Genomic DNA, 144,179 nt, shown 5'->3' on the forward strand with positions numbered 1-144,179 from the left:
TCTATTTGACTTTTCTTATGAATGAAAGCAACATTGAACAAATGATGACAATGACCATAGATGAATCATCAATCACAACAAAGTCTTTATCAATTTCTAAATGTTTGGAATAGTGTTGTCATATCTTATTATTATCATTTTGTTGTGAATGCTATTTTTTAACTGTCACTTTTATTTTGTCTATATTCTTTGTTTTTTTATAAGATTTTAAAGAACAGATTCTGTCTCATTGATATTATATCTCTAATAATTATAAAAACAAAATCCATTCCAATTAACCCATATTCATCCTAACTGTAATGTCCCTCCACCCTTTTTGATTATAACTTGCTTCCTTGATGTATACTCCTATCAAACTAAGTTTAATTCACGATCTATATAAACCCTTTCCTTGAATCAAAAATGATTTTTTCAAAATTCTTTCTTCTTGATCTACTTTAAGTACTTGATTAGTCCTTCTAGTCTCAATTGGTCAGCTATGTTAGATTAATCAAGTAGTCTTGTATTGTACCATTCCAATCTTCCCTCTAAGCTTAATGACTTGATCTATTCTCCAACAATCTTTATTGTATTATTAAGAACATATTTATCAATCCTGTATATACAATTTACAACAAAGGTGAATTATATCTATGCATTTGAGTCTTCAAGAATTCTATTGATTCTTCAACAAAATTGTTCTTATGCATGACATAGTGGAAACTCCCAATATTACATCAAGTCTCATGGTTTGTCTTAGATCTCTAGTGGAATGTCAATTATGTGTCATGTGATGAACTTAGAAGACTTTGCTCTATAAATGATTGTAAAGGAACCTTTTTGAGATAGTTGGTGTCTTTCCCATACTGACTAGAACTTCTTCACTTGACTTATTATTATTAGTTATCCTCTCTTAGTATTTTGATAGATGTAGATCATCACTGGTACTTTATAGTTTGTTTTAATATTTTTCATATGATTATTGTATGCTATTGATAGCTCCTCAAGTAACGTTGAAGTTTATAATGTCTTGGATAATGCTTGTGATGGGTTGAGAATATTTGTTTGGGGTTCTCTTTATTTCACCAACTAGACTCCTTTCTCGTTTGTCATTTCATTTGTTGACTGATTGGTAGAAGTATTGATTAATGATCCCATATAGTAATCTGTTCATCCCCTTCTTAATATACTACTGTCTACGTAAACCTAGTACAGATCATATCCATTTTATATTGTCTTATAGTCGCTTGAATAAATCAGTATCACTAATTCTTGTGTCCATCCACTGACACCTTTGGTAGTATGGTGATTATGGTATTAATTTGTATTTCCTTTTCTTTATTTTTCCTTACTGAGGCTTAGCTTCCTTTTTGTTGTACATTTCTTCTCATTGTTCAAACTCCCTATCATCCCTTATTTGTTTCATTTCAAGTTGTGACTACACTAACTTCTTACGCATATCTGATCCACAACTCTAGTTCTATATATGTTCTGAGATATATATTGCTAGAGGTTGACATGCTATCCTAAGACCCATCGCCTTATGGATATTTTCCTATCTATGAATATTTATGTCACACATCAAATGCTAAAGGTGATATATAATATCAAATGTTGGATTATACCACATCGAAGGTGCTTTTTCTATTTGATATCTTGTAAGACGACATTAAGGCAGTTGGCAAGATGGTGCAGGGGTACCTCAATAACATCAAATCATGTCATTTATTTGTTTTTTAATATTATATTGTCCATAATGTTTGTGAGATCCATTTGATGAGTCAAAATGATTATGCATTAATGTAACAAGACAATATTGAAAAAATTCTAATTTATTTAATGTTGTGCCAATTTTTCTATCACTTAAAGGAATTTTAATAGTCATAGTGGTTGTACCAACTATGTGTTAGGAATTTTTTTGTGAGAAGTTAAAGAGTCATAACCGAAAGTCTTGTAATAGCCTGCCCAAAAAATTTAACAAGGGGCTAGATTATGGAAGAGATAGATGCAAAGCAAGAGGGGGAAAATATGTAAATGCTTTGGCTCACTCTCTAACTGTTGGTAGCTAAAGGCCATCCTGTTGGTTGGAATATAGAACAAATGGATGACATAAGATTTAGTCATGAGTTCATATTTACGATATCAACTAGTAAATTGTATTTGACTATTTTTAAGATTTGTGTTGCTCTTATGTTCTCCATCTAATTAAATATTTCATTAAAAAAATATGTTCTGATTTCTGTGTATTAGCCATTTAAAAGAAATTTTTGATTCATGTTATTGGGCCACTGAGATTCAGATGGTATCGATTCTTGGCTTGTGGTCCTATCTTGAAGTCATACAAGAAGCCATTGACCAAATCAACGATTCAAATCAAATTATGAATAAACTTTCATAGTATTATATCATATTTGGCATTAAATAGAAACCAATTCAATATTAGTATTAGATAAACTATCCTTATTGATTGTTGCAACAAGTTAGCATATTTGTGTGTTTTGTTTTGTTTGAAAAAAAAAATGTCTTTATATGGGGGGCTTAGAATGTAAATGGATCATTGAGTTTGTTACTTTTTGGATATGTCGTGACCACCCTAATTTCCTTTAGCTAGACCAAAGCAATTTCCAAACTTGATTATTGTTTGCAAGATGTTGATGTTCTAGTACGGTCTTTAGAGTGACCAATTCTAGAATTTTGTTGTGGTTTTGTACTACACAAAGTTTGGGATTGAGCATAGTGTTGTAATTGATGTAAATATCTATTCGTTGGATGTACATGATTGATTCTTTAGGTTGTAATTAATTGGTTAAACTTAAAGCATTGAGTTTCATTGTGGAGATCTAGATTAAGATTCCTATGCGGACTTTGTATATTGATGTGTGCTAACTCTATTTTTTGTTCAGAAATGGAAAATGTTTCTTAGATGTTGTTCTATTCTGCACATCTCTACAAACAAAGTTCTCTACAAGAATGTAAGATGATATCTCATTACCCATCACAATATTCTTCCCAGTAACTGATATAACATAATACGACCTGTTAAAAATATTTTTGCTACAAGTCATGTTACATGGTTTCCTTTCCCAGTCATGTTACAAGTTTTGGTTCTTCTTATGTATGATAGGCTCCTTTATGCATGAGCCCTTTATGTATTTGGGTTTGGCAATTTCTGTATAGGACTCAATGCTTAGCACAAATATGTACCTGTGTTTTTTTGTGGGTAGTAGATAGGTTTTGATGCAGATAGTACTTTCTTTTGCACTTTTTATTATGATGGGTATAATGAACAGAGTTTTTCTTTACTGGTTCTTTTCTCCAAGAGCCCTTTTTGAACCAGTTCTTTTGTGTTTTTGGAATGTTGGTGACATCTTGGTATCTTGGACTACCTGCAAAAACTTGTAGAAAACACAAGATAACTAAAAGTCCCAAGGATAAAGAAAAGGGCAGGGGATTATGTCTAATTATTGTGCACTGGACCAAAGAGAGTGTGAATAGGCTATGAAGTACTTCAAATCTGCCAGTTGGCCACCAACGGCTAATTTTTTCACCTTGAGACTGACAACTTCAATAACGATTGAAGTCATGTTAATTATTCATTGTTTAGAAAACATGTGTGGTTTTATGATCTTGATAGTTCTCATTAGCTTGTGAAGTTCTACTTTTTTATAGGTCAAGTATTCTATAAAATATGCAAGAATACACTCATGATCGAACAAAATAAAGTTGCTAAAATACATTAGGTGGTTCAAAATTTGCCAAAGCAAGGTTCGTCTAAATCTCTAGCAATAATTATCAATTAATTCTGTAAAGCATTCTAGATTATTTAATGTCCTCATTTATTCAATAAATGTCCTTGATTCTTCTTACTTTTAACAGGAAAATTGGAAAATGGAAGCCCGCTGCCAAAGAGAACAGATCTAGTAAAAAGTAGGATAAGAAAAAGATAGCTAAGGACCCGAACAAGCCAAAGAGGTGTTAGAATTCTTTTAGAATAATTGAGAGAGGGGGGGGGGGGGGGGGGGGTGAATCAGTTATTCAAGGTCCAAATGCCCTATTAATACCTTTTTAATACTTTTTTAATGAATCCATACCCTTTTCATCTGTTCAAACTTAAATCAGTAATAGAAGCAAATTACTGTAAATCAACATGCAAAGATAAAACATTCAAGATCAACACAATACACAATGATTTACGTGGAAACCCAATTTGGGAAAAACCACCAGTAACATGCTACTTGATTCTCACTCTTCTGAAGTGATGCCTTGTTAAAAGCCTGCCCTGTTAAAGGCTTACAACACACTGTTAAATGTGACCTTGTTAGAGGATTTCACCAAACTATTAGGAATGGGCCTGGTTAAAGGTCTTTAGAACATTCACTTGGAATGTCACCCTGTTAAAGGATTTATCTAATGGCATTTAAACCAACCTAAGTCCATAGGATTTATCTTCCTGTTACAATTGCTAGAAAGTAATGATAATGGTCTTTTGATCTGACATAACTTACAACATACTTTGCAGATTTCAGATCACTCTTTCAGTTCAATCCTTATGCTTGGCTTCAATCACTTCAGCTCTGACTGCTTGTCTCCCTCTCAAGCTTCGTCTCCTTGAGTCTTATTACTCATTCTGCCAATGCAATCATTCTTGTGGTTCTCGATTTAAACAGAGTTCCTGTGCTTTCTTCTTCTTAGCACATTCTACAAAAATTCATGCCTTTATGCTTAACCACATCTCTCTCTCTCTCTCTCACTATCCCCTCTTTTCACACTTTTTCTTCATTGACTTATGTCTTCTTATATAGAAGTCTAATTTTCCTTTGCCGCTCAATTCTCCAATTTTAGGGTTTCAAAATGGATTAGGTAGGATACAATGTATCTACCCCATATCTTGTTCTTTTCTAGAAACTTCGCCAGTTGTATCTTAAAAATGTTCTACATGGTGTTCTGTGCCACTAACTCATCATTCTTATCTTCCTTTTAATTCACAGATTATTAGATAACAACTTTGTCGGCTTAGATCTGACGAATCTTCAATTTCCAAAATAATGCAGCAACTCGACATTATTGAGTTACTGGTGCTCGACACCTCTATGTTACTTGGCACCTACACCTGCTCGGCACTTGGTTCTGCTCGGCACTTGATTCTGCTCGGCACTTGGTTCTGCTTGGCACTTGATTCTGCTCGGCACTTGGTTCTGCTCGGCACTTGGTTCTGCTTGACACTTGGTTATGCTTGACACTTGGTTTTGCTCGGCATCTGAACTTGCTCGGCACTTTAACTAGGAATTTGCTCGGCTCTTACTAGCTTGCTCGACACCTCTCCCTAATGAACTTAGTTTGAGATTTACAAAAGACTTAGCTAAAACCTTAGATCTTTGATATGTTTCAGTGTGCTCATTCTTTGTATCTTTTAGTATGTCATCCAATACACTATTTCATCAATGGCTTAACTGATCCTTGTACTTCATTACAACATCATAACTTCAACCTTTCTCTAGGTGTTCTAGTTACATCTTATTGATTGCCTCCACCTTGACAATCAACTAATTGATAGTATTTGGATCACTAAAGCAATTGTCATCCCTGCAAGTAGCAAGTTTGACATCAATGACAAAACAATGATTGAGGACATTCTTTACCAATTCCATATATTATTCCAACAACTTTTCTTATGATCATTTCAATCATTTCCAACAAGAGGCCTTCTAGTGCTTTTTTTATTTTCATGTATGTAAAATTATTACACCTTTGTCAACAAGGTGAGCTCTTATTGTAATCAAGTGAAAGCCTACAATCTATGAGCACAATAGTCCCATGAAGACACATGTCTTGTAGATACATCAGCCCAATGAAGTCACTTGACCTATGGATGTAGTGATCCAATGAGAGTTTGAATTTTGGCAAGTGTCACAACAATGATTCCATTTATGTTGAAACCTCATTGTCATGGAAGATCTTCATGTGCATCCTTGTGGTGGTTGATTCTTTGAAGGGCCTCCTTGAGAATATCAAACTTGACACCCCTAATGGCTCATGGATTTAAACATTTCTCTTAACAATTCGTCTGTAGTTGGTGATGGTGCCAATAGCTCTGCTCTGTTTGACTAGGCTTGCACAATAGAAGCTCCCCTACTCACTTGCACAAACATCCCAAGTGCTAGATGCAAGCTCTACCCTTAGCATCAATTTCCAGATCACTACAATGACATATTGGAACAAAAACCACTATCGAACCACACTCCCAAATTTGTGCCAAATGGAGTGAGAAAGAAAAGCATCTTTAGGGAGCTGTGTGTAGCAAATGAGCTACTGCTGCATTCCGCTCTTATAGATTTGATTTCATTTAGAATACAATATTGCATTCATCCTTTGCTTATTCTTGGAAATGACTCCCTCATCACTTGTGTTAAGCAAAATAACTGCTAGATGATGACTCACCCTTTAGATTGCTTTCCAGGCAACCACAATGACAACTACTACCAAACCATTTCACAAATTGTGCCAATGAAGTTGTGTAGAGATAACTTTGGAGTGCCCTTGCATAACAATCAAGATGCTTAACGACCCTCTAATAGAAATGATGCTAATGCCAATATTCGAAATCCAAAAAACATGTCTTCCTTGAACACCAACACTGATTCTATTGGAGGGTCACTAGGAGCTTTCATTATCAAATCTCCATTAGCCATGATAGGTTCATAACAAATTGCTAAAGTGCCAAGCAACCACCTAATGCTAGATGAGGGCTCACCATTAGATCAACTTCAAAATCATTGAATAGATGTGCTATAGATTGGCAACCACTGCCAAGCCTCTTCTAAAATTGTGCTAGTCCAAGAAGATGATCTAAGAGAGAGTCCATGGGTAGGCATTCATTGGGGGATTCACCTGCTCTATTTTTTTCAAAAACAACTTAGTTTGGTCAAAATTTTGACCATCTCCTTGTGGTTTTCCCCCAATAATTGGTCAAAATTTTGACCAATACTTTGGTCATGACCATGGCATCATGGTTGTGGGTTGGGCCAAAATTTGTCAAAATTTTGACCAATTCTTGAAAGTTTTCCACCAAGAATTGGTTGAAATTTCAACCAATTCTTGAAAGTTTTCGACCAAAATTTGGTGGAAATTTTGACCAATTCTTGAAAGTTTTCCACCAAGAATTGGTCAAATTTTTGACCAATTCTTGAAATTTTTCGACCAAAAATTGGTCAAAATTTTGACCAATTCTTGAAAGTTTTCCACCAAGAATTGGTCAAATTTTTGAAAAATTCTTGAAAGTTTTTGACCAAACATTGGTGGAAATTTTGACTAGTTCTTGAAAGTTCAAAAATTTGACCAATTCTTGAAAGTTTTCAACCAATATTTGGTCAAAATTTTGACCCAAAATAACAAATTAGTGTCATCAGGGAAAAAACCAATTCGACGAAAGTATTCGTCAAAATTTTGACCAACCTACAATTTGGTCAAAATTTTGATGAGAAAAATAGTGACAAACTGCTTGGTTGGAATTTTGAACAACCTAGGTCAAAATTTTGACCAAAATTCATCAAAAATTGAGTCCAAATTTACTAGCGAAGCCTCTTTCATTATACTTTTTCTTGGGAAAATCATATTATCCACAAATTTTTTATGGCTAATTTTAAGAAATTTCATAGTAAATTGAATACCTTTGATCTTCCCTACTATCTAGGATGATTTTATTGCTCTTCCAAAGGCTTCTTCCATTATAATGAATAGGAAGGGAGATATTGGATCCCCTTTCCCAATTCCTCTTGATATGTTGAAAAATCCTTTTGGAGTACCATTAATGAATAGGGACATTTTTGACATTGATATGAAATTATATATAAGATTAGTCCACTAATGGGAGAAGCCAAAGACTTCGAGAGCTTTACATAAGAATCTCCGATCAACTTTATCATATTCTTTTTGAATGTCTAGCTTCATTAACATACATGGTTTCTTATTAGTTTGAGAAAAATGTATTAGTTCTTGAATAATAATTATTTCATCAAAGATTGATCTATTGGGAACAAAATATGTTTGCTCTTTCCAAATGAGTTTTGGTAAGAATTTCTTGAGTCTATTGGTCAGTGCTTTGGGTAGAATTTTATAAATTGACTTGCATAATGCTATAGTCCTAAAATCATGAGGGTCCTCATGATCATGTTTTCTTAGGAATTAATGCTAAGAAAGTATTATTTATTTCAGTAAGCAACAATCCTAAAATTCTAGTAGCTTCAATTGCCTCCTATAGATCATGTCCTAGAATGTCCCAACACTTTTGAAAGAACAAATCTTGAAAGCCATCTCGACCAGGAGATTTATCTAGGTTAAGTTGAAAAAGGGATCCTTTGATTTCATATTTAGAGAACCCATTATTAAGGTTTTTATTATCTTTTGAGGTTATTAGTCTGGGGATTGAACTTAACATCTTATTTTGAGTTGTTAAATCAAAAAATTCATAACCGTTTAGGATTTATATGAAGTACTTGACAAATATTTATGCTATTTTGTTTGACTTGTCTACTACATTCTGTTAACTATCCTTAATATTTGAGATCATACTGATGCTTCTTTTGTTAAGAGTACTATTGTATGAATTTTGTGTTTATATCACCTTCTGGTAACCATGTCTCCCAAGATTTTTGTCTCCAAAATACTTCTTCTGCTTAAATATTCTCCTTCTTGGCAAGTAATTCTTTCTCTCTGAGGTATTTATCATTGTCCATACCAACTTTTATAACTTCCTCGTTGAGTTTTTTAATTTCTTCTTCATTTTCTAGCTTTTCTTTGAATATAGTGTAAAAGTGTTCTTTATTCTATTTGGGTATTTTGTTTTAGTGTTTTAAATTTTCTTATAAAATAAAACATCTTTGATCCTTTGAAGTGTTCTTCTTGCCACCATTGGTTAATATTTTTTAGAAAGTCATCGTCTAAGAACCACATTTTTTTGCATTTGAAGGGATTCCTAGATGGCTTACCTATTTCTCCAATTTCTAATCTTACCAAGAAATGATCAGATCAAGAATAAGGAAGAATAGTAGAGTTGAAAGATAAGTTAAGGGTTGATAAATCCCTTTATATATATATATATCCAATCTTTTTATGATATTGCAGAATCTAGTTTTTCTATTTTTCCATGTAAAAACCCCATTTGAGGTTGGTATATTGATAAGAATATTATTTTCAAACCAATTTCTGGAGTATGTAATGACTTGTGAGATTATTGTAAAGCCTTTTGACATTTTTTCTAAATTTAAAAGCATAATAAAGTCTCCCACCAAAAATAAGTTCTCCCTGGCGTTCGCCTCCAAAATATTAATGATCTCATTCCAAATTGTTTACTTTTCTGCAGTTGGAATAGACCAATATACATTGATGAGAGGGAAACATAGTTCACTTCTGAAATTACTAACTTTCCCTAGCATCTAATTATTGTTGGATGCTTATAGAGTAAAGTTGGCCTTCCTTGTATCCTACAAAATCTCAATTCCTCTGAAGGCCCCTACTGATTCAACGATTTCTAATTTTCGTATTCCTAAATGCCTTCTAAACTTCTCTCCCTTTGCTTTATTTAGTTTAGTCTCTTGAATTTGGACTGTTCCTGATTCAAAATTAGAAAAATTGTGCTTGAGCAAGTGCTTTTTGTTAGGGTCATTTAAACCCTTAACATTCCATGTATTTAACTTCTTTGCCCCATGGGAAGGAACTTCCCATTCTTGCATGAAGTAAGTCATTGATCTTCTTTTGGTTGCCAACCATGCATACAACTATTTTGAGTTTAGCTAAGGACTTCCTACCTTGTTTTTTCTCTTTTTACCACATTTTGGATGATTTATGCCTTCCATATTTGCTACTATACCTAAATTATCTAGGTTGTTAAATGCATTTTACACACTTAATGCTATTCTTACATCTTCTCTATTTCCTTTATCTTCTACTAGTTCTTGTATTATTTTGTCACCAATTTTAGCATCTAGGTCACAATTATTGCCTACCATGGATTCTAATTGCTTAACCTGATCCTCTTTTCCAATATACTTATTTTGTTCTTGTAAGCTTTCTAGTATTTCTCAGACTCCAAATTCCTCCCAAAATTGGATTGTTTCTACATTATTATTATTCATTTTGTCTTTATCCCATACTAATGATGATCCATCTTGACTAGTTGATCCATAGTTCCTTTTGAGAGTATCTACTTTGATAGGGACGTGGTTAATATTTTTCTCCTTTTGTTCTTCTATCTCTTGATAGTCTATTAACATAATGTCATCCTTGAGAGGATTTCTACCTCCTATTGGAGTTTTCCAGAACTTAAATAATTTCCAATTTTTCTCTTTTTCTCTTCCCCTTTCAAGTAGATTCATGTGGTATCAGGCTACCTTTCTATCATTGTTATGATAGGGCTATTTTGATGCTTTGTTCCTTTTATGTTTTCTCTTTTTGAATCATCCTTATCTAATTTTCCATTTTAATTGTTGAGATCTTTTTATAATTTTCATTTGTGTTTGCATCTTGCATCTAATATTCCACTTGAGTTTTGATCTGTATTGTATCTTACCTTGATTGTAGTGTGTTTCTTTGGTCCTTGGCTACCCATGGTTCTATTAAAGGATCAATTTTGTCTTCATATATATGTGGATTTTCATTTCCTATATTTCTTCTCTTTAGCATTTCTATCATGTTCTTTTAATGTGATTGTAAGCTCCTTGCCTTCTCTATTTTTATCTTGGTCATAATCTAATGGAGGAAGATTATTGTTATTGTCTGTGTTCATATTCATGTAATTCCTTTTATTCTCTGGTAGTAAAGATGGCGTGTTTACTTACTGATGTTCTTTATGGGCCTCTTTGATCCTCTGTATCATTTTGTAATAATATAATTTCCTCTATCAAATCCCTATACCTACTCATATTTTCTTTAATGTCTTTAGTATATAAATTTTGATAACTCACATTTTTGTAGTCTATTGATATCTTCATCCAAGTTGTTGCTAGCTTGAGTTTTTACACCATTTCTACTTGAAGTTATTTCTAAGGTCTCTTTTTGGTCTTTGCCTACTGGTTGTTCCTTTTCCTATTCTCTTTCCTCGTTATTGCTAAGATAAAAATCAAGTTGCATATTATGTTTCACTAAATTTATTAAATTATTATTTAACTATAATTCCTCTATAATAGTGTGCTAAAAATATAATCCTAAATTAAGTTATAATTATGATTTCTAAATGCACAACAATTAAATAATAATAATTAATTCCAAGTTAAAGTTGATTTAAGTGACTTAACTTAAGAATTAGATTATTAAAATAACATTTTAGTTTTTTGAAGGTTGAGTTCTATTTTTAGAGAATCCAGTGGATTTGTCTATATGAGGGTTTTTGGGTTATTATTTTTATAACTTCTATTAGTCAAAGATTTATTTTGGGTGCCAAAATTAAAGATATGTTCAAAAGTTTGGATTTGAAAGTTTGTGTTTTGGCTTTGTGTGTTATTCAACTCAGTTGTGACTTACAGGTAGAGTTTGAGAACTCATGTTGACATTTAATTTGAAAAGATTGTCTACGTTGTGTTTGAATTGGTGTTGAAAAATATGTTGCCTATTGATTCGTATTTTGGTTGATTTGGTTTTCTTGTGGTTTTGCATAAAAAATTTAGATAATAAAACCTATCAGAAAATCGAATGAAAGATTTTACATTGTAGGTAACTACCCATCTTGGTATGTCTATTGGAAATTAAGTATTTCCCTTTGATTTTATTAAAAAAAATGTTTATTAATTTTTGGATTAAAAAAATTACTTTCATTATTTATTTATTTTCATAATTTAAAAATAGGCATTTATTTATATTTCCAATTATTTTAAATTAAATTAATTCAATTTTAATTAAGTTACTTTGCAAAACTCTTAACAAAGGAATAACCTAAGCACATAGATATATGGATAAATTCCAAATCATAAAGATGCATTGCTAATTTAAATTTGAAAGAAAGCAAGAGATTAGTTGAAAGAAGCTATGACATTTCCTAGATTATATCATTTTCTCATGATTTAAGAACATAGGCAAAATGAGTAGGTAAAGGTATGCAGATTTCAATATTCATAGTCTCGTCCATTAAATTGTCTTCTCCAGATTACTATGTATTTAAACTAATTAGAATTGATTCTTTTGTACTTAGAATTGATTCTTTTGTATACCCTATTCTTAACTAAATACATAGTTTTATGTTAAACTTGCAATTGATAACTTCATTGAAGGAAATTAACCCCTATTTAAAACATCCAATTCATAACTAAACCAACAATTTTGATCATGGTAGTGTAAGATTGCAATTTAGGAATACTAAGCATTAAATGAATTAAATACAGAGTAATGAATTTTAGAGATAAACGATATATTCTCAATACAATCAATGCCTAGGGATATGATAAATTATGACTTCTTATTATTTCTTAAAAATGACACTAATTTATTTAATAAGAGGAGAAACTTTAAAACCCTTTACAAAGCCATATCTAATATACGTATATAACTAACACTCAAACCTAACCAATAATCATAATCCAATAATACTAATTAATAAAGGAAATGGTATAAACTCCTCTCCTAGGACATGCCATGATTATATGTTAGAATTGATATTGTTACAACCTCAATCACACTTGGCTAGGAATAGTTGTAAAGAACAAATTAGATAGACTGAATCAAGGTCTTTATTCAAGAAAATTGAGTTGCATGATGTATGCTTTTATTTGATTAGTAGTTCAAATAAATCACTATAAAGATAAACCATAGACAAATATAACACATCAACATTAATAAACACACACACACACACACACACACACACACACACACACACACACACACACACACACACACACACACACACAATTATAAAATTGATACATCAAGTATCCATTAAGGTACTAAACTAGGAAGGTATAACTATATAAAGATTTAATTCAGTAAGGATTATCCAACTTTTTAAGTAGAGTATGAATATTAAACACTCATATGATTAATTTTATCATATTAAATAAATTTAGTATTGCAATGTCATTAAAAATTAGTATGCTAAGACCACACAAGAAAAAACCAAGCATTCTTAGACTAATAACAAAGCATACATATATGATAAACTAGAAAGGAAACCTAAAACATATAATTCAAACCTAGATCTTTGTGTAACCTCCTTGATGTATTGATATAGTCATGATTGTGGGTGTGCGCTCAATGGTATGATCGATGCTTCAACAATGGATGATCATGTATGGATGGATGGAAATCTAACTATCACTAAATAACACTTTGAAAGTAATTAGCTCTCAAAATGGTATAATAATTATATCAAGAAGGTGGATAATTTTGTAGGAGGAAAGGGTTCAATTTGTAGGCAATTGGGTGAGGAGGAGATAAGAATTGTTGATGGATAGTTAACTTTGTGAGCTATGATATAGGATTGAGCTGACTGAGATAGGTGGAGAAGATGGACTTTTGTATTTAGAGGTGGAAGAGTATGATGTGGCAAGATAGTGGACTTGGGCTTGAGTTAGAGGGAATAAATTGTGCCTTAATTTATGCAAGTGATTTGGAGAGGGATTTTAGACATGGAAGAGGAGGTGATGTATTCTAGTTAAGGTGAGTGAGGTGTCTTAGTTGATTGGAGGATGTGGGAGGTGGATGGATTTGTTAGAGAAAATGTTGGTGGGTGAGCTTAATTAAATAAATAAATAATTTAATTAAAAGATAAATTACTAGTGCATGGGTTGAGTTTGACTAACTGCTGGTTTGGGGTTGAGTTTATGGTAGAGGGAAATTAATTAATTAAATTAATTAAATAGCGAAGGGATGTGGGATTAAATTAAATGAGTTTTTTATTTATTTAATTTAATAGAGGAAGGGGGATTTAATTAATAAATTAGACTATTAATTATTTAATTTATTAATTGGGCTATAATTAATTAATTAGGGGATAGTGCTAAAAATAATTAAATATTTAATATTTATTTAAAATATGCTTTAGAAGATGACTGAATTTGATTACTCATTTATGTGATCAGATTTAGGTGTCTATATTTTGCCCCTCTTCAACATAGTGTTGGTACAACACTATTTTAAAAAATGTTTTTAGATAATAGATGTCATGAAGAAGGTTTTTAATGCAACTAGGTTACCTTAGTCTGAAGAAAGATTGTATTGTGTAATATCCCCTTGAGAAAGTAGGGAGGAAAGAATATGAGGCCAGATGACATCTCAAAATGTGTGAGTAGCGTGATGAGAAATAAGATGTAGAAAGGCTATAAAAGTGTCAGATTTGTGCTTTGGAGGCATTTTGACATGGAACAGTGGAAAAGGGGGTCATTGGTAGGAACAATGGAGAAAAGGGGCTCATAATAGGTCCTATATGAGGATTGAGAATGGTTAGAAGTCATTTGTGCTCATTGGAGTTGTGCATACATTGGCTTATTTGTTCTAGATTTGGTTGGTGAGATGGTGGCACAGGGACGATTGACTCATCAATAAGAGATTATGCAACATGTGTGGATCTATGGAGTGCTTGATAGATTAGTAGGCTCTTGACTTGCTTATTATTTTTGGTATTTTTAGCAGTTTTTGTATTCTTGGTGGGGATAGAGTCGCATTCTCGTAGACATGAGTTTAATGGGTTTGAATGCTTGATCTGTAGTAACATGTCCCTACAATAGGACTGAATGGATAATAGAAAAATAAAGGGTTATGAATCTATTGTGGGTCCACATTTCTAGCTAGAAAAACATGAATTTGGCAATGAGACATAGATTTGACAGGGAGAATGCCTTTTTGGGTGCGGAAATGCATTCTTGCCAATCAAGTGAAGAGTAAAGAAAGAATGGGATGAAGAGTTTGACTTGTGGAGGAAAAAATTGTCTTTGTGTTCCCAAAAATGAGTTTTTAGGCGAGATCGCGCAAGAAAATGGGCTTTCGTAGGATCACAAGCTTGTGTCTATAGGAATGCAGGGACTTAGATGAAAAACATATGTTATTAGATATGAGTAAAATAGGCTAGATGGGGGGATGAATTAATGTGTTACATAAATAGGCTTATGGATAAACAGACATGAAAAGGATTGACATTGTGGTGAATTGTGGATGCAGTGGTCGTTGGACACATGTGTATCTCGAGAGAAGCATGTGTCTGTGCTACAAGTGATGAATTAGTTTGAAATAGATGAGTAGGCTAGGGTGGATGTCATTGGATTGGGGTATCTTTCATAAATGTCCCATTGATAGATGTATATGGCTATGGTGACTGCACTTTGCGAGAGATGACACTCAAAAACTACTACCTTCCATCTTCTGATAGGGGAGATGATAGTGACACTAGAGGACATATACAATATTTTTAGATTACTTGTATGAGGGACAGAGGTGCTGGCTATATGAGTTGCTTTTGGTGAGAAGGCAGTTCATCAGTTGCTGGGTCCCAGTGTCCCTTTCAAGATTTAGTGAGGATAGTTTTCTTTAGACTAGTATTTTGACACAACACCACTAGCTAGGCATGTGTACTTTGATGTGTGTGGATTGGTGTGTTGGGTATATTGCCCTAGATATGAGAGGGACTAATGTGACTTTTGCACTAATTTTGACTATCATGAAGATTGTAGGTGCAAGAGTTCTATCTATATGGGGTTCTATGGTGTTAGTGGAGCTATACAAGGATCTACACCATAGTATATGATATGCCAACAATGGGGAAGAACATTGGTTTTGTGACACTCCTATAGGTTTGGGCTTGGGAACACATTGTTGCTATTAGGCCAATGGGATGACAAGACCAAGAGGTAGAGGAGTTGATAACATACAACTAGGCTGAGCAACTATCATACCACCATGTGGATGACCTAGAGTATTGGAAGACTATTTTTGATGAAATTCTAGCTGTGACATGGAGTCTATATATGCAACTAGGTTCATGGTTAAAGGGTCAGGTGTAGTTTCCTTACACTTTGACACTAGGGTTTTCTTTTGGGAGAGGGGATTATATTGTGGAGCACTATGAATTATATAGGGTACTAAGATAATTTGGATGGCCACAATATGTATGAGTAGAGCCAATATGGTATTAGTGGGTGACACAAGAGTCTACAACTACCTTTGCGCCAAGGCTATGTAGAGATGGATTGTTAGGAGAGTGGAGGGACATGCAACCACATGATTAGGTTTATTTTTGTGGGATGTTGGATGTGGGGATGACATAAGATTGCATGGCACAATAGAAAACACCTTGTCGAGTTGGGAGAGCTTGAGCATTTATATCTATGAGGAGGCACGAGTAACAAGGAGGGGTTGGTATGAGGCCAAGGAAGCTACATAGGTAGATGCCCCATTGGTAGGTCAATAGAGGCAAGAGATGTTGAAGGAGATGAGGAGATGATAGGTAATGATGAAGGGGGTATAGAGAAGATGGATGTGGACATGCAACAGGGTCCATAGGTACCACCTCCTACACAGGTGCCTACGAGGGGATCAAGAGGGAGGTCTTTAGTAGGTGGAGAGGATAATGGGTTGGTGATGAGATACACCTCTTTAGAGAAGGCACACACAACTATGAGCCAACTTCTAAGAGCCATATAGAGGGAGAGAGATGAGCTATAGGTTGTGCGCGACTAGTTTTGTAGTGAGCAAGAAATTCTACAGGGACATTTTGATAGATTACAATTGGAGATAGATGGACTATTTTCTTAGAGAGATGGGCTCCAAAAGGAGCAGGGTAGACTACATGGGTTGGTAGATGTGATAGAGGTAGATATGTGGAGACTCTAGGATAAAGTGGATATCTTGTCGGGAGAGCGAGATCAATTTTTGGTGGAGATATCCATGGTAAGAGTACAAGTGATAGTGGGGGGAGGTTAGGCTCAGGATGATATTGATGAGTTTTGATGACTATAGGTAGAGCTAGAGGATCTGAGGGAGAGGGTGAGTTTTGTTTAGAAGGAGATATCATACAACAATCTTAATAGGCTAGATTGAGAATTATCATCAACTAACTACATCAGGGACAACAGGGACAACAAGTGTATGGACAAGGATGGGTGGAGGTACCAAAAATAGTAGTTTTGGGGTAGGAGTTTCCTAGTGGACAGAAGATGGGTCGCATAGGTCAGGAAAGAGACACTAACATAGGTAGGGTGATATGGCTCAGAGTTTTGGGATATAGGGTGGAGTAGTAGAGGGTGCTAAGGGTGGAAAAAAGGAGAGGAGAGCATGGGCACTAGTGATGCTTCCACCATGTTATGATCCTTTCTGAGTGATACCTAACCAAACCTAAATGCAAAGGACTCACTTCCGTAAAATTTTCAATGATATGTCATAGTTTTGGATGTATTTTGATACTATGATGTATATTTTTGACGACATAGATCCATTTGTATTGTCTGATGGACTTTATGGATTTTATTATTTCATGGGTGAGATATATTATTTCATTATTTTTGTGGGATGATGAGATATATACATGAGTTTTTGGGTGGGATGCATATGTGTTATGGATATGTGCCATTTTATTTTTTGGGAGATGGAGTTTCTTTATGAGATATAGATATGATGCATATATGTGTAATTGACATTTGTGATGCATGATGTGATGCTTATTCTATTATGCTTTGATGGATTGATAATACTGACATTCTTATGTAGGATGTGATGCTTATAGTTTACCTATATGAAAATGTGATGTGTAGCATATGCTTTTATTTGTATATGATGAGATGTAGATGTATGTATGCTATGGATGATATGGAGATGATTTATGTCTTGTGTATGAGATGAAATTTGTTTATGAGGTATATGAAATGAAATGTAGTGATATGTTATGGAATGGTACTAAAAGAAACAAATGTAAATGAATGCAATGAGACTAAAATATGATTTATGTCTTGTGTATAAGATGCAATTTGTTTATGAGGTGTAGGAAATGAAATGTAGTGATATGTTATGAAATGATAGAAAAATAAGCAAATGTGAATGAATGAAATGTTTTGAAATGAAACTAATGTAATTAATGTAACAAAGATGAATGGATAAGGAAACTAAATTAAACTAATGAATACAATGATATGAAATAAAAATGAACTAGTAGATTATGAAATGTAGTGAATGGGAAATGCGATGTCCCAAGGATTGCCCCATCATCACACATGAAACCTAATGAGAAACAAAGTGGAAATGACATAGGGTAGCCCACAAACAAGTGATATTTCTGAAGTGCATCATGTAATCATAAATGATCATATGTTTGGATATGCAAGGGTTATACCCAAATTATTCCTAGACAGAAAAAGAAAAAAGAAAAAATAGATTAAGACCTTTCTCGCTAATTGTCCCATTTGCAACACACCATGATGTGGATTATTGTTGCTACCTTGAAGATAGAATAACTAAATTGATCAAAAAAGATAATCAAGAACCAAAATTGAAATCCAACATCAAAAGAAAGAGAAAATTGACAAAAAATAACCTTGTGCTAGAGAGACTAGTATGACTTGATTTTAATATACCTAAGTCTGACAAGAGGAAAGATGTATCCCAAAAAGACTTATTGGTAGTAGCTAGCACCTAGATTCAATAGCAACCAAAAATTATAAGGACAAAAATTTAGTGACATATGATTGTGCATAAGGAATTTTTGAAGCATGTAGCATTCAAAACTAAAGGATCTAGTCTAACATGAACTGACATGAGACTGGGCTATGTATGATGGGACTGGAAGAAGACTGATCAAGACTTTGTGCTCTAATTGGTCCATTCACGAACACACCATGATATAAATGATTACGGTGACCTTGAGGAAGGGATAACCAAATTTCTTGAACAAGATAATAATAAAACAAAGTTAAAATCCAATCATTGAAAGAAAGAGTAAATCAATAACAAATAATCATGTGCCAAAGAGATTAGTAGGAGGACCCAAGTCTAACAAGAGGAAATATGTATCTTGCAAGGAATTATCGTAAGCACCTAGCACCTAGATTTGATAGAAACCAAAAATTCTAAGGACAATACTTTGGTGCTAAAGGATCTCACATAAGGACTTTCTGAAGCACAGAGTGGTAAGAGCTAGAGGACCTGATCTAATGTGAACTGGTATGAGACTAGGATTAGTACAATATGACTTATCTAAAGACCAGTCAACTATTTAAGGGATGGGTGATGACTACCAACTGATATAGGGGATGGTATGTACAATGAAACTAAAAAATATATTTACAAGGATGACATTGTACAAGAGCTATTTAAAAGGAGAAAGATCATGTGGGATGCATTGTATGGTACATGTTCTAAGGATGTTTGATAGCATGACAGTAAGATGCTAGTGTAGTACATGGGATACATTGCATTTGGATCTCTTTATAGTACATGTGAAGATCTGGGATGATATCATACATGGTAAAGCTATAGTAAATCTGGATCATGATAGAATACAATGTTTTTGGATTTTCTATAGGGATGGTGGTCAGTGCAAGTGTTTTGGTTATGTGATTTTAGAACACCTTGTGGTTATGGTAATTGGAGGGAGGAATGTTGTTAGGATTGGGGATGAGTTTTGATAGATAATAGAAAGGTCCAAGTACACATGGCACGTATTGCTAGGTTTTCACCAAGTGACCTATCTAATGGTGCTTGAATTACTAAGTTTTCACTATTGGATGCATGTTTTTGTGCTTTTCTTTTTTTCTACTTTTTCTATTTTTTCAATAATTTAATATTTTAAATATTTTTTTACTTTTTAAAGGACTTTAATGATGTTTTGGTACTTTTTTTAGGAGTAGTAGGGTACACTGAGTGGCTTAGGCATAAAATTTCTTGAGGTGAATGATATTGGTGTGATCATTTAGAATTTCACCTTTTAGAGTAGATAATTGATATGCTCTTGAGCCAAAAGATGTTGGGACAACATATGGACCTAGCCAGACATGCTCAAATTTTCTTTATTCTCTCTATCTAATTGGACCTTCATGTTTTCTTTTATGATCATGTAACCCACTTGAAACTAATAGGGGTGAACCTTTTTATTGAAGTTCCTCTTGAGTCTATTTTTAAAACCACTAGTTGGTCATAGGCCTTCTATCTTTTCCCATCAAGTAGATCTAGCTAGGTGAGTCTAGTAACTCTATAGTCATCATCAAATGTTTCATCTTGCAAATATATACACAAGGATGGGAGTTCAACCTTTATGGGTAAGCCTATTTCAACACCATAAACTAGGGAGTATGGGGTTGTGCCAATAGATGTATTGAATGAAATGCAATATGCCCCAAGGGCATGGTTGATTTGTAGGTGCTAATCATGACCAAAATCATTACAACATTCTTTTAGGATTTTGAGTAGGGTTTTATTGGTTGCCTTCACCTAACCATTGCCTTGTGGGAAGTATGGGCTGTAAAAGAGGTGATGAATGTGTAAATAGGAGCATAATTCCTCCATATTAAGGTTTTTAAAATTTCCCCATGGTCTACAAAGATAGTGGTTGGGATACCAAAGTGGAAAAAAATATAGTGGAGGACAAATTTAGAAACTTGGACTCATGTGGCATTGATAAGCAGGACTACATCTACCCACTTGGTGAAATAATTAGTAGCTTTGATGATCTATTTATGTCCATTAGAATATGAGAGTGTGATTAACATAACAAGGTCAAACCCACAATAGATGAAGGGCCATGGTGGTGCAATGGATTGTAGATTTTATGCGAGTGCATGTATCAAATTAACATGTTGCTAACATGGTAGACATTTCTTAACAAACTCACAAGCATCATGTTCTAAAGTGTCCAATAATATCCAACCCTTAAGATTTACTTATCTATGACCATTCTACTTATATGAGAACCATAAAGTCTGACACGTACTTTTTTAAAGGCATAATAGCCTCATTTGAGTCTAGACATTGAGAAAGAGTATCATGATTACCTCAACAATGTAAGGTGTTTTCCACAATGGTGTAGTAGGAAGATTTGTGAATGAGGTTGAGACATTGGTGTTTTGTAATATGGAGGGAGATGATACCATTTTTGAGGTAAATGTGAATTTCATGGTACGAAGGGGATTGGGGACCAACTAGAAAGTAAACCATTATTGATTCGTCATTTTCATAAGTGGGGTTGTGTAGTTGCTTAACTAAGAATTAGTACTATGAAGCTTATTATGGAATATCTAGGAGTGAGTTGATAGTAGCCATAGTGTCAAAAGCCTTGTTCTAAAGCTATGTGATCTATGTGAACTAGAGCTTGGTAAAGTGTTCCTTCACTTTGTTGACCATCTCTTTATAGGGAAATAGCTTATCATATTTTGTTTAATACTCATCCAGGACTTGTTTGATGATGAATTGGGAATCACCAAAAACATGTAATTCTATAATGTTTCATTCAATGGTTGTTCTAAGTCCTACGATGAGATCATAATATTCTTCTATGTTGTTTGTACATGGAAACTTCAGTTTGAAGGATTTGGGAATGTAATCACCTTGGGGGTGACCAAAAAAATCCCTACTCCTACTTCATTAAATGTGTAATATTTGTTCCTACTCCTAGATACTTCATTAAATGTGTAATCTTTGTTAAGTGTCCATAGAGATTGTTCTTCTAGTAGACACAACTATTCATCAGGAATTTTTGTAATCAAAAGATGGTTATATTCTAGAGGCACATCTATCGATTGGTTTGTAATAATTTTCCCTTTCACTACTTTTTGATCTACATACTAGACATCAAAATCACTAAGAAACATGATCCATTTTGCTAGACTCTCTATGACAGCTGTCCATGAAAGCATGTATTTCAAAGGGCCAATCTTAGAGATGATCTTTACCGTGCATCTGAGCATGTAATGGTGAAGTTTTTGGGTGGCGAAGACCATTTCCAAGCATGCTTTTCCATAGGTGAATAATTAAGTTCATAGCCAACAAGAGTAATGCTTATGTAGTAAATGGATCTCTCTTTTCCATTAACATCTAGTTGAGCTAAGAGCACCCCCAATGTTGTTGGTGTAGTTGTTATGTACATGATCAATGGTTTTCCTACATTTGGTGACACTAATATTGATGGATTTTCCATATATTGCTTGAGTGTTTTGAAGCTACATTGACAAATAGGATCCCACTTGAAAATTTCATCCTTCTTCAACATAAGTGTGAATGTATGAAATCTATTTGCAAGTTGTGAGGTGAATCTAAATATTGATTTCAACTTTTTTTGTAGGCCTCTGAGCTAGCTAAGTATCCAGGGGGAAGGCATGTCCATTATAGATTTGACCTTCTTGGGGTTAATTTCCATACCTCTTAGTGAAGCTATGAATCCTATAAGATTCAATGATGTGACATCGAAGACACTTTTTTGGATGTAACATGAGATGATACTTTTCTAAATGATCAAAGGCCTCTTCTAAGTGATGCAAGTGATCCAAGCTATCTAGTGATATGACAAAGATACCGTCAACATAATCCTCAAGAGTCTTGTGGATTAAGTCATGGAAGATAACTGCCATGGCTCTCTAATATGTGGATCCATTATTCTTTAATCCAAATGGGAACATGTTGTAATGTAAGGTACCCCATGGGGTTGTGAATGTTGTCTTATACCAATCTTCTTTTGTAATGTGGATCTAATTGTATATCTTGAAAATCCATCCATGAGTGACATCATCTCATGTCTAGATGTAAGATCCACAATCATGTCTATATTTGGTAAAGGAAAGTCTTCTTTAGGACAAGCCTTGTTGAGATGACAGAGAGAGGTACATGGAGAGACATATAACAACATGTGCAATAAACTCAACCTACAACCTTCTACCCCTACTTAGAGTTACACACAAAAGCTACATAATTTATAAATGAAACCACATAGAACACAAGGCTAGATGCAACATATTTTAGATGTAATTATTTCACTTCATGTATAGAATAATCACAACATGCCCGACTGTGAGGCCTTTCAGGATGCAACCTTAAACAAAACAAGAGATATACAAAATCAAAGCCTTAGATCACATATTCTATCCTTGCTAATCTTCTTACTACATCTTCCTATCTATAATTTTGTCTATTTTCTATCCTCCTACTTCTAACCAAGCTTTTTTAATAGCTAGCTAAGCCACAAGTTGGTTAGTCAAGCATTAACTACAATTTAGGACCATACTTGGAAGAGTAAACAAACAACTACATAGATGGTCATATATAGCAATGTGTAGTTGAAGGTAGGTCCATATGTGTGTTAGGATTTGGCTCCTAAATGTGCAAGATGCCATGTAAATAATTAAAACCATGCCAATCAGATCAACACATTATGGAAGAAACAATAGGGAAACAAGACTACAAAGTTTGGCATAAAAGTCACAAAATATCCAACATAAGAATTCATGCACTTAGGAAAAGGATCTAGGGTAGGTCCTCAACACAATGACAACTACACATAACATGAAAATAGAAATAGAAATGACTACTTCATGAATAACAAACTAGTACAGAAAACCAAAAATATTTTTGGTTGATGCAAGATTGCTCAAAGACCCAAGATGCTCCTGCATCATGAGATCATTGAAGTTAGTGTAGATTCTTATGTCACTTGATGGTTTGGTAAGAGGTACCATGTTGAAGATCTATTCTAAATAATCAATAGGTCTAATGACTTTTGCAGTGAGCATTTTCTCCAACTCTACTTTTACTAACAAGGCTACCTTAGGGTGTATTTTTCTCAACTTTTGCTTGACTAGTTTTGCTTTTGGATCTATTTCCAAGTAATGTACAACTAGATTTAGATCTAATATTGGCATGTCTTGTAGGACCATGCAAAGAAACCAATGTTTTCCATCAATACTTTACTGAGTTCTTCCTCTTGAGGTACTGGTAGTGATGTGGAGATGTGAACAAGCCTTTGGATATCTATTGTATAAATGTTGATCAACTTTTTTCCTTAGTGATGATATATGATACTTCTAGTTTTTTATCCTGTAAGGGAAGGATGAAATATCCGTCTTCAAGTGCCTCTTGGAGATTTTCACCATCACATACATCATTTATTTTAATTTCTTTTTTGATTGAGTCTAGTGGTGCTCTGAGGGAGTTTTCATCAAGAGACCCTTTGATTTTATGGTTTCTTTTCTTTTTTTTGTTATTTTCCCTTTTGTGACTAGATATTTCCTCCTCCCCAAACTAGCCCCTTGGATCTAGTTTATAGACATATACTACTAATACTTTGACTTATTGGTGTGATATTTAGGCTCCCATGAATTGTAGGGGCATGGTCTTGCTTGGAAATTTCCCAATATGGAGTACGCTAGGTTGCCCCAATCAATGAATTCAAGATGTATAAGTGGGATGTCAATAAGGTGAATGGATAGCTTGTAGAGAATATATTCTCCTAGGTAGATGTCATCATGGGTATCACTATAAGTTCTATTTTCTACTTCTTTTGGGATTTTTTTGGCTTCCATGAATTCATTTTGGATGTTAAGGAAAGTGTGGCCATTCTTAGTTGTGATCCCAATTGTGGGTAATCCAAAGCCAAGGAATTTCTTCTTTGTATTTTCATATAATTCTATAGGTTGTGTGATGTCTATCTCTTTTTGGCCTAGGAAACCTCCTTGATAGCCCCATTATTCTACTACAAGCTTATGGGGATGGGGATATTTGTCTTTCAGATAGTTCTAGAGATCTTTGACCTTAGGAGGTGGTTCCTTATATAGGTAGGTGCTTATATTTGGTTTCATTTCTTTCCCATTTAGTATGTTATTGGAGAAAAATCCTCACCTTCCCATATGTTTGAGCTGATCGGTGGTGTTCTTCATTTTTCCTTGGTGTAATGGGTGCCCTTGTATGTGTGGGTCAAGGGGAAAGGCACCAATTGAAAATTTCATCTATGAGACTATATTCACCATATCCCTAGTGGTTCATCTTAATAATGGATAAAGTGGAGGTGACAATGGTGTGCAGATCATGGAAAGTGTTGGAAGAGTTGGTAATGACATTGCTAATTTCAATTCTAGGACAATAGTTGTTGTAGGTTTCTTCTACTACATTACAGTATGCAAAGGGTTTTGGATCAACATGGATGGTTACCTTAGTTCCTTGATGCATAAATTTGATGCACTAATGATATTTACATGGAACAACCTTCATTAGATGAATCTAAGGTAAAATGAGGAGGATTTTAAATGATAGGTTTAGATCAACCACATGACACATTATTTCCTGAATAATGGGACCAACTTTGATAGATAATATGATGGTTCCTTCTGATGTTCTTTCAAGGTTATCAAATGACTTGATTGTGATTACTTCATTCATGATGTCAGCCTCAATATACCCTATACGTTTAATGAATTTTAAAGTGCATAAGTTTAGGGCCTAACCATTATCCATCATGTCTCCCTTGATGAAAAAATTGGAAACCATAAAAACTATGTGAAGTGGGAGGATATGAGCTCGCTTAAGTGTGGGAATGTTAGATGGCTTAAAAGGTAGTGCAAATGGAGTAGATAGGTGTCCTACAAAATTTCTAAATTTAGTGGCATTTGTGTCTATAGGGACATGAGATTCATAGAGGGTGCTATTTAGGATCTCTTGACGATGTGGGCTTGTGCAAAGAAGATCCAAGATGGAAATTTGAGCTGGTGTGTTCTCAAGGTGTTCGAAGATATTATATCGGGCTCCTAAGGTAGTAGATATAGATGGACCTTGGGCTCTTGAGGTAGCAACCGTATTTGGTCTTGCAACATTCATAGGGTCACACCCAATTGTGAAAGACATTAGCACTCAATACCTTTGACATGGATGACATTAATTGAAGGTTCTTAGTTGGATATACAATTGATAAGATTTTCATAATTGATGTAACATGAATTATAATCCTTATTATCACAAAAGTCACCTTGCTTGTGCATACCATTATTGTTGTTTTTATTGGGTTTGTTGTTATTGTTGTTTCCAGGTGCCTTTTGGAAAAGCATTTTGGTGGATTTGTAGTTTTGCATTTAGGGAGGCTTGTGCATTTCCTCCTACTAAAATTTCATTGTGATTAATGAGGTCTTGTACATAGTCTTTAAGGATCATGTACTTGATGGTGGTATTTCCTTTTACTTGATAATAAGTGTAGTATTCATTGTCTTGGAACTAAGGTGGCATAGGGGTGCCATCATCCATTTGTTGTGTATGTGGGAAGATCACTAGATTGTTCTTTACCATTTTGTCAAATATAACATCTAGAGGTTCACCAAGGGGAGTATAAACTTTTTTAGGCTCATTCTAGATGTGTGGTCTTTGTTGTGGTGCAATATATATGGTGTTTATTTGATTCATGTGGGCCTGTTGTTGGTTTTCATGTATATTTTGTTGGTACCCTTGTTGTTGATATGGTTGTTGTCAATATGGCTATTGTTGTTGATAGTATTGTTTTTGTTGGTATGATTGTTGATGTTGATATGGATGTTGTTGTTGTTGATGTGGTTGTTGTTGGTAAGTTTGTTGTAGATGATAAGTGGTGTTGTGTTGATTTTGAGCATTTCCTACCACATGAATGTGCTTTGTATCGGTAGCAGCGCCAGTTATCATATTTTTATTTTTGTTCTAGTACCTAGACTTGTCATTAGGATGACTATGATCTTGGTTGTTTTCCTTGTATAATTTAGGACACCATTGTCGATGAGTCCCTGCTCTAGTTCCATACCTTTTTCTCTAACATTCTTGTATTTTTTAAGGCAATTCATGTACATGTGATCTGCAAGTTTAGGATGGGTTGTTGATGAACATTTTAACAATTTATTTTTCTATCAGGTTGTGTGCTACTCTAGTGGTGAGGGTTTTTCACCTCTATAAGAAGTCAGCAAGGCTTTTACCCCCTTATGTTTGGTGTAGACTAAGTCCACCACTGATAGCTCTATCTCAACTAGGTGAGTGTATTGTGCAACAGATATTTCGAAAAGTTCAACAATGGTATTCAAAGACCCATAAGGTATACAATAGAATCATTCTAGAGTAGGACCTCCAAGCCTTTTAGGGAATAGATGCATGAGGAACATGTTACTATATGTCACTTTTTGACAATGCATGTAGAGTTCTTTGACATGTGTTATAGGATCTACCTTCCCCTTAAATTTTCCAAACTTGGGTATCTCAACATTCTTGGGAAAGGGTATAGCCATGATAGATTTATCAAACAAATAGGGGCATATTAGGTTCATTGTTTGCTTTTAGCTCTTTGAAGGCTTTTCTCATTTTCTCCCACTCTGGATTTATAGGTAGTGTGGAAGTGCCCCCATTTCAAGTGCCCCAAGTGTATGATATGGATTTGATTGAACAAGAGAATATGATGAGATTTATGGTATGAATGGTGGTGGTTGAGATGAGGATTCCCCTACTGCTTGAAATATATTTGGTGTTGGTTGAGGATGTGTTGGGACATACTACTACTGTGAATTCTATGCATATTATGGTACTAAGGAAATAGGTCATTTTTTCATAGATGAATGAGTTTTCAAAAACACATATGGAATGTATTGCTACTGTAGATTTTGTTGTAGTGGAGGAAGTTGCATATTGGTTTGGGTGGCTATAGTTTTCCAATTATATGGTAGCAATGTGTTGGTATGAGGAGGTACATGGATAAGGGGTGGTATACTATAGTTGATAGAGGGGTTACTCTTGTTTACTACTATAATAGTGGGTGAGTGGTGTGACTACTTGTAAGTGGAGGCATCATGAACTAGTCGTGGATAGGTTTAAGGACACTTTTTGGTGGCAGAGTTGGCACGATGGGGGTGAAGGTAGGGATATTTTCTGCTTGTATTTATGCTTGGTTCAAGCTCCATAAGGCATACAAAAAAGATTTTGATGTATTTAGATTTACTGTGGATGGAGTGGAGGTAGTAATAGGTGGTGGAGTGGTTTGAGTAATAGCCCCCATGGATGGAATCTTTATAGTGTATCAAGGTGAAAATTGTGAACCATGTTGGGCCATGTTGGCATAATTGCTAGTGGGCAGAATGACAGATACATATCGGGTTTGTTAGGTGGTGTTTTGGCCAGGTGTTTGAGAAGTGATAGGCCCTAAAATGTTCAAAGGCATGGATATGGGTTGTGTGATAGAAATACTAGTGATGCGAAAGCTAGTGGGTGAAACTGGTAGTGTGGTGTTTGGTTGTAGTGTTATATGGATTTCAGATGGTGTGATGTGTGATTAGTTACTTTGGGGGATATGAGCATTAATTTGGGTAGATGCAAAAAATGGGTCTATTAGTGCATGTATCAATGGTTGACTTTCATTTCTAGGACATTCTAGATCTAAGGGTTTCAATAACATGGGCATTCCAAAAAGTGGATGATTGGGGTCTATTATAGTGCTGGATGGAGGCATTCGTGCAAAGTCAAAACTCCCAATGTCTTCTCTTTGAAAATTGGTATTGATGTTATTTTTAGTCTTTTCAATGATGGAACTAACCAATGATGCATTCCTAAGGAAACCCATAAATGCCTCTATGACAGAATTTATGTGTTTTGAAGTCATGACGTTTTGGGTGTTGGGTTCTAGATCTTGAGATGTTGGAGCTTGCATGTTTTTTTTTCTTAGGATTGAAATGCGTGCTAGTTCTTGTGTTGAGAGGATATGGAGTAATTTCCTTTTTTCTTCCTATTTCTGGGATGTGTGGTTGTTGGCATGAAATGACACTATAACCTAGACATGATGTGCAAAGACAATATAATAGTGGATGCAAGTGTGGAGACAAAGTCTATGATCTTTCTAAAGTGCACAAATTTTCTAAGAGACTAAAGGTGGTGACCAATGTTGGAAGGTAGTCTAATTATGGAGGATTAGTCTAAGGATGTGATGCCTATAGGACCATTAGGATTATCTTTGTATCAAAGGTGGATATAATGTGATCTATGTGGGAGCTACAGGATGATGGTAGATAATCAAGTATGGAGTCCAACCTTTTGATCAAGGTAATGAGGGACATAAACGATGAGATAAACTACCTTGGAAAAGTGTCTAAGCTAAGGGATAGTCATAGTGTTATGTGGATGCAAGATATAATATATTTGGGTGCTAGGATGATGATATCAAAGACAAGATGTGATAGAGGATGTAGATCAAGATGTAATTGAATGAGGATTCTAGATGCACTTCTAAGGGATGATGAAACTTACAATATTGAAGAGGATAAACTATATGATGGCTCTAAGAAAGGACTCTAGGGCAAACAAAGTGCAAAGTGTGTAAGGAAGAAGCTAGACCTTAATCATAATAATTGTAAGTGGTGATCTTGATAAGGGCATAATTAACCCTGAGGTGGAATCTTAGTCTTTCGATCTTGCACTCCCACTCTACTTGTAATGAAATTTCAATGCCACATCTCTCAATTTAGTCTAATCAATAAATTCTTGGATTGGGTGCTTCTTTTTTGTGTTCATCTTCTATTTTTCTGTATACTCAAGATGGCTGGAGCTTAACCTTTTTGAACTTGGGTTTGGATCATTTTGACATGAGGACTCAACTTTTTTGGATTTTCTTGGTATAACAACTTTCATATAAGGTAGTGACCATGGTAAGTATACCTTAGCTTTGGTTGGATAACTGGTTTCTCTAGAATAAGTCATAGGGTTGTTATGAATGAAGTTGTTAACAACCTTTAGGTACTCAATGATAAATATATTAGTAACAAAGCGTAAGATGTGTGATGAGGATAAAAGGAATCATGATGGTTGATAGATGAATGGTCAATAATCTTGTGGTTTACTCCTTTCCTAAGGATGAAACTATTGAATTTTTTATCCCATTCAGTTTGTAATGCTATTTAAACTCCTTCTTTCTCAATTTATAGTTCCTTTTCAAGTCTAGGATTGGAGGGTGCAAGTTTTGGCATGTTGACTCTCTTTCTCTATATGCTATGGATGGTTTAAGATTCACCTTTGTAAACTTGGGCTTTGGTTGGTTGGACACAAGGACTTGAATTATTTGTGCATAAATAAATAATCTCAATAAATAGAACAAATAATCTCTCAAACAAATAAAGCAATGATATAATTTGATATCTTCACCAAAAGAATCCCAAGGTTGTTGTGAATAAAATTTCTAACAACATTTCAATATTTAAACATAGATTTTTCAATACTAAATAAGATATGTAAAAAAATAGTCTCTCAAAGGACATAGCAACTTTGAGAGAGATAAGTAAGTACTCTCTTCTTAAAAAAGATTTTGGAGAATAGGACCAAGAACTGTGTGTGCTCAATAAATGTTTTCATGAGGTTGAATCACAATGCAAGCACTTTAGAAAGACATTATCCCTAAAGTCAAATTATTTTTTTAGAATATGGATAAAAATGTAGCTACTAAGTTGGTTCATAATTAGATCTTGGAGTCCTCCCAAATGGTTTTTACATACGTGACCCAATTAAGGGTCTATATTGACCGTGCTGAAATTGTAGGAAAGTTTTCCTACATTAGGCCACCATCGAAAATACATCGCCCAAACTTGTGTGGATATAAATAATTTTTTCAGTGCCTCAGGGAATTTACTATTGTGAGGTTTTTCTCCAATGCGGCAATGCTTCCCAAATGGATGTGCCTCTCTAGAAGTGATCATAGGTTGTTGAAGATGATCTTGGTAACAACCTTTTAGTACACACATCGCTTAATTATCAGGATTCTAATATGTCAGAAATCAAATGAGGCCACAAAAGTGTTGTAGTAAAAACACTTCTAGAAACACACCAAAGAGTTTATCCTTTTCAAATTGAATATTTTAAATTGGCTATCTATGATAGAAGACACAAATGGTTAAGATACAATATTCATTTTTCCAACTTGAAAATGCACATGGTCAACTTAGTAAACTAGTCATCAACTTAATAAATCATTCAGGGGGTCAACTTAGTAAAATTAACATCAATTTAATAAATCATTCAGGGGGGTCAACTTAATAAATCAAACCATGAAAGCTTGAAAGAGAAGGGAATATGAGTATGTTAACCTTTAGTCATTATATATTTGTGAATTCATTTTAAGCCCAAAACTTGGTGTTCATTTTGCAATGTTCTTTATCCCTTATGCATTCGAGAATTGTGGCTTGTTTTTAAACCCAAATCAAAATATTGTTTATTTTTTTTCAATTGTATTTTAAGAATTTGAGATTGAGTTATGATATAGCACTGTAAATTTTAACCCTTGAAATTAAATATGAGTTTCAGAAAGTAAACTAATGCAATTTAACATAGATGTCGAAACCCTACACAATGAGAAAACTACTCATCTCTTTTTTCACTTAGTCCTTGAAATTCTCTAATTGGTTAATCATCTTTCATAGGGAATGATGATCCTTTATTAGATGCATAACCATCTCCTTGATCAACCCCTTGATCTATAATACATGCTTCCATCTTGACAAAAATAGTTTACATAAGATTCTATTCCATTCCAAACAAATATACAAAATTGTCTTACTCAACACATATAGCTTATTGGTGCTTGGCCCAAACTGATTCTTCATGCTGTCCCTTGGCCTTGGCTATACTCAAAATACACTATTTTTCTCAGCCTCTTATCACTTAGCTTCTATTGCTTACTAAAAAAATTGGCAACAATTGGAGTACTCGACGACCTCTATCTAACTTGGCAGTAACCACTGCTTGACACTTAACTAAAATATGTACAAGTATTCAGTACATTACTCATCTTTTATAGGATGGCTCAGTCATTGTGATGACCAACCAATCCTGCCTTGTGAATGAATAAGTGCTTGACACTAATAGACAACTTTTCCTTAGGAATCAACAACATATAGATACATGCTCTTTGAGATTCCCAAAAGTTTCTCTTAGAGTATCAATTAATTTAAATCATTCATACAACTTCTCACTTCTCTAAAATATTTTCCTCCAAATATAATCTTTTATATACTTTAAAATATTTTTTTGCTTTGTTATTCATGTTGTCCTGAGAAGTATTAATTGTATAATTTTCCTTCTTTAGCTCTTGTCTCAATCATGGAATTTGATCTCTAATATATTTTCTTATTTTTTGTGAATTTTATCTCTCACTCTCCAATTCCTCCTTTAATTTATTGTTTGTCACAACAACAGACTCCAAGGTTTTGTATAAACCTATTGAAGTGATTTTTTCTTCCTCAAGTTTTTGTATGATCTCTTCCAAAATTTCCCTCATATTTTTAGTTCTTCCTCCATCTATTCTTGTTGTGCAATTGGTTCTAAGAGGTATAATTCTTGGTCCTTTTCTCTAATATTTTGTACTTTCTATCTATTAATTTCTATTTGCCTTTTCATTTTGTAGATCCACATATAACTTTTTAATTAACTTCTTCAACATTCTATTCCGCCTCATTGTCTTAAACAATGGAGTATATGCCACTTGGTTGGCCTTTTTTGACACATTAACTGTAACCATATTTTTAACTTTGGGAAAATATATTTCCACTTTTCTAAATATAAATTTAGAGGGATCAATCTATTTCTCTAGTAGATTATTATCTATAGGCGTGGGCATAACAAAAATGAACTCTTTCTTTTTTTTGGATAAAAAATGAGAAATATTCTACTTGATGCAGGTTCTTCATCATTAGATGAAACACATGCATCCATCTTTAATGTATTCTTATTTTTCCCATTCCTATTTTTGTTTGTCCAAATTGACTAACAAAATTATTGAACTTAAAATTTGGGGTTTCTGAAATAGTTGAATGATTAAAAGGTGAAATAACATTTGCAGTGATGTACACACCTTCAACTATTCTTGTGCTTCTAATTATTGTATTTTGAGGATTACCAACACCCATTCTTGATCTCATCCCACTATCACTAGCAAGTGAGGTTTTGGGACTATTTTGAGGGTTTGTCTTGAAGCTAAAAAAAAAAGTAGGAGTAGATATTGATATAGTGAAGTTGTACTCACCATTTTCATTTGTATTAGAAACTTTTCTTTTACAATGCCTTGGTCAGTGAAATCTCATGTGATACCTACTACTAGTGGTGTTTAATGAGTTATATCTTGTTCTTGCAGTTGTACTTGTTGATGACAACTAGTATTACTATTAGTCCCCATAATACTCGATTGAACAATAAAACTAATAGTAAGTAGAATATCATGTTGTTCTAGTGGTTGTGATTGAATATGAGTGCCTAAGAAAGGTGGAATTAGATTTGAAGCTAGAAAAAATGACGATGCAATGGTGTGAAACCAAATAGTACATTTCTATGATAAATTTGTTGATTTAGCTTAAAGGACTAGTTTCTCACCATGTTTTGGTTGAATTGCTATCACAGTTGGAAACCAAGAGCCTTGTCCTATAGGAATGAGACCACCGTCACCTAGAAAACCCATTTTTTCCTATAATCTCTACCCCTTTTCTATATTTTTCTTTTGGGAATTAATTGACCTCTGAAAAACTTGAATGTATTGTATTACTTATTAGAGTTGTTATGGGATTTAGATTAACTTGAATCTCATACTCATTATCTTCTATCTTTTTTTCATTACCATATGCTTCAGTTTGATGCTTTGCATTCCACAAATTGCTAAACTCTAAATCCTCATCAATTTCAAAAATATTTGCACAAGTCTTTGGGTCATCAAGATTCTTCTTCATTTCCCTGAAGTTAGAAATTTTTCTCTAAGTCCAATTTCTATCTTTACAATCGTCCAAAAATTCTTTTTTAATATATATTTTAGATGGCTGAGTAACTTTTCAGTATAAATTGTAGGATGTTATAGGCTACACTATTGTCTTTTGTTTGTGAAATTCCAAAATTATGATGATAGTTGTTGTATTAAAATATTATTGTTAGTGTTATATTTCTCCATCTCTTTTTCACCTCGTGCCATGAGTCCATGCTTTAAATTTTTTCTAGCAATGACTTACATTCATGTTAATATTTTCTTCTAATTGTGGAGTTACCATTCTCCTTAAGCTGTGATAGAATGATGTTAAGTGGATCCTAATACTAGTAACCATCAATATCAAAGCTAAATATTGTTAAAAACTCATGCTCCACATTGAACCATCTTTTGTCAGATGTAAACCCTCTAGATGAGAGAGGGAAGGAAGAAAATATCATTTTATTTTGTTGACCACTAAGGAGTATATTTTTTTCTCTCCATGCATCATACATAGTCCAATGCAAATACCAAATACCCTCTACGTCACCTGTATTGGAAGATTGTAGGGTGGAACTGCTAAAGTGTAAAACCTATGCATAATGTAGTTTTCCATGAAGTACCGACCAACCAATTTTATTTGAATTCTAATTTGAATGCAATCTTTACAAGGCATGATAAATCTAGGCATTAGAGAGCTTGTAATTTTATGACACATTAGTGCCAAAAAGAAATCTACAAAATGGTTATAGTTCGTTCTATTATCACACATCCTTATCTTATGCATCCATTCATATATTAGACACTTTTTTTTTTTTTTTTTTGAGTTTTCACATCAATATTATAGACCTAAATTGAAGCTTGTTGGTCTCAAATATTACATGATGCTTTTCTAGAATAAGATAACACAATTAGGTTGTGAATCCAAATGTTTCATGCGGGACTCTTTTAATTATTACTAATTACTCTTTCATATATTAAGCAATGTGTTCAATAAAATTATATCTGACTAGTTTTGTTACACAATGGAGATGAAAAATAATTTCAAGAATGTTCGCACCCACTTCGCTATTGTTTCCAATCTTACGGAAAATGCTACCAAGGAAATAATATCTTGAACCCATTGCACAAAAATACCACAATCATAAGGAGATGTTTGATTTCAATCCAATTGAGTACCTTTAAGTGTTGACCTTTGATATATGAGTCTGTATAACTACCTTCAAGTTTACCATAATCCTCTATGAACTTTCCCAAGTTAATATGAACATTTGAGTTTTGTGCTTCAAAACCTAGGTCCAACAAATGATAAAATTCACCCTCAGTTATGTATACAATTTCCTATTATTTTTATTAATAATTGGTTTTCTATCTTCATCATAATTTTGGGTGCCCTGAAGACCATGACAATCTCAGGGCGAGGGAATACTTCAAGTAATGCCATGCGTGCCAAAACAATAACCTATAGTAAAATTTTATTTGTATTACATCTATTCATGTATTAAAAACAACATATTTTATCTCCTTCTATGGATCTCTCCACTGATTAGATAATGAATATCCAATTTCATTGATTCCCTTTTTTCCATAGATAACAAAATTATTGATATTCATTAGTGAAACTTGTTATTTTAAGTGGTTTAGTTAAGTCTATTTCTCTTTCTCTTGGCTTTTAGTTTTACTCGCACCCATTATTATTTTTTGCCCATCACTAGTATTTTTACTAGTTTAGAATAATGTTAGATAAGTAGTATTTATATTTATACGCTTGGAGTGTTGGATACAATTGTTCGATTGTGTGTTGTCTTTGATGTTACAAAAATGTCATATCAGTTATTAGACAAAGTCTACTGAGCTCAGTTGGTTAGCAAAGAAAATTCCAGAGTCTACCGAGCGTTCCTGAAAAATACTCTGTAGAAGTTAGTTTCTACCGAGCTCACTCAGACATCGAAGGTTTTTGTGATAGAAGTTAGTGTTATCCGAGCTCACAAGGTTAATGAAGGAAAGTCAATAATTACCGAGTTCACTCAGTCTCCAAAAGATTTTTCAGAGTTTGCAATGTTCACTTGGTGAATGCTCATGTTTTATTGCTCAAGTTGAAGAAAATTGGTTATGGCACAGAAGGTTATGTCATGTGAATTTTGATAACCTGGTGAAAATAAGAAAATTTAGGAAAGTAAGAGGCATTCCTAATATAAAGAAACCTAAGGTTGGTCTATGCAAGAACTGTCAGATTGGTAAGATGGGAAAGACTAACTTTAAAAGCTAAAACTATCAGTATGAAGAAATTTTGGAAATTGTGCATACTAATTTGTGTGGACCTATTGGAATTGAAAGCTATATTGGAGAAAATTTCTTTATTCTTTTTGTTGATGATTACTCTAGAATGATGACTGTCATGTATCTGAGAGAGAAATCAGAAGCATTTGAGAAGTTCAAATGGTATTTGGATAGAGTAGAAAAGGAAACAGGGAAAAGACTGAAATGCTTGAGATCAGACAGAGGTGGTGAATTCATCTCCCATGAATTCAATAACTTTTGCATTGAAAGAGGAATCAAAAGACATGTATCAACTCCTAGAACTCCCGAGCAGAATGGAATAGCTAAAAGGAGGAACAAATCTATCATGGATTATGCAAGAACTCTAATGATTGAAAAGAACATTGCTATCAAATACTAGAAGGAAGCTATCAACACTGTAGTTCATACCTCGAACCAAGTACAATTGAAGAAGGACTCATTCAAAACCCCCTATGAGTTATGGTATGGCTATAAACCAAATGTAAGTTACCTAAAAGTATTTGGAAGCAAATGTTATAATTTGAAAGGATCTAGAAAAGGAAAATTTGATGTGAAGGGTGATGAAGGTATATTTTTGGGATATTCTTGCAAAAGTAAGGCATACATATCTTTGAATTTGTCTACTCACAAAGTCATAGAAAGTGCACATGTGAAAGTTGATGAGTTTGTAGAAAGGACTGAAGAAGAAAGCAAAAAGGAACCAAAAGATTACATAAGATTTGTTTTTATTGAACCTGATATAGTGCTAGATACATCTATCAATTAGGAAACTTCTACTCCTGACTCTTCAGTCATGGAGTTGCAAGAAGTTCAAACTGAGTTGCAGGAACCTAAGTCACATTCACATGCTATCAAGTCAATGTCTACCAAGTCTGAAGGACCCAAGCAACAGTCAGATCAACCAAAGCTAGAAATTGAAACTCAAAATGAAGACAACAGAACTCAGTCAAAAGGAAAGGAACCTATATTAGCAAAGTATGTCAGGAGACATCATGCACCAGATCAGATTATTGGAGACAAATCTGAAGGTACTATGACAAGAAGTAAGCTAAAAGGTACTTGTTTACTTGCTGATTTTGAACCTAGAAATGTCAAAGATGCATTAGAAAATGAAAGTTGGATTGAGGCTATGAATGAAGAGATAGAGAAAATAGAGAAGAACAAAACATGGACTCTTGTACCTAGGCCTAAAGATATAAATGTGATTGAAACTAAGTGAGTATTCAGAAATAAGTTGAATGAGGATGGTAAGGTATCAAGAAATAAAGCTAGATTGGTATGTAAAGGCTACTATCAAGAAGAAGGAATAGACTATAGAGATACTTTTGCTTCTACTACAAAACTAGAAGTTGTTAGGACCTTACTTGGATATGTTGCATACAAAGGATTTAAGGTATATCAGATGGATGTCAAATCAACATTTCTCAATGGTATTCTGGATGAAGAAGTATACATTGAGCAACCTAAAGGTTTTTTTGATCTAGACAAGAAGGACATGGTTTGCAAGTTACACAAAGCATTGTATGGTTTGAAACAAGCCCCTAGACCATGGTATGAAATATTGCATAACTATCTTATTCAAATTGATTTTCAAAGAACTAATGATAAGAATAGCTTGTATATCAAGGAAGGAATAGATAACAAGATTTTTTTGGCAAAAATATTTGTGGATGATACTTTGTTTACAAGAAATGATGATCAATGCAAAGAATTTTTAGAGCAAATGAACAAGAAATTTGAAATGTCAATGTTTGGTGAGATCAAATTCTTTGTTGGCCTTCAAATTTAGCAGAGCAAGAATGCCATCTACATCACTCAATCTAAGTACATCAAGGAGATACTCAAAAAATTTGGTATGGAAGATTGTAAACCAGTTGGAACTCCCATGTGTACTGGACTAAAGCTTACCAAGGATGATGAATCAAAAGAGGTAGATCAGACCTTATATAGATCAATGATTGGAAAATTGTAGCATGTAGTTCATACAAGGCCTAATATTGCTCTTGCAGTTGGTATTGTAGCAAGATTTTCAGAAAAACCAAGAGAAAATCGCATGATGGCAATCAAAAGGATCATGAGATACTTGAAAGGCATTGAAGATTATGGATTGTGGTATAAATGTGGAGGAAATTTGGACTTGAAAGTGTTTACTGGTGCTGATTGGACATGAAACATTGATGATAGAAAAAGCACAAGTGGAGGAGCATTCTTTCTTGGAAAGAGGTTGGTTTCTTGGACAAGTAAAAAGCAAAATTGTACATCCCAATCTACAATAGAAGTAGAGTATGGTGCAACAACAATGAACTATTCTAATATTGTTTGGTTCAAGCAATTATTAGAAGGCATGAAGGTTGAGATCAAAGAACTAGTTGTTATGTTTTGTGATAATACAAGTACAATCAACATATCCAAGAACCCAATGATGCATTCCAAAACAAAGAACATTGCAATAAAGTATCACTTTGTTAGAGAATTAGTGCAGGATAAGGAGCTTAGATTGGAATATGTACATACAAAGGAGCATATTGTTGACATATTCACTAAGCCATTACCTAAGGATGCATTCTTGTATCTAAGAGGTAAGCTAAGGGTCATTCCCCTATCTGAAGCTCACTAAAATAAAGTTTTAGTGATGCATCAACATGAACCAAGTTGAAGATTTTTTAGTTGATGCAGCATAGTCATGGAAACATTGCATATGAATCAGTACTCAAGGTACATTGTTACTCATTTGGCTTGTGTTGTCTTTGGCATGTGTTGTCAAAGAGGGAGAGTGTACTGTCATATCTTTCTAAAATTTGAATTTGATTGTGGAGAGTTTGCTGTTTGAAAATAAGCTATTTAATTCCTTCACAAAGGGAGATTACTGCATTAAAGAAGATTGTGACATAAAATCTAAGAGGGAGAAATGTTCTGTCAGAAAAAGACTTGTTTTCAAATTTCATTTGCTATGACATGTTGTGTTGCCATCAATGCCAAAGAGGTAGATTGTTGGATACAATTGTTCAGTTGTGTGTTGTCTTTGATGCGAGACAAATGTCATATCAGTTATGAAAGAGTCTAGTAAGCTTAGTTGGTCAGCAAAGAAAATTCTAGAGTCTACCGAGTGTTCCTAAAAAATACTCTGTAGAAGTCAGTTTCTACCGAGCTCACTCGGGCGTCGAAGGTTTCTCTGATAGAAGTTACTGTTAATCGAGCTCACAAGGTTAATGAAGGAAAGTTAATATTTATTGAGTTCACTCAATCTCCAAAAGATTTTGCAGAGTTTGTAGTGTTCACTAAGCTTTAGTTGGTTAACACAGGAAATCATTTCTGGAGCAGTGTCTACCGAGCAGGGTTGGCCAATGAAGGATTTCATTGTTTTGGGAAATAAAGTTTAATTGTTTCATGTAATATTTGTAGCCAACTAATGTAATTATTATTGGTAATTGTAACTTGTAAATGAGCTAACTTGACAATTTGTAAGGTATAAATAAGAGGTCAAGCTTTGAATTCAAAAGTGTAATGAGCGAGCATGCAAATGTGTTGATTATGTGAAGAGGAAAGTATGAGCATATTTTGAAGAAGGATCAGATATCCTTGAGGAGTAGAAAAGTTGTATTTGATCAGAGAGGATCTAGTAAAGCAAAATAGAGATCTGTATCAGCAATTTAGTTGCATCTCATTTAGGTCACTTCATTGTTACTTTCTCACCATTGTAGAAATGATTCCTAAATCTCTTAACAGAGTTGGTTTGACAACCATTTTGTAAATCCTCTAACAAGGTGACAGTTCTATTGAATTTTTCTAAAGTCCTCTAGCAAGGCCACTCCTAGCAGACAGTTCTATTGAATTGTTCTAAAGTCCTCTAGCAAGGCCACTCCTAGCAGGGTGATTAAATCCTTTAACAAGGTCACACCTAACAGTGTGTTTTGTAACCTTTAACAAGGTTGGCTCCTAATAGGGCTTACTTCAGAAGAGTAAAAATCAGTAGCTAGTTACTTGGTGGTTTTTCCCATGTTGGGTTTCCATGTTAAATCTGGTTTCTCTTGTGTTCATGTTATTTGTTTATGCATACATGTTAAATCTCTGTGAATGCTTAAAGATTAGTAATAAGTTAACTTACAATACATCTATCAAGTTACAAAATTTTTCTGTGTAGCTACTGAGTGACATCAGTAACTAGTTTATAAGACATCTTAGGGATCTATGGATTTGTTTTTGTGGTAACTAATTCACCCCCCCTCTTAGTTCCTCCATCTATGTTGCCAAAATGGAGATACTTATACTTAGTTTTCAAAGGTAAATGGTAAAACCCTAGTTCTATTTCTACAACCTTAACATTAAACCACAAAGATTGAAAAATTAAAAACATGAGAAGTTGGTGTTATGGATTTTACCCAAAATTTCAATTTGAACAAAATGTAACTAGGAAAAGAAATTTGTTACTTTGTTGCTACTTGCGTTCCTCAATGTAGAATTCTTGAAATCATTTCTAAATCTCCCTATATGAGTTAGAATATTAGAACTCAAAAAGGTAGATTCAAAACCATTGAAAATGTATTTAATTCAATTAAAAATGATGTGTCACATATAACACATCACTTTTCTAGAATGTTCTTGAAAACTTTTTAATCCTTTACAACTACTGCCCAAAATAGATCTTAATATCTTATTACACTTGATGAAACATTTCATGATTATGCTTCATGAAATGTTTCATCAAATTTAGATTTTAGCTACACTTAAAAGTCTTAATTAAATGTTTATCATTTATCATCCATCATCACTATTCCAAAATAATTGTAATACTTTAATTTTGTAACTCTTACAACTTTGGTCTAAAATGGATCTTGAGCTATCAATCTTCGATCATCCTTACCAAACATTGATTAAATATTTTTCATTTTTCTTATGCACAATACAATGTAATTATTATTTCTTTTTAAAAGTAGAACATATTCTGCTTTGGAAATTAATTAAAACATAAGCCATGAGATATCATTGTTTGAAAGAATAAATATTTTGTAATAGATATAAAACCATGAAATAATTTCTAAATTCATTTGACTAATTAATTTTTATTTATTTATGGTGAAAGTGATAAGCCACATAATATATCAATTAAATGCTAGTTCAAGGGCTGATAACCAAGGGAATAACTCAACAAGAAACCCTCAAATCATTACCCAATACAAAAAGAGAACATATAGTTGTAGAATATAGAAGATCTACATTGACATAAGCAAGATTCCAATAGAAAATAATACCCTTATATCTGGGTGTGCATTACATTTGAACTCAATGGGATACCAAAAAAAACCCCAAACAAAAAGGTCATACCAACTAAGATCAAAATAAGTACCCAAAAAAATCACTCCAAATACATAATATAGAGCAATGAATATCTAAAGGGATAAATATTTATTAACAAAAGTTACATCTTGATCGGGGCCAAAACAAAATCCACTTACAATCCAAGTGTCATTTTAGAGTCACTATCATGAGAAAATGATGTTGTGAATTGCCACACTTGCCACATATTCTTCTATATGACCCCTTGAGCATCGAAACAACTAAAACTTGATATATCCACATCGACCATCAAACAAATGAGAGACTCACTAGATCATGTTGCATACCAAAACTCATTATTTTTTCATAATTTGACAAGCCAATTTGGAGTAGGGGACCCTTGCACAAAAAAATTAACTCTAAAAATGCTACCCCCAATTTTAGCCTCACTCATCCATGGGTATAGGATCCTACACTTCCTCAAGAGATAAGGCACCCAACAATACTTCAATTGCTTCCATATGACCATCTTTTAAAGATTTAGTGGGATATGACCTAGAACACAAACTACCCTCATTAGAATCTTCAATTTTTGGCATGATGGATGTCGAAGGCCCAAGAAATCAAATGTTAGTGATGCCCCACTTGGGCTGCATGAAAATGGTACACATTTCTCAGCAACAGGAAGAGAAATCACTAGGTGGTCATAATCAAGGCTGACCAAAATGGCATGGACTCTATTGAAAATCTTGTCGATGATAGATGTGTTAATCCTCACTCCAAGTTTGAACATAATACTATGAAAAGGAAAAATGTGTCCAAGCCTTATAGATTCCCTCATTCTATGATTTTGTAAAAATATCCTTTTTACTTCAACATCTCCTTTGAGAGAATGCCCCCAATCAGAGCTGAACCTAAACATAAATCATATTTATGGAGAGCACCCATAATTTGTTCATCTAACCTAAAGTTAGGTAAGATAGTTTTATGCACCATATTTTCTTACAATAAATTTGTAGATGATCAATGACATTATAGAGGAATATGGAGAATAGATAAGAAGAGAAAATGAATTGGTTTTATTAAGGAGAAACAATTTCCATTCTAAGGATATTCCAAATACTTCTTGTGCAATGAGGACACTCCATGTTGAATGGGATATTAAAAAGATAATCTAATAAGAAACCATCCAATGAATTTTCTCAACTTCTTACTTGTATATGAACTCTATAATTTCTTGGCTCATACTCCATGATATGCCCACATGCTCAATACCCAAGTAACACAAAGAAGATAAAAAAATTGGCTGAGAAATGAATTGAGAACATACTAAATTTAAAGCTAAGAAGAAGAGCACTTATATCTAGGCTAGATCACCCTCTTACAAAGATACATATGGAAAATATTCCTAGCGTGCAAGTTGGCAAGGTTTTGATTAATCACATGTAATTTATTGACTAATTAATTAATTACTAAGCAATAATAAAATTGTTTTAAATGTTATAATAGTAACTTGCTTTCTCTAGACTAGTAAAGAAACCTAATCATTTTAAAAATGGATGACATTGATAGTCAAGAAGCTAGTAGGGAAAGTAAGATACCGAGAGGGGGGTGGGGGTGAATTTAAATAACACTTCAAACAGGAATCATATTTGATGTCTCCATCACAAACCTTCATTTATATCTTGACTTTATATCTAACAATCATTCATTGCAATGTAATATCATATCTAACTTCTAATTGCATGAATAAAACTCACAAACACATACCACACTTTGACACAAATATTTGGTAACGGAGTAAAACTGCAGTGAGGATGACACCTACAAAATCTTCACCACTACAGCAATAAAGTGTGTTTTTTAAGGCTACAATGTTTGATCACTTCTAATAATCTTCCCTATGAAGGGTCTTCCCTATTAAAGGCCTACACAACTGTTAGGTCTACCTTTCTTAAAGGATTTTACATTATAGCTATGTGAGTACTATATTAGGAGATTTAAAAAGGCTTGTTAAAGTCACTCTTTTAAGAGATTTAAATCTTGAAACACTTGTTAGAATGTATTAGTACCTGATCCTTTGGTTTAAACTTCAATGCTGATGTCAAATATCCTCTATCCAATGTAATATCACCTTTTCGTGATTGATGGTCAACAACTTTTCTCAAAAACATTCATTGCATTGCTTGGTGGCTCTGTCTAATTCACCTTCAATTTCACATTCATCCAAACTCTTAATAACATTCACTCCACACACATGAACTAGGTCTTAAACCCTTCTTAAATAGTTGTTTGGAGAAGCTTCTAGATCCCAATCAATGAGTTAGATTCATTCCCTTTTTTGCTTAGTCCTTACAATTTTATGATTGATGGATTGCCTTCTATAGGGATTAATGATCCTTTATTTGATGTGTAATCAACTCCTTGATTAGCTCCTTGATCTGTAAACCATGATTCCAACTCAAAAAAATGGTTTACATAAGATTTTGTGTCATTCCAAACACATATATCAAACTAGCTTACTGGGCACATATACCTTACTAGTGCTTAGTCCAAAGTGATTCTTCATGCTATCCCTCAGCCTTAACTATACTCAACATACACTATTTTAGTCAACCTCTATATCACTCAACTTTTATTGCTTACTAAAAAACTTGATAATCATTGGAGTACTCAATGACCTTCAACTTTCTTGACATTAACTAATACTCAACGCTTAACTAAATTATGTACAAGTCTTTTGTATATGGATTGACCTATATAGTATGGCTCAATCGTAGTGTTGACCAACCAAACCTGCCTTGTGAATGACTAAGTGTTTGACACTAATACACAATGTTTTTGTAGGGATCAACAATCTCCCCCTTTTGAATTAGTAAAAAATTACTTTGTCATTATAAAAAATTTACATTCCAAAACTTGAACATAAGTACTCCCCCTTAGGATATAATCCATGTTTTTAACTTGGTCTACACAAAGATTTCTACACTCATATTTTTCAAATCTTTTACAAAATATTTTTGTATGCACATCTCTGAGCAATAAACTTACTGAATCATTACTCCAAAACACAAAAAAATTTCAAAATGTCAGTATAAATTGCTTTGGTTGCATGACATACCTTTGATCATGCATTCATTCCCCCTTGTTTTTGTCATGGTTGCTATTAAGGATTAGGGGTCAAACCATACTTATCCAAAAATGGTTTTTTAATTTGCAAAATCATTACTAATGCATTGTCCCATGAAATCCTTATCGAATCTAATTCTTGGATCTCAACATCCAACTTAGAAAGATAAAAAATCTTCTTCTTCAACACTACTCATCTCTTCTTTATCCAACTGCCTCAATTTAGAAGCATTTCTAAGACTATTCCCATATACAATATGGAATGATTATTTACCAATACTCCCATTGATAGAATTGATGTACATAAATCAATATTGACCATTGAAGAGCTGCTTCCCTTCCTTTAGTGATCAAGCGTAGGTCTTAGTTGTGTATTCCCTCTTAAACATATTGTTTCTACTCATGTAATGCCGAGGACCTATTCTTATTGTATTGTGCATAGGCTTATTGCCCCTATTGTCTTCTACAAGCAATCTCCCTGGATGGATTTCTCACTCTTCTTTCTCTTTGATTGAGCTAAGTTTCCCTTTATTGTATATAAATTTTTCCTATGGTAAGATCAAAACCCAACCTTTTGGCTTATCTCCAACCAAACATCTCAACGAATTCCCCAAACTTTGATTCACAACTTCTATTTATCCATCAGTCTGTGGATGATGAACAAATTGAGCTTTAAATCTATCTTTAATTTCTTCCACAATGTATGCTAGAAATACCCAACAAACTTGGTATCTTGATAAAAAAACTATGCTCTTTGGAAGACTAGGTAGTCTCACCACTTATGTGAAAAATAATTTCACCACATGAACAACGTCACTAATCTTCTTCCAGGGAATGAAATGTGCCATTTTTGAATATTTTTCAACCACCATAAATATTAAATCATGCCCTCATTGTATCCTTGATAAACCAATAATGAAATCCATACTGACATCCTCTCACAACTTCCTTGGTACATGTAATGGCTGATACAAACCCATGTTATTCTTCACTCATTTTGCAATTTGACATACTCTGCAACTTTGTACAAAATTCTTGACACCTTGTTGCAAATATGGCCAATAATAATTCTCAACAACCAAATCATGTTAGCATGAATACTGATGGTTTTCCTTTGGGGGAGTATCCTAACCATTTGTGAGCATTGACATATTGGATTCATGATTGTGTTTGTCATTGATGTCAACATAGCAGTAAGTCTTTGAAGATTGGTAGAGTAGCATATCGAGATCAAGGTCATACAGATAGAGTTTTTTTTGTCAGGTGATGCATGGGTAAGGACATGTTCCACACTATGTCTTGATGATGAGGTTAAATGCATGTAACATAAATCGAAGACATACACAAGTTAGAAGTGATTTAAAGAGAGTAGTATAGAGATAGAGTAACTATTAAGAAGTTTCTAATGATTGCATTATATCTTCCAATAGAGATATAATCTAGATATGTGCAGTTAGACAGTGACAAAAGATAGTTTGATGGTGATGTTAGTGAGTGCACAAGCCCTAGTGTCGCATGGATGATAATTTTTATAGACTATGAACCGAAAGTGCTATTGTAGTTATGAAACAATTAATTATCTTATTATACTTAATTGGGAAAGCCTCAAGGCCAACTCAAGGAATTATTTCGAAGATATTGTATTAAAAAAAGATGTTTTTCTTGTTTGAAAGGATGAAGCACGTGAAGTAGTCAAATAAGTGTGAACAAGAGTAGAATATTTGGTAAATATGAGTAAGTGATCCAAGGGATTATTGGATGTGAAGTTGATGCTCTAGTATCAAGATTAGGAGCAGAAGTCCCATTGATAGAACAAAGAAAGAGGAAGGAGTAGTACAATTCAATTCAATTATTTTGCAAGGAATAATATAAAGATCATTTGGATAGTGGGTTCATTGGTCTTACCCCTGAAGCTATTTGGATAGTGGGTCCATCTACCTTCTACAACTCCTAACAAGGTTGGCACGACTTCTAATAGGGTTGGAATCTCCTAATAGGGATTCAAAGTCTCCTAATAGGGACTGATATGTATTGAATGTTGTTATAGACTCTTAACAAGGTCCATCCTCTAACAAGGAATATTTATATTAGTACATCATCTTGTGGGTACCATACCCACCAAGGTTTTCCCTCTAATCAAGGGTTTCTCTAGTTAACATATCTAGTGTTATTGTGCATGAGTATCTTGTTGTAGTTTCTGATTATATTTTTCATATTGTTAAGTTTTATAAGGTTGATAATCATGATAATAGTTGGATAACCAATTCACCCCCCCCCTCAGTTATATTGGTGGAATATATCTTCTAACAATTAGTATTAGAGCATTATGTGCTTGAAGAGAAAGCTTAACAACTTTAGGAGATCACTGACGAGTCACTTTAGAAAAGGAAGTCCTAAGTATGATGGGGATATTTTGACACCTAGAAGATGGAGGTTCTTGGCATGTTATCATATTTGTGTAGAGAACTGAGCATTGAGTTTCTAGATCTAGAATTCTTTTGTTGCACACAAAAGAAGCATAACTAAAGGTAGATTCAAATCCAAAGAAGACAAGAAGATCAAGGAAGGTATTGATTTGCTTATGAAAATAGATCCAAAAGGTATGCAAATATTTTTTTATTGGACATGTAAAGAGTTTGGTCATTTTTTGTCCAGATGTCCTAAGAGAGTAAGAAAATCTAGAATGAGTTTTCTTTGTGATGAAGATGAATAATTTAAAGAAACTATGGAAAAATTCTTGAATGATTTTGATGATAAAGATAATGAGCTTGAATTGGTTAAGAAAGAGGAAGTAGTAGAAGAGGTAACTTTGGTAACTATTGTTGATCCGAAGACTAGCCATGTAAATGTGGAAGTTGTCATTGAGACTAACAATGATTTGTAGAATGGGAATGAGATTGAAGATAGAGATTTGAGCCTAGAGTAGAAGAAAGAGTTGAGTTGACAATTCTTAACAAAAATATATCAAAAAATCACCCTCCAGAGCAGATAATTGGAAGAAAAGATAAAAGAGTGATGAGAAGGAATGTAGTTAATGAAGAGATATGTTTGATTTCTCAAGTTGAACCTAAGAGTATAGATGAAACATGTAAAGATGATCATTGGATTCAAGAAATGAAGGAAGAATTAGATGAATGAACAAGGAAAAGTTGTGAGAAACAAGGTTAGACTTGTGTGCAAAGGATATTCACAGCAAGAAGGAATAGACTATGAGGAGACATAATCCCCTATAGCTAGAATAGAAGCAGTAAGAATGTTCCTAGCTTATGCAACAAATAAGAAATTCAAAGTGTATTAGATGGATGTCAAATCAACCTTCCTTAATGGAGAACTTGAAGAAGAGGTATATGTTGAATAGCCTAAAGGTTGGTACGTAGATAGAAAACTCTATATGGTGTGAAGCAAGCACCTAGAACCTGGTATGCAAGGTTGAACAAATATTTGGCAAAACTTGGATTTGCTAAAGGTAAGGTAGATAGTAACTTGTATTTGAAATAAATAGAGAATGTATTGTTGATAATAGTAATATTTGTTGATGACATAATATTTGGAGGTAATGATGAAGCAAGTGATAAGTTTTTTGAAGAAATGAAGAATGAGTTTGAAATGAGTATGATAGGAGAAATGAAGTTTTTCCTAGGTTTACAAATTGTACAGAACAATGATGGTATTTTTATTTCACAAGCTAAGTATCTAAAAGACTTATTGAAGAGATTTGGATTAAAAAGTTGCAAGCCTATTGGTACACCAATGATAACTGGTCACAAGTTATCTAGCAAAGATGAGACACCTATAGTTGAGCATAAGAAGTAAAGATCCATGATTGGAGGTTTTCAACATCTTACTCACAATAGACCATATATAGAAAATGCAATTGGGATTGTAGCTAGATTTCAAGATGATCATAAGGAGTATCATTATACAACATTAAAAAGGATATTAATATATTTGAAGGGAACATTTGATTATGGAACATGGTATGATAGATCAAGTGATTTCACTTTGTGTGCTTATACTGATATTGATTGGGCAAGCAATATGGATGATAGAAAGAGCACTAGTGGTGGAGCATTCTCTCTTGGAGGAAGATTGGTTTATTGGCTAAGTAAGAAATGAGATTGTATTTCCTAGAGTATAGTTGAGGTAGAGTATGTAGCAGTAACAAATAATTGTAATAAAGTGATGTGGATGAAACAAATGCTATAGGATATTAGGATAGAATTTTTAGAACCTATTATCATATATTGTGATAAAAAAAGTATAATAAGTATGTCTAATAATCATGTATTTCATTCTAAGACTAACTATATATCTATTAAGTATCATGTTTTAAGAGAAAAGGCAACAAAAAGGAGATCAAATTGGAATATGTGAGTACTAAAGATCAAGTTTCAGATATCCTTATGAAGCCCTTATCAAAATATACATTTGGGTTCTTGAGAGGTATGCTTGGGGTTATGCCCCTGCCTACTTCAAAGTAGATGGTGCAAAGATTGTTTTAGTCTAGTGGTAAAGAGCACTATTATTTGACTAGATTGAATGTTGATACTTCCTAAATGGGGGAGTATTTGTGATGAGCATAGTCATTGAGGACTCTTGGTATTTAGTATTGAATAATATCTTTGGAAACTTGAGATGATTGAAGACTTGAATTAGTTGATTGGCATAATAAAGCCTTTGTCATCGATGTCAATGGGGGAGAAGAGTGCATTAAAGACATCTCCTAAGGATGAATGAGGGAGAGATAGTTATTAGGGAGTTTTAGAAAGATTCATATAAGGAAGAAAAAGGAATATCTCAATGGGGGAGATATGTAGCATGAAGAGTTTTGATGAATGGGGGAGAAGATAAGAAGTTTCTTAGTGAACAACTCACGATGCCAATCTAGAAGATGCAGAGCAATGTTCTAGAGGATTTTATATTTGATTGATGAAGAGGATTTGAAAAAACAAGAATAGCAACAACAGTAGTGTACTATTTGGTATTCTTGGAACCTAGATTTTTTTCATCTATGTTGCCATAAATGCCAAAGGGGGAGATTGTTAGCATGAATGATGATGGTATTCCTTTGGGGGAATATCCTAAGCATTGGTGAGCATTGACATGGTACATTCATGACTGTATTTGTCATTGATGTCACATAGTAGTAAGTTTGTGAAGACTGGCAGAGTACTAGACAAAGATCAAGGTCGTATAGATAGAGTTTTGATTGTTAGGTGATGTGCAGGTAAGGACTTATTCCACACTATGTCTTGATGATGAGGTTAAATGCACATTGTTGGAATTAACAATGGGAAAGTAAAATCTGGGGGGGGGGGGGGGAGGGGGATGGGATGAATCAATACTTCAAAACTTTAACCATAAAACATTCACCACACATCCATCTCACAATTTATCATGTAAATTGAAACAACAAGCTACACATGTTCATCCATAGCATGAAATAAATAACACATAATACAACAAGTTTTTAACCCATAAACCCTCTAGTGAGAAGGTAAAATTGGGGTGGGGATGACACCCACAAATATTCACTACTATAGTTGTAAAGTGTATCCAATGCAGGTTATAAATATTTGATAAGAAACTATGATCTACTCTATGAAAAGTCTATCTTGTAAAAGGCTTATGAAGATTATTAAATCTTACCCTGTTAAAGGATTTCAATACGTGCTAAAAGTGTGCCTTGTTAGAAAACTTAAACTCACAATAATTAAGTAAGCACCATGTTAAAGGATTACAAAAGCCTATTAAGACTGCTTGGTTAAAAGAATTTTGTTGAAGTTGATGAAAGATCAACCTCATAGCTCCCAAGAATCACCTAAATGCAAACACTTGTCATAGAAATAGAGAAGAAAAAGATATGGAGGCTAGAATTCCCAAATCCATAGATGAGACATTCTTGACAAGAAAAAAAAAGATTGCTATTATCAAAACTGAATGAATAAATTACAAAGAGATCAATCCTTATAAAAGGAAATAAAAAAACCTAACAGGTAAAACCTAGGTTGTATGGTAATAATTAATTATTATATGCCTAAAGTTTAGCTTAAGTAAACTAGAGATAATAAGTGACTTAATAATTAAATCAAAATGATTTAATTAATAAGGCAATATCTTATTACTCTAACACCCCCCCTTAAGATAAACTTAGGGAGTAGTCAAAAACCTAGAAACTACTGCTGAAAGCAAATTTGGGTCCTAGTAACAAAGGCTTGATGAGGTACCCAAACACAACCAAATCTCTTTAAAGATGAATGCTAAAAGTTCCATCTTGGAAAACTTGATCTTCAATATTTGCAAACAAAAAAATGCATTTAATTAATAAGATGTTTCCTTATTAATTAAATCATTTTGATTTAATTATTAAGTCACTTATTATCTCTAGTTTACTTAAGCTAAACTTTAGGCATATGATAATTAATTATTATCATTGAACCTAAGTTTTTCTAGTTAGGTTTTTGATTTTCTTTTATAAGGATTGATCTCTTTGTAATTTATTCATTCAATTTTGATAATAGCAATCTTTTTTTTGCTCATCAGGAATGTCTCATCTATGGATATGAGAATTCCAACCTCTATAGCTTTTGCTTCTCTATTTTTGTTATAGGTGTTTGCATGCAGATGATTCTTGGGAGTTGTGGGGTTGGTCTTTCATCAACTTCATCATGGTATCAGAGCTCTAGATCTTCATGCCCCTATTCTATTTTTGAGAGATTTGGCATCAATTTTTAGATATGAGCTTTCAACATTTTTTTATTGGATCTGAGGGGTCATTGATTTTCAAGGTACTTTGAGCAAAAATGGACATCACTGTTGAGCTCAAAGCATTCAAAAACCCCCATTTCCATATAAAATATGTCCCATTTGGATGATGTTGAAATCTAAGGCAAATTTGTTTGCACTGAGGCCATTTTGACCTAGGCATACAAAATGAGGTGGTGATTTTGTGATTTTTGACACAAAAATATTTTTTTGGCATGCAAATCAAGATATTTTGTCATGCAAATCAAGATAGTTTTGGTATGAAACTAACATGCTTCCTGATGTAATTTTGGTAGTAGTGGACACACTTTTCGAGACATTTTGGCACAGATCCTAAGGTGGTAATTTTGAAATCTGAGGCCATTTTGACCTAGGCATACAAAATGAGGTGGTGATTTTGTGATTTTTGACACAAAAATATTTTTTTGGCATGCACATCAAGATATTTTGTCATGCAAATCAAGATAGTTTTGGTATGAAACTAACATGCTTCCTGAGGTAATTTTGGTACTAGTGGACACAATTTTTGAGACATTTTGGCATAGATCCTAAGGTGGTGATTTGAAATCTGAGGCCATTTTGACCTAGGCATACAAAATGAGGTGGTGATTTTGTGATTTTTGACACAAAAATATTTTTTTGGCATGCAAATCAAGATATTTTGTCATGCAAATCAAGATAGTTTTGGTATGAAACTAACATGCTTTATGAGGTAATTTTGGTACTAGTGGACACACTTTTTGAGACATTTTGGCACAGATCCTAAGGTGGTAATTTTAAAAATCTTTCTAGTGCTATTTTGACCTACATGTTTTTTGGCCATAACTTGCTCACCTGGACTTTGTTTTTCGATTTGAAAGAAGTGTTAGAAAGCTGATTTTGAGCCCATGATGATGGTGTTGTTTATTTGGATTTTTGATGTTGTTTATTAGTCTATTTTAGCTATCAAATTCAAAGTTCTATTTTGCACTCCGAGAGACATAATTTGAGACATTCAATTTTCCAGATTTTGCTCTAGGCACATCCCATTCAATTTTTTTTGCTTTTCTGCATTTTGATGAATATCTTGGTGTTTTAGGTATAGGGATTGATTTTGTTATTTTAGATGATTTTTCATGGGTTATACTATCTATTGTATCAGCCTTATGCCTCTTTTGATCTTTGTTGACATTCTATTGTATTATTTTTGCAAACACACTTAGATAAAGTGCCACTCTATTACATTTTGTTGTACTCGCACTACATTAAAAAGTGCCTTTGGGGTAGGGGGGTTTCATGTTGGCCATATTTTATATCTTACTTTTTCAAGTGAGTGTTCCTTCCATTAAATCAACCTCATGATGTGTCGATGATACATGCCATTATAGGTGTTTGTACTTCTTTTGCACTCTTGATGTTCCTGGTTCTTCTTTCTGTAGGAGATATGCATTTAGTTTTAGTGTTCATGTCTTACCTCTTAGCATTATTGGGGGGTTATTTTGGTTTTATTTATTTCTTGGTTTGATGGAGTGATCTATGTATTCAATATTTGATCCTATGTACTAGGTGATTGCAGTGGTTTGATACCTATGCATTTTGGTGAGATGGATAATTTACTATATAGACATTCTTTCATTCCTATTTTTGGAGGCCACAAAGATACCTTCCATCTTTAATTTATTAGCTCTTCAAACTTAGTCTTCTCTACCTAGTCATGTTCTATACAGTGGAGGTTCTTTTGATCAATAGTTTGGTAGTGTTTGCAACTTCATGCTTCAATGGTGTTCTTCATGATCATCCTTTTGTTCCTATCTTCTGGAACATTCTTTCCATCTCTTTTTTGAGCAGGGTTTTTTTCATGTGGTGATTATTGGAAACTAGATTTTTTAATCTAGCAACAACTCTTTTAGTGACGACAACAATTTTTGTCATCCTATCTTGTTTTCGATGGTTGGAATTTTTCTCCAGTAGGGGTCATTTTATGGCATTTTTTTGCCTCTACAATCATTTGACTATCAAATTTAGTCTCGCCACTTGCTAACACCAGTGCCACATCAACACTGCATTAGTGTTCATGTCACCTCCTTAGGCTTTGTTTGGATCTACCTTCACATTTTTGCTCATATCTTAAGCATATAGACTCCATTTTCCAAAAATGAGATATCACCGAAAAGCTGGTTCTAAGCTTGTCATAGTGGTGTAGTTAGTTTTTAGTTTTGATGCTTTTTGATAGCTTTTTACTTCTCTTTTATAATAGGTGTATACATGTAGGTGATTCTTGGGAGCTATGGGGTTGATCTTTCATCAACTTCAACAATTTTCAATGATTCACCTATTAGAATGTTTTAACATTGATCCTTTAGTTAGCATCTCTTTGGTAGATATCAAATCTCCTCTTTCCTAATGTGGACTTGATCCTCTTGATCAGATGTATGTCTTCTTTCCTCTCTTTGATCTATTCTGTACTCCTTTAACTGATTCTACAATTCAGTCCTCTCTCACAACCTCCTTAGTCACCATGAATGCACTCTCTTTGCACTTAGCATTCACCCTTCTCTTCTCATGCAAACATACAAAATCTTTAGGGTTTTCCCTCCTTAAGAAGACTTAGGTGAGCAAGGGTTAGGTAGGAATCAATGATTGTGATTCATCCATTTTTCCACTTAATACATCCCTTATTCTGATTGGTTGTATGCACTGCATAGGGATTCCCAATATACCTTTGTATATATCTTCATAATCATAAAATAATCCTTAACTCAGCCCAAAAATGGTTTACATAAGAGTTTTTTCCATTACAAACAACTATGCCAGAAATTGTTTACTTGACACTTTAAAGCTTTGATGTTCAACATTCACTATATCCTTAATGTTGTAACTCAACTCCTCAATGATTTGACATCCACTATTTTACTCAGCATATGAATCACTCGACATATATGGCTTTCTTGGAACTTGAGTGACTCAACACATGCCATCTTCTTGACACATATTGGTGCTTGGCAATAACTATGTACACTACTTATTTGACACATACTAAGTTCTATTAAGTAATGACTTAAATGTTTTGTCACTACCTTGTCAAAACCAAAATGAGATCAACAATATCTCCCTTTGACATGAGTGGAAAAAACACTTTTTCATGCATATACAACCTAAGTTATGTGCATACCTTAGATAATTTGTATAAATTACTTTGCTGTCATACAAAATTACAAAATTTTCAAAACTGATGACATAACTATCATATCTTATTGCACCAAAATTTTATAATTTCCCCTGAGTTGATATTTCCTTTCTATAACTAAATTTTGTACTCTTGTTGAGTAAGTGTATGATCTTTTGTTATCCCCTATTTCTGTACGAGTACTCCCCCCGACTCAAAAAATTTATAATCCCCCTTTTCTGACACTTATGTCAGTTGGGTGGTACACTAAGTGTGTTTGTCTAGAAATGTTTTGTTGACCTCCATAATTTTTTTCAATGCTACATCCTAGTTATTACATGCTATCTCTAGAGATCAATATTGAACATCTAGCTAGGCAGCAAGCTCAACTAGGCCATCATGTGTTGAAAGTTGATTATCTTTCTTCATAAATGTTTTAGCGAAGGCTAGTTCCTTATGTAATACGTCCATGTGTTGGGTCAACATGGACTGGATACTAATCAAGGTATCCCTTATGTTTTCATCTTGTGAATGTAATGCAACTAGCTTACCTTGAGTAGATAGTAGTCTCTAAAAATGAGCTTAGCTTTGACCAGGAGATAGTTTCAATGTTGTACCAGTGGACTGTAGATCTCCTTGCAACCATTCAATAGCCCTTTGTACTTCTTGTGTGAATAAATTCAAATAAAAAAGATTTATGTATAGAGAAAAGATATTCACCAACACCTTTTTCACATCCTCCATTTTGGTTGCTAAGTAAACCCGTCTTAGTGCAACAACACTAGAAATTTGTTCAAGAACTTCAGAGTGCAACTTTCTTTTAGACCATTCCAATAGTTTGGTGTTTGTGTCCAAGTCTTCATCACTGATCTTCTCAACAATATTTACCAATTTCTCAAGAATAGGTTTTTCTTCAATAGGGGCTGGGAAGCTAGAAGCATCAAGAGATATGTCTTTTATTTCATGAAGAACTTGCATCTACTTGTGCTCCCTTCTTAGCAATTCTTGTTGTTTCTTCCTATGTCGAACTTCTTGTAGAATTCTTATTTTCTCAATGGTGATTATTGTAAGATCAAACTTTGGAAGTTCAATCACCTCATCAAAATTTACATCTTGATAAGATATATCTTCTGATCTTCTAGATGTCTCTGTACTTGGCCTTGATATTTGTAATGGTGTGGCATGAGTACTCGGCCTTTAAAGAACTTGACTAATCGTAGGAGTAAAAAAATTTGGTAGAGTGACCTAAGTCTATATGGAAACTTATTCCTCTGTAGTAGTAGTCACATTCAATTCTTTAGTCTTGTCAATATGAATTGCCTCTTCCTACTTTTCATCTTATGTTTGTGATGTAGGTACATGACTTGCTTCCTGACCTAGTTTAACTTCAGTTCCATCCTTGTCAACTATAATTAAGGCTTACTTATGTGAAATGAATGGCACTAGAGGTAATGCAACTAGTGTTGAAATAATACCTTTCTATTTAGTGCTTGCTCTTTGTTCTTTTGTAACTTTTACCTCTTAGGGTACAATAGATGTGTCAATTTTCTTCTCCCTTGCTGATGCCATTTATGCCTTTTCAATTTATTCTATTCTCACCAATACATGATTTGAGCATAATGTAGCTACCATGGTGGAATCCTTCAAAATCTTCTTTAAATTGTCATTTGCCAAGGGATTGATGTCTTGAGTAGAGTTGTCAGAAACATGCTTGATTTTTACTAAGTCCTGCTGACTTACTTGGTCTACATGTGGAGGACTTGCACTCAACACTTGTATCTTAGGTACACTTCTCCTACTATTTCCTTAGTTCCTTCCACATGACCATCCTTGACTGATACATCTTTTGCAATCTCTGCTGTCTTTTGTTCATTTTCTTAAGATTTTTCCTTTCTTGCTCACCCTTTTTTTTTGTTATAGTAGGAACGGGTAACTTGTAAATAGATCTCCATATAATTTTACTCTTAGTTACCACATCCTCTATATTCTTCTTCAAGATATTTAATGCTCTATATTTTGGAGTAAATTTACCTTTGTGCAACTCCATAATCTATCATTTGCTTTAGCAATTCAAGCATGACTTGGGCTAGAGTGGTTTCCCTGATCCATCTTTCAGTTTGTAAACTGAATTTCCATTTATGCTAAACTCTTTCATATAAAATTTTGGGTAATGAGTGTAATCACCTAAAAATGGTCATCTAGACTATTAGCCCCCTTTTCAGCATTTTGACTAAATTAATTTAATCATTTATCTAGACCAAATTGCTAATAATCAATTTATTTGATTATAACCTATAGTTTGACTATGCTATCCTAAGTTCATTATTTGATTAAAAGAAAATGTCCCCTTTTAATTAAATAAAAGACCCCATTCTTCTAACCCACTTAAAGTGCACACATAAAGTCCTTTTTCTATTTTGCAATTAAAAGAAAAGGCTTTCTGACTTTTGTCTTATATGACAAGTCAACTTATATTCTATTGGTTGACTTGTGTGTGCACATGGATCACTCCTCTTTTCAAATTCCACCATTGATCATCCACCATCTTCATCTTGATCTCTACTGTCCATACAACTTTAAAAGGGAGAGAGCTTTCCCCCTCAATCCAATCCTCATTTTGAATATTGTTATGCTGCAGGTTTTCTAACAGGTTTCTTTGGAGCTTTGTGGAGAACTTCTATTTCTTGTCTACATTCTCTCATCCATGGCATAATGGCATTCTAGCTTAGCTTAGCTTTCATTTTTACATGTAGCTTAATCTCACATAGCTTAATAATGGTATTGTAACACTCTCATACATGTTTTAGCATAGCTCCACTTTGCATCTCATTCTAGCTTAATTTTCATTTGCATTGCATTCTTGAGGAACTCCTTGGGACATTTGCATTCTTGCATCTTGTCTTTGGAACCTCCCATTGCATGGTTTACTAGCAAGAAGAGTATCTCTAAGGCTCATCTGAGAGCCCTTAAACTTGAAATACACTCTCTTGCACTCCGTGGATAGGGAGCTCTAAGTGTCCCACTCTAAACACTTAGAATTTTCCCTTCTCTTCTCATGAACACATAAAAATTCTTTAGGGTTTTCCCTCCTTAAGAGGACTTAGGTGAGCTAGGGTTAGGTAGGATTCATTTTGCCACTTAATACATCCCTTTATTCTAGTTGGTTGCATGCACTGCATAGGGATTCTCAATATACCTTCGCATATGTCATCTAGAATTGTAAAATAATCCTTAAGTCAGCCCCAAAATGGTTTACATAAGAGTTTTTTCCATTACAAAGAACTATACAAAAAATTATTTACTCGACACTTGAAAGCTTCGATGCTTGACATTCACTATATCCTTAATGTTGTAACTCGGTTCCTGAATGACTTGGCATCCACTATTTTACTTGGCATGTGAATCACTCGGTATATATGACTTGCTAAGCACTTGAGTGACTCAACACATACCATCTTCTCGGCACATTCTGGTGCTCAACACTAACTATGTATATTGCTCAACATATACTACTTACTTGAGATATACTGAGTTCTATGAAGTAATGACTTAAGTGTTTTGTTACTACTTTTTCAAAACCAAAATGAGATCAATGATCTCCCCATTTGACATGAATGGAAAAAACACTTTTTCATGCATATACAACCTAACTAATGTGCATAACTCAAATAATCTATATAAATTACTTGACTCTCATACAAAATTTCAAAATTTTCAAAACTAATGACATAGATGTGATACCTTATTGCACCAAAATTTTATAAATTTGATATTTCCTTTCTATAATTGAATTTTGTATTCCTATTGAGTAAGTGTGTGATATTTTTATATCTCCTATTTCTGCATGAGTACTCCCCCTGACTCAAAAACTTTATAATCCCCATTTTTTGACACTTATGTCAGTTGGGTGGTACACTAATATTGTGTTTTTCCAAAAAAATTTTGTTGACATCCATAATTATTTTCAATGTTGCATCCCACTTATTTCATGCTACCTCTAGAGATTGGTATTGAACATTTAGCTGGGCATAAAGGTCAACTAAGCCATCATGTGTTAAAAGTTGATTATCTTTCTTCATCAATGTTTTAGTGAAGGCTAGTTCCTTATGCAATACCTCCATGTGTGGGGTCAACATGGACTAGATACTAATAAAGGTAGCCCTTATGTTTGCATCTTGTGAATGTAATGTAGCTAGATTACCTTGAGTAGATAGTAGTCTCTTAAAATGAGTCTGGCTTTGACTAGGAGATAGTTTCAATGTTGTATCTATAGATTATAGATAGTTTCAATGTTGTATCTATAGATTATAGATCTCCTTGTACCTATTCAATAGCCCTCTATACTTCTTGTATGAACAAATTCACACCACAAAGCTTTGTGTATAGAGATAAGATATTCTCCAACACCTTTTTGACATCCTTCATTTTGGTTGCTAAGTCAACCTGTCTTAGTGTAATAACACTAGAAATCTATTCAAGAACTTTAGAGTGAAACTTTGTTTCAGACCATTCCAATGGTTTAGTGTTTGTTTCTAGGTCTTAATCACTGATCTTCTCAACAATATTTACAAGTTGCTCAAGAATAGGTTTCTCTTAATTAGGGGTTAGGAGGCTAAAAGCATGAAGAAATATGTCTTTTACTTCATGAAGAACTTGCTTCTACTTGTGCTCCCTTCTTAGCAACTCTTGTTGTTTCTTCCAATGTAGACTATATTCTAACAAAGAAATGGTTTTATCTCTACCAATGTGTACAAAAAATCCCCCACTATGCTTCTCCTTGATGAGATTTTATCTCATAGAATTTATGGTAATGCATAACTGACTTCCCTTGAACTACATACCATCTTGGATTATGGAATCCAACCACTTTGTCCTATTAAGTGTAACATGTTCTATACAAGCTTTCCAAGATTCACCAAAAATAGGATCCTCTGGATACAAATTCTTGAGCTCCTTGAAGCTAACCACCTCAATCTCCATTTATATAAAAAAGAAGCCTTGTACTAGCCCTAGACAATAGATAAGTTGGCTTGAGGCCGTGAGTTAGCTCCCCATGGTCTTGGGTTGATGCAGGTGCATCTTGGGTTTGCTCAGTGACTACTTTGGAGTTCATGGGAGGAGGGTTAGTAGTTTCTTTAGAGGGTGCTTGGACTGGCACTCGATTGAAGGAGTGGTGCTCAACATGCTCAGGGAGCTTAGTATGGTCTAGGAGCTCAACATGGCCTTGGAGCTTGGCATGGTTTATTTTTCTTGGCATGTATTGGTTTCTTAGTTATTCTTGGGAGTTTTTTGACACTCGATAGTTTGTTGTTGCCTTATGGAATTCTTAGTACATTTAATGCATGTATTTTGTGATTGTGATATGGATCAATTTGGGAGTTTGTGTGGACCTATTTATGGTCTTGGTTATCTCTCCTATGTGCATTTAATCTTGGTTTCAAACTTGGGGCTTGTCCTAAGTATTTTGTGTAGTTATGGCATGTTAACTGGGGGTTAACACGAGGGTTAACACTTTATATTTAATGTTTTTTGTGAGTCAACTTGTGGCTTAAATATGCATTTAATGCATGGGGTGTATCTAATTTTGTAATTGCTAGGCCGACTTGTGGCTTAGTTGGGTATAAGTTGGGGGTCTTATGGAGTCTTAAGTCATCCATTCATGGAGTGATTAATTAATTTAGGAGTGGATCCTAAGTTCAACATGGAGTAGCTAAAGGGCGAGTTTTCTTGATTCTGTGAAGTGCTGAATGTGAGACAGTTTACTATAGGATTGTGGTGGAGTTGCACATTTGTGAGAAGAGCTAGTGGATGCAGTTTGGAAACAAGGAGGTTGCTTGGTGGCTTGCAAGAACAAGTTTAGATCTTGGAGGTTTCTACCATATTTCTATTATGTTACAAATCTAGGATAGCTAGGATTGAGTTGGATCTTGTAGAACTATTTTTTTAATTGTTGTTGTATTTGGACCTAACCCAAAAGGCCTTACAACTAGGAATATTGCATGTAAGTCGTTATTTCATAAATAAAGAGCTATGATTTGGTATAAGATCTTTCATTTGTGTTGCATTGTTATTGTGTTTCTGTTATGTGGTTATTTGCCAGAGGTTAGGATATCTGCTTTGGGGAATCTCCTACCTTGGACTATGTTAGGTGGTATTAGAGCAAAGATAGATCACCGAAGTTGAGGAAATTTGCACCAGGACTTGGTTTGGAGAAGTAGATCTGAGAAGATATTGATCTGGTAGTGGAGATTTCTTTTTGGAGTCCTAGATCTCTTGGTTGCAAGGTGGTAGATTGTGGTTCTGACTTGTGAATTATAGAGGGCTTACAGATAGATCATTGGATGCAAAGAAGGAAGGTTGATCTTGTTGAGGCATGATCATAGAGAGTTTGTGGATTGTAGATCCATGGTCTTGGACTTTTGATGTGGTTCCTAATTGTTCATGCAAGGTGGTAGGTTGTGATCTAACTTGTAAACAATTTGGGTTTATCACAAGGAGCATGGGAAGGATTTTTTGTAGAGGGTTTGCGAAGATCTTAGAAGATGGCTTTGAGAGGATTAGATCCTAGGATGATTGAAAATATCGATGATGTGGTGGAAAGGAGGTTTTCTATGATGTCTTCTTGATTCGAAACTAGTTTGGCTGATTGAGCTAAGGAGGTGTCTGCTTAGTTTGAAGCAAGTTTGACTGATCGGGATAAGGACAAGATGAGGAGGGAATTCCATAGATGTTTGTGGAGTTGGAGTTTACGAATCTAGAAGAGAGTTTTCTAGTTCATTAAGAGACTTTCTTGAGTGAGAAGATGACATAACAAGGTCAAAGTGGAAGAGGATGGATTTATTGATTAGTTTGTGGAGTTTGATATAGAACCTATACAGCAACTTGAGGTTGTTGCTGAGGATACTCCTAATCTTGTTGATGCTGGGATTGAGATTGGTTTTCATGATCAGTTGGTTGAGTTTGACATGGAGATCTACATATTTCTACTAACATGGAGTTTGTTGCTACTGGTGTGGATTCACTAGTTGCTAATGAAGCATTATGTTTCGTTTGTTCTTGGGAGTGAGCATGTTGATTAGGTGGTTGAGAATCTGATGTTTAATAGAATGATATAGATGTGGATGATTTGTATATTGGGTTTCTTGTCCCTATTGGAGTGGAAGCCTTTGGTGAAGATGAATATGGTTGTTGCTCTTTGTTTGGGCATCAAAGTGTGGGACACACTTTTCTATTTACCTTGGGAGTCTGATGTAGGAGCATCTTGGGTTTGCTCGATGACTACTTTGGAGTTCATGGGAGGAGGCTCAATAGTTTCTTTGGAGGGTTCTTGGACTGGTACTCGATCGAATAAGGAGTTGTGCTCAACATGGTCTGGGAGCTCAACATGGTCTTGGAGCTCGACATGGTTTGTTTTTCTTGGCATTTATTGGTTGCTCAATGATGCTTGAGAGTTTATTGACACTCGACAGTCTACTGGTGTTGACTAGAGTTCTTTTAACATTTAATGCATGTAGCATGTGATAATGACATGGATCAATCTGGGAGTTTGTGTAGACCTATTTGTGGTCTTGGTTATCTCTCCTATGTTCATTTAATCTTGGTTTCAAACTTGGGGCTTAGCCTAAGTATTTTTGTAGTTATGGCATGTTAACTATGGGTTAACATTTTGTATTTAATGTTTTTTGTGACCTGACTTGTGGCTGAAATATGCATTTATGCATGGGGTTTATTTAATTTTGTAATTGCTAGGCTGACTTGTGGCTTAGTTGGGTATAAGTTAGGGGTCTTGTGGAGTCTTAGGTCAAGGAACGAATCCTAAATTCAACATGGAGTAGCTAAAGGGTGAGTTTTCTTGAGTTTGTGGACAAAGCAAAAAATGTGAGGTAGTTTATAGTAAGATTATGGTGGAGTTACACATTTGTGAGAAGAGATAGTGGTTGTGGTTTAGAAACAAGGAGGTTGCTTGGTGGCTTATAAGCACAAGTTGAGATCTAGGAGGTTTCTACCATATTTCTGTTATGTTACAGATTTGGGTTAGCTAGGATTGATTTGGATCTTGCATAACTATTTTTGTAATTGTTGCTGTATTAGGCCCTAACCTAGAAGGCCTTACAACCAGGTATATTGCATGTAAAATTTTATTTTATAAATAAAGAGCTATGATTTGGTATAAGATCTTGCATTTGTGTTGCATTTTGATTGTGTTTCCACTATGTGGTTATTTTCTAGGGGCTAGGACATCTCCTTTGGGGATTCTCCTACCTTTTATTGTGTCATGTGTTCAACTTTTGCTAGTATTATCTAGTCTTGGGGACTTACGGGTGATTTTTGCACCTCTAGTGGAGTAGTCTCTTTTAGAAAGAACATAGTTGTCGTTGCACCAAAAGATTGACCTATTAATGCCCGATACAACCAATAGTCTTATAGAACCACAAGAGGCAGTTAAGCCATGTTGCAAATCCTATGAGGGATGCTAGTCCACTACCAATAATCCCCCTCCCAGCGTCACTTGTCATATCTTGAAAGATTTGAACTTGTGACCTATCTATGATAATAATTGTTAAAAAGTACATGGTTTTCATTGCACCAAAAGATTGACCTATTAATGCCTAATACAACCAATAGTCTTATAGAATCATAGGAGGTGGTTAAGTCAAGTTGTGAATCTTGAGAGGGATGCTAGCCCATTGCCAATAGTCTCACCTCATCTCTCCTTTCCTCAAACCCTAACTTGACATCTATAAGACCAAGGTAAGGAGAGGGGAGATGTTGGGCTAGGTCATAGGGATAACATTGGGTTATAAAAAAAAATAGTTGACTTCTACTGAGAGCATCCACAATTTTGTTAGACTTTCCACTCCCGTGTTTCAAAAAAATGTATAACTTTGCAAAAACTCAGCCCATTTCAAAAGCCTTTGGTTTAATTTTCCTTCACTATTCAAGTATTACAAAGATTGATGATCACTATACAAAAAAACTCCTTAGGAAGAAGGTAGTGCCTCCACTTATTTAATGCATGAACTATAGCATAAATTTTTTGATCACAAACATAATACTTTCTTTTGGTATCATTCAATTTCTCCTTGAAAAAAGAAACAAGTCTACCTTGGTTCAAAAGAACTCCTATTGTAGTAGCACTAGCATTATGGTCTACTTGAAATGACTTATTAAAATATGGAAGTACTAAAAAATGATGATCTATAACTTTCTATTTCAATATATTTAAATTCTTATATTCTCCTATAGTCTACTTAAATTCTTTCTTATTGCCTCTCATTATTTTAGTCAAGGGTACACAAATACTGTTGAAACCTCTAATAAACTTTATGTAAAAACTAGGTAGTCCATTAAATGATCATACCTCGATTTTACTCCTTAGAGTATGCCATTTGAGGATATCTTTCACCTTCTCAAAGTCCATTTTAGATTTTTTGTTGATACTACAAATCCCAAGTACAAAAACTCCACAAAAATACACTTCTTCAAATTTAGCAACTCCTTTTCCTACCTAAACTTATCAAAAAGCTTACAAATGTGCATAAAATTCTCCTCCAATGTTGTACTAAAGATCAAAACATCATCTAGGTAAACAATGACAAACATACCTTGAACCACCTTTAGTACCTCATTCATGAGCCTCATGAAAGTGCTCAGTGCATTGGTTAGCCCAAAAGGCATGACTAACCACTTGTACAAACCTTCCCTTGTCTTAAAGGTAGTCTTCCACTCATCTCCTTATCTGATGGGAATTTGATTGTACCCACTCTTCAAATATTTCTTTGTGAAATACACAAATCCACTCAAATAATCTATAATATCATCCATTTTTAGTAATGGAATCTATACTTGGTAGTGATCTTATTGATAGCTCAAGAATCTATACACATCCTCCATTCTCCATTCTTCTTATGTGCTAATATTGCTAGTTCAACACATGGAAATATACTCTCTCATATCAACCCCTTTTATAATAACTCATGAACTTCTCTATTAAACTCTTCACTATTTGTTGCTTTCATTTTGTGTGCTACCTTATTTAGAAATATGGCTTTTGGAATTACTTCTATCTGGTGACTAATCTACCTTACTAGGGGCAATCCACAAGGTACATTATCTGACACAATATATGGAAACTCTTCCAACAAATTTGCAACTTCTAAAGGTACCTCCTCCACTTGTTCTTTACGAACTTTTGGAATTACAACAAAACACATGTGCTCACACCTCATATCCTCAAGAAATTTCCTTCCATCGACAAAATATATTTTGGCAACACTACATACCTATTCTTATTTGTCCTTCAATGGCTTCAATTTATGTTTCACTCCATCCTTTTTCATAGTGTAGGTATTTGCACCCCCATCATGTACAACATAAAATATGACATATGTCAATAGGTATGGTACCACAAAGCACCTCATCCTGGTAGCTTCCAATCTTGAACTTCACTAGGTGCTACTCATTCACCATGACCTTGTGGTCATCCTTCACCTAGGAAATAATGTATGCACATAGGTGTTTCTACCTCTTGACATTTAACTTTGTGACGCAAAATTGTAAGTTCTTTCACCATTAATGATCACATCACAACACTTATCTTCACATTTCACATTGTACAAAACAAGCTCCTCCTCTGATCAGGTTCATTCTCACTACTCAGCAAGACTCTTCTATTAACTAGGACTTCTATTTTTTCAACATCTTCAAAATGTGAGGATTTGGCATCTTTAATAACATCCACAATTCTGGCCTGGCCTTTAGTTCTTCTATCATTCCTTCCTTGGTGTCGAGGACACTCAAATGTTCTATGCTCTTCTTCTCCACAGTGAAAGAAGGTTCCACAAAAACGTCCTCTACCAGATCCTTTCCCTCTTCCTCTTCCTCTATGATCTCTATTATTCCGATCATAAAAATGTTTGTTTCCCCTTTGTTTCTAGTTACTACTACTAGCCTCATCCTTCTTCTTTTGATCATCATTTTGACTTCCATAAGATCATCCACCACAACCTTTGCCACTATTTTTGTTATCAAAATTTTTGTTGAGCTTTTCCTCAACTCTTAGGGAAAACTGGTATGCCTCCTCAATGCTGGTCATTTAAACCAAACTTAGTTTCTCCTGAATTCTTGGCTTCAACCCATTAAGATAATGATAAAATTTCTCATTATCATCTTTTGCATGGTCGATTCTAAAGAGAAATTGGTAGAACTCTTTAGTTTACTCTTGAACAAATCTTCCTGATTGCTTTAACACTTACATTTTCTTTAGTAGATCAAGCTCATAATCCAAATGAATGAATTTACACTTCAATTTATCTATCATCTAATCCTATCTAGTGATTTTATCTTTCCCTCTCCTCTTTTTCTATAATTGAATCTCCTACCACTAGATCTTTGCATGACCCTTTAGTTTGGCCTTTGCAAATTCAGCCCTATTTGGATCTTCGATATCCTCATACTCAAAGTATTCTTCTAATTCATTTATCCAATTAATCAATTCCTCTGGGTTGAGATTTACAAAAAATGTGGGAACCTCAGATTTAGGTCTTTTTCCAAGTTTAGAAATGACCCTAATAATATTTTCATCTTTTGGGTTTAAAAATTCCTCTTCTCCATGATCAATCCATCCTTCTCCTTCTCTTTGATCCTCACTCTCATCTCTTATGACAAGATTCATCCTTCTACTTATATGTTCTTGCAATGCTTGTATTTGCCTCTAGAGGGATTGAACCTCGAATGTAACACCTCTAGCACCACACTCTCATCATGGAGGCATTTTTGCACTTTTGTTGAAACTCTAGTGCTAAGTACCTCACAATTGATAATTTATCTAAACACTCAACCCAAATCACAGTCCTGATGTAAAATGCCTCCTAGTTTGTAATCTACTTATGCACTCAGGAACTCCCACTCTGATACCACTAGATGAAGGAAGCTCCCGCTAATACCACAACACAAAATAGAAATAGAGAAATGATTCAAATTTAGAGAAAAAATATGGGCTTCTTATTATCGCCACAAATGCAAAATTAAAAAATTACAAAATGCAATCCCACGTGGGCAACTTCCTAGACAAAGCTGTGAGTATCACCTAGAACTGCCTTAGATAACCTACAGGCCTTCCTTATATAGGCATTTTTCACCACTCGAGAAGGTTCTAAACACCAAGCCATAACCCTTGAGGCCAACCAACCTCATGTTATATTATTTTATTAAATTGAATTACATTGGATCAGATAAAGACAATTACAATTTAAATTTTCTGATGGGTTCACTTTTGGATACCATAACTAGAAAATTGTTGACCCGATAGGCTATTATAACCCCATTCTAGAATCCTCGGCTAGTGATCTACAATGATTGATTGAAAAAGCATCCATTAATGAGGGTTTCACCTTTTTTTGGATCCATTTAGGCCTTCATCACAAGACTTAAATTTTGGATAGCCAAAATTCATATAAAAGATTTGCAATAACTGAACTAACACATATGATATGACAATGAAACTCATATGACAAGTCAATATGTCTAAGATGACCCTCCACATATGAGGGTAGAACAATTTGAGAACATAATATCAACTTACTAATATTATAAAGCTCTCACAAATAGAAGCTCTATACAAAAATAACCCTTATTGTAAACACAAAAATTAGAAATATAAATATTTTTGGGTGATGCAAAATTACCCTTACACTAAGGATGCTCTTGAATTAGAAGGTCTTGTAGAAAGTTAAATGGAAGAGAGAATGAATCACTCCATAAAATGTAGTAAATGGTAGATGCTCGAAATTGGATGTAGAAGATGCTATTGTTGAACAACATGCTTCCATTTAGGAAGAAATAAAATCAAATATGTATGAATGGAATCTCTCCATTCATGAAATGAATATGTAGGAAGAAAATACAAGATACATGTCTTTGAAATCTTCTTAGTCATCTCCATACTGAAAGTTGTCATAATGAAATTAGGACTATTGAATATAAAAAACTAAAAGGTGATAAAGAACAATGTAGATTATAGTCCAAAAACTCAAAAATATCCTTAGAAGGCAAAGTGATCTCGTCAAAATGTTGTGTCAAAGTATCCACACTCATATCAAGTTGCAAGAAATAAAAATGTAGAGAGAAAAGAAGATGATCAGAAGGATCCCCCACAAGAACTAAAGAATAATTACCCTTCTCAAAGGAAATATGAATGTTGTCAATTGTATCATCTAGATCTGAAATGAGGGATTCTACAAACAAAAAAGATATTTCTAGTAGAAATTGATCCCATTCAATTGAATCCAAAAGACATAAATGATCCTGTTGCAAAGAATAATAGAATCTTTCAAAGAAGAAACTTCAAAATCTAAAGAAGCAATAGTAGGTGAGGTATTAACAAACTAATCATCCAAAGAGGACATGTTTACACAAGCTAGGGCAATAAAAATTTTGGTGTCACATACAAGCTTGGTCTTCCAAGGAAACACCACTTTTAGATGAAGAATTAGTATCTCCATACAATTGTTGGATGATGGTCCAAGAAATGAAAGGGAACTTAGTGTGCTCTATATTAAACATAATATCCTAAAAAATAATAAGATATATTAGTCCATAGACTATGTCATTATCATTCAACCATGCATTGTTCTACTCAAAGTTTCTTAGCCCATGCACATCTCCAAGGAGATAGGGTAGTAGCTCTTTCTCAAGACAATGATTCTTTATCCCTTCTTTCTAATATAAATAGTTTTGTAAGGTTATCTTGAAAATAGAATGATGAAAATATTTACTAGAAGACATGATTAAGTCCCTGTAAAAGGAACTTTATGTCATCTCATGAATACATAAAATCCTATAAGTGAAACCTTTTAAGAAAATTAAAATATTAGACCTTTTAAGCTCTCATCTTCTATATCTTCAAAAGAAATTTTATTCTTCTTTCTAGCACCCTAAGATTTGATACCATGTTAAATTTTGTGCTTTGTTAGAATGTAGTTTTTTACCATCACAAAAAAATTACATACTGGTGGAGAGAGATCTTATCATGGATATAGTCACTACACCAACACCTCCCACATAATGGAGTTGGATACAACCATGTATCATGTGGGATTTTCACCCAATACATACCATATTGATAAGACAAGCCTATGCAGATGAAGCATCAAAGGAATTAAGGAACTTGAACCAGTGACCTACGGTTTAATACCATGTAGATTTTTCCATCACACCAAAAAAATGTACTAGTGGCGGAGAGGAATCTCATCATGGATATAGTTGCTACGCCAACACTCCCTACATGATGAGATCCCTCTCCACCACTAGAATGTGCTTTTAGTGTGATGAACAAATCCACATGGTATTAGAGCTCAGCTCATTGGTTTGAGTTCCTTAATCCCTTTGACCCTTCGTCTGCTTTGCTTTTAGTATGCTGAAAAATCTACATAATATACATTTTAGAATTTTTAAATAAGAAAAGAAAACTCTCATAAAAATGGGAGGGGCCAAGAAGAAATAATTAGCTGATAGGATTATTCTCCTAGAAAGATTTTTGGTCGGATTGTTTGAACAATCCGACAATCTTACACCAAAAAAGAAGAAAATGGTGCCATAAAAAATGTGAAATGCAGGAAGAAAAGTCACGTGTCTAGATTTAAGTTATTAGTGATTATATAATTATTAAGTGCAAATATATATATATATATATATTTAAAGTGGATATGGATCTATATTTCTAAAAGTATAGAGGATTCCTATAACTTTCATGCAAAGGCCAAGAGGTTATTTATAAACCAAAATGATTAAACAAATAATTAGAATTTTGTACCTTAATTCATAGGTACAATTATTTTGGTCATTGAATAGTCTATGAGAGCTATTCTCACAAGACTCACATAGCTCACTATTTTTATCATCCATTATCATTTGATGTCACATGGTGGAAATTTAGACTGATATGTGTAGTACAAGGACTAATAAAAAATAAATCATTTGATATGTATTGCAGATATATTCTTTAAAGTATTTTTCGAACTAGGTGGAAAGGAAAAATTCAATGAAAATCAATTATTTTACTGAATTAATCATGGAGCAATAAGCAATTGAGCTTCAATCTTATTGCAGAAAGGCTAAATAAGTTCTCTATTTTTGGAGTTTCAATACTTTCATGTTATGAAATTAATATTTCCATTAACATTGTACTACTCAGTTCAATGAGAAATTGGAATTCAATCTTACTGAAAAAAAATATAGAAATGTTCCTCATCTATGGAGATTTTGACACTATCCCTTTTTTTCCTAAACCTTCAATACTTCTGTCTTTTGGATCATGTCATTTCTTAAGTTAATTAAAAATTATAGAAACATAAAGGGAATAATAAATCACTACAAATTTGAAATATTTGAATGAAAGATCTAGATTTTTTCAAAAATGTGAAAGGTTGGTAGAACAATGAACTTATTAGTACAACAATACTGAGAATATCCTTAGATGCAACCAAGTGATGATTATCAATAATAGAGCACCATCCTAGAAAGAGGCTAAAACTTAGTGGAGGAAGCAAGTAAATATCATCATGGATGCACCCATTGCAATGAATTAAATGGTGTAGATAGCCAAAAAATAGTCAAAATCTCAAGAAGTCAAAGTAGAATCAATAAAATACATTGAATCCCTAAAATGCTCAATAATGTCCTCCAAGTTTCCAACATGCAAACCTTTTTTATTAAGAGAAAAATATCTGGAATACGTATTAAGTTATAAAATCAATATAAATCATAATAGGAAAGAAACCATTTTCAAATTTATGGGAGTGCACGAGCCTGAGAAAAAAAACTTGTCATACAATTCGACATTTAATAACATTTTACCCATTTAAGAAACAAAGTGAGCTTCAAGAAGTGAGTCCCTAAGAATTGTGAGAAAATGATATGCAATCTCAATAGATATAGCTATAGAATAAGAAAATAGTCAATCCTCCTGATCAAGAACTCTCACCAAAGCCTCTATTTGAGCATGGGAGAAATTAAATGCAAATGAAAACTTCTCATGGATTCATGCTAAAAAAATAGAAAATAAAAACCTATCAAAAATCAATATATAAGTATCATGTTTTTAAATAATAGAATTTATATTTATAGTCAAAAGTTATTAAAATATTGCATTTATACAATCATTTATGATATTATGAATAATTACAATATTATTAGATTCGTATTGTTAGGTGAATTTTAAGGACAAAACAAGACTTTTTACTATATGTTTTCAATCAAATTTTTGTCTCAAAAAGGAAAAAAGCATTTTACATATTCATCAAGGCATTAAAAGTGTTCAAAAACCAATCTCAGTATATTCATGGTTAAAGTGAACACAAAAAGAGTTGAAAATAAAAGTACCCACCATTTCAATCAATTATGAGGAAGGGAGATAATTAAGTGTGAGTATTTTAAGAGATCGTGCATTGAGTTTTAGTATGCTCTAAATCCTTAACATTTTTTTGTTGTGTTGTATTGGATTAATGTTAAACTAGTGGATTCATCTTCTCTTCAATTTTCCTAAATGTTGGATTGTTAATATTTTTCTCTCATCCATTTTTATAGATTTTTATATATGGGTAACTAGATTGTTGAGTTGATTAATCATAGTAGTTGTAAAATTAGTAAGGAATTCTCTCTCATCCAATTCCTTAAGGATGTGCCCACTTAGATTATTAATCTAGAAGCAACAAATTGTATGAAGAGACCTATTCTATGCAAATGAGATAGCTTTTATGTATAGTCTCAATAATCAAAGGAAGAAAGTTATTTAGAAAATGGATATGTAATAACACTTTATGTCATGTTAAATGGTAGATTTTCTTTTGTCGAAGAATATTAGACTAGGATGTAATGTCCCCAGTAGAAAGGAAAATAATACCTGCAAAACAAATGTTATAATTTATACAATAATAAAATATATTTCACTATTCTACCCTCTATCCTAACCTTACCTTAAATATGTCTCCACATCAAGATCAATAACTTTCTTGAGGATCCTTAGACCCCTGGTTACTTCTTTGTCTTCTATGAAGTGCTCCCTTGAAGGTCCTTCCTACAAGAGACATCCTCTATCCATGTCCCTTGACACATATGCATATGTTAACATCTACAAAATATTTCAGTCTTATAACCATATTAAGATCACTCTCTTCCCAAAGGGACTCTCTTGATCTTAAGCTATTAACCATATTAAGATCACTCCATTCCCAAAGGGACCATCTTGATCTTAAGCTATTAACCATACTAAGATCACTCTCTTCCCTAAAAAGGGACTCCCTTGATCTTAAACCATTAACTATCAAGTCATGTGTGTTATCAATTTCAAATTACATCTTTACATATACATATGTATATGCATATATTGGGTATGTGCAGGATCATGGTGTGCCAAAAAAGTGGCGATGTAAAAAAAGTAGAGTTTTAACACGTCTAAAAGTGTTTCAAAATCCACTCTATCTTTTTTCCACCCATCTTGATACCAAGGCAAAAAGGTTGGGCCAAACCTTATCAGGTATCCAATCCATTATTGGGTATCTAATATGAGATCGGATTCCCAAAACCTACGACTAGGATTTAAAAAAAATACTCAAGAGAAAAAAAGGTCATTTGCAGTAGCAATGTTTTTTGCTTCTATTTCAGGTATTAGATCTGAGAATGGGTATAAAATTGAGGTAACTAATTATTTTTTGACTTTTTAATGATTTTGAAAGGATTTTATTTAAAATAAGGTTTTTTTAAATATAAATTGTTGAGACTTAGTTTTAAAAAAATAGAAAATGTTGATTTGTTTTATTTTAATTAAAAACTTACAATGTTGTTTTACAATTTAATAGGTATGGGTGACCAAATAATACTGATGACATTGAGCCAAGAAAAAATGTTCCTCGAAATCCTCCTCCAAATGATCTAATACCTCCTCAAAACTATCCACCAAACGATCGCCTACCCCCTCAAAACCCTCCTCAAATTGAAGATTTGACACAAGAAAATATTACAAAACTGAGGGGTTTGAGAACCACATATAACACTTTACCTACATTGGCTCCCATGTTATACATGTTAAACACCATAGTGGATAATATTCAAACACTTACAAATGAACAAAATGCTGCTCTTCATAGGCATAAGAAAATGCATGCCATTTTTGATCATGGGTTGGAATATGATGAGGTTACATCCCTAAACATAACTAATGATGATATGGTTAAACTTTTTGCGGATCCAAAAACTGATAAAATAATAGACCATAAAAAACCCAAATTATCAATTAAATGGTGCACAAATGAGGCTATGTATTTGAACTTTTGGGATCATTGGTGGATGGTTTTTGACAAACCTCCACACAAAAATTTAGAGGTTCTAGTCTATTTCATTAGAAAATTGTATGCAAAATTTGTGTTGGGCCTGAAGGTGAACTACTGAAGCATGATGCCTAACATGGGTGTAGGAGGAGCTCCTTAGGAAAGACCCTTTTCTAGTGGAAGAAAGCTGACACTTTTTTCCCTCTACTGATGTCTCCCCCCTCCTCTAGTGCAATATCTTGATATCATTGCAGAGGCTAGCTTTGAAACTATTAGAGCCATCCATAGATTGAGTAGCATATTGATATACCAAGCTAGATCAGTGTTGCTTCCTCATGTTGATGATGCTGGCACAAGTTCATCATCGATGAGCTCATCACATATTTGTGTGCCCCATACTTGCATAACATGCAAGAATATTTGTCTGAGTCCCATAGGTGATCTTTGTTAGTATCAGTTTCTATTTGAGGAGGATGATACACCAGACACACCTACAGAGACTACATACCTTGATGTGAGAGAGGAGGCTCATGCAGAGCCATGAGATCCTTTTGTGTTAGTATGTGTATACAATTTTTTTTTATGGAATATGTGATTTAAATTTTATATTTATAATAGAGTAATTTTAACCCATATTGACTTATACATGTATTCGATCTTCATTCATATTTAGTAGATGATTGAGGAGGAGCTTAGACAAGTTGATGATGTCACTATATTGGCTATTTCATTTGACATTGAGACATCTATGATACATTATGTTGGGTTCCCATTTCTTTTATACTTGATATTGGAACATATATGGTTTCTAATCTATCTTTTCTCTTGCCGGTATCACTTGTCAGTGGGGGGCAGAGTGCGGGGGGTGAGGCACAACCCATTGACAAGGGAAAGGTAATTAGGCACTTTTAAAGTGATTAAATATTGATGCATTTGTGTAAAATCTTTGTGCTAATAAAATTTAATTACATTATTTATTGTATAGGGCATGGCTATTGGTGATGAGTCTAGGCAAATTTGGCATTGTAGACCCTCTGGTATTTCCATTTGCAGTGAGAGCCCCTCATATGTATAAGTATCATTTATTTTTTATCTTCCTTATTTCCATGAACAAATTCAAAACTGATTTCCATGATATTAACAACTAGGCTTTTGTATCTCATAGGAAACACCTAGTGCACAGGAGGCTAGACATTAGGGTTTTGTATCTTTGTATCTTTTCTCACGGAACCATTATATCTAGAGGAGTTGTCGACAGAGGTAAGTTTTAGTTTTAATTCTTGATTATATGTTATACGTTTAGTATGCTCTGAATTATAATGTTATAGCTTAAGTTGTAGATCCATATGACAACCATACTTGAACATACACATGCCACAATCAATGAGGTTCAAGCATTGTTGAGGACATATGAGAGGACTCCTGACCATTGTAGGAGGTCGATGAGAGAGGTATTTATGATGAAAGTTTAAAACTATAAATATTCATTAAAAAGGATCATTATATGTTTGAGTAATTCAATGTTAGATACATAAAATCATATAAATTTGGTAGTCTAACTTTGGGTTTTTCTTTCTTGTTTATGTAGGAGGCATCCGATCCACCTAGTTCAGTGAAGAAGCTACATTTTGATGATCCACCAACATCATAGGATAGTATAGTTGTCATAGGATGAGTCATGAGTCATTTTGAGATGGAATATGCCACATTGTATATAGAAACATTGATATTATACACATTTTGATGACATGATCAACCACATTTCGTATATGGATATATGTATATTGCTATATATTTGTATAATTTGTCTATGGATACATGAACTTTGATATATATTTTCATAATTTGTCTATGGATAAATTTATTTTGATATATAGTTTTGTCATTTATGTGCACAAGGATATACATATTAATTTAGTATAGTATTATTCAATTTATCGTGGTCATGTGTATTGTTCATGTTTAAAAAATATCATTCATTTTGATCATGTTTTTTATATTAGATTCAAATTCAATAATTTGTGAACAACATTTTAGCAACTTTTATTATCAAATTTTGATGAAATGTTTAATTTGAAAATATATCATATATGTTGAATTTGAAATGATCTCTATAATCCCTTAAGATATCTACAATTAGCCAAATCCATGGCCAATTTGGTCTTAGGAGCTTTGGTCTTATGAGACATTTTAGTATGTATTGGCTGCAAATGTTATAAGGGCTCTGTGGTCAAAATAGAGGTGTCACTAGGGGTCACTAGGTTATTATAGACGTCAACATGACTATCCTATAGCATTTGACATTTCACCGATAGCCCCCATGAGCTCTGAGTTACGACCCTCAGAAGATAGACCTCCAAATGCACTTAGAGCATCTTCGAAACTCTTTTGTACAATGTGGCCATGAATGTTGGAGGATCTCCACAACAAAAACAAGGGTATCGCTAGGGTTCATGTTTCACTAATAGCCCTCAAGTTTTTGGCATTGGGTACAATGCAAGTTTGGTGTTAGTATTAAGTAAAAACATCATTTTTTAAGTCCCTCCACATTAATTACATTAATAAAAACATCCTTGTTGCTTACATCAAATCGAAAAGTTTACATTTACAATGTCTCAAGTGTTTCATCTTTATTACATCAATACACAACTAACAAAAATTGTAGTATGAAAAATAGAACACATTTTTCTTCATTCTGCTCCTTATTTAGCTTTTATCTTCATGCATGACTACTCTTCATGATGTACCTACATTCCAATATCATAAAAATAATAAGTAAATAATCATATTAAACAAGATAATCATTGGTTCATAAAATCATTATGAACAAAAGAACATAAGAAGTATATATACCTAGTTGAGTGTTCTTGTAGGGTCCTCTCTCTACTTTAGGGTCTCCAATAGGGCTTCATGATCACTATTAGTAACAATAAAAAGTTATTTTTATTTTTGATCTTCCTTGATGCTTCAAAAACTTTACATTTTTTTTCTATAATTAGATGTGAATATATGAGAGTTGTTTTGTGCTTTTGATAGTCTTTGAATGTGAGAATTCCATTCATTCTAACCATGTATGTCCACAACCATGTTCCAACAACAACTGAAACAGTAGGATATGTGAATCTATCATCAATTATGTAAGATTTTTTTACCTCTTACATAATGTGCTAACCAATAATATGATTTCTCATCATTCCCTCATGGTGAAACCAATGCAAAGACATGTTCTGGCTGAAGATGGCCCGATAGATGGTTATGCTAAACTGAACTTTCCATGTCATCATTTATGATAGAGTGAATGATAGAAAATGGAGTAAGATAATGTAGAGTCTATGTGTCCACCCACTCATTGAAAATATTCTTCACAATAATGGAATTTCATTCTATTTTCTTATTGACACAAATCTTAAATTTGGAAAGCATAGGTCTCATATTTTGCATCTTTAATAAGTGCATAAAAAGTTGACATTTCTCCACCACTATCTTGTTGCGGAAAAACATCTTATATAGTCTTGAAGCTCATAAACAAATGGTCCTTTGTGATAATTTTCCTTCCAAATTAATAATAATCATTTCATCAATTTTAGTTATCCATTTTGGTGTTCTAGGACCTTCATTTTGGTTATAATTAGGAGATGTGTAATGTTCCTGTGCATTTTCATTTTCAACATGGTCAATCATGGAATTTACATTATGAACTAGTAAATTTTCATTGTCTAAATTTTCAATCCTGACATTGTCATTATAAATTGATACATTTTCATTCCCCAACTGGATATATTTATTTTCTGACTCTATGACTTCACTTTTGATCCATACATCATCAACTTGATTCACATTTAACATACCTTGTCTCTTCCTTTGGTGATTTACCCTATCTCTTTCCCTATATATTGCAATGTCTTCATTTGATACCTTCCTTTTGTGTTTATCCTTTTGATGACTATAGCTCCCCATTTAGACAAAAATACCAGACATCTAATCAAATCTTGTAGGGACCTTTTCAAACAATGGTCCCAAGTGAATATTTTCTGCAAACCCATGAAAATGCCAAAAAAAACATGATTGTTGGATCTGTAGTGACAAAGAATATTTTGGTTAAATTCTTCCAATAAATAGATTTGGGTACCTGATCCCATATTGGGTATCTGATATGATATCAGATACCCAAAATTAGCGCCCAAAATTTGGAGGGAAATCAATTTGGAAAGTGTGGGAAATCAATTATTATTATATATTATAGTATATTATTATTATATAATAAAATAATATTAATATAATATAATAGTATATAGTATTATTATAATATAATATAGTAATATATTATAATAATAATAATATAATATAATGTATTATTATTATTATATAATATAGTAATGTATTATTATTACTACTAGTATATAGTAATGTCTTTACTTTTCACACTTATTGCTATACCAATATCGATAACCCTATTGCTTATCGCTATATAAGAAATCCCCTTTCTATGTCCTTTGATAGGTGTTTTCGCTATAGAGTATAGTGATCACAAGTTTCAGTCTTTGTTGCAAGTTTTCATCTTATCACTATAATACATAGTGATACACAAATGCCCATCACTCATCGCTATGTCCATTATTCTCCAAATGTGATCAATGATCAACTCCAATCCATTGCTATAGGCAATAGTGACCCATTTTGAAAATCGCACTGCTTTATCATTGTAACACATGGCAATCAACTGATCTTATCACTAATCGTTGTAACACAAACATCCTTTCTTCAATCACTGAAAGCATTTATCACCATATCATATAGAGATACAACCCCCTTCATCGTTGATCGCCATAACCAAAATCTCATCTCCTCGCTTACTGATGATTGTTGAAGGTTATAGTGATACATCTTTCTTTATCACTCATCACCATATTGACAATATGTCTTCTCCACCTAGCGATAAACTCGATCACTATATGTTATAGCGATATCTCACCTAACTTTGAAGATGACCCTACTGTTATCGTCATAGTATACACTGATACTTGAAGCTTCATTGCTGTAGCTATAGTGATATATGAAAAAATCATATATCTCATAGAGTTTCAAGAAAATCAGAACTAGGATCCATAGATAGGGATTGCCATGTGATGAGTAATCCATAGGAATGCATTTTGAGATAGGCATCTTTGATTCAGATGGAAAATCATGATTTCTTACAAATAAAGAAATGCAGTAAGTAATTCTTTTATTTGATCACAACCATATAATAAACCTAGGCTATGAAGAATATCCTTGAAATGATAAATAATTTACAACATGAAAATAAGTTAATAAGATCAACTATAATCAAAGCAATAATAGGTGGAAAATATTTAAAACATTGAGTTCCACCAGGGCATATGGTAATTGATCATATGGGTCGAATGGGGTCATAGGCTAACCTACGACTCCATTCAACCCATTGCATCATGACATGTGTCCCTAGGGGTCCTAGGACCCTTGGGGACATATGGTAATCAATCATATGGGTCAAATGGGGTCGTAGGCTAACTTACGACCCTATGCGACCCATTGCATCACAAAATATGGTAATTGATCACATGGGTCAAGTGGTGATGTAGGATAACCTACAACCCCATTTAACCCATTGCATCATGACATGTGTCCCTAGGTTTCCTAGGACCCCTATAAACATATGGTAATTGATCACATGGGTCAAATGGGGTTGTAGGCTAACCTATGACCCCATTCGAGCCATTGCATTGTAACATGTGTCCCTAGGGATCCTAGAACCCCTAGGGACATATGGTAATCAATCACATGTGTCAAATGGGGTCGTAGGCTAATTGTTGAGCTATCATTTTGCATGATGCTTAATGACAGGAATCCTTTCAAACTCCTCTCTTGAAAAGCTAATCTAGGATGAACTCCAAGATTTTGGGTGATCTTCCAACCTACTAGAATCTGCTCAATTGAAGATAAATGTGTATGTTCATGAGGAGGTCTTTTCTAGTTCCAACCAATTTTAGACAAGATGTTTGATCTACTATTTTGAAAAGTAACCACAAAAGAGATATATTTTTGGTATTTTTTGTTCTATGATGAATGCAATTTATTGATGCAACTATATAAATTCCTATTTTAACCAAGTGTTAGCAAAGAAAATAAAAAAGATAAGGAAACGAGAGATTAAAGAAAATAACTTGAAAGAGAAATTTCTAACAGACATAAAACATGGTAAAAATACATCTGTGAGTTAAATTGTCAAAAATATTGGGTAGGAAACCAATGAAAATAGGAGTAGCACTTCCTCAATTTCACCAATGTAATCACTGATGGGAACTTAATAACAACTGAAAGATGTTTCACTTCTCATCAAATCCAAAGGCCACAGAAAGTGCACTCATGTGAGCAAATAAGCTATATAGAAACAATAGGTGATCTTTTCTCCAACTTGGTATGTCAGTAGAATTTGTTAATACGAGGCAAACACCAGAACTAAAAGCTCACACAATCATAACAACACAATAACACCATTGGCTCCATTATTATTCATGAACATGCATTCAAAAATATAACACACTCTGGCAAGAATAACTACACTGAAAATGAGAGTTCCAATAACATTTATTGTTGTATCAAAATAATGGCCTAGAGTACATATTACATCCATGTATTTATAAGAAATCATCTCCTCCCTTTATGTTAGGAGTGAGAGCTCTTAAAATTCAACTCATGCTAAAAAATAATAAAACAAATCTAATTATATACAAACTGACTCTCTAAATGGTGCTTAGTAGGTCTCCACCCTTGTTTATATCAATTAATGGGTGCATGAGCCTTTACATGATTTAAAACAATGAAAGAAGAGCTAGATAAGAAGAAGGAAGCTGCAAGAGGATCTGAGAGTCAGTGGAAGCTCTAAAATGGAAGCTTGGCCTACTCTAAATGTTTCTGGGAGTTGACATGCCATCAAAATGTGTTTCTAGTGCATGGAATTCTCTTAAAATAGCAACTGGTAGTTAACTATTGGTGCACTACTACTTCTTCAAAATTGTTGGCACACCTCTACAAATTGTGCACCTGTGCACCTTGATGATAGGTTCCAAAAATCCAAAATTTTGTCAAGTGTCAAAATTGAATTTTCATCATCTAGGTTTTTTTATTCTTTATCATATAGTGATGTCTGGATGCTTATTCTTGAATTTATCTATAATATCTATTACTTGGGAAACCTCAGGAAAATCCATAGCCCCATAATTATTCTTCATAGTTTTCTAGTAATTGCTAACCTCTATACGAGTTTCTACAAAATCCTCAAGTTTAGTGTTCAGTTCCACAATACCTCTTCAGTCTTAAATACTTTCCTCATATCTTCATCTGATGAAGCATCCTCAAAAGTGCTTCAAAATTTTTGAACTATTGATTGCACTAAATTGAGCTTGTTTTTCAACTCATATAAAAAAATGTCAAGGATGATAGCATTGTAATACCTCTCAGCTTCCAAAATTTGTTCTTGAGTGTGATCCCTCAACCTCTATATATCCTCATGTAGTTCCTGCATAACTTTATTCCTAATAGATATTCTCTTTATCTAGTCATTGAGCTTGTCCAGCTACTCTGCAATATATACTTCCATAAGCGTACAATTCCTTTGACCTTTTATTGATGTCAAAGCTCGAAGATCTTTTTCCTAGGTATGTACCTCATTCATCAACCCAAAATCCTAGTTCACTATGGACACTAGCTTAGTTTTGTTCGATTGGATATGGTGTGTTAGGTTTAAATTTCCTATATTATTTGTACACCCTTTTCCTCAAAAATTGTCATGCCATTGCTGACATGCTCCCAAAAATGAATCCACTTGGATGCTACCCTTTTCTCTTCTCTCCAGTGTCACAACAAGAGTGATCTTTGGATGATATAGGTCTATTGGGCCCACAACTCCATATAAATAGCCCATTAGAAGCTCATCCTATTTCCTCAACATAAACAACTCAAACTTATCTCGGTCCATGTGCTTGAACACCTCCTTCATGCCCATAGTGATCACTACCTTTGCAGTATCTACCATGGACCTTCCTAACATGACCTCCTTGATTTGGTAATCCTTAGGAGTCAATTCCATAGTGACAATATGTGGAGGAGGGATAGCTATGTGTGCAAGAAAGTCTTGATCTTGATTCTTCATAATGAAGGTCAATTGTCATGTATCACCCGTAGGTGGCTCAAGCTTCTTGATAGCTTTAATTAGCTCTTTCATTCCCTCATCGATAGTTAGCTCCAACTACTTCTTTTGCTAGAACATTAATTCCCTCTTCAACCACGCTAGTGTGGTGTCCATTAGAGACATATATTTCACTAAAGAGGTGGTCTTAACTGCAAACCCCTTCCCCTTATCACTCCTCTTTAGGGTCTTCTCCTTTTGAGAAAGATTTACATTTGGAGTTTCTATATCTATTATGGCCAAGGTCTTAGCCTTTGTATTAGGAGGATTTTTTTGGGGTTCTTCATGTATTTGACCCTCCTCTAATACTTCATTGGCTTGCAACTGTTTGGGCTCTTCCTCCTTGTTTGCCTGTTCTTCTATTTGTGTGGTGGAAGGAAGTGGAGTGATTGAGCCTTTGTCCAAAAATGACAAATCCTGAGATGGTGGTGGTGGTATACCCAATGGTCCTTGAGGTAGAGGTGGCAATTGATTTCAATCCTCTCCTAAGGATTCATTGGTAGGTGTGTCCCTTATCTTTTCACCCACCATCTTAGTTCCCAGTGGAATAAATTCAAAATCATAGAGGTCAAAGACATCTGTTTCTTGCTCCTCCATGTCAACTATCCACTACTCTTTCTCATCCTCTGAAGTAGAAACCTAAATAGGCTCTTTTGTAATGGCTGGAGGAATTCTAGTAGATGTTTTTCTTTTTTCGTCTCATGTAGCCCTAGCTAAGTGAGTCCTCTAACTTAAGGGAACATAATACATCTATTCATCCTCTTCATCTTCTACATCAACTTTAGGGATTATCCTGGGAACGTGAGGAATATGAGTAATTTTCTTTTTCATCTTCCTCCTTTTTGTGCTGGCCACTCGAGTTTCAACTTACTCTTTTGGGCACTGAAGATGAGGCTTCTTCCTTTATAACTACACGTGGCACTTATTGCTCATCATCCACCTATTTTTGTGCTTGTTCTTCATCTTGCTGAAGAGGCACTTTCTTAGTTCCTTGAGCTTGTTCTACTGGGTCAACTCAAGACTCCACTTCTTCAGGTTGTACTTGTTCTTTTTGAGATTGTGTAGGAGTCATGTGCTTCTTCCCCTTAGTTGGAGCTCTTTTCCTCCTTACTCCCCTATCTACTTCAACGTACTCAACTTGCTGCTCATGCTGATGCACTATTTGGCCTCATTGGGGATTGAGCCGAGAAGGTTGGCATTGTGACTTTGGCACCTATACCCTTCACTAGGTGTGTTGTGGCTTGTAGAGGAATAGCTTGATGAACTGGATAAAGTTTAAAAGGCTTCTTGATCCATTCCCTCATTAGTTAGACTATGTGGTGAGCTATGTGATTGATGTCAGAGTTCTCATCCCTTCTAATTTTTGCATTCATTATCAGCCTATCATAAATTTTGTCCCTATTGTACAATGGATCTAAGACATCTTTCATGTTTTTCTTGATAGCTTTTAATGTGATCTTTATTTTCAAGGCCTTATCTACTAGATATAAAGTCATCCTATAATAATCCCTTATTTAGATATCATAGTGCATTCATCTAGTGATCCTCCAATGCATCTTCATGTACAAACTGCTCCCCTACCAAATGTTGCACCATCCCAATATTGTTGAACTATGGGTGAGTGGAGTTGTACTCTTCTAAGGGATATTGATCCCATTTTGAATTGAAAGTCATGATGTCTTACTTTTGTTTGACCTTGAAAGCACTATTGGTGATTGGCCACACCCATGTCTTTTTATGTTGTTTTCTCACTCTGTCATATGTAGATGTGAGTTTCCTAAAAATCTCCAGTAGAATAAGCCTATCCAATAGATGCCTCAGGAGTTTCTTCAGGTTCACTTGTGTGCCTACAACCCTAAGGTATGTGAATGTAGTAGGCACCAATCTTTGTAATTTGAGTTGTTGCTTCTACTAACATTCCTTTGGAATAATCACCCTCTATGAATTAGATGATTGCAAATATAAAACCATCATTCGCTATCCTATACTCCACACTCTTCTCTAAGAGCTTCTTCTTGACCAACTAAAGATACACCACATAAGGCCATGCATTAGCATCTTGCATGCTTCTTGTCTTGTAAAGTCCTAGGTAGTTTATCGTGTGGGCCACCAATAAGTACACCAAAAATTATGTCATATATAATTTGGGGTCTACCTTGATAGCTACCAACTATCCATCTAGGTTATTACTTAGAATTGTAGCCCAATCAATTGGTATTCTTGTTGTTCTAATTGTCTCTATAAAGTGGACCATCCAAGTTCGAAGATGTCCAGCCAGCAGGAGTCCCATTACTATACTAAGAAGCACAATCACATAGCCAATATCATCCTTTATGTACCCTAGGGTCATGTCCACTTTACTGACTCTATGGCCTATCAGTGTACTATCAATCAAGAAGGATGATTGAATTATCTCTTTGGATTCCTTTTCATTATCTTGGTACCACCTCTTAGCCCCTTCATATGTGATCTACAAGTATTGATCTTCCCTTGGGAGATGGAAAACCTTCTCAATATTTTGAGGTCAAAGATCAAGAACTATTTCTCTAGTGACACTCTTGACAACCTTTTCTTCAAAGACAATGTTTTGCCAAGGTGACCCAAGGATAACTTTAAGAAACCCCCCTTTAGAAAAAGCATATTTTTTTGGTGAATCAAACATTAGTTCAGGGAAAAATAAAAATATCTATTGCCGAATTTTTATATTTAAGTAGGAATTAAAAAAAAAATATTGGTGATTATTTTTCAATTCTATGAAAATTCTATAAAATCCCAGAAAATCTTTCATTATTGATGAAAATGGTGGAAAAAAGTACACATACCTAGGAATAATGATTTTATTATTATTATTATTATAATTATAATATGGAGCCTAATTAATTATCAAACTTTAAGGTTAATTTTAGCTCACTTTTATCATTACAATTTCCCTCCAAATTATTGAATGGTGGTTTGGTTTGGGGGAAGCACCCCTATTTATTTTAACTGTTGGATGATCCTAAATCAATTGCCTAAATCCTATTTCAAGAAAAACTATTAAAATGATACCAAGTTTTAAAGAAAGTTCCTAAAGTAAAGACACGTGTCCCCAACCAAATCTATTTCGCAGAAAAGTAAGAAAGGATAAAAAGTTTCACAAAAAGTCTTTAGAATAGAAATACATGTCAAATATACATACTTAATCTGCAGTGTAACTTAAAATTTTACAAAATATTGGTGAATACATGACCATCAATTAAGAAAAACCTTGAAAATTGTAGGCAAAAATATTTAATTTACTATGTAGAAAAATTAGATTCCATTGGCGAAGTCATCACAAAAATTTAAATACTTCTGTAATATTATTGGCAATTAGCCTAAGCACAGGACCCAGTTTTGATAAAGTGCAGGCGACATAGACACCCTAAAATTGTAAAAATATTAGCCAATTGGAAAATATTAGCCACTAAAGTTATCCTTGCCAAGGTCATGATCAACTCTGAAGACTGTACTAAAACCATAGCGAGTTTTTCCTCAGGCTTGCTATATATAATGAGGAAGGTGTTCCAATAAATGTGTCCAAGCTCAATGTCTCTGATTTTGACATGTCTATCTTGGAAATGTGATTTTCTACGTGCACCTTGGTATTTGAAAAACTACAGGTTTGGGAGAAACATTTTCAGCCATTGAAGATGATGATGACACCATTTTATCTGCACAAAAGAGGAGACATTAGTTTGAAATGCTAAAAATCAAACCTAAACACAAACCCTAATAGAAAAAAACCTAGCAAAATGCCCCAAAAAAGTTAGAAACACTAAAATTTCCCCCACATGCCTTTGTATGCTAAAGAATGCACTTAGCACATCCTTACAGTAGGTGTGCTAAATGGTCCCTCTATGAACATTTAGGTGTAGTTGCACATGTGTATGTGCTCAACTATGCACATGCACTATGGAAATGCTTTGTAGGGAGGGCTTAATAGGATTTTTGTTTTGTTTTACTTTGTGCACAAAGGGTGCACACATGAACACCTTTATGGGGCATGCATGTGTACACCCTACGAAACACTTTGCCTTTGAGAGCACAAAAAAAGGTGTGCACTTGAGCACCTTTTGTCTTGGGTATTTTTACTTGGCTTTAGGTTAAAAGGTGCACACATGCACACCTTGAAGAGGTGCACATGTGTGCACCTTTGAATGACTTAGGTGTGTGTTCTTTTTAGGTTAGTTTTTAAAAGTCTTTTGAATGAAAAAAGGTGCACACATTCACACCTTGAGGAGGTGAACATGTGCTCACCTTTTGATGTTTTCTAACCTTAGGTTTGAGTGTTTGTGTTTGCAGGTTGGTAGAGGGAAGCGTACAGTGCAAGGTGTGGAGGTGTGATGACATGAGCACGAAGAAAATAGCGAATGTGCTGGAGGGGGGTCTAGGGTTTATATAGACCCGGACCCCAGGGTGCGCACCTCCACAAGTGCATAGCCTTGTAGGTGCACACCCTTCATAGGTGCGCACATGCACAAGTGTGCATCTCCAAAGGGAGATAAGTGTGCTCTTGCGCATCTAGAGAAGGTGTGCATGTGCACTAGTGCACATTTATGTACTTCTATACTTTAAATCTTCAAAATCTTCCCTACACCAGACCTTGTAGACGTCCTCAGTTAGAGATTGAGGCTTGACCCAGACTCCTGGGGGAGTCCAAAAGTGACTCAAGCCCCAGACTAGGGGTCTAGGAGACAAAAATTTACTAGGGTGTCCCCATTTCTAGGAGAAATGGGGTGTGCATTCTGAAACTACAGGGTGCACACATGTGCAAGTGTGCATGTCCACATCTCCGAAGGGAGATAAGTGCGCACTTGCGCACTGAGTGCACCTATGTACCTAGAAAAGGTGCACATGTGTGCTAGTGCACATTTATGTACTTCTACACTTTAAATCTTCAATTTTATCCTAGTTCCAGGCCTTATGGACTTCCTTAGTTAGAGACTGAGGCTTGACCCAAACTCTTGGGGGAGTCCAAAAGTCACCTAGGCCCCAGACTAGGATTTGGGAGACAAAAATTTACTAAGGGTCCCCTTTTCTAGGAGAAATTGGGCATGTGTTGTGAAACCACAACACTAACCTACAACCCCATTTGACCCATTGCATCACATCATGTGTACATATGATAATCAATCACATGGGTTGAATGGGGTCATAGGCTAACCTACAACCCTATTTGATTTATTGCATCGTGACATGTGTCCCTAGGGGTCTTAGGACCCCTAGGGACATTTGGTAATTTATCACATGGGTCGAATGGGGTCGTAGGCTAACCTACAACCCCATTTGACCCATTGCATCATGACATGTGTCCCTAGTGGTCCTAGGACCCCTAGGGACATTTGGTATCACATGGGTTGAATGGGGTCGTAGCTTTGACCCATTGCATCTTGATATGTACCCCTAAGGGTCCTAGGACCCCTAGGGACATTTGGTAATCAATCACATGGGTTGAATGGGGTCATAGGCTAACCTACGACCCCATTCAACTCACTGCATTGCGACATGTGTCGCTAGGGGTCCTAGGACCCCTAGGGACGTATGGTAATCGATCACATGGGTTGAATGGAGTTGTAGGCTAACCTACGACCCCATTCGACCCATTGCATCTCGACTTGTGTCCCTAGGGGTCCTAGAACCCCTAAGGACATATGGTAATCAATAACATGGGTCAAATAGGGTCATAGGTATGACCCCATTCGACCCATTGCATCTTGACATCTGTCCATAGGGATCCTAGGACCCCTAGGGACATATGGTAATCGATCACATGGGTTGAATGGAGTTGTAGGCTAACCTACAACCCCATTTGACCCATTGCATCTTGACATGTGTCCCTAGGGGTCCTAGAACTCCTAGGTACATATGGTAATCAATCGCATGGGTTGAATGGGGTCGTAGGATAACCTATGACCCTATTCAACCCATTACATTGTGACATGTATCCCTAAGGTTCCTAGGACCCCTAGGGAAATATGGTAATCACTCATATGGGTGGAATAGGGTTATAGGCTAACCTACGACCTCCTTTGACCCATTGCATCGCGACATGTGTCCCTAAGGGTCCTAAGATCCCTAGGGACATATGGTAATCGATCATATTGGTTGAATGGGGTTATAGGCTAACCTACGACCACATTCAACCCATTGCATCATGACATGTGTTAACTCAAAAAACGTGTTTGAGATATGTTTCCTTGACATTTAGACTTTAACTGGCCATTTGACAATGTTTTTTTCATCCAAATTCAATGAAATGATAAGGGTCTTTTGGGGACACTCTCAAGATTCCATCAATATAATTGCTATCAAATTATGACCTTGATAAGTATTTATTTGTTAATTTCTAATGAAGATGTCTGTAAACTGCTAAATGACGTACTGATTGAAAAATAACTATAACTTTCAAATGGTATAACATTTTTGAAATCCAAAAGTTGCATCACATTCTATGCTTCGCCTAGTATAAGAAATAGAAACGAAAATAATTTTTTTTTTTTGTAAAGTTTTCAATTAGATAAGGTGGTCAGAAATAGGAGTTTTTTTAATTCTGAAAATGTTAAAGTAGAAAAATCATATTTAATTATTTATTTGGAATAAAAATAACCAAAAAATGTGTCATATCTGGGCATGAGTCTAATTTTTATATCTATAATTATATTAAAAAAGATTATCATTTGATTTTTATTAAGGTGGTCAGACATACACCTACTTTTTATTTTTGCCCTAAAATTTTTGTAGCACTGCATTAAAATCTAAAATTTTGACCAATCAAATAATTTAATCTCTAGATAAGGCCTGGTAGTTTAGAAACTACATTCAATTTCCTACAGATTCTTTTCTTACAAAATTTTGAAATAAAGCCCATAACTACTATAAAATTACATGTAAAGTTAACATAACCTTGATTTGTTGGTTTTTCGCTGCCACTTAAAGCCATAGTTTGGTTGACCATGATCTTGCACATACCCTATTATCCAAAAGTGTGATTCATTAATATAAATAAATTCATAAACATAATTAAACAAGTATAATCCATAAACATACCTTTCTTACCTTCATCTTTTCTTGGTCTGGATTTAGCTCTATCATTAGTCGACCCTTCAATGAATTAGTCCTTAGAGATTATCTCAACTCTTTATTTACTTTCTAAAATTCTTGTTTTTCTAATTATAAGAAAATGATAAAATATACATTTTTGTTTCTTCTTTTCCAAGAGTCACAACCTTTCATAATACAAATCCTTTAAAGAGTCACAACACTTCATGGTTATAATCCATTCGAAAAGTCGCAACACTTCATAATTAAAATATTTTGGAAAAGTCCCAATACTTTATAATTACAACATTTTTGAAGAGTCTCAACTATTCATAATTATGACCCTTTCAAAGGTCCACATCCTTTCAATATCATTGACACCTTTTCAAAAAGTCACTTCCTTATTTTTCTCATATTACTTTTCTCTTCCATTTTCCCTTTTTGAACTCCTATCTTCTCCTCCTCCTTTTTTTCCTCTCTAAAGTAAGCTCTCCTCCCTTTTATATCTTAATTTTAAGGAGTCATGTCTATTTATTAAATATCTCTTGAATTTTCATTAGATTTAGTTAATTTATATTATTCTATTTAATATTATTTATTTACTTACTTATTTGTCTTTATTGTTATTTAATATTAAATTCTATTTAGAAAGTTAACATACTTTCTACAAGAGACTTGTACATTTAATTTTATTTCTTTATTTACATTTACATTTTATTATTTTTTAATTATTTAAAATATCACACTAAATATTTTTCATTGATAATATAGATTAAATAATTATTTTTTACTCTTTTTATATTATAGTATTAATTTTAATATAACTTTATTACCATTATTTATTTAATAACATTGTATTATCTAATTATTATTAAAATTCTATCTTAAAATGGGGATTTGACATTGGAAGTTTAGAAAAATATAATTAATTAATATGCCAAATGTTGTTAAAAAATTTCTTGTTATTATTGAGCCTTTATGGTTAAATATTTACAGTTAATGATGAAATTATATTGATTATTAATTAATATGCCAAATGTTGTTAAAAAATTTCTTGTTATTATTGAGCCTTTATGGTTAAATATTTACAGTTAATGATGAAATCTCTACTAATTTTGATTGAAAAAACATGAATTTAATAAAATTTAGGAGATTTCTTCAAATAGTTTATTGTCTTATATCACTTATTATTGAGCTTCTATGTTTAAAAATTTGCATTTAATGAGGAAATGTCTACTAATTTTAATTGGCAAAATATGAATTTAATAAAATTAGGAGATTTTACTATCTTATACATATCTCTTAATTAAACTTTCTTTGTAGGGCCTTATAAAATACTAGGGATAGTAGATTATTCAATAATCATTTTTTTTTTTCAAATTGTGATATTTTGCGACTTGAGAGAGAAAAAGAGGAAGAGAGAAAAAAATGGATAAATAAAAAAAGAGTTGCAAATGAATATACAATTAAAAATTAGTTTTACTATAGTGTAGATTAAAGAGAAATAGAAGAAATAATATAGAGAGGGGGAGAGGTAAAATGTAAAGAGGGGTTAGATATGATAGAGATAAATAGGGAGAAATGAGTATCTATATATACGAGGAAGCAAGATATAAAGGTAGGGACATTGAAATAAAAAGAGGTTGTTTGTGAGTTGGATAGAGAAACATAAAAACATAAAATTAGAGAAGAATAAAGATTCTTAAATATGCTTGCAATATTGATTATTTGATATATATATTTCTGTGGGTGTAACCCTTGAATAGAAAGATATTGACATAAAATTAATAGATGAATATAAATCCATAAATACACTACTATATTAATCATTTGATATATATTTTACTACGGAAGTAACCCTTTTACACTTTAATAGGTTTGAGGGATAGAGAGATAAAGAGAGACTAGAGACTATGTAAGTTGGAGAGAGAGAGACATATAATCATAGAATTAGAAAGGAATAGAGATTCATAAATTTACAACAATATTGATTATTTGTATATATTTTACTATGGGCCTAGTGAACCTTGCACCCTTCAGTAGGGACATGGAGAGATCATGTGTGAATTGGAGAAAGAGACATATAGACATAGAATTAGAAAGGAATTAAAATAAAAATTCATAAATATACTAAAATAATGTGTGAATTGTAGAAAGAGATATATAAACATAGAATTAGAGAGGAATAAAAATAAAAATTCATAAATATACTACAATATTGTGTGAATTGGAGAAAGAGACATATAGACATAGAACTAGAGAGGAATAGACATAAAAATTCATAAAGTAAATTGGAGAAAGAGATATATAGACATAGAATTAGAGAGGAATAGAAATAAAAATTCATAAATATACTATAATATTGTGTGAATTGGAGAAAGGGGAATATAGGCATAGAATTAGAGAGGAATATATTTTTTATAATAAATATATTACAATATTAATCATATATATTTTACTAATTGTAACCTTTGCACTATTTTATAGGTTTGGAGGAGGACGGGGAAATAGACTATATAATATACTATAATATTGTGTGAATTAGAGAAAAGAAAATATAGACATAGAATTAGAGAGGAATAATTTTTATTTATTTTTAATAAATATACTACAATATTGATCATATATATTTTACTGAGTGTAACCCTTCACCATTTAATAGGTTTGAAAGAGGACAAGGAAAGAGACTTTGTGTGAGTTGGAGAGAGAAACATACAAACATAGAAAAGGAGGGACAAGAAGCTAAAAAGAGATGTGAAAATGTGTGTGAACTCTAGAGAGAAATATATAGACATAGAATTAGAAAAAAATAAAGATTCATAAACAAGAAGATAAAGAGAGACTGAAAATGTGTGAATTGGAAAGAAAAAATATATAGACATAGAATTAGAAAAGAGTAAACCCTTTCTACCTTTTTATAGTTTGATTTAATGTAATGTTCCAAATCTTTTAAATCTTCTCCTTTGTTGAAGACCCCAAACTTTTAAAAATATAAATCATCTCTAATCTTTTGCATTACAATTTTCTAAAAATTAAACTTTTAAAAGGTTCCGACAAATGCATTGGAAACCAAAGTGAGAGTCTCTTTTCAATCTTGTCAAAACACAATCCTGCCTCTTGAGAGAGAGGGAAGTATACTCCAAAATATCTTTAATAGTTTTAGAAAGGACAAAACAGAGTACAGAGTCAGACAATTGAGACCAAGTATCCTTACAATTGTCTACCTAGACAGCACACATCTATATTTTCTTAACCCCTCACATTCTGATACGATATACACACTGCAAACTGATATGATATATATACACAGTCCACGATGATGTGATATACACACAGTCCACATATACACAAGTGGGATTGTACTACTCATTGCTATCACCCTTCATCTGTTCCCTGAGAGTTTGGCCACCTTTGTGACCGAGTTCTTGATAGCCTTCATGCCCCAACTGCTCCTTTCGACTCTGCCCTCCTTTACTTCTACCTGCAATACAAATTCATGATCACTATTCACAGTCAATTAAATATATTCCTATGTAAATAAAATGAACTATCACTATTCACAATTTTGATAAATAATCACTATTCAAGATGAGAAAATATACATTATATCAAATATAAATTTCACTGTTAAGATAAGAAAATATCCCTTTTTAACATCACAAATCAAATAAGAAAATGTCTCGTTTTAACATCACAAATCAAATAAGGAAATTTCAAAAAATCTTCTCCTTCTTACATCATATCGAATGAGAAATCATATTTTCTTACACCAAATCAAATGAGATTTGAGTAAAGGAAGAGATATAAATAAGTAATGAGAACTATCGCTCTTCACAATCTTATAAATAATCAAGTCAACTTTATACAGCAAAAATCAAATTAGCAAGAGAAATCTCACTAATTAATAAGGGAACTATAGTAAGAGTACTGTCACTATTCACAATCTTGATCTTATACAGAAAATCAGATTAAGAGATATAGCGAGTAAAGGATAGTTCTCTTATGCACAATTATAATTAGCATTCAAACTCTTACAAGTCTTACATCAAATCAAACTGGTGACCAATGGATATTGTATCTCTTCCTCGCAGCAAATCAAGAGATATAGTAACTGAAGAGATATTTACTACAGCTTATGATAGGGATATGTACTAGAAATAGAACCAATTTGTAAAACTTAAAATTCAACTAATATCTATATGTACTTCTATATATAGAACTCCAGTTTCAATCAACTATATATATATGGAAATGATCTAACTAACTTCGTTCATTATAGTTCCTAATCCTTCTTAATTGATATGTCCAAATTTCTTCTGTAGGTGACCTTTCAGTTTTCCTGCATTTAGCCTACAGATCCTAATCCTACAGATCCTAATCCTTCCTAATTTAAGTATGTCTATAGTATTTCCAAATTTCTTCCATAGTTGAGTAAAGAACTTAAAACTAACCTTTCAGCTTTCCCACATTTAACCCACAGTTCCCAATCCTTCCTAAAATATATGTCCAAATTTTGTCCAAATTTCTTCTGTACCTTTCAGCTTTCCAACATTCTAAAGTGCATTTAAAAAGTTTGCCTAAAACCCTCCACTAAAACCCTCCACTAAGACTCTAAATAGCAGCTCACAAAAAAAAGCAAGACCCCAAATAATAGAACCCAAATAACAGCTCACCAAAAACTTCACAAATGGACCAATCATAGGTTTCCTTCTATGTCCACGCAGCTTCACCATCAGAGGAAGGGTCGGGTTAACCGTGATGGGCACTGGACTCCTCCTCCCTGTGGAGTTCTGAAAATTAACACTGATGGTTCTTCCCGTGGGAATCCTGATCCGGCTGGTATTGGCGGAGTGGCTCGTTGTAGTTCTGGGGAGTTAAATTTTTCTTCTCAGTTCATAAGGGTGATTATACTAACAATCTCATGGAAGCTCAGGCTATTTTATATGCTATGGAACAGTGTTGCTTGCGGGGATGGAGTAAGATTATTTGTGAGTCTGATTCCCAGGTGGTGGTGAACATGCTTTCTTCGCAAGAGCTTGAGGATGTTAGTTGGCAGCTGGCCACTGTTGTTAAGCAGATTCTTTTCTTCTCTTCCTCTTTTCAGTTCATTAGGTTCATGTATATTCCTCGTGAATGGAATAGAACTGCTGATTGTTTAGCCAAATGGACTTCTAGTCATGATCCGGGTTGGAATATTAGGGATAAGGGGCAACTGTCCTTTGAGATGGTGCAAGAATTTGATGATCTTGTTGCTCAGGATCGAGCTCCTTGTTGAGGTCTCCTTGTTGTATTCCTTTCTGTCTTAATAAATTTTTACCCCTCTTTTTGCTAATCAAGAAAAATAAAGAACTTTGTACACACATACCCAATTTTTAAATTTTTTTTTGTAGAACCAAGCTACAAAATTCTTGATGACATCTATTCACAATCTTCACATATTTATGAACCTGATTACTATTCATCAGCTTTATACCTATTTACAATCTATATATATACTTCAAATATATATATGTATTTGAAACAAATAAGAAGAATAATTACTATTCACAATCTTCATATACTGATAAAAAAATACATAGATATTCATAAAAGTTAAAAAAAGGATTGGAATAATGATAGGTGATTATAGTACCCTCTGCAAGGCGTTCCTGGGCTTCCAAGCTCTTTCCACCAGTCCCACCTGGTACAACAGTTTCTCCAGCCCTCGCCTTTTCATCCAACTGATTTCTATTCTGCTTAGACGCCATTCTTTCTTTCTTCCTTCCTTCTAAACTAATTAAAGCCAAAATTTCCCTTCTTTTTCTCGTGTAATATATAGAGAGCCATTTGGGTATTTATATGTGTTGGAAAAGAGTGAAGATAAGAATGGTAGGGAATAGGTGTAAGGGTACGTGGGGAATGTAAATGGAGTTTTCATGTTGGGAAGACAACACAGCCAAATACTCGACAATGTCTCTTCCTTCGAGGGGCTCATTTTTCTCTGCATCATTCTGCTCCTCCTAAAAATACGTGTGTATGCTCTGCAAATTCTTTTCCATGCTTTGCTTTTTGAGATTGTTTTGACAGCTATTTTTTGGACATGGGAAATTGATTGGATGTGTGAGTTTTTTGTGGTAATTGGTCCAAATTTAGATTATTTACAGTGTTACACGGGGACTCACACCCCCTTCTCAAATCTCAGAGTACCTGTCCTCGAGACGTCCCAGCAACGGGTACTCACGTACCTAAGTACCCCCACCTCTACTATTCTGCAACCATGCTGATGCTAGTATGGGGACTTGGATTTCTATTTGACTTTTGCTCTTTGAATGTTACTATTAGGTATGTAATATGTTACTATGTTGAATGTTCAATGGTTCTAGGTCATGTTGAAATTTGGCTATGTTCAAATATTTTAATTTGGTTTGTTCTACTGAAACATCATTTTATAACAAGCATTTCAAGTTCTATATGTATACTATACAACACTCCTCCCTACCCCATCCTCCCCTGGCCATCCCCTGCTGTCCAAAAAATGAGGCCCATTTTCCCCCCATTCTAGAAACTCGTTCCGATGTTCTGCCATCTCGGCGTACCCCAAAACTGGGGTAACATTGATTATTTATTATCATTTGTTAATGTCAAATAGATTCAAATCCATAACGTGAGACTCATAGTTAGGGGGCGCTGTCTATGCAGAAGCCAAAACGTACTTTTGTTAAAAAATTAAAAAAAATGCATAACAGTTTTATGAATTTTAATTTATTAAAAAATACAAACAAATTGGTGTACATTTTGATCCCTCCATAGCCAAATCCCAATTATTGATGCAGTTGTTGGTGTGGTGTGTGAGCGATCTTGCTTTTGATCTTTTGATTCAAATTTATTATGGTAAAAAAATATTGAACACATGATTATTAATTCATTTTTTTTAACAAGTAATTTTTTGCTTTCAATTAGTCTTTTTGATTTCCAATATATTTAGTTTCTAGTTTGTTTAGATTTAGATAATTCTAATATAATTAGTTTCCAAATTATTCTGCTTAGTTTGAATTGAGATGGTTGTACTTTTTCAATTTGGATAATTTTATTACATGTTTCTTTTCAAAAATTTAATGTATTTAGTTTTTAACTAAATTTTCTTCTTAGATTTCAATTTAGTTATCTTTGTCTAGATTCAAATGATTTAAAAAAAACTTAGGTTTCAAAAAAGAGAAGTCTTTTATGTCATACAATTCAAATAACTTAATTTTAGTATGTCAACTTTAAGAACAAAACTTTGTAGGTTGTATTGTTTTATATTATCTACTTTGTACTTAAGTTTTAGATATTATGATCACTTCAAAACTTGTTTTCACTTAAGCAAAAACTTTAATAATATGACTAATTTTATGACTTATATTTTATTTGATTATAAGTTTGCAAGGGACTAGATCTATTAAAAACAATGGAGCTTACTTAGTAATTAAACATCTTAACTTTAGCCAATTGAGATATTTAACTTTTCAAAATTTGAAAAACAGATTTAATGGATACATTCTTCTACTTTCTAATCACATTTATTAGAAACTTTTGTATCATTCATAGAAACAATTCAGAGGTTAAATTTTATGCATTATTCTAGAATATTGTATTCGAACATTTGTATTAGCTAATAGTAATTTCTTATAATAAATTTATTTCTTTTTATTTCTTTTTTATATGTAAGAATTGAGTTTACTATTATCTAAATTAGTATATTATAAATTCAAATATATAAAATTTTAAATTTTTTTATTAAAAAAAAATGAAATGTTGATTGATGGAAGTATAAATAGGATAACAAGATATTGAGAGGGGAGGGTGAACCAAAATCTTAAACGCTTTATCTTTTTAACAATTCATTCACACATTCACCAATTGTCTTATCCATGTAAGACTTGTAAAAGTAAACTTGTTGTAACATGTAGATCTAATCTATCACATGCATGAAAATAAACACAACACAATATTTGATTACCCAGAAAACCTCCAAGGTGAAGGTAAAACTAGGGAGGGGATGACACCCACAAATATTTACTGTTGCACTAATAAAGTTACCATGTTAAGGTTACAATATTTGACTATAATATATGATCTACCCTATTAAAAGTTTTTGAGACTATTAGGTCTCACCTTGTTAGAGGATTTCACAAGCTTACAATAAAGTAAGGACTTTGTAAGGAGATTTACAAAGATCTTTTAAGACCACTTTATTAAGAGATTTACCCTTGTTCAAGTTAACTAGAATTGATTCAGTACCTGACTCTCAATTTGCTCTGTAAGCTAATTTTGAGTCTTTTATTTGCAAACTGATCCTCTCTTCTAATTTGATAAGGCTTTTCTTCCCTTTCATTGCACTGATTTGGTCTCTTTTTCTACTAAGAGATAACATAACACTTCTACTTGACTTTTGATATGATCTTGATCCTTCACTTCACTATTCACATATTACTCCTCTCTTCATATCGTCCATCACACTGTATCTTATTGATATTGTTCGCATATCTCACTCTAGGTTAAAATCTTCTCTATTTAAATAGTTTCATAAAGAGTTTTCTAGATGCTTCCATATTTTGCCTCTTCATCTGAGTCATTGATCATAAAACATAGGGATCTATGAACTACGTCATAAACACATAAAACTCTTTGTAACAACCTCTACAAATATTCAATGTTCCTTCCATGTCATCTTGAAAATGGTTTACCTCAAAGTTTGTATCATTTCTAATGTTTATGTAAACTTTGCATTGCTCAACATGTTGTTGATTCCTAGTTTGTATTGTACTCGACACTAACTATGTAACTTGACACTTATATGTTTGAATTGTTTGGTAGGTGTTGAACTTGGCTTGTATAGAAATACTCGGCGACAACATACTTGCTCAACTCCTATAGAGCTCAGTATATATATAAGTTTATATAGATGACGAGTAGGCTATTTAGAGTGGCTCGGTCATAGTGATGACCATCTGATTCTACCTAGTAAATGACTAAGTGTTTGACACTAATAGAAAAAAATAGTTAGATATATCAAAAATAGCCCCCTTTGACATTAGTGGCAAAAATACTTTGTCATGATTACATCATTACAAATACAATATGATATGAGTACTCCCCCTAAGTCTTATGACTTATGCTGAATGAATAATGAATAAACAATGTATAAATAAACACTTATACACATACTCCAAGTAGTCTGATATCATAGTGTCATACCCTATTTTCCTATTGAACTTTGCACTTTATTTCACATTGATTTGTCAATTCCTCCTATATTAACTTTCTATTGCATGACAAACAATCATTTCCCTTTGTTTTTGTCACTTATGTCATGACTGCTAGGGTTGAATGGGTGAAAGAAAACCATATTTATCAATGAATGTTTGATGAACTTGGGTGTTCATGGAAAGTGCATGATCCCAAATAGTTCTTTCTACCTCCCAAGTGTGATTCTGCAACTATATCTATGTTGCTAAGTCAATTAAGCTATCAACCATTGAATGATTGTGATATTCTTTGATAAGATCATATGATGATTGCATTTCCCTTTGCATGACCTCCAAATAAGGTATTAACATAGCTTGAATAGATGTCAATTTGGATCTCATGTTTTTGTCAGCTACATGAAGCTCGACCAATTTTTCTTGAGCATTCAGTAACTTGTCATAGTGTTCAATACTAGATTCTATTGACTGCAAAATAATGTTTTTGGATCTCTATATCTCGGACCAAATCTATTGAATTTGTGCCTCAATGTCATTTGTAAATCTTGGCACACATGACAAAATGTTGTACAAATGATGTACCCTCTATATAATTTTTGTCATATTATGTACATGCTCTTATAACTGAACTTTCTGCTCAACAATCATTGTGGAAACTTTATCTACAACCATATTTTAAAATTTTCTCACTAACCACTCCATTAGCTTCTCATTGGATTCTATATCACCAACATTTACTTGTTCAACAATATTTACAAGTTGGGTAATTTTGAGGCTTCACCATTAAAATTTTGAATATCAAAAGCATCAACAAAAATGTTTTTAACATCATATAGCACTTTTTTTTGTTTATGCTCCCTTCTTATCTCTTCTTGCTTCTTCTTCTTTTCCAAAATTTCTTATAACAAAGTTGTTTTCTCCAATGTAATATTTGCCAAATCTAATGTGACATTTCAATTACTTCAGCCAGACTAACTTCAGTATCAAGTGAGGTTTCTTAAATTGATTTACCTTTCCCCAGTGAAGGAGTGTTGTTGCTCGACACTGTTTTGGGAGTTGGTGAGGGGGTTTCACCACTCGGTTGTGTTGGTGCATTGATGCTTGAGACAACAATAGTTTCACTCAGCTCAACTTTACTTGACTCTTTATTTACCTCAGTGTGAGATGCTAACACAATTTGACTTTCTACACTTGTGTCCTTTATCTCTGCCTCTTTAGATGTCTTCGCGAGCCTTGATTGCTTCGCCTCTAGAGTTTCAAGGGCGTTGGCATGTACTCATGACATGTTGTCTTGTGGAATCGGTGCACCTAAGCTTTCTCCACTACTATGATCGTCTTTGATGATCACTATCTCAATTCCTTTCTCTGTATCTACTATCTTAGTGGATAACACAAAAATGTTTTTCTAAAGCAATTCATCTTGTTGTGCTAAAACTTCAATTTTATTTTGTAATATCATAAACATTCTATACTTAGGAGAAAATATGTTCCTATACTTCTCTAAAAATGTTTCCATCTAATCTTGTGACGGATCAGGCATAACCTTGACTAGGGTGTCAGTTCTTATATTTTTCTCTTCCACTTCTCCTTGATGCCACCTTCTTTCAAGTGTATCATACAAATCTGTGGGTATCTTCTTTTCAATTTAATTTGGAGCTAACTTATGATTATAAATCATATCTATCCTAGCCTCCTCAACTTTGGTTCTATCAATATTATCCAATGTGTTATATTTAACAAGTCTAAAAATGGATAATCTTGAAGATCTTCTAAGATCTACACATACCTCATCAATGTATCTTGTTCACCATGTGGGTGGTCATTTGACCAATATCCTTGTCTTTGGTTTAGATACACTGAGCTCAGTAGTCTCTACTACTCTTTATTTTGCAATTTGCTCGGTACTAGTAGCTGTCCTAGTCCATGGCTTAGTTGGTGGTCGAGGAGAGAGGCGTGTCACCATTGGCTTCTTTACAATTCTTTTAGCTTTCTTGCTAGGTGGAGTGACAACAACTGGGGCTTTACCCTTGTCTCCTTCTTCTTCTTCCTTTTCCTCATCACCACTACCCTTTTCTTCATCTTCTCCAAGACCTTGTGTGATCTATAGTAGTTCCTTGCCTTTGCCTAGGGTGCCTAGTTTTTCCTGTAGGTATTCAATCATTATCTTACTTTTCTTCTCCTTTGAAGCTATCTTAATATTCATACTTATTTTGGCCTTAGCTTCCTCATATTTTTCAAAAGATTTACCCTTGGTGTCTATTTCTCCTTTCAATAGCGCAACAATATTTGCATTCACTAAGTCACTATCAATTTCATTAACATAACCTTATAACTAAGCCTTCCTCGACTTTACTGCCTATACAAACATGTATTATCTATATCTACAAGAAAACATATATCATTGTAATACCTAGTTACCAATTCTTCAAGTATTCTCATCCTCATATTCATTCTTTGCTTGAATTCCTCAAAATAAGTATCCATGACATTCTCAAAATTTGCTCCTAATTGAGTAATGTATTCACTTATTTGTCTTCTCACTGGTTTTTTTTGTTTCCAAACAATATCACCAATACTAGGAAAATATTTTTGTATATAAAAGAAAATGCACATAACGAGGGATCCAAACTTACACATTGAATTCTTTAATTTTTTGATGGATGCCCAATTTTTTGCCAATTACAGTCTATGAAGCTCGACAAGATCATATTCATGATCTTTCATCACTAATTTCCATGCTTGATCCATTGCCATACACAACATATTGTTCAGTCTTCTTGACTAGTAAAGTTTGTGAGCTATAACCTTCAAAGAAAATTTGACTAATGAATCATTTTTTTTGTAATGGACAAACCTTGTCCATTCCAATCGGTACCTATGTTTTCCTCAATTTCTTCTCTACTTAGGAATCACATAGTTTTCTTCTTGTCTAGGGTTGGATAGCCTATAACCTTGTGAATTATATTCTCTGTGATCTCAATGGGTCCATTCTATAACTAAAACTTCATGTCGTGAATCCTTCTTAGAATAATTTTGATCCATTCAATATTGAAATTTTTAGGGAACTCTAAGGTACGAGTTAACCCTCTCTTTTTGAAAACTTTGAATTCATCCTTCAAGATTCCTTCATTACATAACTTCTCATATGATGCTCTCATTTCATAATCTCCTACTTCTCCGATCTTACACATAACAACTCCTTACATCATGAAGCATAATAACCTTGGGTGGTATAAATGATAGCGCACCCATTGAATCTCCTTTCATTGCAATTTCTGGACTAGTACAAAAAGTTGGTGGAGGACAAGTGTCACTCTTCACCAATTGAATTTTACTAATCTCTTGGCTCATTCCAATGATGCATGAAGCTGCCATTTTCTATTTTTTAGGGTTCAAAAGTTTTTCTTTCTTCTAAATTACTTGGCACAGCTTAGATCTTCACTCAATCAATCTTCTCGTCTTAGATTTGTTCCAAATCACCTTAAAATCTTTTGCTAGTCACTCAAATTTCCAAATTGCTCTGTGCTCTTGAAATATGTACGCAAGGTGTGAAATAATGTCTTCAAATTATGATATATACCTTCTTTTGGTCAATTTGGGGTCTCCATTAATGTTGTTTACTCAGGTTGGTGGAATCTAGTTGTCTCGGTCGACATTGGTGCCTTCGAACTAGGTCTTTACTATACAACTTGGTCTCTTCCATCTGAATAAACCTTTACACCAATTTATTTTTGACGTACTTGGTCCATGTTGCAATGCTCATTCAACATAGACAATTTTATTGATGTTTGACATTGTTTGTATAAATGATTCTAAATATATTCTTATGCATCTTTACATATGCAAATATGAAATTTGGCACATTGCATGTTACAAGCTAATGTATGATATATTATTTAAATATACAGTTCCATACATACCTCTCTTTCTTAGTTTGAGATGACATGATCACCTTCTCCACTGGATTAGATGACCTCAACTCCATTTGCTCCACTATTTTCATCTTTTTCTTTCTTTCTCAATGTTTGATTCATCACCTTCTTTACTTGTTCAATGTCCACTTTACCTTTACCTTTGTCTTTGATGTGATTTTTTGATGATACTTGAGTCCTGCAATTCTTTCTTGAATGTCTAAACTTGTGACACTTGGAACATGCATTGTTAGGTGCATAATTTTGCCTCTGATAACTAGTAAATTTGGGTTTAGGATTTTTCATACCATGTTTACTTCAACATATTTTTGTAGTATGACCAAGTTTTCCATAGTAATAGCATGTTGGTTTTCCCTTAGACTTTGCATTCCTGAATTCTCCATTCCTAGATGATTCTCCTTGCTCGGTGCATGAATGTCCTGAGCCATCAGTACTGACAGATGACTTCATAAGTTCTTCATAGTATTTCATTGCTTCATTTGGTTTGTTGAATCATTCCATAAATTCTTTCTTAGTTTTCAGTTCATTTCTATGATCTAGAATTTTTTATTTCCACATCCTTTTGGTTTAATTCTTGATTTGCAAGAATTAGTTGATTTATCATGTCCACTTGAGTATTTGTGAGATTTTGTACATTTGATATCCTTTCTTTAAGTCTGGTACCCATTACCCTTTTGTCTTCCTCAACCATATCCTTGTCTTCTTTAGCTTTCTTCTTACATTCGATCACTTCACACAATCTTACTGATTGGATTTCATGTTCCCTTTTCAATCCTCTTATTTATTCAATGAAGAGTTTGATCTTTTCGAGTAGATTTGCACATGCTTTGTCATTTGGATTAATTGGTTGAAATAGTCCTTCACCCTCAACTTCTTCATAGGAAAATTGTTTATTGTGGATAGCCAATTCCTTTCTTCTTTTTAGGGATTTCTTCAGATCTTGTCTTTTTTTCTCAAGTTTTTGCAATATGATTTGGATATCAACCACCTAATTGTCAATAACCTTGTTTGGTTTATAAGCCTCCATCTTCAAGTGATTAAGCTTCTCTAAGAGAACCAATGCTCTGATACCAATTATTGATTGATGGAAGTATAAATAGGATAACAAGATATTGGTTGGGGGGAGGTGTTGAATCAGAATCATAAACACTTCATCTTTTCAACAATTCATTCACACATTCACTAGTTTTCTTATGCATGTAAAACTTGTAAAAGTAAACTTGTTGTAACATGTAGATCTAATCTATCACATGCATGAAAATAAACAAATAACACAACATTTTTCTACCTAGAAATCCTCCAAGGTGAAGGTAAAACTGGGGTGGGGATGACACCCACAAATCTTCACTACTGTAGTTATAAAGTTAACCTATTAAGGTTACAATGTTTAACCATACTATATGATCTATCCTGTGAAAGGTCTTCATTGTTAAAAGCTTTTGAGACTATTATGTCTCACCTTGTTAGAGGATTTAACACTTAAAATAAAGTAAGGACTCTGTTAGGAGATTTACAAAGATCTGTTAAGACCACTGTGTTAAGAGATTTACCTAGACTCAAGTTGACTAGAACTAATTCAGTACCCGATTCTCAATTTTCTCCGTAAGTTGATCCAATAAAGGTTTTCTTCCCTTTCACTACACTAATATGGTCACTTGTTCTACTAAGAGATAAAAAATCACTTCTATTTTACTTTTGACCTAATCTTGATCCTTCACTTCACCATTCACATATTACTCTTCTCTTCATATCATCTATTACACTGTAGCTTATCCACGTCGTTCACATATCTCACTCTAGGTTAAAATCTTCTCTATTTAAAGAGTTTGGTAAAGAGTTTTCTAGTTGCTTCCATATTTTGCCTCTTCATCTAAGTCGTTGATGAAAAAACATAGGGATCCAAGGATAAATTTAGTGGCTAATATTTTCTAATTAGATAATCTCACTCATCGGGGACCCTAGATTTGGCTAATTTTTTTACACTTTTAGGGTGTCCATGTCACCTACACTTGAGCGAAATTGGGTCCCATGCTTAGGCTAATTGCCAATAATAATATATAAGTATTTATATTTTAGTGATGACTTCGCCAATGGAATCTAATTTTTCTATGTAGTAATTTAAAGATATTCACCTATAATTTTCAAGGCTTGTCTTAATTGATGGTCATATTCGCTAGTATTTGGTAAAAATTTAAGTTACACTACATACGAAGTATGTAGATTTGACACGTGTCTCTATTCTAAAGACTTTTTTATGAAACTTTTTATCCTTTCTCACTTTGCCATGAAATAGATTTGATTAGGGACACATGTCCTTTGGGAACTTTCTTTAAAACTTGGTATCCTTTTAAAAGTTTGGCTTAAAATAGGATTTAGGTCATTGTTCTAGGATCATCCTATGGTTAAAAATAATAGAGGTGCTTCCCGCAAACCACCATTCAAAAATTTGGAGGGAAAATGTAATGATAAAAGTGGGTTAAATTTAACTTTAAAGTTTGATAATTAATTAGGCTCCATATTATAATAATAATAAAATCATTATTTCTAGGTATGTGTACTTTTTTCCACAATTTTCATCAATAATGAAAGATTCACTAGGATTTTATAGAATTTTGATATGATTGAAAAATAATCGCCAATAATTTCCTACATTGCTCAACATTTACTATCTCTGATACTCAACATGTTGTTGATCCTCAGTCTATACTGTACTCATAACTAACTATGTAACTTGGCACTTATATGCTTGAACTACTCGGTAGGTGTTGAAATTTGCTTGTATAGAAAATACTCGGCGACCACATACTTTCTTGGCTCCTATAGAGCTCAGTATATACAAGTTTATATACATGACTCAACTTATATAGACTAGCTCAGTCATAGTGATGATCATCTAACTCTACCTAGTAAATGACTAAGTGTTTGACACTAATAAACAACAATAGCTAGAGATACCAACATAAAATTAAATTAATATATAATATTTATATATTTTGTGTAAGAAAAAATTTAATTTATTTATAATAAAATATTTATTTAGATAATATGTATTTTATATTTTTTTATAGTTAATTTGTTTCATTAACTAAGCTCTAAGAAAAATAAAAAATATATAAATCATCACCAATCATAAATCTAGTGACTATTCAATTTTGTTTCATATTGTATTAATTTGAAAGTATAAAAGTGAAAGTTATATTTAAATCTCCTATCAACACTTAATTTTTACTAGCAAAATCATGGATGCAAAAAATAAGAAATACCACTATTATATGAGAACACTTGATGCTAAAGATTGGTAGAAGCTTCTTATTACTATTCTTCAACTTTAGTGCAGATTATCAATTATGACAAAAGAAAATTTTACTTTTTCAATATTAAGGTGAATCTCTAGAGGAAAATCATTTAGATTCTAGGATGTTTGTCTATTGATTATTTGTGGTTGTCACTTATAGTAAAAGAGGTGACCCCTTAATTCTAGAACTGAACTCTTTAAAGGATTCAAACAGTGGAAGGGGAAATCCATAGTAATGAGGGTAAGTTACAACTATTTTTTGCCTCCTTGTAAGGTATCCATGTTTACTTCCTACCATTATTTAAGATTGTCAAGGGTGTGATAGACATTATTTTTTATTGTCAAGGGTATGATGGACAAATGGAGAAAATGCAACAAATTTTCCCATGGATCGGAATGAAGAAGAAGACAATAACTAGCCTCATGAATTGGAATATTGTGTGCAAACCCATGTTCATGGAAAACTTGGAGATATAAAAGATTATCAATCTTAATAAAGGGTTGTTAGCTAAGGTGGGTTGGCTCCTCATTATTGACAAGGATGATTGGTGTAAGATTATGGCTTCATTAGTTTGTGCTTTTTTATGATGATTAAATCAAACAGACATTTGACATGTTCCAAAATATGGGTCAATATTATCAAGAGAAGAGGTCTATTAAAAGAGGGAGTGAAGTGGAAAATTGAAAATGGGAAAAAAAATCTATTTTTTGGAAGATAATTGGTTAAGGGAAAAACCCTTGGCCTCAAGCGAATTTTTCCATCTTATGATATAGCTTAAGATTCATTTTGGAAAGATTGTGGCTAACTATATATCTCCCTTTAAAAGATGGAAAAAGTTGTTTGCGTTTAAATTCAAAAATTTTAGTGTGGTTTCTATGAAATTTCTTGTAAAAATATTCTTTGGGGTTTGTTTAAAGATTGAATACCCTTAGAAATTTCCTAATTGTCTAAGCCCTTTGTTATTTTTTTCTTGGCACAGGCATGTTTTAATTCTAAGTTACTTTTTGAGTAATTTAAGGTGAGGGTTGTTTTATCATTAGGCAGGGTCATTTTATTCCTAATTCTATAACTTTGTGTCGTAAACCCCACATCATTTTATATGTCATAAGTCCTAAGTTTTCATGTGCATTAGTTGTGTTTTAATGTCTGTCCATAGAGAAAAAATCAACTATCATCGTATCTTCGTGTCTCTGACACTTTTCAAAATAGAAATATGAGATGTGGACACATGGTATCGACTGGGCCTAAGGTCTCTCGACAACATCTTATAACTGAAGGAACAAATCAATGATGGTCATAATTTTTTTTTCTAACATTGTCTCACATTAAAATGCAAGATCTTGCCAACTGGCAGTTGAGGGCCCATGTTGTTTAAGTCAATATTAAAATGAATGAAGGAGGATCAATGGATATCATGTTTTGGTGCACCTTACAAGGTCTCTTATGAAAATATAAGATTCATATGTGTGACAGAGGGATATAAAATGTTTCTTTTGTGATTTATTCAAACAAAGAAATGATCATACAATCATCATATTTTTGGAGATCTGACAATTGATCTCCAAAAAATATGCAATGCGACCACATGTCTCATATGTTGCATGCATAGAATGGACATGCCCCACTGTGAAACTTTCATGAAATTGATCATTATCTTGAAAAGGTGCACAAGATCTTGCCATATTGAAACAATCCATGAGGAGGATTACTTTGTCATGGAGGAGCATGTTTCAACAATAAAAGGTGGACCTAGAAGATCAACAAGTATCATGTTTTTGTGAGCCTTGTAGGCTCTCTCAAAAAAATATGAGATCATTACACATGGTGTGGGGATCAGAAAAGGAAGAAGTCAACAAGACTAAGTTATTAGTTAGACTTGAGTGTAATTGGTCCATGTAGTTTCTATTGGTGTACTCAGAGCTTTACCTATGAAATCTGAACTCAACGAAGGAGGATTGTACGGTGGTTGTGTTTTTCTAAGCTTGTCAAAGTTCCTCTGAAATGTCCCTTTTTCTGATTTTTTATGATATTTAAAGCCTCTAATCAGATTTTCAAAATCAAACAACCAATATTACAAAGATCCACCAATTTCTCAATAAACCCCAAATCGGGTATGTCCGAAATAGTGCCAAAAACTTCACAACTTCACATATTATTAATAAATCTGAAAATGAACATTTTTACAGAAATTTCAGCAGAATAAAGGCCTACAAAATGACATTTCTAGATCTGTATAGCATTTACGCAACAGCTCACAAATGTAGGACAAAAACTATGCTCATCGAGATCCCGAAATTAACACAAAAATGCTCGAAAACACCACAAAAACACTAATAATCTATCTCAGAAGTTTAACCACATCCCAATACATATATTCAGCTCTATTTTAACATCTTAAAGTCTTAAATACAGCAGCAACCCAAACTGATATGAAATGCTCAACCGAAAACACCAAACTCTTACAAAAAAATTCGAAAACCCACAAATTTGCACTATTCAGCACAAGAGAAAACTCTGCATGAGCTTGCACATGGAATGGATTCAAACTCCCATCCTTAGCCTTCCTAAAAACTTGCAAACTCCCATCCTTGGGTGTACTTCTCCACAGGTTTGGCAGCCTCTGAAGAACAACAAAGAAATAAGCGAAAATCAAGTTTTTGGAATGAGCCCAAAATGCCTCCAAATCTCTTAAAAGAGGGCTTAACCCTAACTCACATCCAAGAGGGGTTAATAAAACATATTTTAATAATAATTTTTATTTATTAGTCCATTGGTTTCTAAAGATTAGCCCCTTTTGCCAAAACTTCACCTTTTTTGGGCCTGCCTGCATTAGCAAAGATTATTATTTTTAAATATTTGAAAAGGGGACATGACATCCTCACAAAAATGTGAGATGATGCCATGTTTCTCAAGGGTTGGCTTTAACACAAAATAATGCTCAAGATACTAAAGGGGTAGGATTTTTGTATGCATGAGGAAATTGGACGATGATCTTTTTAACTAAGAAGTAAAGGTGCTCAATGGTTAATTAGTAGTATCATGATAAAATATTGTCCCCTTCCTTAGATGAGGATCAATTACCCTTACATTTTTTTGGCTCTCACATCTTTTTTATTATGAAAATTTTTTTGGAGTTGATGAAATCCAACTTTGAAGACACCCAACATCACCTGCATGCAAAAACTTGTCAAAGGGAAGCCAAGGAGAGAAGAGCGTGGAGCAAGGGAAAAACCATAAATGGACATGAGAGAGAAAATATGCAAACACAAGAGAAAATGCATTTACAGTGAGAATGCCATGTTATGATGTGATGGTGAAAATACAATGAAGGAGCTCGAATATAAAAAGCTCCAGGAATCTCCTAAAACAAGCTAGAAGATGCCAGGAGATAAGTGTGACAACTAAGCATACTTCCTCTTGAGGTGGAAAGTCCTCGAACAATGTGAGAGGATGAGTATGACTTAGGAGAGAACAAACTTCCATATTGTCAACAACTTATAACAAACTCCTAGGCTACAATAAATAAATGAATGCATTTACCTAAGTAAGCTTAAGTAAATAGAATAAAGAAATAATAATTAATTATTTACTCTAACACCCCCCCTTAAGTGCAACTTAAGGAAATGTCTTAAGCTCACAAAACTAAGAAATGAAAAATGGGTCCTAGCAATGAGGCCATGTTAGGTACCCATGTACAATGCAAAATATGCAACCTCTGAAAGTGGGGAAAGAGAGAAAACCACGTGGGAAAAACCCTCCTCGAAAAAGAGGTAAGAACCTAGTGAAGAATTGAAGAAGCCTCCAACTAGGGGAATGTCCCCTAAAATAGGAACAAGGAGTGATCATGTAGAGCATCACTGAAGCAAGAAGAACCGCAAAATTTGCCAAACTGCTAATTTGAAGAACCTTCATGGAAGAAGCCACGAACCAAGCATGTCTATATGGTAGATGATCCATCTCACCGAAATGCATAGTTAGCCAACCACTGAAATCGCCTTATACATAGGATCAACCACTAAATACATAGTTCACACTATCGAACCATCGAACCATGGATGCATTAGAACAATAGCATAACCCCCCCTTAATGCAGATAGGGTGAGATGATAGGCAACTGAGAAGGTGGGCCAAAGTCTCCTACAAACGAACTAAGAACGATGAGAGAGGGAAAGAGGTACAAACACCCATAAAGACACGGTCAAACTGACTCTGCATGGGGCTAATGTCATGGAAGGGACACTCACTTGACAAGGGAGAAGGCCTAAAATAGCGAACAACTATCCCCCCCATGGTGCTTTATAAAAATAGTGCAAGTACAACTGACTCAAAACAATGTTCATGACCCCCAAAATGCAAGAGTGACACTTTATCTCAGTGTGATACATAAAAGTGCTTCAAAAATGATAGCTACAATGATCAAAACTTAAAACAGACTGCAACAAAACATAGTACAACCCAAAACAAAAGAAACCATGCCAGAAAAATGATCCTCGGGCCTAAAACCCTCAAGATATCCACCATATAGCAAAAATGCTAAAAATATGATAGAAAGAGCATGGGCCAAAATCTAAAGAAAAGGACCACATTTTTGAAAAGGTAACAAAACCAGCTTTGCAAAAATATAAAGTTTTCAAAAAATTGACATGGGATGCAAAAGATATACTTGCCAGAGTCAAAAATAGAACTTCAGACTTCAACTAAAAAAATGGGCAATGAAAAAGCACCAAAACCTAAAAATAACTACACCAATGTCTCTATCTCGGAACCAATTTTTTGGCACTTCTTTTGGATTGTAAAAATACCTCTGTATGCTCAAGTTATGGCCAAACAACTACAAGTACATCCAAAAGTGACCCTAGAGAGGTGCAAGGGCTAAGATGTTGATGATGTCATGCTGATGTCAGCAATTCGCTTGTTTAAAATTGACAACACATCATCTGTCAGCACAAAAAAGAGGCCATGTGGCTACCACGTGACAGTGCCACGTGGCAGAGTAGATGACATGGCAGGGGCCACATGGCAGACTTACCACGTGTCAAGCGCTCAACCACGTTGACTATGCTGCACAAACTGCCAAGCTGTCAAAAGCTGATAGGGCAGAATATCCATGCGGATGCTAAGCTATCAGTGATGACTATTCAAAAAAGTTGACTGTATGTGTTGACTGGCTGCAAAGGTGGCAAAGTATAGAGTTGGCAGTGCTGGACCGGAGCAGGAGTGGCGGGCTGAGCTGCATAGCCGACAGAGGTGTAGGAGGGGCTGTGCTGAGGTGGATTGCAGGTAGTAGTCGAGCTGCAATGCTATTGCGGTAACACAATGTTGTTTTATTTTTTTAAATTTTTTTTGCAAAAAATCGACCGTACGACCGTACGGAAGGGCTTGCAACCAAATTTTTTGTGCCTCCTAGAACTCTGTCTCCAAAATCAAAAAGATTTATATGGATCCTAGCTGAAAAGTGCCTTTTGGATCCCATGGCAGCATCCGTTTAGGCTGAAAGTGATCCAAAAATTTGTTGATCCCCTAATTTGAAGAAAAATGCACAAACAAACTAGGGTTTGTGACTCCAAATCATGGCTTCAAAAATCCTTCAACGAAGTAGCAACAGGGAGGCTCTGATACCATGTTGGAGTTGAGAATCCAACTTTGATAATGCGCCAAGATCACCTGCAATGCAAATAGCTTGCTAAAGAGAAACCTAGGGAGTAAAGAGCTTGAAGCAAATACCGCACAAGAATATTTCACAATAGGAAATTAAAATTGCTATGTGAAAATGGAAATGGAATGAATTTACAATGAGTGAGAGACCGAATAAAAAGGCCTCATGGAAGCTTGTAGAACAAGCTGGAATGAGGTAGGAGATAAGGTTGACAACTAAGCACACATCCACAAGAGGTCGAAAAGATAAGTATGCTAAAGGGAAAAAACTCCCGTGTTGTCAACAACTAACCTCAACTACATGCATTAACCTAAGTAAGCTTAAGCAATAGAATAAATAATTAACAATTAATTAATTATTTACTCTAACAAATGTGAGATGTTGTCACTTGTCCTCTTCCAAATGGAAGTCAAATTTTAAAAGGGACCAATGCAGTTCTTTTCTTCATTCCTATTGGATAGAAAGTGAGCCTAGTTGCTAACAAAGTTTTTTCAATGCATGTCAAGAAAATTAGGTTCCATCAATTTTGTTGATTTGGTGAGAATAACACTGGAGATTCAAATATAGTGTTGATTCATAAAAATAATTGTTTATTAATTAAGTAGTTACTCTACACACTTCATAGTTTTAAAGCTTCTCTTTGAGACTTAAATAGTGTCAGCTCAATGATTTTTCACCCATTATGCAATATTGTGTGTCATCAAAGATTTCAAATTTGTATGCAACTGAGATTTTCATGCAAAGCTGGTACAAATTTTCAAAAATACATTTCCAAGTAAGTGGTTCTTTGGTCACGGTATCATTGAATTGTATTTTCTCTATGTAAATTTGTTGGATAAAATTTTATGGTTGAATTCTGTTGTTTTGGTTCTTTGACCCTACAACCATAGTTTAGATTGTGAACTTTTTCCAAATCCTATAAGCCTTATACTTGGAGAATTGAGTCAAAATGCCTCCTAAATTTTATTTTGGTAAAGTGATTTACATGGAAAGACGTCTCCAAGATGATTTTCTAAACACATTATTAGTGTTGGGAGAGAAGAAGTCTACCCTATAGGAATGTAAGAAATTTAGGGTAGAAGTGTGTAAGGGTTTAAGAGATGAATATGCATCAATCAAGGATATTCATATGATCAAAATAGGGTTAGAAGTCTTCAAAAAGCAGTATGGGTAGGGAAATACAGGGAGCCCACTACATAATGTATGGAAATATGATCTAGGTAAGCTAGTGATTGCCATAATTTTTATGGATGTTGACTTGTTGTTACAATTGGTTGAGAAATACAACCCTATCACCTAAACAATTAGAGATTTGAATGGAAAATTTGTATTAAAAAATGATGTAGAATAAATAAGAAAGACCTTTGATTTACATTTTTCTTTAGATTTCGCAAATGACATTGATTTCTAGGAATTCGAGAAGGCATATTAAAATGGTAACATCGATGTTATGAAATGAGGTATTGATGCTTTCTTAAAATAGGTGGATGGAATAAAGATTAAAGTAGTGGATTTGGGGAAAGGTGTTAGCAATGCTGAAAATTTTGATGAAACTATGAAAGAAACCAACACTACTTTATATTAGGTGTTAGGGCTACCAAATAAGGGGAGGTTTGTCAAAGAAACCCTATGGATGTGTCTCAGAGTCCAAACGGGTGATTTTGTAACCATTTATAATCATCCCTCTTACTTGGAAGAGAAGATAAATATAGGATTATTTGTTTTACACAAGGGGGAGACACCTAAGTTTCCTTTGTATTCCTTGCTTATGCACATGATCACATATTTTTACATATATGGACTATTTTAAAGAGTATATGACTTTGGAGCCTGAGATGGATGGTGAGCCATTGTTTGTCCAATTGTGGACCGCTAGTATGTCTTCTGACTAGAATGATCCTAGTTTCTTTTTTGTTTGAGAATCAATTTGGAGGGCCTTTAAGGTACTTAGTCACACCAGTAGTTAAGAGGATTCCAAGATCTCTATTGTGTTTCCCAAGGCAACTTGATTTCAATTTTAAACCTCCTTTGTCTCATAATTGGGGGGATATTTATTTTTATCCACAAACTAATGTTTTCAAAGTGTATAGCTTCCCAAGGAGGTCTTTTTTCACACCTCATATTAGTTTTGCAAGAATTGGCTAGCTAGAAATAATGAGGCAAATTGGAGAGTTACACAATATTGATCTCCCTCCAAAGGAAGGTAAAGGGAATTTTTCCAAATGTGATTAATTTTCAACATTTTCAAATGATTAAAGGAGGGTTGAAGTATATTTTTCCCTTATTATGACCTTATAAGATGGGGGTTAGCACTAAAAGGCTAAATGATTCAGAATCATTTTATCATATGTTAATAGAAAAGGTGAATTTTAATCCCCAAGGACCTCATAAATTTGACTTCCTAGAAGGTATAATTAGAAATGTGCCTTATTTCAAAATCTAGGATAAGGATAAGAGGAAGTGGTTTACCTATGAAGACATGTTAGAAAGGATTCATGAATTTGATCCTAAATATGACCCTTTCTCATCTATTAATCAATGACCAGAAAGGTACATGTTCTTTTCAACAACTTTGTTAACATTTATGCAACCATGAAGGAGAAGCTTGGGAAATTAAAGAAAACAAAAGTTACATTTTTTGAGTCTTCAAAGGGTCCAAATCTCTTACTCCAAGAAACTAACATGGTCCCTCCAGAGAAGTTGGGTAGAAGAGGAAAAGGAGTGAGGCATATTCTAAAGATGCCAGTGCATCTAAAAGAGCCAAGAGATAGGGTGGCCTTAAAGTCTACCAGAGAAAGAAATCTACAAGGGGTCCCATGCACCAATAATATATCAGGTCCAAGAGGCAGAGAATCCACCAAGAAGATTTCCTTCTCCTCCATCCCTATGACCACCTTTTATCCCTTTACCTATAGGACACCATTGTTATCTTGTCCTCGATAAAGAAGGAAAAAAAGGGGTGTGATAAGAACCCCTAGAAGCGGTAAAGGAAAACATATTGAGTGAGAGGAATCTAATGTGGAATTGGCTCCTAAAGATGAAGATGAAGAAGAAGATATCATCTTTGTGCCTAATAATTTGAGGATAAGAGGAATGTCACTTATGCCTGTTACACTGGTATAAGATATATCTTATCAAGAGGTGAAAGAACTAACGCCTAGGGATGCCAGAGAATAAACTTCAAAATAATTTATGAAAGATGAATAATTTGTTAAAACTATTCATTTCAAGAAATTTTTACTGTATAAGCATGCACATGAGTGTCATCAAATGAAAGAAGAAAGAATGACACAAAGGCTTGATGTCAAAGAAGAAGGAATTGCATGAAATAACTTAAATATGAGATGATAGGGACGTTTGATGCCATCATCCCTTAGGAGGAAAGAAAAATGGTCTAGGAATCTAGGATGCTACTCTTACCAAATATGAACACATTTGATGCTATTATTTTTTACTTGATCATAGAAAATCTAAAGACACATCACCTTAATGCTAGATCATCAGACAAGATAATTAAGGGGAGTTATTATAGCAAGGATTATGCCACGTATGCAATTTGATCCTTTTCTCCCACTAGCAGCGAAAGATAAATTACTGATAAAGACATTGACATTAGGAGAAATACTATTTTACTTGAAGGGTTGGAGATGCCAAATTCACTAAAGCTACTTGTGGACTAAAACATCATGTCTCATATGTTGATGATGTTGCCAAGGAATCTAAAAGGAAGTATAAAGAGATAAATGTGAAGTATAGGCACATTTTCCAAAAGTATGAGGAGAAAATAGACCTTTGTGTAGCCTTATAGTCCAAGTTTGAAACATTGGAAGAAAGAGTAGTTGAACATGAGACTGCTAAGCTAGCAAAAATAGAGGTGGAAGGTTCAATTAAATAGTTGAGTTTAGTGAAGGTCGAGAAAACTATAGCTCTTATGCCAATACAAAAATATCCCATCGGAAAATGCAAGGACAAATAGACATTGTAAAAGGAAATTACCAATTTAAAGGGAGCAACTAGAAATGATCATAAAGTTTTTTAAATTGAAAAGAGAGGGATTCTTCAAACTATTTTTTTTTTCTTCATGAGAAAATAAATTCAAGAGTGTAGAGGATTCATGATGTATATTCTTTAATTCATTCAGCCTTAAGTAATTTTGAAAGTGACTAGGTATTTGTTAATCAAGTGTTTGAAAAGTGGGTCAAGAGGATATATACAATTAAGAAAATAGAATCATGTATGAGAATTGATAGTGCCAAGCCTCTCAATGCTATTCCCACTACCAAGTTATTTAAGTCACTAACTAGTTTTATTTTTTTACTACAACACATTGAAAATAATGATTGATATAAGGGATAGTTTTGATGGATATGATGACACATTGATGCCTCCAATTCTAGACAAGGATGAAAGTGTAAAGCTATTTGCATTGATAAAGTATATACGCTGGTAGGTGAAATTAGAAAAGATATGAATATGGAGCTTTCAGAGATCAACATTAGGAAGTTGATTAAATCTTGGCTCTATTACGAAAACTTTGAAAAGGATGTCATACAATGCACCATCAAATACAATCCCTATAGGCATAATGCAAATTAGATCCTGACCCACAAATGGTGTAGTAACAAAGAATATGAGGAATGAGTGTAGAGGTACATAGTGATAAATGACTCATCTACTGAGGCTCAACAACATTGTAACCAATGTGAGGATTTTTGTTTTGAAAATAATCAATGCTTAGAGAGAAGGAAAAGTAGTCATCATTGCCACAAGTGTCAACATCAAGTTCTTAGAAGGCCTGATTACATGTATTACTTTTGCCTCTCATGTGTTCTTTTCCTTTTTAGATATTTTGTGTGAAAATTTGAAGTGACAGGCGTTATTTTCCCATGTCTGAAGCTTGTTGCAATCCTTCTCTATAAAAGTATTTGCAAGACTGGAAAAAGGGGTCCAAATTTTTTTTTTGGTGAATGATATTCCATATTTTGATATGTCCATATGTCATTTAAATGGTTTTTTTTTATGTTTTTACTAAAATGACCAATTAATAAAATAAAAATATTGTCTCAATCTATTGATTTTTGTTCTGATTTCTTATCATATAATCTGATGTATATACCAATTAATTTAAGAGATAGAATTAATTTTTTTTGTTTCTTAGTCTTTATGACCAACATCATTTTCACCATCTTACAGGCACCCTCTCATACGTTGAGGATGTAGAGCTCACTCTTTTGTTACACATCAAATCATATCAATATTCCATTATGAGGCAATGTCCAATCTATCCCTTTCTTTTCGATCTTGACTTCTAGAATTTATAATTATTTTACATTATTAATATCTTTGTAGTAATCATAGCTTGTGTGGGTCCCTTATATTCTCTTTTTTATCATATTAATATGTGATTGAAAAATGTACACACCTTTTCTCTGGCAAAACGAGGAATTTTACTTAATTCTAGTCAACTTTCAGGATTCCAAATTAGGCCTATATCCGTAGATATAGATTTGGATATTATTTCTTTAGTATCATGACCACCAAAAATATCTAGAAGATGGTCCTCCATACCCAAAGCAAATGAGTTATAAATTAAATCAGCTATTTGATTAGTACCTTCGTAACCTAAAAAAGGTCGGTATCCCAAAGGAAAGTTTTGTATATGAACTGTGCATAAATAACTCCACACAGAATATCAAGATGTTTACCAATATGATGTTCCATTTGAGTACCAAATATTGCAGATGGTTCCATGTGAGCGATCATATCTCCTACCTTAGCATGATCATCTGTGATCAGTATTTCATCGTAGAAACCTTGAATTTGCTCTTTGAACCATTTCAGATCGTGTTTGCAATAAGTACCTGCACAACTGACACGAATCCCCATTTCTCGAACAAGTATCTAAGTGATTGAAGCAACATGAGTTGTATCACCAAAAACAACTGTTGCTTTACCTGTCAAATTTTGACAATCAATAGATCTTGAAAACCAAGTAGCTTGGGAAACAAATCGAGTTTGTCCATCGATATAAGGTTCATAATCCACTCTTTTATTCGATGGACTAAGAGTCAACGTATTCACATTTTTTTGAATCTAGCAGATCCACTCCGCCATATCTACAGCTCCCATGGGAGCTATAGATATGTAAGGCATCCCATATTCTTTATTTAAATATACTACTGTTCACAGTTGAAAATAGAATGACAAATTTCAAATTGCTTTGCAAAAAATTCATATTTTAAACTTTGATGTACTTATTTTGCATATGATTGTTCATGAAAAATTTCTTTCATAGATGAGTTAAAAAGTGAACCTCTTATGTACTTTAGAACTCAATGGCATCTCATTCTTGCATAACTAAAAATGAAACATAACACCTTGTCACTTTAAAAAATTCAAATTATACCAAAGCACCTTATTTATTGTATAGGTTTGCCAAATTTTAGCAAAATGCTAAAATTTGGTGACAAGTACATGTTGTAAATTTACATTATAACTATTACCTATTTGTTATTTTTTACATATTGTTAAAAAACCTAATTTCCAATGTTCTTTATCAACATCTATTTCTTAAGACTTTGAGGACTAGACTAAACCTATAGAGATCAATGATATGAAACAAGAAGATCAGGGCTATAATGAAGAAGAACATAAAAAGAACAAGGAAATGGAGACCATTTTCTATATAGTTTTTGAGTTAAACATATTGACCCATTTTTTGTTAATAATGATTCACACAAATCCATCTCTAATGAAAATAAATTAAACACTTAGCACTCATTGTATCCAGGTGATGCTCACAGTGGTGAAGCATTAGGACTTCTTGGGAGGTCACCCAAATGAAGTCTCTATGATTCACCTCTATGAGCATCAACTAGATCCAATGAGTGCCAAGTGTTCCATTTATTTTCATGAGAGATGGATTCATGTGAATCACTACTCATAAAACATGGGTCAATGAGTTTGGCTCAAAAAATACATAGTTAAATGCTGATAACAATATCACAATTTAACTTGTTCTAGAAAATATCTCCTACTTGTCAGATAGGTTAAAGAGCTAGAAGACAAATTATATACAAGAATGGGTGCTATACAAAGAAAAATGGAGTCCTTAATGTATAAAGAGACCATCACCAACCTTGAATTGGGGGTCTTTACTAAGAATATATATAGAGTCTAGAGGGAAATCATGGATAAAATGGTCCTGAGTGTGGTTATTGGAAAAAGAAGGTTGTAGAAGATAAAGGAAGCATACGCTAAAGCTAATGAAAAGAAACAAGAATAATATGCCAAATATGTCACTGACTAGAAAGGGGAGCTATCCCATCTAGTCAAAGACTGGAATGATATTAAGAAAATTTGGTTTTTATTTTTTTGGTGCCCTTTGATCATCTCTTGTAGAGGTATTAAAACTTTCAATAGTAGTTCTTTGAAGTTTAAGATGTTTTTATTTACTCTTAACTTACAATACTTTAAGTATACTGAGTTTTTTTTATTGACAAGAACTTAAGTTTTATTAAACTTTTAATCTATTATAAATATGTTATATGCAAATAATTTATATAGATTCCTAACTTTTTGATTTATTTCTATGTGTGCATATTATTTAGCAGGCTCAATTTGATGCTATTTTTGACTAGTGCTATTGCTACTCTCATGTTTAGTAATTATAGCTCTAGTAGTTTTTGGTTAGTGTTTTTGATTATTTTGTGGGAGTGTTCGTGTTGCATATATAAGATGATTTGGCAAGCTACTTGGATATAATGGCCTAGGGCTTCTCCTTCTTGTATTTATAACCTCGGGTTCAAGGTGCTTCCCCTTCCTCCTCTTATCAAAAAAATCTATTTATCATATTGAGATGCACAATATTTGTAGAAAAAATAGCTCTTAATATTGATGGATTATGCATTGATATTTTAGTTCATTTATTGGTCTTATAACATGTCCTCACAATAGTTGAGTAAATACCTTGATGGGTTGAAAATGATTGTGAGGATTCACCTATTTTGTCCAATTTAAATGGGTTATAAATATTTTTTTTTACAAAAAAAATTAAAGGTACATTAGAATTCTAACGAATACCATGTAAAAATTTCCAATGAGAATGTTGTACATGCCACAAAAAACTTCGTTGAATGTACAACATTCTTGTCAGAACTTTTTGCATGGTGTTCATTGAAATTTCAATCTTGACACATAACATGTGTTGGAGAGGTACCCTTGTGTAGATTTATAGGTAAGTTTTAATATTCTTGAACATGAAGTGATGAAAATAATTCAAACATAAGCAATGTTCCTCATCATGGAAGCTATAAAGGAACACAACAAATCATACTGACTTCATCATGGTTTTAATTTTTAAACACATTTAAAATTTTGATTTTCATGTTACATATGTTTACAAGAATAAAATTATTCTCCATTAAGTGATCAACACTAAAGAGGATTTTTTTTTTTTCACTAGCAAGATGTATTTGAGAATAGTGAATAGTGAGAAGTCATTTGTTTGAAATTCTTCACTAGAAATTTGACAATAAGGATGAACATCAAGTTAAAGTTTCAACTTCAAAAGAATGTGTTGATTCTTTTTTCTGTAGCTCCTTATCATGTGAAAATTCAGATCTAGATGGATGTACTGATAAGGATTGTTTGTTGTAAACTTTGGTTACTTCTAATATTGATAATAATGTATATACTCAAGAAGTTGCAGCTGATAAAAATATCTTTCTAACAAGTGTGACGAGGCTAATAATGTTATAAGTCATGAATTTTTAGCATGTTTTCCATACTTATATGGTGAAGAGGATATTGTGTTTAGTTCTTGGGGATCTTTGGAAGTGTTAGTAAGACTTCTATTTGTGTAGGTTAACATGTGAGTTATCTTGCTTTATTATATTAAATAGATATTTCATAGTTTCACTTGGTTACCTTATGGTGCTATTAAGAAACTTATCTTTAAACAAAATTAGTGCATGTTATATTCTTTTGTTCCAAGGATTTTCGGGTGGGGCATTTAAAATTTGGTTATATAACATACTGTTGCAGATATCAGTTCTCTACTAACAAGGATAAAAAATGAAAAATAAATTGCAAATCAAGAACAAGTTAGAGAATAAATGAAGAAGATATGAATAAAGAAGGATGAAGATGCTACTCCAATAGAAAACCCTTTTTCATTAGGCATGAGGAATTCATCTAATAATGAAGCAAGCAAGTTCTTAGTGCTACAAACTTTCATTGAGTTATCAATCAATCCCTTGGATCAATTGAGCCATAATACCTATTGACATAAATAAATGCATTGGTGATAAGAAGTATATAGCACGAGAATTAAGACAAACTTGGCTACAATAGAGTCATAGATTAAAATCTAAGTATATTTTTATTAGATAAAGAGGTTAATTGTCAGAATGAAAGATATTATCAATAATTAAGTTATTATTGGTAAAGAAGAAGGATTATTAGTAAAATACATAAATGGAAAATATTCATTGAACATTTTTCAATTACTGTATATAAGGATATCCATTTTATTATTGTCACATTGTTTCAAGAACTATTATCCAAATAGAGATCAAAAGTCCATTACAATCAAGTGAGTGAATCATCATAAAAAAGGAATTGATTAATCAAATTGCTAATCCTAGTCAGAAAAAGAAACAAACTTTTCAATAAATTGGAGAAGTGTAGAAAGTGTGTGAACTAAATAGCAAGAACTATCATGGCTGCAAGAATGAACACGCTAGTATTCATTGAAAAATTATAAGAATCCAAATTTGAACACCAGTTCAAATAAATTGAAATAAACAAAGTTGGAGCCTTATCTTCGATCCCACCTATAGTCATGCTAATAGAAGAATTTAGAACATTTATTCAATGCAAAATAATAAAGTGTGGAGATACAAACATTGATGAAGCTTACCAGGAGATGTGTGAGATGAATGGAAAACTAAAAGAAGAATTTTGATATCTAGAAACTAAAGGATTAACACAAATTTTAAATATACTAAAGGCATTTGACATAGAATGGATGAGATGCGTGCTAAGTAGAATTCGTGAAGGAAACATTTGGTTGGAAGGAGACAAACCTATTCAAATCATGAAAGAGATCATTCATACAAAAATAGGTTTATCGGCTATTGGAAGGGAACATGTTACACAATTCTATACCAAAACATAAATTGAAGGATTGAAAAATTATAAACAAGATCAAGAAACAATTATTGCAAGTAGTATTTTGGATTAAGAGATAAAATTTTCCTCAATGGTTATTGGTTATAAAATCTATCAATCGATTCAGTTAAATAGTATACTATTAATATAGTATGGGTTGCAAAAAATTGTGATACATAGAAAAATATATGATTTATCAAATATGGAAAGGGATCAACTGATGATCAATCTAAGAAGGATCAAACCTGAAAAGAAGCAAACACTAAAATTCACAACATTATTGGTATGTATCTTTTTCCATGTGCCAAACTATTTTATGGGTATCGATAATGTAATGCCCCGTTCGGAGATCCTTGGAATAAGGATAAATATAAGACAAGATAAAAAAAATTTAACAAGTATGAGTGTGCATGATAACATCATATAGGGATCACAAAGATCACAACGAAAGACTAACAAACCATCCAAGCGCCAATGGATCTCTAAACGCCACTGCTGAATTGACATGACCACATAACCAAAAATATATAAACTATAGAAGCAAGGAAACACTAGAAAACCCAAAGGGTACTTAAAATACCAAAATGTGTTTCCCAAAAATTAGTGGAGATACTCCCTATTTTTCACCCAAGGAGAACAAACTAATATAATCTCGCGTGAGGAAGTGAAACACTAGATGTGAGGATCTACTTTTCACACGGGGAAATGCACCAAGGGGCGCGAGGAAGTGCTTGGCCTAACAACAAAAAGAACCCAAACTAGTGTGGGATCTCACGTGAGGATGCACACCAATTCACACAAAGAATCCTAGCACACCATGCGAGCTCTTGCATTCTCGCATGAGAAAGTACAATTTTGCGCAAGGATACAAGTCGGCAAGCTAGAAAACTAAAGGGGTAAAAAGATAGAAAATGAATTTCCTCCACACAAGGGAGTACTAGATCCACATTTTGAGGCAAAGATGCTTGATTAAATAACTTAAAGATAGAAGTTGAATCTAACCATCTAACGAAGCAGTGAAGGGAAATAATTGAATGCAACATTGTAGTGTACTAAAACAATGAACTAAGTGCCCAATTCCTCCCAACACTAATAGCATCAGGAGACCTTGAAGTTCCTAACCATCCCCCACATGTAACATCCCAAACTGCCAACTAGATAATCAGAGTTATCTTATAAGGACGTCACTACTAAAGTGTAATAACATCATAAGAACTAGAAATCTAACATGCTAAACCAAAAGAAATAGATGCTCCAACTAAGAAGATAAATCATCTAATCATATGATAAAAATCCTAATAAGGGATTGTGTCAATAAACTAACATCATCTAACCATGATATACAAGCATTCCAATGAAATCATAAATCACAAGAAAGCATACTTTGAAACCTGAAGTAACAAGTGAAAAACATCCAACAACGGTCATGCTAGGACAAAAGACCATCATTGTACACAAATCCCCAACAATGGTATAGGTAGCTATGTCTCTCAACCATGTGAAACTTGTAGGTCCACTCCTTCCATGCTTATCAAGATAATGATCCAACCACAAACACACTCAAAGTAGAAATCCATGGCTAACACTCACGCCAGATAGTAATGATGACTAAAACCAAGATCATAAGATAATGCAAGTACAACAGGTCTTGGTCAAACACTCAATGGGATACTATGTAGGGGATGAGATCATGAAGAGTTGCTTGGTATCAAAAAGCCCAAGCTTAGATTGTGTGGCTCAACTCCCCAATGAATGGCTCTCATACTAAGCATTTTATTATCTTAAATTTTGTTACCACCCAATGTTTTATTTAGTTATCACTTACTTAAGACTTCCTCTGCCAACTCACTAGGCAATGGTCACTAGGATTCAAGATAGAAGCCCCCTCCATATGCTATCCTACCCTACCCATGCTCATCCTATGATGACTGCCTATAGGCATGCATAATCCCAACCCAACCCCAATGATCATAACTCCCGAAAGTACCACAAAATATCATGTCTCGCAAGTCACCTGACAAATACACACATACATGCTCATCTGTGGTGCACCACCATCACAAATATCATAACACAAGGATTGGATGAGAACAAAATGCAAAGAAAACAAAATGGTTTAGCTTGAATTCTATACCACCATCTCATCATAGTTATCTTCTACATGCTTTACACAATTCAAGAAAACACAATAGTCGGCCTAGATTTTTCAATTCTTTGATTAAAAATAAATACTAGCACTTGGTATCAAAATGTTGTCACTCGACTTCTATACTGTTCTTTCACTTGGTCAACACTAGTTTATTCAACAAACACTAAAGATTACTGATGCTCAATGTCAACTAAACTTTACTCGACATATATTGACAATCACTCGGCTTGCACTATTTTTCATCTTTGCTCAACAAGGCTTGTTTTTCACTTGGCTTCCATCGATTTCTACTCAGCTTGTATAGACTACTTAGCAAGGCTCAACAAACACTATTCATACTTGATCTTCTTCCTGTCTTAACTTGAGTAATCTTTCATTTCAAACTTTAAGTAGATAAACAATAAACTATAGTATCAATGTCTTACTTGGTCTTAGTGCTTCTTTTACATACCAAATAACTTAGCCTTTCTCTAGGTGTTATTGTTAATTCCTCTTCTCAAATCATCTTCATCAATCAACTAAATAATAGATTTTAGACCAAAAATTAATTGTCTCACCAACATATATTAGGTTTGACATCATTGACATATGAATGTAGATATAGTGCCAAGTGGACATCAAACAAGTAGACAAAGGTACAACACAATGGAAAATTCTACAATTGGGATTACAATACAAGGTATAGTTGTTACTATTGTCAAGAGTATAGACATGTTCTTGAGAATTGCATTAGAACACATTTCATAAGTGATTGCAATAGATGGTTGAGTCAAACTACATGCTTTAGTTGTTTGAAGACTGGTCATATTAGTAAAAACTGTCCAACAAGGTCAAAGGCACCAAGTAGTGAATTCAACAAAGGCAAAGAGAAGGTTGATGTCGAGAAAGTCAAAGTGAAGATGAACAAGACATGGAAGAAAAAGGAAGATTGCAACACACCAAGTTTAGATGAGGCCACTTCATCCAATAGATCAAGTGATCACATCACCCCCAATTAGGAATTCAAAAGGTGTGTATGGGACTGATATCTAAATGGTATATTTTACATTAGTTCTGAGAATCTAAGTTCTAAAAATATTATATATGCATGAATTAAGATGCAATGGAATAGTTAGAACCTGGAAGAAAACTTTAGTTTTATTTCTTTTCATGTTGTTGTTGAGCATGGAATATTTCATAGTTATTGTCGAGTGTGAATTGAATTTTAGTTGATGTCAAGTTGTGAAGGTATGGTAGTATTATTTGAGCATGATATGTGAGCTAAGTGAAGTGGAAGTCATGTCTAAGCCGAGTGAGTTGGAAACCCTATATTGATGGAGCTTAAACTTGTGTAAGGATTAAGCATTTATTGCAAAATTTTAAGGGTTATATAGTCATTTCTTGACTTATTTGTATTTATTCAAGATCGAAGAGAGCATGAAGGTGAATTAAAATAGGAGATTCTTGCATTTACAAACCGAATTCAACTACAACTTGACATATTCATCATATTGGAAAGATATTTTACTAGTGCTGAGTTTTTGTAAACCCTAGGTATCAAATATGGAAGCAAGCTCTTTTTTAAGTGTTAGGAAAGAGGGAAAGGAAGTGTTGAATGTGCAATTAATTAATAATGAGATTAGACAACCACCATTCTAAAAAATACCTAAAATTGCATATAAAGGAGACACGTTTGGTGTGCTATCAATGATACCACCAAAAGTCTTAATAATTTAGGATGTCAGGTGTTTTTATACATGAAAATTTAGAAGTATATGTGACATGGAGATACGGGAATTGTATAGTCAACTGTGTGATGATTGAGTTTTAAGGGAAGAGAATAAAATCATAGAAAGGAAAGGGTTGACCCATGCCCTAGCTTTCCCTAATTTATTCAAGGCTGAATGGATCAAGATTGTGCTTAGTAGAATACATGAAAACTTCATTTGGATAGAAAATGGATTCATTTAGATCACTAAAAAAATCATTAGCTAAGTGTCAAGGTATCCTGACCCTAGACTGACCCAAGAGCATGTGAATTGATTCAAAAGATATAATTGAAAAGAACACATGTGCATTATGGCATAACAAGGGATGTTTATAGATTCTATCTTAGACCCCCAAATTTTCTTTTCAGTAAGAGTGATAGCTCACAACTTCTTTCAATTGAGCAGATTGAATAGTGTGTCCTACATGGCTATAGATTTGGGATACAAAATAGTAAAGAAAGACCACACCTATGACCTTTCCAAGTTGCAACTTTAGCAACCATCTGAAAACTTGTAAGCCATAAGAAAAACTAAGAGTGCATCTTGCAAATTTTGATCTTTATTAGTTTGTATATTCTTTAATGTGCAGAACACATTTCCTTCATTTGGTAGGTTGCTTTAAAGACCAATAGGTCTATTGCAATTCAGATTGGACAATTCATAGAGAAACTTGGAGATAACTTTGAGTTAGTGATGACAAGTTATTTTGAGGACTTCAAGAAGTCTATGAAGAAAAGACTAAGGATTCCAGTGTCACTAGTTGAGAAACATTATGAAATTGTTTTCTTTCTAGTTGATGTTGATTATACATATGTGCAAGCAATCCTACCTAGGGTCAAATAGCTTAAGCCCTTGCCATATGAGATAAATATTGATGAGGCATTTGCAACGATTATAGCTTTAGTGGCTGAGGAAATAAATAAAAGTTCCACCTCATTTGGAAATTATGAGGAATCCAAGTCCAGAATTACAATTGACTTGAAGACAACTTTTGTGGTAAGAAAAATGAATAAACTTTTGAAGAAGCTAAAAGAAAGATTTGGCAAAGGGGGAGATGAAGAAGAAGAGGGAAAAAAAGTCCAAGACCCTTTGGAAATTACTTAAGGTCAAGGAGAAGATGAGGGAGTTCATGAAGAAGGTGTCGAGGGAGAAGAAGTCAAGGAAGGACCCAAGCTTGCTAAAAAGAAAAGAAAAGCTAAGGAGACTGAAGTGGAGAAACCCAAGAAGAAGAATTTGAAACTATCATAATAGAAGCTAGAAACTCCTATTACCAGGGCTAGTTCAAGGGAATCCACTAATAAAGTCAAGGTTAGTGAGAAAACTAAAGGTAAGAGGACTATTTCTTCAACAGAGTTGAGCCAACCAGTCCAGAAGGCATATGAAAGGAGAAAATATGTAGCTCTAATTGAGTCAGATGAAGAGAAGATAGAATCTAATGACATGAGTCAATTCAAGATGGTAAGCTATAGTCCCTCCTATGATTTACATAACTTGTGTAACAATATAAAATCAAGTGCAGATTTGTCTAGTTTTGCACACATAGATTCTAATACGATAGGAAAAGTTGAACAAAATACCATAGATGAAGCCATATATGTGATGATGGCTATAGAGATTACCAACTCATTACATAAGAGTCTTTATGACTGGGTTGAGCAGAAATGGAAATACAACCTACAAATAGAAAGACAAATCAAGGAATCAACTTTAGCCCAAGTAATGCCATAATTAGACAAAAGACAGATTACCAAGGCTATGGAAAAGTACAAAAAAAAATTCCACCAAATATAGAGCTTTCTATATACTAAATAAGTAGATTGAGGATGTGGTAACTAGGAGAAAATAAATATGGAGGTCTATTTACAAGTTACCCACTCCTGTAATAATAGAGAAAGGTGAGCAAGCATTGCAAGAACCTAAGCAAGGTGAGAAAGAGACAACAAAACCAACAAAAGCCGAGTCAGTCAAGGATGGTCATGTGGAAGGAACCAAGGAAACAAAAGAAGAAGAGGATATAGTTGAAGAAGAGAAGAAAGATGATCAAAGTGTACTTGATGTACAAGTGTCAACTGAAAATCCTCCATATGTAGACCAAGTGAGTTAGTAGGACTCAATACAAATCAAGGATATTCCTCACAATTTTTCTTAGACCATCAATCCTTTGACTAAGGATGATTTAAAGAAGATATTGAAGAATTCCACCATGGAAACACAATTATGCACAAATCTCATATTGGTGAGAATTAATGAAATTGAAAAGGAAACAATGGTAACAACAGGGGAGAAGTAACTTGATGCATCTAGTGTACCCCTAAAGGTAAAAATTATAGAAAACTAGAGTACAAGCACTAAATAACAAGGTTTTGTTACAACACTAGCTGCATTACCTATAGTGCCATTCATTTGTCACAAGAAATCCTTACTTATAGTTGAGAAGGATGGAACAAAAATCAGATTAGGTTAGGAAGAAAGTCCTGCACCTACACCATAGCTACAAGGTGAAGAGAAGAAAAAGGATAGTCAGATGGACAAGCCCAAAAAATTGAAGGTGAATTCTTCTCAAAAGGAACAAATTGATGTCTAGACTTTAGTTACCTTACTAGTTTCTATGACTCTTACCAGTAGTCAAGTTCTTTAGAGGCCGAGCACTCAAACCACACCATTGTAGATATCCAAGACAAGTGTAGAGACATCAAGAAGCTCAAAAGAGATATCTTATGGAGATGTTAGTCTTAATGAAGTTATTGAACTACCCAAGTTTGATCTAACCAAAATCACCATTGAGCAGATGAACACTCTATAGGAAGCTCTACACATGAAGAAATGACAAGAGTTTCTAAGAAGGGAGCACAAGAAGAAACAAGTTTTGCATGACATCAAAGACATATTTCTTGATGCTTTTAGGCTCCTAGCCCCTAATGAAGAGAAACCTATTCCTGAGCAACTAGTAAATATTGTTGAGAAGATCAATGATGATGGCCTAGACTCAAATACTAAACTATTGGAGTGGTCAGAAAATAAGTTTCAAAAAAAAGTTCTTGAACAGATATCTAGTGCTATTGCACTAAGATAGATTGACTTAGCAACCAAGATGGAGGATGTGAAAAAGGTGTTGGAGAATATATTTTCTCTATACACAAAGCTTTGTGATATGAATTTAGTCACACAAGAAGTATAGCGGATATTGAAACTATCTTCGAGTCAAGACCAAACTCATTTTCAAAGATTATTTTCTACTCAAGGCTAGCTAGCAACATTACATTCATGAGATGCAAACATAAGGGATATTTTGATTAGTATCTAGTCCCTGTTGACCCCACACATGGAAGTATTGCATAAGGAACTAGCCTTCACTGAAACATTGTTGAGGAAATATAATCAACTTTCTACACATGATGACTTAGTTGACCATGTTGCCCAACTAGATGTTCAATACCAATCTCTAGAGGTAGCATGCAAGAACTGGGATGCAACATTGAAAATAATAATGGAGGTCCACAAACCATTCTATAAAAACACACTATAATCGTACCACCCAAATGACATAAGTGTCAAGAAAGGGGGATTATAAGGATTATAAGGTTTTTATAAGTAAGGGGAATACAATTTTGAGACATAAACAAGGGAAAACAATAGTACAATATATTTACTCAATGAGAGTTATATAGAATTCAACAACAACAAGGAATACTCAACTTAGGGGGAGTTATGAAATTTTGAAGAGGTATGATAGTTAAGTCATCAATTGTGCAAGATTTTGAAATTTGAAATTTTGTATGAAATACATATTATTTGAAGTTAGGTTGTATATGCATGACAAGACATTTTTTCCACTCATGTCAAAGGGGGATATTGTTGATCTCATTTTGGTTTTGACAAGGTAGTGACAAAATACTTAAGTCATTACTTAACAGAAATCTTTATGTGTTGAGTAAGTAGTGTATGTCAAGCAATATACACAATTAGTGTCAAGCACTAGTATGTGTCAAGAAAATGGTATGTGCTGAGTCATTTAAGTGATGAACAAGTCATATATGTCAAGTGATTCATATGCTAAGTAAAAGAGTGGATGTAGAGTCATTTAGGAGACAAGTTACAACATTGAAGATGTAGTGGATGTCAAGACCAAAGCTTTCAAGTGTTGAGTAAACAATTTTGGACATAGTTGTTTGTAATGGTACAAACTCCTATGTAAACTATTTTTGTGCTGACTTAAGGATTTTTTTTATGATTCTAAAAGATATATATGAAGGTATATTGAGAATCCCTACATAGTGTATGCAACCAATCAAATTAAGGGATGTTCTAAGTAGAAAAATGGGTGAATCACAATCATTGATTCCTACCTAACCCTAGCTCACCTACGTCTTCTTAAGGAGGAAAAACCCTAAAGAGTTAGTATGTGTGGATGAGAAAATAAGGGTGAATGCTAAGTATAGAGAGAGCATTCATGGTGACTAAGGAGGTTGTGAGAGAGATATGAATTGTAGAATCAGTTAGAGAGAATAGAACAGAGTAGTTAAAGGATAGAAGAGATAAATTTGATTAGGAGAATCAAGTATACATCAGGAAAGAGGAGTCTAATATCTAGAAATGAGGTGTTAACCAAAGGATCAAGGCTGAAACATTCTAACAGTTCAATCACTAAAAATATCTTAACTGAGTAGTCCTAGCAGAATTTTGTAAATCCTTTTACAGGAAATTTACTTTATTGTAAGTTGAGGTCCTCTAACAAGGAACACTTTTAGCAAGACATTGAAATCCTTTAACATGATACAATTTAACAATCTTTGTAAGCCTTAAATAGGGAAGACCTCTCACAAGGTAGATCATAGCTTATGATCAAAAAAATATAACCTTCATTGGATACACTTTACAACTGTAGTAGTGAAGATTTGTGGGTGTCATCCCCACTCCAATTTTTCCTTCTCATTAGAGGGTTTCTGGGTAACAAATTTATTGTGCTATGTGTTATTTGTTTCATGCTATGGATGAACATGTTTAGCTAGCTATTTCAATTTACATGTGAATGCGAGATGGATGTGTGGTGAGTGTTTTATGGTTAAAGTTTTGAAGTGGTGATTTACCCCACCTCTTAGAGTTTACTTTCCCATTGTTGATTCCAACAAGAAGGAATAATCATATTTCATTTTCAAAAATACAAAAGATTCCCTGTTGAACTTAGGCACACTATTTCTAAAGAATTACTTGATAAGATATTGGTAAGATGGGAAGAGGGTGCGATACAAGAAAAGGAGAGAAGAGAGAGAAAATTAACCATTACAAAACCAAAAATGAGTTTTGAAGATATTGATGCCACAATAGAGAAGAATAAGAAAATATTCATTACAGGGAACAAAATTGTAAATATACTAGCAAGACTCAATCAAGAAAATGAAGACGAACAAATAGCAATGTGGAAGGAAATTTTTACTACACCCCAATAATCAAATACTAATGAATCATTGAATATTGGAGAAATTTATGAAATGAGAAATGTGTTGGTGAGATGTATATTGATTTAACATAGGAACAAGATGATATTTATACAAGTACTAATACATAAATTGTGAAAGATACAATTCAAGTTGAAGATGAACAACAAGAAGACCATCTTGTTGAGAATCAAGATGAAACTGTTAAGGAAATAAATGATGAGAAAAAAGAACATGATGATAAACAACACAAAAAAGAAGAAAGAAATATCATAGAAGTAGAACTAGGTACAAGTATTGAATCCAATAAGGCACAGTTCCTAGATACAACCGACATGAAAAAAGAGGAAAACAAAGAACAAACATATGAAGGACAAGTGATAGAGGAAGTAGAAGTGTCAAGAACCTTACAATAAATGATCTTAATCATATATGAATAGAAGAAAAGTAAAAGAGAGGTTGAATCAGACGAAGAAGGTGAAGATATTGACAATGAACCTGCATATCCTATTATGAAGAGAAACCCAAATAAAATCAATTACAAAGAAAAATAGCTATATGTAGAAAAGCGTGAAGAAAAAGAAACAAAATGAAGAGTGAAAAGGAAGAAACTATAGAAAATAATTTTTATAAACAATGTTGAAACATTTTCAGAATTACTACTAGAATTTTTTGTCGAGAATGACAAACCAATCATAGATCAGTTGACGATATTTCTAGACAAAAATTATACAAATTAGGATACATAAGTAGAATTCAAAACTAATATTGAGAAGAATTGGTAGAGTATTAGAGATGACATGTTAATACGAAGGAAATAAGAACTTGAAAACTTGGAATCAAGACTAATTAAAGAGATTGAGAAAACTTTGAATGAAGCAAAAATTTTATACATGAAAATTTGTATTGTTACATAATTCACTATAGATGTTAATATAAAGATAGAAGAGGTAAAATCTATTATTGATAAACTTGCAAATAATATGATTCTTTAAAACACACCAATAATGGAGTGCATTGTACAAATCATAAAACTATGTTACAAAAATGAAAGAATTGAGATATGGAGCAGATAAGATAAGGAGAAACCTAGTGGAGATATAAGGTATGATAAAAATCAATATGGACATGATACAAGAATAATAAGAAAAAACTACTGAATTACTTGGTATACATGATCATACCACTATTGATAATATGGTAGAACATACAACATAAGCAAGAGTTTATTTTATTACTTTAAATCAACTCGAAAAGGTATGGAATCAAATTTTACTGAATATAAAAGATAGGTTCACAATAATTTTTTACAAGATATGAATAGGTGTGTACCCCAACATATTCATTGCTATAATATTTAGAATTGTTTCCAAAAGGGGGAGATGAAGAATTAAAATTACAAAGTGCAGATATGAAGTATGAGTAAGTAAAAGGGGAGATGAAGAGTGTGCACATAGAAGTTAATGGAGTATAAACAAAGGGAGAGATTATTAGTTGAGAAAATCACATTTAGACTATTGAAGAAGATTTTGAAGCATGGTTTCCATTAATAGAGAATCATGGAGTAAGCAGTCACTAATAAAAAGTTAAGTCAATAGGTAAGAAAGTTGAGAAAATCGGTAAATATATAAGTCATTTCAAAGAATAGAAGATACTATCAAAGGAAATAGTAAGGAGAAAATTATAAAAAGAACGAAACACTATCAATACAAAGGTTAGTGAGAGAATCAAATCAAAGAAATATTATTAGTAGACAACAAACATTGAATAGGTAAACAAAGGAACAATTTGGTAAAACATAGGCATGATCACCAAGGAGTAAGGTTCATTAAATATGGACAAAATATAAATTGAAGGATACAAGTCAAGGAATTGTGGAAAATGATTTATATAGAGTTGTGAAAAGATTTATGTGGTGAATTGAAAAAAGTTTTAGCAAATAGAAATAAACTTAGTTTTATCAGGGAGCAAATAATAAGATTTGAGGATGACATCTATGGAAAAAATAGTTTATGGAAAATTTGAGAGGAAATATCATGGAACCCTAATTAGATTTAGGTACAAGAGACAAAGAATAAATAAGAGATCAAGCAGAGGAATAAAAAAGTGGATAGAAGAGAGAATGTTAAATAGAAGGAGAAAAGAAAAGAGTTGTAGAATTGTGGAGTGTTCACATAATAGAGAAGTTATAGAATAGAGGAAGAGCTTAAAGGATCTAACAAGATTTTGGAAGAAGAATTCATAAGTCAAATCTCTTGTTGATTTATTCTTAACAAGTTAGCAATAAGATTATGAAATCTATTAATTGGGTAGTCTTTAAAAGGACTTAGGAGTTCTAATAAGGTGAACATTGTATAAGTGGGATATAATCTCTTAAAAGAGTATCAATCACTTATAACAAGGGTATCAGTAACTCCTAACAAGGTGAAGTCATTCATAAGATGGAATTATTGTAAGTCTTAAATAGGAAACCTTATTACTATGATGAATAATGGTTACCATCCCCACTATAGTTTTTCCCTCTATCCAAGGGTCTTTTGTAAGACCAAAATATTGAGTTATGTGTTATGTGTATAAATGTTTTTGACTAAGGCTAAAACAAGTTTTTTATAGGGGACCCAGAACCCTAATTATTTTATAGAAAGATAAAAATATCAAGACCCAAAACCAAATAGTGTTTTGACAAGTAGATACACCCACTACCAAAACCATCTAAAGCTAGAAAAATCCAACACCAAAACCAACAGCTAAAGAAACACAACTAATATTCCAAAAAGCCAAAAAAAGAGAGAAATAAATACAGAGAAAGTGGAACAAGCTAAGCTAGATCTTCCACCTTGTCTTTCAGCTCTTGCAGAATGTCTTTAATCTTTTGAGTAACTTTTTGATGTCTTGTTGGACAATATGGGTCTCCTTTTTTTGTTTCTTCTTTGTGTTGGATCAATTTTGTTTACCAAGTCTAGCCTCGACTTCATCCTTATCATCCTCCTCCAAGTAAAGTATAAGCTTCACCTCCTTACCCTAGTCCAAATGACTTTACACTCTATTCAAAAACTCAGTTGAAGAGTCCACCGAATTCTAGCATTTTGTCAATAATTCCTTGTTGACCTTTTCCATTTTCTCTATCTTCTTCTTTAATTATTCTATGATCTCCTAGGTCCCCTTATTTTCAATGGCACTCTCCTTTTTCCCTATATCAAATTTATTGTTTTGCATCTCCTTTATTCTCCCCTCAAGAGCTTTGTATTTTAGGTTCAACATCTTGATAGAGTGAAAAGTCCATTTGCCCATTCTAAGAGAATACAGGGATATAGATTTAGTAGTTTTTAAAACCCCATGGAGAAGACAAACAACCAGGTTTCTAATATCATCCTCAGTATGTTTAACATTCAGCTCATTCTCATCTATAACCTGCATCATAGGAATTCTCACCTTCCTCATTTCTTTCTCTTCCTAGAAAGCTTTATCCCTTTTCACACACTAGCATTTAGTACCCTTCCTTTCAACATCAATAAGAGAAATAATCATGATCTATTGACTCCTCATAATCTACTAGCCTAATAGACTCTCTAGGTTCCTCCTCTTTGATATTGTTCTTTCTAGACATTATCTCATTTTTCTTAGTGGTAGTTTGGATTCTCATCTCATCTTGTTGCACCATATTTTCAACATATTTACCCACCGATGAGATGATCTCATTATGTCTAGAACAAAGTGAAGGAGGGGTCTCTATATCACCTTTAGACATTGTTTTGACCAATTCAAAAAAAAATTCTTCTTTTGAGTTTTCTATTTCCATCTCCACTTTTCATTGTCCATCTTTCTTCTCTTTCTCTTCTTCATAATCAATTGCTTCCTCATTATCTGAGACCAGTTTTGCATTGTCAATATTAGCCTTGTTTTTTTTGTCTCCCTAGGGACTTCAAGCCTTGAATCCCCTATAAAAATTTTACCCTTATGGCTCAAATTTTCACCACTTTGATCCTCAATTTTTTTTGGAATTGGACCAATGAAAATTGTTTTAACATAACTATGAATCATCCTCATCAAAGCATCATGCATGATAGATTTTTTAGGATTAGATCTCAATGCATTTATATTGTGAGAAGACAAACAAAAAATAGAAAAAGGGAAACACACTTTTCTCTTATATCTGAAGTGATTTAACAACAAAAAGTGGTAAGTATGGGCCCTATCATATCTCCCATCAAGGGTGATATACTCCATTACCGTAGTTAGGAGCTGTCGCCAAATAAACTTAATAGAAGATATAAAAAATATACCACCCCCCCTTTAACAAGATGACTATCAAAACCTTTAAGGAATTTTTTCACTACCAACTCAGAATACTTTAGGTCCCAAAAGAAAAGGTTACCTTTGGCACTTAATGTTGTAATTTATGCCATTACTGTAATGCCAAGCTTCAATTTCCTTCCTCCTAGATTGAATTCATCATTGTTCCAACCCTTAAGAAATGTATATGTCACATCATGTTTCACCATTTTCATCCTTTCCATATAAGGTGTAAGCCCACCTTCTTCCAATGTGTCCCACACTTCTTTCTCCTTCCACCGTTTCTCACAATTGTTAGGTTCCCTCTTTCTTATTTTTTCACCCATTTTAACAATTTGTAGAGCCAACTTCTCTGTCAAATTCATAGAAAATGAAACTTCACCAAGAAGTAAAATTATCAAAACTGCCCATAAAATGTCTGATGCAATAATTACCACACAGTTCCAACTCAAACCTTTTCCAAAGTTATTGTGATTCATTTTCCAAGAAACTTCTGTCCTACCCAGAAGTAAATTTAATAACTTCACTTTTTCTATATGTCTTATCATAGTTAATAAGTGCCTTAGTTTCATGATTAACATTTTCCTCATGAATTCAAACTAAGGATATACCCTTAGTCATTGCCACATCAGCAAATGAGTCAACAACCTTATTCACTTCTCTACACAAGTGGGACATAGACACTTTTTCAAAGTTAGTAAGAACATCTTTTGCTTAGTTTCTAATATTTACAATTATCCACGAAGGGACCACTCCCTTAGAAATGCTATTAAGGGTATTAAGAGAATCCCCTTCTAGCCATATTCCCTTATTATCAATTTTTCTTTCCATCTTAATCCCATTGTAAAGACCCATTGTTTTTGCCACATGATTAGGTTGGGTGTCTAGAGGAACAACTGTTACTTTTAGCATATTATCCTCTTCATCACTAGTGACAACATCACACCTAGTACACATGGATTTCCCTTTACAACATTGTCAAAGTTCATTTTAATGCATCCCATAGGAGGATAGTCCCATCTTGCATTTTCCCTTTTTTTTTTAAGATCATAATCATGTTCCTTCTTCTAATTAGAATGATCTCTTGTCTCAAAAGACACCTTCTCCTTGTACATTGCATTATAATTTTCAATAATATTGTGTTTTATGTAGTTAGTCAGTTGAGGGAAAGGTTGGACTTCATCCCTAAAGATCCCATTGTTCCTTTCCTTCAATAAAAACCAAATGAAATGAGGGAACACACACATCCAAAATCTTTTCTCAATGATCCCTTTCTAATCCTTCCACATCCTATAATCATCCAATATATTTTTCAACATTATCCATCTTAAGTTCCATGACTTGAATATTTCCATCCAAGTGTTCCAAGCATAAGGGAAAAATTAAAAATTGGTTGATTGGTTCAACTAGAGCAGCATAAAGAAAACACTTTTTAGGAAAAAAACTCCCTCTTTTGTTGAGGTTATCAAGGGTCAAGATTTTGTCTTGCAAGGATAACCACTAGAATATGTTAATTTTAGGTATTAGAGTATTGTGCCAGACTAAGGCCTAGATAGGAGGTAGGCAATTAGTCACTCGAATATCTTGATCAACTAAAGCAACAAAAAAGATCCATGAAGGAACACCATCCCAAATCAAAGAGTTAGTAGTACTTGGCCAAAGAATAAAGGCATTGCAACTAGTTTGAATAAAAGTTAGAATACGATAAATATCATAAACTCTCACCCAAAATCTACCTCTCTAGTAAAAAATCACCTTAGAACCAAACATTTGAACACACCTCTGAATGATTAGGTAATCAAAATAGAAACCAAAGGTTTATCCAAAATCCAACAGTCTCTCCAAAAGTTCATAGTCTACCCATCACCCATTTTCCATTTGGCTTTTAGACTAGCAGTCACTTTGGAATGTTGGATACCCTTCTAGAAGGAAGATCCTAACATTCTTTCTTGATTATGGAGAAATTTTACCGATAAAGGATAATCATTTAAGTACTTCTAATAATATTGTTCTAGTGTTTTTTCTCCATAGATCCTCCAAATTTGCTTAGCCAAAAGAGAAAGATTAATATTTTTAATGGATCTGAAACCTAACCCACCACTCTTTTTAGGTCTACAAACTAGGTCTCATGCCACCAATGCAGGACTTTTCTTTTCTTCCACACCCAACCAAAGAAAAGACTTTTGAATTATTTCAATAGATTCTTGGAACTTTCTTAGAATGTTGAGCAAGCTTAAGGCATAAACAAGAAGACTTTGAAGGGTTGCTTTTATCAACTTGTAATTTTCTAGCTTGATTTAGGAGTGAATCTTTCCATCCAAACAACTTTCTTTGATGTTTTTCCACCAGGGAAGACCAAAAAGAATTAGGGGAATGGATCCAAGGGGCAGACCAAGGTAAGACACAAGCAAGGTCCCAATATGGCAATCCAAGATTCCAACTATTCTTCCTTGTCATATTTTCAAAGTATATATGAAGAAAATAAACCTTTTTTCCTAATTTATAAGTTTTCCTAAAGCCAAAGTATAAGACTGAAGAAGTTTTTTACACTCTTTAGTCTTCTTAATTGAAGCCTCTCCCATAATCATAGTATCATCAACAAATTGCTCATGAGAGCACACTTGATCCTCTAAAGAAAGTTTTAGTCTCTTAAGTAGTCCTAAAGAAACTCCTACTTTCCAAAGATGACCAAGAGATTCAACAATTAAAGAAAACATGATTGGAGAAATAGGGCCTCCCTGCCTCAAAGCCCTGGTTGGTTTTAAAAAATTGAAGAAGCCCCATTCACTAGAACCACAACCGAGGAAGTCAAGATAAATTGGGACAAAATTTGAATAAAATGGTCACTAGACCCAACATATTTAAGGATTTTCATCAGAAAATCCCAATCCACATGGTCATATTCCTTATGCAGATCAAGTTTAAGGTGGAAATGCTAGGTTTTAGAACATTCAGTTGAGTGAATAACTTGATGGACTTTGACAATATAACCCAAGATTTGATGACCTTGTACAAAGCCATTTTGCTTTAGGGAAATGAGCAAAGAGAGAAAAACAAGAAGTTGACTAGTCAAAACCTTAGAGAAGACTTTGTACATAGAGTTACACAAGTTGATCTAGGTCTAAAGTTATTCACAGAACTAGCTCTAATTTTTTAGGGATGAGAGAAATTAAAGTAGACTTAATTTCCTTGAGCAATTTTTTAGATCCAAATAATTCCTTGACAACACTATGGAGATCCAACCCCACTATGTCACAAACAACCTGGAAGAAGAACATGGGGAAACCACTTGGCCTTGGAGACTTTTCTGCTTCAAAAGAGAAGATTACTTTCTTGATTTCCTCAAAATATGGCATAGCCACCAGAGCCTTATCCTAATCCTCATTCAAAATATTAGGAATATTCTCCATCAACGTCTCTTGGTCTTCCAAAGATAAAGAATTATCTTTAGATAGGAGGGAAGAGAAAAACCTAACAAAATCTTTTTAAATCTCTTTGTCTAACATTTTTACCCCAGAAATAGACTCAATACTAGAAATTATGTTGGTTGCTTTGTGTTTGGAAGTAGTGATCTGAAAGAATCTAGAGTTTCTACCCCCCGAGTTCAACCACAACATTCTATATCTATGTCTCCAAAAAGTGCTCCTCTTTATAGATAATATCATGATATTTTGTCAAAGTAATCTTTTCTTTATCCCATAATCCTTGAAAGTCTCCAAACATTTGAATAGTCTTTTGAATAACATATAGTTCTAATTTAACATCATTTTTTTGTTGAAATGTGTCCCCAAAGACCTCTTATTCTAGAATTTCACCTAACCTTTGGTAAAACTCTTTCTTTTTTCTACTCTAAATATGGTTGACCCATCTATCCAAATATCCCACCACTCTTGAATCTTACCTCTAAGATCAGGGTGTTCCAATGATGAAGGGTACCCCCCTTAATACCATACACACATAAAAAATAAAAAATAAAAACAAAAACAAAAACAAAAAAGATCTTTGTCTCCAAAAAGTGCTCCTCTTTAGAGATAATATCATGATATTTTGTAAAAGTAATCTTTTCTTTATCCCATAATCCTTGAAAGTCTCCAAACATTTGAATAGTCTTTTGAATAACATATAGTTCTAATTTAACATCATTTTTTTGTTGAAATATGTCCCCAAAGACCTCTTTATTCTAGACTTTTAGCTAACCTTTGGTAAAACTCAATTTTTTTTCCAATATAAATATGGTTGACCCATCTATCCAAATATCCCACCACTCTTGAATCTTACCTCTAAGATTAGGGTGTTCCAATGATGAAGGGCGCTCTTCTTAATACCATACACACATTAAAGAAAAACAAAACAAAAATAAACAAAAATAAAAAAAAAATTGTGAGAAAAAAATTCGGGCTTCTTATTAGCACCGCAAATGCAAAATTACAAAATTTAGAATTACAATATGCTAACCCACATGGGTACCTTCATTACAATAATCTGCAAGACAAAGCTGCAAACTATCACCAGAGTTGTCCTAGACAATGTTCATGCATTTCTTAAATGGGCAATTTTATGCTCCCTGAGAAGGTTCCAGACACACAAACTTAATACCTAGGGCTAATGGATCCTAAAAATACAAATAGAGTCAGTTAAATACATTTTTGACATTTATTTTGGAAGTTTTGGTCAGCCCAACTTCAGAAGGCCATAACTCTCGAACCGTTGCTCCAATTGGCTATTATAACCACTTTTCAAAATCCTCAGCTTTTGATATATAGACTTAGATATGCTCAAGTTCCCATCAGTCAAGTTTTTGAGCCTCATTTGGGCACATTTAAGCCTTCAACGGTGTTCCTAAAGTTTTTATACCAAAACTACAAACCTAAAATCCACAATAAATCCATGAATACTCATTATATGGCATTGAGCCCCAACTAGTAGGCTGATATATCTAAGATGAACATCCACCTCTGAAATTGGGACATTCTGAGCTCACATGATTCACTTACTAAGTAGCAAGCTTCCACAAATAACAACTCTGCACTGAGACAACCCATATTCAAGAAACAAAAAGGAAATATTTTTGGTTGATGCAAGATTGTCCTTACACCTATTATGCTCCTACATTAGACACTTGGGGTAATTGGAGAAGTGAGCCCATTACATGTCAGGTGTTCAAAGGAAAACCAAGATGGTTAACCTCCTCCCTTTCCATTTGACCAAGTATTCTTCATAAGTTATGTTCCTTGTACTTTTTCCAACACGACTGTCTAGTATCTCCTCAATCTCATTTGTAGCTAAACTAGTTGCTGGAATACTCCACTACACTTCTACCACTTCATCTCCATCACCTCCTTCATAATACTCTACCAAATCATAAACATTAAATACTGGTAGAATATTTAGTTAAGAAAGAAACTCCACTTCATAGGCATTTCCAAAATTATGCTTTTTCACTATCAAACATGGTTGAAACTTCTTCATTTTCTGCTTATTATATGTACCAATTGAAAAATGCTTCTTTCTCAAATGAACAATTACTTCATCTTCAATCTAGAATTTTTCATACCTCCTTTTCACATATTCCTTATTCTGGTACCGTGTATTCATCTTTTTAATGTGCTTCCTCACCTCCTCATGGATATTCTTCAAATGTTCAACAAATGCTTCTACTTCAATACTACTTATCTCTCCTTTATCCGGCTGCCTTAATTCAAAAGCATTTCCGAGACTACTCCCATATACAATATGGAATGGCGATTTACTAGTACTCCTATTGACAAAATTATTATATGCAAATTTTTCCTATGGAAAAATCAAATACAATCCTTTTGGTTTATCACCAACCAATCATCTCAACAAGTTTCCCAAACCACAATTCACAACTTCTGTATGTCCATCAGTTTGTGGACGATGTGATAAATTGAACTTCAAACCCACCTTCAATTTCTTCCACAATGTATGCCAAAAATATCTAACAAATTTGGTATCCTGGTCTAAAACTATACTCTTTGGCAGACCATGTACTCTCACCACTTCTCTGAAAAATAACTCTACTACATGAACAACATCACTAGTATTCTTGTAGGGAATGAAATGTCTCATCATTGAAAAAGTAGAATCATGCCCGCACTGGGTCCTTGGTAATCCAAGAACAAAATCCATGCTAACATCCTCCCATGGCTTCTCTAGTATAAGTAATGGCTGATACATCCCTATATTCTTCTTCACTCCTTTTGCCATCTGACATACTCTATAAATCTGTACAAAATTCATCACATCTTATTGCAACTATGGCCCATAATAATTCTCAACAACCAAATAAATGGTCTTATCTCTCCCAAAATGTCCAACCAACCCTCTACTATGCTTCTCCTTGATGAGATTCTCTCTCATAGAACTTCTAGGAATGCACAGCTAACTCCCTTTGAACAACATGCCATCTTGGATTATGAAATCCAACCCTTTTGTCTTGTCAAGTGTAACATTCTCTGTACAAGCCTTCCACACTTCACAAAAATCAAGATCCTCCAGATACAAATTACTAAGTTCCTTGAACCCAACCACCTCAATTTTCATTTTTGTCAACAAAAGTTGTCTTCTACTAAGAGCATTTGAAACTTTTTCAGACTTCCCACTCATGTGTCTCAAAAAAAATGTATAACTCTACAAAAACTCAACCTATTGGTGTTTTATAACTACATATTTAAAAAACCTAATGATGAGAAAAAAATACATCTAGGGGTAGCTAATTCAATTTATCAACATATTTATTCAAATAGCGAGGCCAACTATAAGGCTATACTCCTTCTACTTCAGGCTCTGCAAAACCTAGGTGGGTGAACCTCAAATTTGTTCATATGGTACCAATTTCAAAAGTATATAACTAAATCTATATAGCAAATAAAAAACCTTGTATCTTCTATTCTTGAGCAAATAACATAAACATGAAATAGCCAAAATCATGACCTATGAACTTGATAAACTAAGTGACAGAAAATCCTTTAAGCTTTTCAACATAAAAGAAAAAAGACTTTGATTAATGTGTTGATTATAAGCAACACCAAGGTATGAAAAATAAACATATAGATCCTATAGATGATCAATGCCTTATCTATTGGGAAATTCCACAAATCACTAACACGCATCCTTGGAAATTATTGATATATCTCTTACATCAAAACTTCTAGATCTATCCTATCAATTTGTGAATCAAACATCTGCATCAACACTAAACCTCATACTTGACCTATCCTTCTATGAAATCTACAACCCTATCAAATATATCAAGCATTTACTTGGCTCTTTGTTCCAACAAAAAAACATATTAAGACATACAACTTTAAGGATTTGCAACTGGGTTTTAGCTCTTTGTTCAAAAACCACAAAACATTATAGACAACACAAATAGAAGACACGAATTAGATTGAATATAAATTTTTTATTGCATTTTATTTATTTCTTTAAAATAAATACATGAGGATGCATGAAAATAACTCAAAAAATAGCTGAATAGACTAGAACTATCTAATTTAACTCCATTAATGTTGTTCAAATAAAGAGAAATTTTGGGCATGAATGGTGGGATCATAGCTAGAGCTATGCTTAATAGTGTGGAAACAACCAACCATCAACCACTCTAGTGAAAGAGAAGAGAAGAGATTATAAAGAATGGAAGAATCCCATATCTACTATGATGCTACCATTTGTCCACTTGAAGAACTTCCACCTACTGATGAAAAACTTCTCTCTACTCTCTTCTTGCAACTGAAAATCAAATCACATCATTCTATTTTAAAAATATCATCAAGAATGCTACCAAAATGATAGAATCATATAAGTGATTTGCAAGGAGAAACAAAATAGGTAGTAGAACTCATGCCATATGGTTTTTTTGGAGGAAAAATAACACTTAAAACATTTTCCCCCAAATCTGGAGCCAAAAAACCTTCGTAGTTTCTTTCTAATTAATTCTGATGCTCAATGATGAAAAATACCTGTTCCATTGAGAATGCCCTAAAATTTACAAACTTTCCTATAACTTTAACCATTAAATACATGCACACATTTTGATTGCAAATTTGTAAAATTCATCTTCTTCCCTTTCGAACGATATACTACATTCCATATTGTGGATGAAAATAGCCCCTCTAGTGCTTGTTTGAAAATATGGCCCTTAATCATGAACAGGCTTTAAAAAAAAATTAAAATTTAAAATCTTGTATAGTCTAGAGTATACAAATAATCAATTTTATTTCAAATTTTCAAATCTAAAGGTGAGCGTTCAGCCTCTGCCTTTTATTTTAATATTTCTTTGAATTTTCTATTTACCCTTCAATTCCACCTAGGTGCCATCTGGCACATTTTTATTTGTCAAATCACCTTTGATCTATCCACAAGTGGGTCCAAAATTACTTCTTTGGTTGACACTACCAATTTTCCCCATGCTAGGCCTCTCCAGACGAGCAATTGACTTCCAAAATCCATGTGTCTCTTAAGACACTATCATATTGTGTGGTAAGATATAAAAAGTTCTCAAAACACCTCCACCAAGCAAATGTGGGATAAAAGTTTATACTAATACCTTTATACCTCTGTAAATAACCCATACCCGTGATCTAAAATATTTTCTTTGTGATGTGTACAACATGAGGCACTAGTTCTATTCATTTCCTTAGGGAAGGACTTTACTCCTATCCTCTGTAATCAAACCATATATTCACTGCAAACATGGCATTTCCCCTTGCACCTTTACTTCATAGAAACAATGATGACATTATCGCTCACTGCTATATCATAAATCTCCTTCTGTGACCTCTGATAGGCATCATCATTGTAAGGTATAATGATTCTTTATTTATCATAAGAACAAAATACTACTCCTTGGATCACTAAAATCCTTATTGCTATTGCAATAGTGATCCGACATCTCTAAAACCCTTCATTTCCAAAACCTATAGTGATGTAAGATTTCTCATCATCATTTGTCATAATAGACAATCATTTCATCAATCTGCGATGATTCATTTCACCATAACATACAACAAAAACTTCATAGTTGGCTTCCTTTACCCATCACCATAATCTATAGCAACAACCTCATCGATCATCACTATAGCCAAAACCATGACATCTCGATTACCGATGATCGCTATAGGCTATAGCAATATGCCTTCCTTTATTGTTCATCACCATATTGAAAATGAGCTTGCTCTGCACAGTGATGAACTGAGTCACTATATTCTATAGTGATATCACAGCTGACTTCAAGCTAACCTTACTACAATCACTGTATGTTATCATGATATTTAATGACCATCACTATAGCTTTAATGACATACCTTCTATGATCCGATGGTTCCTATAAAACTAAATATTTGTTGTCACAGTCAGCAGCTCCACCAATTAGAGCTTGCCTTTATGAAAACTCATTTTGACACCTTCTATTTTCTGGCCCATGGTTAAGTCAGGTCCCATCATGTCCACGTGTCAAGAACTTGTATATTCTCTTTAGCTGTCCTTCATGAAACTCTATAAAGTGAGAATATGATGAATGTCAATCTACATATGATGAACGACTCTGAAAAAACACTATTTTACATTATTGTGTTTGGTTAGTTGATATTCACACTTGTCCCACCTGGTATATGTGGTGCAATTCTAGACTTCAAAGCCTCATGGAGACACTAGCACATGAGGAAATGCTAGAATTGATGACACATGGCAGCATCTCTCTCTTTCACAACTTAAAAACCTTTATGCCCATTTCAAGTTGCAATCCTATGATAATTCTAATTCTAACTGTGTGGTCCTTAATTGCTTCTTCATAACTTAAATTACCTTAAGCTTCATACTACCCGTGATTGTGTGATAACTATTTCATGCCATCACAGCCTCACAACTTGAATCCCTAACTCATTTCTTAACCTTGTGAAGGCATGATTATAGGATTTCACTTCTTTGCAACCTTAATCCTAGGTTACTCTTAGCCATATGTGAGGATGCAAAAACCTTGAACTTGACTGTTGCTTCTACCTTTGATCACAACTTCACAAATAAAGACTCTTCAAACCAAAAATAAGTCGTGATCAAGCAATCTTTAACTTTCATTACTTCACAACTCAAACTTGGAAGTTATCCTTAACAACTACAACAATGCGATGGTCTTTAACTTGATTGCTTCGCATCTTCACAACTTCAAAATCTGACATGCCTTTCAGCCTAGCAATGTTGCAATAACCATTTTGTTGATTACTTCTTTCCATTAGCACCATCGCAACTTAAAATCATTTAATTCATAACTAATCCGCGATCATGTGATTGATAGTGAGTTGCTCCTTCGCAACATGAAATTAAATGCTAGCACTAACCTCTGCGAAGCCATGATGACCATTTTGAAAACCACTTCATTGTTTCAAAACCTCTTCAATAGCTAAATCTCAAACTAGAGTGACAAGGAAATTGAAAGGA

The 144,179-nt window shown here is 33.7% G+C and overlaps 1 protein-coding gene across 1 annotated transcript; it reads right to left on the reverse strand.

Annotated features, from left to right (window-relative positions):
* Positions 1-90,951: 90,951 nt before the first annotated feature.
* LOC149543823 (protein SLE2-like) lies at positions 90,952-93,604 on the reverse strand. The gene is made up of 2 exons (XM_089796324.1): positions 93,451-93,604; positions 90,952-91,299 (listed from the first exon to the last, which is right to left on the reverse strand). The coding sequence occupies exons 1-2, from the start codon at positions 93,563-93,565 to the stop codon at positions 91,181-91,183; spliced, it is 234 nt and encodes a 77-aa protein (XP_089652450.1). The 5' UTR covers positions 93,566-93,604; the 3' UTR covers positions 90,952-91,180.
* Between the last annotated feature and the right edge of the window lie 50,575 nt (positions 93,605-144,179).

This window comes from Cupressus sempervirens, chromosome 8, assembly GCF_028749045.1.
Source record: "Cupressus sempervirens isolate cs-2001-9-10 chromosome 8, ASM2874904v1, whole genome shotgun sequence".
Lineage (NCBI taxonomy): Eukaryota > Viridiplantae > Streptophyta > Pinopsida > Cupressales > Cupressaceae > Cupressus > Cupressus sempervirens.

Bases quoted from the DNA above. Each gene is read 5' to 3' on its own strand.
- LOC149543823 (XM_089796324.1), bottom strand. From the start codon at position 93,565: ATGGCGTCTAAGCAGAATAGAAATCAGTTGGATGAAAAGGCGAGGGCT. The intron at 91,300-93,450 runs GTACTATAATCA...TTTGTATTGCAG, and splicing joins CCAGGAACGCCTTGCAGAGG to GTAGAAGTAAAGGAGGGCAG.